The 130,156-nt window shown below is 39.9% G+C and overlaps 6 protein-coding genes across 12 annotated transcripts; 2 read left to right on the forward strand and 4 right to left on the reverse strand.

The window, feature by feature from the left end:
• Window positions 1-7,247: 7,247 nt before the first annotated feature.
• Window positions 7,248-12,672, reverse strand: LOC146568585 (FERM domain-containing protein 6-like). 2 transcript variants are annotated; one of them, XM_085284682.1, is made up of 13 exons: window positions 11,938-12,672; window positions 11,583-11,673; window positions 10,760-10,839; window positions 10,177-10,235; window positions 9,807-10,032; window positions 9,566-9,721; window positions 9,104-9,169; window positions 8,931-8,999; window positions 8,636-8,807; window positions 8,297-8,449; window positions 7,873-8,004; window positions 7,757-7,779; window positions 7,248-7,673 (listed from the first exon to the last, which is right to left on the reverse strand). In XM_085284682.1, exons 1-13 carry the CDS (start codon window positions 12,154-12,156, stop codon window positions 7,632-7,634), a joined length of 1,488 nt encoding a protein of 495 aa, XP_085140808.1. In that variant the 5' UTR covers window positions 12,157-12,672; the 3' UTR covers window positions 7,248-7,631. The 2 variants fall into 2 exon arrangements, with proteins under 2 accessions (XP_085140808.1, XP_085140807.1); XM_085284681.1 differs by having other exon boundaries at window positions 8,633-8,807.
• A 130-nt stretch (window positions 12,673-12,802) lies between these two features.
• Window positions 12,803-29,970, reverse strand: gpam (glycerol-3-phosphate acyltransferase, mitochondrial). 3 transcript variants are annotated; one of them, XM_085284677.1, is made up of 21 exons: window positions 29,748-29,970; window positions 26,854-26,991; window positions 26,556-26,675; window positions 25,954-26,027; window positions 25,045-25,158; window positions 24,723-24,872; window positions 24,526-24,625; window positions 23,064-23,200; window positions 22,574-22,673; window positions 20,827-21,039; window positions 20,481-20,594; window positions 20,295-20,380; window positions 19,338-19,450; window positions 18,272-18,342; window positions 17,545-17,812; window positions 17,189-17,346; window positions 16,671-16,748; window positions 16,385-16,522; window positions 16,070-16,259; window positions 15,723-15,781; window positions 12,803-15,636 (listed from the first exon to the last, which is right to left on the reverse strand). In XM_085284677.1, the coding sequence occupies exons 2-21, from the start codon at window positions 26,935-26,937 to the stop codon at window positions 15,520-15,522; spliced, it is 2,484 nt and encodes an 827-aa protein (XP_085140803.1). In that variant the 5' UTR covers window positions 26,938-26,991; window positions 29,748-29,970; the 3' UTR covers window positions 12,803-15,519. The 3 variants fall into 3 exon arrangements, with proteins under 3 accessions (XP_085140803.1, XP_085140805.1, XP_085140806.1); XM_085284679.1 differs by lacking the exon at window positions 29,748-29,970 and adding an exon at window positions 29,458-29,662; XM_085284680.1 differs by lacking the exon at window positions 29,748-29,970 and adding an exon at window positions 29,364-29,662.
• Window positions 29,800-32,633, forward strand: LOC146568587 (large ribosomal subunit protein eL19). 2 transcript variants are annotated; one of them, XM_085284685.1, is made up of 6 exons: window positions 29,800-30,042; window positions 31,454-31,560; window positions 31,650-31,772; window positions 31,973-32,093; window positions 32,189-32,299; window positions 32,389-32,633. In XM_085284685.1, exons 2-6 carry the CDS (start codon window positions 31,455-31,457, stop codon window positions 32,513-32,515), a joined length of 588 nt encoding a protein of 195 aa, XP_085140811.1. In that variant the 5' UTR covers window positions 29,800-30,042; window position 31,454; the 3' UTR covers window positions 32,516-32,633. The 2 variants fall into 2 exon arrangements, with proteins under 2 accessions (XP_085140811.1, XP_085140810.1); XM_085284684.1 differs by lacking the exon at window positions 29,800-30,042 and adding an exon at window positions 30,370-30,475.
• Window positions 32,634-46,956: 14,323 nt separating this feature from the next.
• Window positions 46,957-87,524, reverse strand: LOC146568588 (SH3 and cysteine-rich domain-containing protein 2-like). 2 transcript variants are annotated; one of them, XM_085284689.1, is made up of 11 exons: window positions 87,052-87,524; window positions 63,000-63,375; window positions 61,757-61,851; window positions 55,771-55,855; window positions 55,466-55,578; window positions 55,282-55,345; window positions 53,239-53,282; window positions 52,984-53,072; window positions 50,597-50,648; window positions 49,138-49,275; window positions 46,957-48,887 (listed from the first exon to the last, which is right to left on the reverse strand). In XM_085284689.1, the coding sequence occupies exons 1-11, from the start codon at window positions 87,139-87,141 to the stop codon at window positions 48,789-48,791; spliced, it is 1,245 nt and encodes a 414-aa protein (XP_085140815.1). In that variant the 5' UTR covers window positions 87,142-87,524; the 3' UTR covers window positions 46,957-48,788. The 2 variants fall into 2 exon arrangements, with proteins under 2 accessions (XP_085140815.1, XP_085140814.1); XM_085284688.1 differs by having other exon boundaries at window positions 53,227-53,282; window positions 87,052-87,523.
• LOC146568589 (zinc finger MYM-type protein 1-like) lies at window positions 70,033-73,274 on the forward strand. Of its 2 annotated transcripts, XM_085284686.1 has the most exons (3): window positions 70,033-71,941; window positions 72,366-72,480; window positions 72,688-73,274. In XM_085284686.1, exons 1-3 carry the CDS (start codon window positions 70,413-70,415, stop codon window positions 73,213-73,215), a joined length of 2,172 nt encoding a protein of 723 aa, XP_085140812.1. In that variant the 5' UTR covers window positions 70,033-70,412; the 3' UTR covers window positions 73,216-73,274. The 2 variants fall into 2 exon arrangements, with proteins under 2 accessions (XP_085140812.1, XP_085140813.1); XM_085284687.1 differs by having other exon boundaries at window positions 72,366-72,817.
• A 15,803-nt stretch (window positions 87,525-103,327) lies between the features above and the next one.
• med1 (mediator complex subunit 1) lies at window positions 103,328-114,823 on the reverse strand. The gene is made up of 16 exons (XM_085284690.1): window positions 114,653-114,823; window positions 112,873-112,979; window positions 112,199-112,277; window positions 112,063-112,117; window positions 111,654-111,786; window positions 111,303-111,331; window positions 111,064-111,135; window positions 110,680-110,754; window positions 110,148-110,311; window positions 109,949-110,060; window positions 109,663-109,787; window positions 109,428-109,555; window positions 108,997-109,198; window positions 108,805-108,900; window positions 107,916-108,021; window positions 103,328-107,832 (listed from the first exon to the last, which is right to left on the reverse strand). Exons 1-16 carry the CDS (start codon window positions 114,771-114,773, stop codon window positions 104,007-104,009), a joined length of 5,430 nt encoding a protein of 1,809 aa, XP_085140816.1. The 5' UTR covers window positions 114,774-114,823; the 3' UTR covers window positions 103,328-104,006.
• Between the last annotated feature and the right edge of the window lie 15,333 nt (window positions 114,824-130,156).

Consider the following 130,156-nt stretch of genomic DNA (forward strand, 5'->3'; position numbering starts at 1 on the left):
TTAATCTTTGAGTATTTGCTACCTCGCTTTCGATGGTCTCATCAATAAAATATGAATCATAGAAAAGACATGATAGATGAAATAATATGATATTAAGAACAAAATGTATTGTCCCTTGATAATCCTATTTAATCTGATCAGCATTTAGCATTTGTCAAGGAAGTTGCTGATGAATGTAAACCTTGAGTAAAAGGACCTCTAGTGGTCAATCCCTGTACAGGTAAACGCTGCATTTGTGTTAATGACCAGTAAGAGCTTTAAATTTGTTTTTAAAACCAGAGCGACCCATAAAAATAGATCCAAGACTTAAAAATAAAGTATAAAATAAACTAATCAGGAAAAAAAGGAGAAGACTAAAACACTGGCTTCCAATCACCAATATCACTTAAGTGCGCACAGTGCCACGGCCACTCAGCACAGTCACATTTGAAACAACAATAATCTGTTAAAAGCTACATAAATTATAACCCACTAAGTTTTAGCACTTACCCTGGTATAGAAAATGAAACAAACACACACCATTATTTATTGATTTATTTTTTTTATTAAGTAATGTTTTTTCAGTTGAAGCCATTTAAAGTCTATTTAATAATGCTGTGTTAGAACAGGCACTTTAAAGCTCTTTGTACTGTAAGCTTAAAACCCCACAGTATTAGAGAGAAAACCCCAGCAATCAAACGATCCCCTATGAGCAAGCACTAAGGCGACGGTGGGAAGGAAAAACTCCCTTTTAAGAGGAAGAAACCTTCAGCAGAACCAGACTCAGGGAGGGGCAGCCTTCTGCTGTGACTGGCTGGGGGCATAATTGTGATGTAATTTTATGCTAAGGATACTGAATTTCATGTTTGTTTGTTAGAATTAGTGAATTACCATGATGACTATTTTAAGTATGATTATAAGTAAAACTAAAAGTGCAAGTGCACCAATTACTGAAGTCATCCAAGAAATTATATCTAACCATCTTCTGATTGTAGGAATCAGGCCTGAATTAGCTCTATGGGGAAACCTACGCTGAATAATTGCTGAAAAATGATTGAACAATGAGGTAAATGGTGCTCCACAAATATTAAGGATGTGCCTGGTGACAAAAATGACTCCTTGGCCCGCAAGCATAACTGGAGCTGTAATAAGGGAATTAAAACCTGGAAGATTTCTGTGAAGTCTGGAAACAGCAGAGTCTCCGTCCTCTCTTTGAAGAGTTCCTTGGACAATATTTGGTTCATTCTCTTTAGATCTGTTATCTGAAGCTGCAGGGAGACCAACATTGAATAAATCAATGCTGTAACTCTCACTGGTGGGAGAATCTTCATGTCCAAAGTTGTTTATAGAAACAGTGGTTTTAGGAACCTTAGCTGTTTCAGAGGTCTCACTAGTGGGTGTGGTAACTGAGGTAAATGGTGCTCGACCAATATTAAGCAGGTGCCTAGAGATAAAAGCTTCTCTAAGGCCCACAGGCACAACTGGAACTCTACAAGAGGAATAGAGATTTGGAATATTTGAGGTAAATGGTGCTCGACCAATATTAAGGAGGTGCCTAGAGATAAAATCTTCTCTAAGGCCCACAGGCACAACTGGAACTCTACAAGAGGAATAGAGATTTGGAATAATTGAGGTAAATGGTCTTCGACCAATATTAAGGAGGTGCCTGGTGATGAAATCTTCTCTAAGGCCCACAGGCACATCTGGAACTCTACAAGAGGAATCGAGATTTGGAGCATTTGTTTGAACTCTGGAAGAAATTGTTTCTTCTTCCTTTGTTTGAAGACTGCCTGGGACAACATTTTGTTCATTATCTTCGGGTCCGTTATCTGAAGGCTCAGGAAGAATGGCATTTAATAAATCAGTGTTGTAACTCTCGCTGGCTGAAGACTTTTCATCTTCAGCGTTGTTCATATTAACACTGGTTGTAGGAATCTTAGTTGTTTCACTGGAGGGTGACTGTTCGTATTCAAAGTTGTTTACAGAAACACTCGGTGAAGGAACCTCAGTTGTTTCAGAGGTGGGTGACTTTTCCGTTTCACTAGTGGGTGAGGTAAATGGTGCTCGACCAATATTAAAAATGTGCCTGGTGACAAAAATGACTCCTCGCCCAACCGACTCAACTGGAGCTGTAATAATGGAAGACAGAGCTGAAAGATTTGTTTGAACTCTGGAAAAAAACGTTTCTTTGTCCTCTCTTTGAAAACTTCCTTGGTCAGCGTTTTGTTCATTCTCTTCAGATTTGTTCATATCTGAAGGTTTGGGGAGGACGCCATTGAATAAATCAGTGCTGTAATTCTCACTGGTGGGAGACTCTTCATGTTCAAAGTTGTTTATACTGGTTTTAGGAGCCTCATCTATTTCAGAGGTGGTTGCCTGTTCATTTTCATAGGCGTTTACAGAAACACTGGTTTTAGGAACCTCAGACTGTTCATCTCTAGAAATAGATATCGGTAAGAAGAACCCATCAGGCTCTAAATAATATCTGTCAAGCACCTCAAAGCCGTCAGTATCTGAAGAATTTGTACGACTGAACACTGAGCGCCACATATTTGTAAACAGAGGAGATAGGGTTCAGTAGAGATAAACTATATGCTCTAACCTTTAGACGATTGTTAGAAGACTATAGAATCAGCGTTAATTTTGTTAAAATGTGTTTTCAACACTAGGTGTAGTAGAGTGCCTTACCTTGGGGGTAAATATGAGCTCGCGTTCTAAGGCGCGAGCTCATATTTATAGCCTCACGGCAGTGTGACGTCAAGGCACACGTGCCGTGACGTCACAGTACGCTTACTCTTTGAAATTCATTCGGTCACAAAACGTCTTGAACCTTCACCTCCCTGAACGTTAGTATTAACCATTAAGCTAACCTTAATATTAACCTGCTGTTCTCGAGGAATGGCAACCCAGACAGGAAAAAACCCGGGGTGCTTCCGCCCTTGGGATTACGCCCCCGCTGTCTCACCGTCGATTAACAAACAACACACTCCCCTTTTTTAATTATTTACTTTTTGTGTTCAAGTTTTACGGCTTGCTCTCACTAGGGTTGCCAACCGTCCCTTAAAATACGGAATCGTCCCGTATTTCGAAACAAAAGTACACGTCCCGTATTGAGCTAATAAGGGACGCACTTTGTCCCGTAATACAGTGAGAATCAAAAGTAGTCTATAAATGTTTATGGAATTAACACTTTGTTTGAAAACATAATTCCCAGCCCCTCTCCTGCTTTGTGACCAATGAGCTGACAGCACACTTATGACAATTCGAGTATGACAATTCAGATTACCGCTCATCTCATTGGTCGAGGAAAGGTCGCTTGCGGAGAAAATACCGGAAGACAACAGATGACCACAACAAGAAGCATGGCCAACAGGGGAACAAACGCCGACTCTGCGGTGCAAGTCTCGGATGACAGTACACCTAAAGCTGGGCAAACACTGTGCGATTTTTTTCAGTCACGTTATTCAGCTCCTGCTCAAACTGCACGATTGACTCGCAGGGGTTAGAAGTTCGTATGTCACGATGTACTCTCACACTATACGGCCCGATGCTCTGATGGGACCTGAGTGCTCACACTGTGCCTCCATAACATGAAGGTTATAACAGAAAATCTGTCGCTCGCTCTCTCTGTCTTTCACTCACACAGACACACCACTACCATCAACTTTGCTAAATTGCTAATGAAAAACATTGATCAGGCAGCTGTGATTGAGCAGCAGTGTAAATCCAACTATTTTCACGGTTGTTGTGGTTGTGATAATTTTGTGATGCCACATCGAAAAGGCTCGGATGAGCTTTCCAAAGTTCTACAAGTTGTGCCTCCATCGCTTGTGTCCAGATCACACGCTGGACAGCGCCGTCTTTTTCACCAACGTTTACGTTTGCGCGCGAGCAGTGTGAGCGGCTGTGGTCACGAGCGATTGATGATCAGGAGCTGGTCGTGAGGTGTTAATCACTTCTCGTTACCCCACGTATACTACACGACGCACGATGAAGGCCAAAATCGGTCCGATCACTCAAAAATCGGCTCAAAATGGGCCAAAAATCGCACAGTGTGAGCCCAGCATTAGAGCAGCAATGTTTGTTCCCCTCAGAGAAAGGGAAGAATGGGAAAAGGAAAACACCTGGCTGGAAAACGTTAATATGGGCATGTGCAGTGAATATCAGCGCTATGTGGCCAGAAGTGTGATAATATAATTTATTTTGTGTAATAAACAACTGCAAGGATAGATGATTACAACAAATTGATGACTAATACATAAAAGTAATACATAGATGAATAATGATGATGAGTTATGATGCTTAATCATGGGAACAAGCGGGTTTACAAACAGGAGCAGCTGATTAGCATTAGAAAAGCTGAAATAATATCTCAACTGAAGCCAATTGTACTAAATGCACTAAATGTGCACTGTTACAAGAATATTTTTCTTTCTATTGTTTTCTATTATTTTAAGTTAAGCAGGACAGAGTGCTTTTAAAGAAAGATTTACTTATATTCTCAAAAGTTAAGCATGACAGGCTTCTGTTTAAGAAAGAGACCTGTTTTACTGTGTTAATGTTGTCATTTTGAGCTAAAAATAAATGGCTAAATGATCATTTGTTTCACATGTGTTCATATCACAAAGAATAGAATATGCATCTACTTAAATCAACTTCAAGTCAAATGGTTAAAAAAATAATTTCACACACAAAAAAAGAGCTAGAAAATTCACCACACTGGGAAGGGTGAAGAGAACTGGGTCGCCCGGCCCTGGCCACGAGGTGTCCCTTATTTATTTTTCAGGGAGTTGGCAACCCTAGCTCTCACGTAGAAAGCTCTGTTAACGTGGAATGAAATTATACTGGTCGGAGGTATTAAAGGTAACTTCTTAGTGTTTTTATTCAGAAATGTAAGATTGTGGGAAGCCGAGTTAGCTTAAAGCACATTGGCTACTAGCATATTAGCTAAATAAATAACGGAGGCTTGTATTTTTGTATATATTTCTATGGTGCTGTAAGCCAGTGTTAATTGACTTGTTTAGCTAAATAAATAACGGAGGACTTAACGGCAGTGATTTTGTCGCTATATCTAGCGAGTTTTCAGACGCCTTAATTGACTTTTTTTTTTTTTTCTAAAAAGCGACTAGCGACAAATCTGGTGACTTTTTTCTGGTGTTATTACGAGTTTTTGACGTGGAAGCACGTATCGCTCTTACAAGCAGCGGGAGCTGCCGTGGGCACCTCGCCCGTGCCAAAGCACTCACAGGCGGCCGTCCTAATGCAGCAGTTGCCCCCAGCTGCTGTCAGAGCAGGAGCTTTTTACACCTACGGGTCCAAACTGCAAATGAATTGCGCATGAGCGAAACCGCTGCTCCCGCTCTGACTATAACGCAGGTCGGGAGAAGCGGTAGAAGTATATTGTTCTTTGTTTAAAATAAATCAATGCACTAAAATACACCATTCCAAACATTGCTAACTTAGAAATCGGATGTCCTTGCAGAGCCTTAACTCTATCTTCTACATCCAATTTCGACTGAAGCTGTCTGGTGATGCTTGCTATGTCCATTTTTGATTAATGTAGTTTGTTAACAACATTATGGATAAAAATGTTCGTCTTTTACTCTTGCTTTTTTGTGGATCCCAAGGTTTAAAACTCTGTAAAAGACACACACAGACACATAAACAAAAAAGTAACTCTGCCAGAGTGCCTATTTCGGGTCAGTTTTCCAGGTCACAAGTCCGGATAAAGGAGGAGGGTTGGGATTGTGACATTAACAAAAACAATAATTGCTAAAAGAAATCAAATTTGTGGTTCTAAATATATACTAAATGCTTTCAGGGTGTTTCTATTGACTTTATGTCTCTTTCACGATGTTATTTCTCTCTCCTACAGGGTCCTTTATAATTACATGACCAATTATGCAAATTAGGCAATGACGTCATCTAGCGACTTTGTCCTCCAGCTTCACTGTTTATATTATGCTAACATAGCTGTGTCGCGTAGCGCGTCATTATATAGCAGCTAGCCAAACTTCAGTAACCCTACAAACTTCACTGCTGTTTACTTTCCTGTCTTCATTTATTTGGGAAGTAATAGCAAAGCTGTACGTCTTAATTTGTTTCAGAAATCCCTCAGTCAGAACATGCTATATTATGTTTAGGTGGAAACTAGCGAGCTTACTTGCTGCTAACTTCTAACTCTGTTAAATTTCGTAAATTCTGTTTTCATGGATGCCTGGATATTAAATGTAATTGTCACATCTGGTAGAGCAACCACACTGATCATTTTATTACAGATGAAAGAATTTAGACAGTTTTTCAACTCTCGGTAATGCTGCAGTGAAGAAAATAATATATCGCGATATATATTGTTACCGCACATGCTTCAAAGTATACCATGATATGGATTTTAGTCATATTTTATTAGAATTTGATTAGGATTTTTTTTTTATTTTGAGTTAGTAGACTCAGATCAGACAAGATGGAGGGAACAGGGGAGAAGAAAGAAAGAGGGGAGTGGAGTTGAGGAGAAAGTTAACAGAAGAAGAGGGAGATAAAAATAGAAAAGAAGAGAGAGAAAAAACACTGAGCAGCACACAGTATTAATGATACATGTTTAGAGGCAGCAGCCGACCAAGATAGTGTGTCTGTGGGTACCTGTTTGTACACTTGTGTGTGTGAGCACACTTGTGTTCATTAGGTTACTCAATTTAACTATTTAACAGGTAGGTGTGGGGAGCCACAGCCTGCTCCCAAAGACATGAAGCAGGCATGGAGGAGACCTGGGCCCCAAATATCCAGAGGCCCCCCAGAGCATGAGAGCCCCTTTGAACAGAGAGCCAAGGAGAACCCTAGACAGGATTCACACAGCAGCCAATGTGCAGAGCTGTCAACACTGACAGTGAAGCAATCTTCTGAGTGCTTAGTATTAGGGTTTTATCATTGTGTTTTTGAAGGAGATTAGTCCTCGGCACTGTACTTCCATGTGTCCTACACAGTGCATTGCTCTCCGATTTTGCTACCAACCTTCTCATATTGTACACAGATCTTTACTTTATTTTCAGAAAAGCTCATTTATATATGTTTGGTTTAACGCAACAACAGGAGTGTGCCTTGAACCCACACCTCCAGGGGAGAGTGCACCCTTAACACAGCATCTTAGACCTCTCACATGATGGCATGGACTCTGATTGTTTGGAAATACTGCCACACTGTGGAAGCCTGACAACATAATTTCACCTGAATCATAAAACAGAACAATTTTTTAATGGTAACATTAATAATGGCAAATGAACAGAAGTCAGCACTGATTGTAATAGCACTGTTCAAAGAATGACAAAAATGTCCCAAGTGTTGTATTTATTATGTTATTGATATTTTAATACGTTTAGTTTGTAAATATGTATTAAAACACTATTATACCTCTTTCGATTTCTGAAGTGTAATTACTGCAACTTTAGGCTGTATAGTTTAAAGCAAGTTATAACTACTCAGGTCACTATATGGCTTCTGTTTTAGCACATTTAATGAGGTTTCCTCTAAGCAAACAAAATATAACGCTCAGCTGTATCCTTTCAGCATTTTAGCTCCATAACAACAAACTCCAACAGGTGTCTCCTTGTCTTGAGATGAAGAACGGGTGATGAATCCCTGCATCCTCTGAATCTCAATTAGTCCACAGATATCCCTTCATCCGTTTTTTTCCACAGAACCTGAAGATCACAGAGAAAGATGTTGGCTTTGATGCAGGATCGTGCTGGAAATGTTCAAACAGACAGACCTGCAGTTTGCTCACCTGTTTCATTTCCATGGTGACAGCTGATAAAAGAGGACACAATATCACATGCTACACAGAACTAACACATGATTCAACTGTTATTTTAGAATGGTCTTAGTGGTTTTTGGACTAACCTGCCCAGCAAAAAGAGGGTAACATCAAAGGAGCGTCGACAGACACACCACGGAGCAGCTCAGCCAGCCAGGACACCTCAGCTGGATCATCAACAAACAACTCCTCTGATTCGTCCAACCACAGCTCAGACCCTGGCATCAGTATAAACAAACAACTGATTTTGAGTTCAAGGCAAAAGTACAACAGGTAAGTTAAGAAAGTAGTTCTGCGTTCATTTGCCTAATGAGCTTTTAAACTTTCCCTCTTGGTCACTTCAGCAACATCAGCTGTTTTCTTCCTTAATTAGGTCTGCAGACCTACTGCTGTAAACCATTGCTGGGTAGAATTAAACGTGTTTTTACCAGTTTCCAAACATAAATGCACAATTTGTTTGAGAGGCAAATGTTGCACCATCTACACAATCATTTCCTCCCAATAGCAGACCTGTTGTAGAGCCTCCGTCCTCTTCCTTTTCCTCTTTAAACCAGGCAGTAGCTGTTTCCAGAGCATCACTGCAGTCGGACATTGAAGATGTGAGGTTGCTGCACTGGAGACTCTTTCTTAGGCACGCTGTGTCGCAGATGTAGGCTTCTTTGGCTGAAGATAGACAGAAAAGAGAACACCTTTGGAGTGTGACTGTGTAAGAGACTGTGATCTCAAATCTTTTAAAATCACTTAAAAGACTTATTGTTATTATTATTACATGATATTGGTTTCAGACCAAGACAACTGACTCAGTCGTGTCTTAGATAGGTTGTGGTAAAGTAAAGCCTTACGTACTACCCATGTTTTCCAGCTGTTGGATGGAACTGACTGCATCTCTGATGTTCATGTGGAGTTGGTGACTGTCACGGAGGTGCCTCAGGATGTGTTTAGAGTGGAAAGCTGATTTAGTGTAATAAACCAGTTTAGGAAGGCACAAAGAGCCCACAGCAGTGATTTCAAACCTGTTGCCCTGAAAAGTAAGAGCCATACATAAAGAGGATGATCTCGTGTGTTACGGTTAAAGCTACACGCAGGTCAATGTGACCTGTATTGTATGTATATTTTGATTATAGTCCAGTCTTTAGAACCTAACCTGAAAGGTAAAGCGATCAATACCTGTCCAGGAGAAATCGTACAACAAAGATTGTTTCCCTTCCACCTCCTTAAAAACACAAATTCAGATCAAGAATCTATATGTACATGTGAAAATAAGTTCATAAACTTTATTTAAAATTATGTGTGAGACTGTCATTGAAAACGACTCACCTGGCAAATATGGACTCCTTTCACTGTCACACCGAGGAGGATTAAACTCCTCGGCTGTTTGTCCTCCTGTGTGTAAAATAATAGTTGATAAAGCAGTTTTTTTGTTGTTGTTTTTTAAAGCCATGGGCTCACATAACAAACATGACTCAAAAAGAGTTCTCTAAAATGACCAAGGGAGACAAATAATGCAAGAGCATGCCAAAGAATTATTACTGGGGCTTTTTACGAGATCTGTAACAGTTTTCACACCCTGTAGGATATTTTTCTGAAGATTTTCTGAAATGTACGCGTTTATGGAGTGTCTGATATATGTGACCTCTTTTCCTTTTCCTTTTAACTGCCTGGTAGCTCCATATTCAACATCTCAGGACAGAAGTTTCTTAGTTAGTCTCTCTTAAACTAATTAAGAAACAGACATCCTCACACAGAGTTCGCCCTTGTTTAACTGTAACACTGTCTGACCTCTCTCATCCTGTAGAATGTGACAGGTCCATCCTGCAGCTCGTTGGCTTCCTTTATAAAGTGCAGGATGGCTTGCCTGCGGGACACCCCCCTCAGCTCACCATGCAGCACTGGGCTGTGCTGAAGTAAGTACTCTCTCCCTCTGCGCTTTATGAGCTGAGAAGATGAACACACAGATATATATATAAGAGTATTTCTGTCAAGGTTAGACTACACTTCTTTTTCTTTCTGTTTTTTTTACCCATGAGGGGAAGTAATCTTCAGGGAGAAAGTAGCATCTGTGTTTTTTCTCCTGCTTCTTCTCTTCTCCGTCCTCCTCAGTCTCCTCTCCCTGTGCCAGATCGCCAACGTCAGCTTGGAGGGCAGAGGCTGCCAGCTGGAAGAACAAAGCCTCCTGATGGTGGCTCTGTGAACGCAGCACCTTCTGCCTCAGCTCAGTGTAGTAGAGCTGCTGCACTGTGGTGCTCCTGCAAGAAACAGGGAGGTTTTCTTTTCCTGTTATGAAGTCTGTCAGGTGTCTACTTTTCCACAAACATTTTCATAAACTTCAACAACACTTATAGTGGAAATTATTAATCTTGGAAAAAGAAGGTAATGGAAAACAAACTTACAAAATTAGCAGCCCACTTTCTACATAATACTGGACTCTTAGAAATAAGATAAACGGGACCTGGAAAGGTGGGATGAGTAAAGAGAGTACTCAGTTTATCGTTTCTGCTATCACACAGTCTAGTTAATATTTGACCAATATGATAAATCATTAAAAAAAGAAAAAGAAAACGTGGACATAAAAGAACTTTTAAAATAAGTCAGATCTTTCTAACATGTTTGACATGTTAGTCGTCCATTGGTGGACTTTATCTGGATACAGTGTTTTCACTGGGAGAAACATCTTAGTACTCATACAAGCAACGCCTTCAGTCTTATCTGTTGCAGGTTTCCCCAGTCTTGTAAATAGGCAAAGTTGCACAACTACTGAAATCAGCACCAGTGCATAACAATGAGCCACAAGATCTACTTGAGATCATTGATATGCAAATCATCATGACTGCCAGGAAAACATGAAATTTTAAGTGAGATCACTAAATTCAGCTTTTAGAGTGTTCCCATTACAGCATGGGGCTGTTTGTAGATCTGGTGATTTCTGTTTCAACAGTGCAAACACTACATCAAAAAAAGAAATGGAAAACTAACCATTAAAGATCCTTTGTTCCATCGTTTCCCAAAGTACTTGCTCAGCTTTTGGTCCAAATCAAGAAACAGGTAATCATTATCTTAAAAAAAGGAGAAAAAAAAGCACACATTCAATCAGAGATGTCAGGCTCAGTTTAGGGTCTACATACAGCTCAGTTTCAGACCATGTGGCCCAGAAAAGTAAAAGTATTGACTAACAACCTAGCAGTACAAAGGCCTTTTATTTCCATTGCGTTTGCTCTGAAGAAGAACAAATACATTTTTAAAACATTCACACTTATGGGATCACAAACTAGCTGGTGTGTCTTAGATAGTGAGCGCAATTTGAACAACATGTCTCAGTTTTTCCACATTCAATAAATCTGCTGTCATTAAAAAGAACTGCAACTGTCTTAATCAAAGAACCACATCTATGAACAGCCATGAAACTGACCATATTTCACACTTCTCGGTAGGGCGGCAAAATTAACAGTTGAGGTAGGTTAGCTCCTGACACAACACTTCATGCTGTACAGGAAAGAGTGGAAAAATAGGAAGAAAAAATTCGACATAACTTGCACGCTCAAGTAAAGTAACTCAGTTTTGGCCATATTTGTCCTGCAAACCATATGTTTGACAGCGCTGCATGAAATCAACACAATGAGTCCATTTAACACGTGTTATCCCTCAGTTATGTTGTTTACGGCTGATAGGAGATGGCTTTCCATTTATCATATCTTACAGCAGGTTCACTCACTATCAGCAGCCTCCCAGAATCTCAGCGTTCCACAGTTAATGAATAAAAAACATTTGCTCCTGAACTCCCGCGCAGAAACTAACTGACCTTTCATAACAGCTAGACCAAACACTTGGAGATCACTGACACCAAGATGCTTCAACACACTGTTCAACACCTCACGGCCTCTGGCTTTTACCTATAAACACACAGGAAGAAGAAAGAAAACATAAAACATACTGAGAGTCCATGCTTTCAGTGTTTTGGCTTTCTTGCAAATATGTTTTTTTCTAATAAAATACAGTTTTAGCTCTTCCACTGTTTTAAAAATAAATATACCCTACTGACAGATCAATGCAATCTTAACATGAATGTAATTTAGGTTTCTGTGTGCCCATGTGACGTGTCACAGTAAAATACCAAACAAGAAAATATGCTACAGAAAGGCCCTGTGGTCACTCACCGTGACAGCACAATCCAGGTGCTGCTTGTTCGGTAGAAGAACGCACACCTGTCGCCTCTGTTTGGTCCTCATTGCCACTAAGGCTTCGCATGGTCTCGATCCACTATATATCCTCCTCACAGCCTCCCATGGGCCTAACAAAGCAAGCCTCCCTCCTTCCTCAGCCTGACACATAATGATGTCTGTACAAACAGACAGATGCATCAAAAGTTGCCACATTACCAGATCTGCAACCAGAGAATTTAATGTATTTATTTATTTATTTAGCAGTTTGATCTCTTTAGAAATAAATAAACAAAATTAGCTCTAATGTGCTAATAATGTGTTTGCATCATTTGATCACCTTTTACTTCTTTTGGACATACTGGGAGTTATTTTCACTCCAAATACTACAGAAAACTGAAAGATATTAATGTTTTGCAGAGAGAAATTGTCATGTCAGAAGCTACTGTTAGAAGCACTGTGTCTGCTTGTTTATCTTTGGGTTTATGTTCCCGTATGTACTGAATATAGTCAGCTTTTTAAAATCTGTCCTGGTAATAATAGTTTGTTCTACAAGCTACTGAGTGATGGGATGTACTTAGTGTTTCATGCACAGTGTAATAATTCACGCTGTTGTTCATCTGAGGTTGTATTTAAATAATTGACCTGTTGAACTTTGAAACTGAAATATGGTGTATTCTCTCTTTAACATGACTATAGTTTATTCTTATTTAATTTTTCATTGCAGTTACCATTCCTAACTCACTTTTATTTAAGCATTAGTTAACTATAATAACCTTTTACCCCTTTCACACACCAGAAAAATAATCACAAAATGCTTTTTAGATATAATAGAAGAAATAAAAAGGCAACACCATCACTAATCTATCATTAATTTATTTAAAAACAAAATCTAACAATGCCAATTGTGCTTTGCTTTGATAAAGCAAAAAGAAAAGTGACATATTTTTAGTAGCTGGTGATCCTAACATGTTCTCTCAACTTGTGAATTTTTTTTTCCAAGTTACCATCTACAGTGTTCTTTTGGATTCCCAAAATTATTAACATGCACAAAAACAAACAAACAAGAAAAACAAACAAGAAAAGAATACTACAGTGCATTAAAAAGGCACCTGCTTCCCAGATACAGGCATTTATCCTACGTTATACAGAGTAGTGGGATGTGGTTAATGCAGCTTCAGTATCCCACAAGCAGTTCATTAAAAACTATAAATCTGTACCACGTCCATCGAGTATTCGACAATACCACAATGACCTTTTTAGATAACATTCAAGAGGTAACACAATTAATCTTCTACACATACAGCTCGCTTTCATCAACACAACTTACACGACATACACAGCGGTAAGGCTGTAAAAGACCATTATTATCAGGTTGAGCAGAGTTCACATTGAAGTGCCGATGATTAAAGGCGACCAGAGGAAACATGCAGTACAGTACGTATCATGGCAGATGGGTCCCCTGGTGAGGAGACTTGTACAGACCGAGGGCTCAGAAATGCTAGAAAGCTCGTGACACTCTCAGAGCACATTCTTGTTGCAGTAACATACTCTTCTGTTCTTCCACATGCTTTAGGTGTCTTTCACCAATATGTAACTTTTTTTCATTTACAAGTTTAGAAAAATATGAAAAATAAACATTACAATGACCTGTAACAAGAAGTGTTGAACTATCACACGTATTTCCCAATAGAAATATTTATTTAAAGGACCCAATTCTTGTATTGCCCTGACGCATCAACAATGTCCTCACGATCATTCAATAATGATGGCAATTCATTACGCTTCCTTTCAAACTTGCTGCTTCCTCTTTTTCTTGCCATCAAGAAGAGGAGCGGTGTACGTTTATATTCATGTTCACTGCAAACTGAAACTGAAAGACACACTAAATATTGACTTGATCGACTTTGTGTTATCAAGTTACTTTACAACATAATTAGAAACTCACAGCCAAATGCACAATGCTGTGTTGTTTCACCATCGTACTTTAACTTCAGCCACTCTGCTTTTTGTTCATGTTTTTAAAATTTCACAGTCAGGCATAATCTGACTTTTTGATTCCAACACTGAAACACTTAAATGTGTAAATGCAACTATAACAATAATAATAATAAGAAGAAGAAGAATAGGTAATATCTAGTTACTAGAGTAAACTCTATCATAATTTAAGTCAGTGTAAGATTGATTTTATTAAAGAATGTAACTAATGATGGAATTTAAAATTCCATTGCTATATCTAACATGAAAGAAGAAGAATTTAACCCGGAGGTTTTGGATGACTGCATTTTTTTCTGTTTCCTGTTTGTTTTTGACCTTACAGAGGTCTGTAAAGAGAACACTATACTGCACTCATAATTAGCCAACTGTTCAAAAGAACTGCACTATTTTACCACACTATGCAGCAATTTCAACTCACAAATGCCCAACTATTGCTCTTTCAGCAGCAATGCTATAAAGGCTATACAGCGTGTTTATGATAGAAGAAGAAAAAAAAAAAAAAGAGGTGGTAATCCCAAATATCTGCTTTCCCTGAAAGGCATGTCACAGAGTGTCTGAGCGTGTTGTTATTAGAATAAAAGTGGGTGTGATGGCTGGTATTCATTACTTTAAGTGCTGTGCTGTGTAACATTCATCGAAAAGTGAGGTGTTCTGCAAAAAGAAAAGAGATCAAAGTCACTTTTCATATGAAAAGTTTAAGTGAATGCACTTAGATATTAGTGGTTTGAATGCACTTAACTGTAGGTGGACATTGTTTTAGGCCTTGACTACGCCAGACTTTCAACAGGTACATATTGCATTCGCTAAGTAAATATTGTTCATGGGCCAAACTGCACACTGATTGTTTTTATCTAAAAAAAAAAAAAACAGCAACTAGAAATAACTGACCTTCACCGTATGGAGATTTAAATTCATACATTTTGCCACTGAAACCTTGGATATGTACACAATTTGCAGGTGCACTGTATCTCTCTGAGTACAGCGAACTCTTCTCTTTAATTACACCAGAGTGTAATAATTTCAGTGCACTATAAATGAAGTTGTTCTACGTTCTATGTACAGGCAACACATTTTAAACTGTAAGATATTAGAGTGCACTGGAGAGAATACGGCAACTTTATAAACAAGCACAAAGAGTTAACATAAAAATGCCTCTGTTGTTGGTTATGTTTACAGTTATTTTATATGCATATTTTACTTGTTCACTTGTATAGACAAAAGGCAGCTTTGCTTTGTTCAGACTGCACGGTTAAATTTTTTTTCCCCATATTAAAACCTTTTGACTTCTCCTGCAAACGAACGATTCCTAGAGGGACCCCTTCAATACACGTGTTAAATCAACTGCGCGGTTCTAACACAGGAAGTCAGAGACTGAAACAAAAAGAAAAAAAAAAAAGAAGAAGAAAGGGAAGACTGGCTTCAAGTCTCTTCCGACTACAGCTGATAGTTAGCTGCTTTTACGTGAAGGCACTTCCTGGTAAAGCTTTCCACAGAGTAGCACCTGGGACTGTTTAGAAGTAACCAGTAGAAGCCCTTTATTGGAAGGAGCCTGGGGTCCGAGCTGGGTGACGCGCGTCGCGGTCACAGCAGAGTGAAACCTAAGATGTACTGCAGGAGTTTGTTCCGATTTTCCTGAGGTAGAAAGGTGCTGCTTAGCTCCAGAGTTGTCACCTTGTTTTCTCTCCTCTCCTTTAGGACCTGGAGAATAAACAGAAAACAGGAGGTTTAGCTGGATGACTCTGCACATCACCCAAATACACACATAAAAATGCACACATGCTTACCCCGAGCTCCTTGAAAGTCCTCACGGTGTTCTTAACCAGATAATGAGTTGCACTTTCACCTGAATGAAAAGAGAAGTGCTTGAAATACATAAAACAGAGACAGGATCTTACTTTTAAAAATTTTCACTAGCTAAATCCTTCTTTAATCTGATAGTAATTTCTTATTTTTCATGTGAATACTACTTATACTTTTGGACTTTATTCCCAGCACCTAAAAAAAAAAATCATGACTGGAAAAACCATTTTCTCATTTTTAGCAATTTTCTCAATTCCAAGTGCGATGTAGAGAAGTTTTAAATTATTTTTTAAATACATTGTGCAGTATGTGGGCGATATTAGGATATTACCATAACCAGCCACTCCTCTTTCTGTGCGTGTGAGCAGGTATCTGAAGAGCCTCTGGGTGTAGTCGGACTCGACCATGGGCTGGCTCAGACTGTGGACGAAGATCGCAGCCCCGCTGTAGGCCTCCAGCACCGGGCTGAGCAGCCGCTGAAGGAAGACAAAGAACTCCTGGTGCTCTGCAGAAACACTCACCTGAAAGACAACACAAACAGACCAAAAGTCAAATAAAGTCATTTTTGATGGTGAACAGTGGATGTTTGGATGTGAATGCTGTGGCGATTGTGTTGGCTGCAAAATTCCAAATGGTCTAAGTATACCTTAAGGTAGCGATCTCTCTGCTCCTCTCCAAAATCGCTGTCCTCATCCTCTTCGTCACTCCTCCAGGAAAGGGGCTCAGCAAACTTTTTGGGCCACGGCTCATCTGTGGGGCTTGGGCTCAGTTCCTCCTGGTCCTCCTGACGCACAAAAACAGATCAGAGGATCTGAAAGTTTCATTACCCAATAGCAACTATCGCTAAGAGTCCTTCCTAAAACATTCAACTTCTGACATTAACCGCCATGATCTGTTATTTTTGTCCAGCGGCTGACGGCCTGTAAACTCACCTCTGCCACATAAAGAACTCCATACTGGATCAGCCTGGTTACTGTGTCATGGAAAACCTGGTAAATAGTCTGGCAAGGCTGTGGGACAGACAGGAGAGATGTAGACACGCTAAAACATGAAACCACATAGGAGTTGAAAATGTAATTTTATAAACAACTACTTGTCAACAAACTTGTTCCATCATTACTAGTGTAAACTAATATGCAAACATTGTAAATAATCTTCATTTAGAGCCTAGGTTAGAGTTACTAATTACGGTGACAGGAATGTCTTATATTCAGATGATCAATGAGACTATAACCACACAGAGATGAAGTCAAGATTAATTATCTTGTCACAATTGCGCAAAACAATGTCTGGCATATATAAAAGGACTCTGATTGTAAACATGTCCACTGCTGAAGAAATGAGGCAGTGGACACGAGGTGGATGACAGCAGTAGTCATAATATCATAGACGCGTATGTAAAATGTGCGCAGACATTTGGAGTGATAAAGATGGAATATGCAGGACTTACTGGTGCTACAGCCACCTCATTGATAAGGAAGTGGGAGAGACCAGCGGCCTTGCGGATGAGTCTCTCTTGACTTAGAAGATGACTACTGGGATTGCCAGGCTGGCGAGCAGACTCTGATTCCATGACCAGCTCTCGCTGCAGCGACAGGACACTACAGGCTGGAGAGGTACAGGAAAACCTGTGTGTTTAGGACTGCTGAACTTAGATCTACTGTCACTTGTTTACCTTCAAACAGCAATTTAAACCAACTATTTAAAAAAATGTATTATTCAAGCTTACATGTTCAGTATATTTTTCTTAAATAATAACCACAATGATGAACCAAAACAGCACATAATACTGTTGGCATAACTTACCAATGATTGCATCAGAAATGAATACATGGAAAAGGCCGTTGCTGTAGAAGTTGAGCTCAAAAAGCGCAGGTACAGTTTGACTAGGTGCGATGGTAAACTCTCCATTGCGATTAGAGCTGCTGGTCACATTGAGGCAGTTCCCCAGGAGGTGGAGAGCACGCATGACCACGTCCTCTGAGTTCCCCGAAAAGCCCAAGTCAAAGTCTCGTGACAGGATCTCCTCCTTCATGTTGAAGAAGTCTTCCACTAGCTTGGACAACACCACCCCCTGACACAAAATGAGCAGGAAAAAACAACAACAACAACATCAGAAACTTTAAAAAAAAAAAAAAAGTATATTGGTGAATTTTAATAAGCCCACTTCAAAATAATAAAAGTCGAGAAACAAAGAAAAAAACTACAAAAGGGCTTTTGGGGTTGTATGCAGCACTGAGCAGTTGTCATGACATTAGTGTGTCTGTAGAGGGCAGAGTCTCACAATTAATGCAAGAGGCGATGAAAGAGAATGCAGGAAGAAATACGATTTTCTAACAGAGTTATCTATTCCTATATTTATGACTTAAGTGTCATGCCCAGGAAGGTGCATACCTGCTAAACGGAAGAGGAACAAGGGGAAAAAAAACAAACATACCAGACGGGGTAATAATAGCAGGATTTTAAAAAATGTGAGCTGGTGTATCTGGCAGTGACAGAACACGAGGAGAGAGGAGGCAACAGCTACACATACCTGTCTGTGTCTATACAGCAGTAGACAGGCCACAATGTGGGTCGACATGATTGCTGACGATTTATTGGCCGCTATGAGGAGGAGATACAAAAGGGTATAATAAGCAACACACAACAGAAAGAGAACAAAAAAAGCAGAAGTAGCAGAAGTACTTGTAATTCATTGAGACACCCTTAAAGCAAGACTACAGTGCTGTAAGCCCCAAACTAAGCTGTGTTCAGTTCCTTTTTATATGTGTATATATGTATAGCATCCAATCATAGCAGATATCAAGTCAGGAAAGTTTACAGAGTATTACAGAGACGATTCAACCTTGAGCGTGATTAAGTGTGGACACAAAAAAAAGAAAAAAAAAAGTCTTAACATAAAGAAGCCTCAGACAGAACCCAACTCAAGGTGGGTGGCTGTCTGATTTAATAGGCTGGGGAGAAAGGATGTAAAAAAGCTATATACCTGTGTTTTGTTATATATAATTTTAATTAATTCATCAGAGTTTGACTTACTACAAATAAAATATTAAATAGGCCTAAAAGAGCTGATTATATTGATAGCACTCAAAGGCAGAAAGAAAGAGTATGTGAGGGAGTGTGTAAAGACAAGGGTTACTACAGATCACCTAAAGTAGTAATCAAGCATAGAGGTGCAGGACATTTATGAACAGCTAAGCTGGTACTGCATTCTTCCCCCTCCCCTGTGCTTCCATCCTCCCCTTCACCTTATTGGCTAAAAACAACATGCCATCCAGCTGGTGGTTCTGTGATAGGCTGTTGGTTTAAAAAAAAAAAAAAAGCTAGTGTAGGAGAATGCAGCTGAATGAGCTGGGGAGAACCGGTTTCTGGAGTGCTATCCCAGGGCAAAACACCCCGAGTGATGTAAAGCGGATGGACTGATGCTGTGCTGTATTTCATGAGTGCTGCCTTTGTGAGCAGGTGCACCTTTAGCACAGGATGAAAAGGAGACTTATGTGCTTATTTAAGGGACCGGTGCTTACTGAAGACTTTAAATTATGATTCCTAGTCATCGTGCATGTAGTAAACCCACCATCTGCGGGTTGTGATTTTCTTACTAAAGAGAACGTGCTTGGCCAGGTTGTTGATAAGCTGTCGTCTAGAGATGTCCTCGGGCAGCTCTCTGTTCACCTGCTCTTCCTCCTGTCCATCAAACAGCTGAGCATCAGGCCTGGAAGGATAATAACAACAAGCCAATGTGTTTTTTACTGTGTCACACACAGTATGTATAATTTAAGATGGCAGTTGTCATGTCCAAACACACACCAGCTCATCTTTCACTCCTATTTTTGGGAGCTTGCAGTGTAACCCCCAATAATGTTAGAATATAATAATATTGGGTACTGTAAAATGTAATACACATTAGAATATACAACCACTACACGGGGATACAGTATTTAAAACCCAAATAAACATAGACGAATAAATAGACAAAAGAGGAACAAAGTGGCATGAGAGTGCCCTGTGTCTGACTTCTCTACAAACAATCTGCCCCTGCCGTTAAAAAGTACTCAAGTTCAAGATCTCAAGTTAATAGCTTACCAATTATTTGTCATCATTTATCTAACGTGATCTCAGGGTGGTTATCTTACTCGTTTACTTCCTGGCTTTTGCCAAAGTCATTGCATGTCTCATTCATCCGTGCCATTAGCAAAACGTGATATGCCACTATTTCACGCGAGTGTTGAAAAGAGTCTTCCATAATATTTGTCTCCAAAGAGTTGAGAAGGTTGTTAATCACCACTGTTGGCACAAGTTTTGAAACTGACTGTAGACCAGCTGGGGCAGACTGCAGTCATCCCAGCGACAGTGCTTTATCGCTCGTTTTTACTATGAAGAGACAGCTTTGAACTGATCTGACCCCTGCCAGGGCTAACTAACGACCCGTTCTCAAATGTCACAGAGCCTGCCATGAAGTAGCAGGAGGGAGGTATAGAGCTTGGACATGAAGATTGTCCAGGAAGGTCATGACATGTGAGACTATGGAGTGAGCGTGTGTGTATATTTGTACTAACTCTGCAGAAATAATGGTGGGCATCAAAGCATGTTCCAGAGATACAGGTGGTGGACTATGACGGCTTCTCTGGGTGTCCAAGTACTCCTATAATTGACATAAATGTGACATACGTATTCATAAATACATATTCAATATAAAAAACAAACATGGAAGGTTTTCAGCTCTTTTTAGTGTGATTAATCACCTTCAGGGAGAAGGGCTGGTTGAAATCAACACGGACACAACCGTAGTTCTTCCTCAACATCCTGAACACACCACATGCTATTCCCCACCAGCTTTCGTTCTTCTTCGGCTTGCCCTAGAACAAGACAGATTTGAAAGTTACCAAAAATATAGCTATAAGGACACAGCTGAAGCAGTTTGTGTCAAAACATGCTTGGCTCTACCACCAGAAATACATACATTTTTTTCAGTCACAAATTCAAAATCCAACTAATTTATTTTTCTGTGTATTTTTCTTTTTCTGTGCATGATTAAAAAACAAAAAACAAAAACACCTTTGTTGCCACCGACGTCATCCAGACACTCACCAGCTGCTCACTATTGTAGTTTCCCTCAATAATGCGGTCATAGGAGATGCCAACTGGCACCACCAGCACGTCTCCGATGGCCCCCGTGCACATTGTGTCAACCACGATAGACAGCATGCCTGCACGTGCTGGAGATGGCTTACCACTGCGCGACCGAGTCCCCTCCAGAAAGACCTCCAAAAACTGCTGCTGCCGCAACAATTCCTCTGTGTACTACGACAATGACGAAACAGGGAAATGATCAGGTGAATACAGAAAAGGTGTGTGTCAGACAAATGAGAAAATAATACATGTAAAGGTCGCAGTATTTTTGGTGAAAATGTAATTTGCTGGCGTCCCGAAGCAGGAAATTCACTTAATTACAAGCTGACAGTCAAGTAAAGTCAAGGCCATGCCAGTGCTGTAGTATGCAGGTTAAACATGAGACTCAAAGTGTAGGAAATCGGGTGCATGCTGAGGTAGCTTTGCTGTATAATGATATCCTCCTGAGTACAGTGTGTACACAGCTGTCTTAGCTATGCAGACACTTTTGAGAATAGAAGCTTTGTCCTGAAACAAACTCCAGGCCGTGGCATTCAAAGTAAGCCGGGACGTCTAGGTTCAGTTTTCATGGGAGCAACTGGAGTTAGAGCAGCATGTGACCTTTTTCTACAGCTTGCCTGTGAAAGCTAATTCCATTCTGGCAAGTGACACATGCGTGCCAGATTAAAATCTCACTTTTTAGCAAATTAAATTACTTTGACCACTTTCAATCATTACAGCTGCAACTTGTGCACTCTTTGACATGTGCAATAACACTAAGTGCAATACTCTTTTCTGGCGTCGTTGTATTTTTACTCAGTTGTATACAGCATTTGTATTTTATTTTTATTCTATTGTATATTTTATTCTATTTTATTCTACTGTATATAGTATTTTATTGTGTTCTATTCTGTACAGTTGTGTACTGTATTTATTCTTATTGTATTCTAATTTTTGCTTCATAACTTTTTCACTGTCCACTTCCTGCTGTGACAAAACAAATTTCCCACGTGTGGGACTAATAAAGGTTATCTTATCTCATCTTAAGAAAAAGAGGTAAAATATGGTTTGTATAACAGGATTGAATTTCAGCTCATCATTTCTACTAGCTGCTCATGTCTTGGGCTGATAATTCTTATCTTAAGGACACAATACGAACCTATCTTACAAGCACAATACACTGTTACTTATTGCCAACCCCTTCTGAAGATACAAAGAAAATCTGCCACTCAGATCAACCCATGCAATTAAATAAACCACCTAAGTTTCCACGCTACTTTGTAGAAAACACACTGAAAATCTTCCAAGTAGTTTATGATGGCGAAACACTAACAAAAACCTATGAATCTGCAACACAAGCCTGAACATCTACTCGTCATGTGATACAGAAAAACCTATAATGACCAATACTGGGTTACAACTGGTAAATAAAAGGTTAGATGACGTATAAGCCGACCCAATATGTTTAGAGAGCAAAACTGTTGACACATGGGTCACTACAATAAAGGAAAGGAGCATATCTACCCAAACATTTAGTTTGGGCTTACAAATGACAGGACTGTAGCAGAGTCAAAATAAGTTCTTTGGAAGATATAATGCTAATTACAAAGTAAAACTGGAAACAAAGACATGGCTTAAATAACAAAAACATTTCACTCTCTCATTATTCAATAGAAAAGAACACACAGAGCAGAAAACATGAAGAAAACCCGCTCTGCAGACTTACTGCGTGCAAAAGAGATCGGTACAAAATGTCTTTCTTTCCATCTGCAGACTCTTCCATTCTTCGTCGTATGAAGAAACCTCCAAGTTTACGGATCAGGGTGCTGAAAACAAAGAAGTTTTATAAAGTAGTTTCCAAGCTTTTCAATGGGCAGCAACAGCGAGCACAAACTCCACAGCTGTCAGCAAATACAGTTTTAATCAGTGATTTCCTCAAGGTACTAATTTGGATTAAGGTGTGACTATGATGAAAAAGGAGGACAGTTTGATACCGAAGCACTTAAAATATAAAGATGACTCATCCTGACACTTCAGGGACCCATGTTGTAAATACCCATGTAGTACAAAAGGATCAGTGCTGAACCAAATGCTAGTTGAAGCAGGATAAAAAAAAAGATTTAACTATCGAACATATTTCCAGGGAATTCTTTATTGTTTGAGTTAAACATACACCTTATTTCCAGATCAATCTTCACACAAGGCCTTATGTTTACCTGAGGATGGGGATGCTTAAGTTGTTTCCAGCAGCGATGTGCGGGGCTTTGATGTTATGACAGAACAGAATCAACGTGATGAGCAGGTAGTCGATGTGGGATTTGTGAACTGGGAGGAAGACCATCGGCACATTTTGCTGCAAAGAAAAGAGAAATAAGCAATTTCTCCTAACACGTTTTTAAGAACTCTGTATGTGATCAATGTTGAGAACTTTTATTATCTACGAGAAATGTACAATGACAGAAAACACCTTGTAAATATTACAAGCAAGAAAATAAACACTCAGCTAAACAGCCAGTTTATTAGGTACACTTGTTCAACTGCTTGTTAACTCACAAGTCTAATCAGCCAATCCCAATAACTGCCCAGGAACTGAATGCATTTAGGTGTGTAAACACAGCCATGATGAACTGCTGAGGTTTAAACCGAGCATCAGAATGGGGAAGAAAGGTCATTTAAGTGATTTTGAACGTGGCTTGAGTGTTGGTGCCAGATGAGCTGATCTAAGTATTTCAGACACTGCTGATCTACTGGGATTTTCCTGTAAAGGAGAAAACATCCAGCAGTTCTTTGAGTAAGAATACCTTGGTGAAGTCAGAGGTCAGAGAAAAATGAGCAGACTGCTTTGAGTTGAACTGAACACTTGATTACTGCTGCAAGATTTGGATGGTAAGGTCAAAATCAGACATAAACAACATAAGGTAGGGATCCATCCTGCATTGTTCGGGCTAATGGTGGTGGTGGGGCAAATTTTCGTAGCAAACTTAAGATCCCATTGTAGAAAATGAGCATCATTTAAACACTAGAACCTAGCTCCGAGTATTGCTACTCATCATACCCATCCCTTTATTGCCGCACTGTACCCATCTTCCAGTGTGAATATCATGCCATGTAACAAAGCTTAAATGATCTCAAACTGGTTTCCTGAACATGACAGCAAGTTCACTATACTCAAATGGCCTCAACAGTCACCAGATCTCAATCAAATGAAGCACCTTTGCAGAGTCGTGGAACGACAGATTTGTATCTCAGATGTGCAGCCAAAAAATCTGCAGCATGATGTTATCATGTCAACACTGTTCAAAATCTGAATCTGTGCCACAGAGAATTAAAGCAGTACTGAAGTCAAAAGGGGGTCCAACCTGGTACTAGCATGGTGTACCTAATAAAGTGGAGTGTATATTTAGTGCTAGTTTATGTATATTTACAACTATCAATCATTTACATTCATAAAGCCTCTTCAGTGGTCAGAAATAAAGGCTGCTTCGCTAGTTAATCAAGACACAGCAATCAGTGAAGAAGACTATGTACATGAAATACTACATCAGCTTTATCGGTTTAGCCGTTACCGTTTTCAGCAATCAGAAACAAGTTTTCAATATTAATGGAAAAAACAGTCTTACTCATTTTGGGTAGCAGATTGTGCTGAGACAGTTTATCATGTGTGTCTTTGCCCCTCACCTCTGTAGCAGCTTTCTTCACCATTTCCAGCTGTCCTTTGTGGATCTGGATGCTCCAGAAGAAGCCATTAAACAGCCTCAAAAGCACCCAACCAGTTAGCCTAATCCAAAAGAAAAATTAAGATGTAGAACAGAACACAACATAGCAGGTTTGCTTAAGGCATTACAATATTGTCATAAACTAAAAAGTATAAATACCTAATAAAGGCTGGGGAAATGTTAGCAACCATCTCTTGGAGGAAGGCCCTGGCTTTCTGCTTTACTTTGCTGACAGCTTTGTGCTCCTGACCAGGCTGGCTGGCTGCAGCATCCAAGTCTGTTGCTACTGTCACAATAGCATCCTCCACCCTGCAATCAACAAAAGAAGAACACAAACATAAAGCTGCCTCTTCTAACATTCAACGCATTGTCTCCATTTCTCTAATAAAATGGTTTCTTTATGTCCACCATATCACAAATTTATCTATGATTGGAAAATAAAGTTTGATGTGGGCTGAATTTCCTGTATCCTGACTTTTACCTGCTGTTGTTGAGTACGTTATCCACCACGTTCCTGGTGAACATGTCCTTGTGGACATCTCTCTCCACAACGAAAAGCACATAACTCAGTCTGCGTGCCAGCCAGCCCCGCTGTCTAGATGAGCACACACAGAAAAACGCTTGCATAAAACCACATAAACGATACATATTTACATACGAGAAGAGATTCTCAAATATACTCAGATATATGCTGAAAGCTGTGTTATAAACATGAGCCTTGCTTTTCGCACAAAAACACATAAGTTAAATATATGAATCAACATCCAAATAAGGGACAGTCAGGAATACTTGCACGACTTTTCATGGTAATATCACATTTCCAGGAACTGCAGAACAATGCATAACCTGCATAACCCAAACACACAGCTTCATCATCAACAGCTGTGTTACAGGTCAGGTTTGCTATACCTTGATGAGCTTTCAAGTAACATAATACTGACTGTGTCAGGACAAAGCAAACGATGCTAACCCAACCATGCTGAGTACAGTACATCACCATCTCTGTTTCCATGCTAATAGAACTAGATATTAACTTATTTCTGTTTTTCCCCATTCGGTTTGGAGCATGGTGGCATATATCTTACTGAGTATTGTCAACAAAAGCCAGCCACTGGGTGCATGTGTCTGGTGTCCACTGACAAACACTGTAAATTATTCATCTGTCGACCTTTCCACAATTTCAGAGAGTCATCCTCTTGACTTAAATCCAGTTATTTTACACTGGTTGTTAAGAATTTCACCCTAAATCTGAACTGCATTCAATGGGACTGACTGGAGATCAGAGGACTGACAAGGCAAGTAGAGACTTTCCTGTTCTGCCAAAGCACGACGTGAAGTTTCAGTTGAAGAATGTTCCTAAAGTGGAAGGGAAGTGAAAAGCTCCGTTTACCTAGTGTGGGTCTCGTTTATGTAGATGACGTTTCGCAGACCCAGAGATGGAATACTGGGATTGAACAGTCTCTCCTGTAAGGAACAAAAAAGATAAAAAATGAGAAAGTAACTCGAATCAGTTTAGTTTCGCGTTACTTTACAGCTTGTTATGCTTTAATTCTCGTTAAGAAAATAAATTTAACTAGAATTGAACCTTTTAACAGCTAATTTTTTATATTACTGCACTAAACGACATAATGATGTGTTTTAAGAATTGCTTTATGTCTAAAAAAAACATTCCTTGAAAATGCCTTGCAACCACTTTTCAGATTTTCACCTTTATCATATAAACACAGGAAGACAACCTGAGATCCACATATCATTTAATTAGCAAATTAAATAATCAAATTAGATCTGAATAGATTATATGAATAATAATGACTTATCTAAAATTATTTTTAATTATGATTTTTTTAAGAGGACTGCTTGTTTTTCCGAACAGCCAGGATAGATCGAGTTAGCAGGAACTATTCGATTCCATGCTGGCCAATTTCTTTACAAAAGACCAGAAATCAGCAAATGAACTCAAGCCACAGTTAATTAGCCGTGATGTAATTTTACCCAGCTCTGTGGTGTACAGGAGTGACAGCAGCGGCCCACAAAGGGCCTCTTTCTGTTCAGCAGACCCTCCTTCCACGTGCTGGCGACATTACGCAGGACTGAAGGGCTGGTGCTGCGGTCCTTGAAATGCATAAAAAAAAGATTGATCAGGAAGAAGCAAAAGCATCACATGAAAGGACCGTGTGTGCTGATATGAGATTTATCGCCTTTGATCTTGGGGGGGATGCATGGCGCTGTTCTGAATGTACAATGAAAATTACAACAACAACAAAAAGAAAACAAATTAATTGTGGCTTACCGAGTCTTCATTGGGATGTTTCCAGCGGTTACACCACTGCTCTCCATTGCTGACCTGCAGCAGCAAGCCATCTGACAGCTCCATGCTCTCTGCTGTCTCCTTCCTCTCCCTCCTGGTCACACACCACTAGCTGGCAAGCTGACAGCACACACAAATACAATACAGTTATATTTTTTTTAATTTAAGTGATCAATGAATATTAGTGAGTAGCACAAAGAAAATGCACAGCGTTTAAATCTAGCTGGTGGAAAAATACAACACTCACTGCAGCAATGTATTAAGCTACAGTGGGCGACATAGCTTATATCGCCTTCACGAGCAGCCTCTGCTCAGCATTTTGACTGCATGAGCAATGATGGTGAACAACCAGATGTTAACAGCTTCCTTTCAACTTTAAAGCCAAAAGTCAGCACCTCCCACATGAGGCATCGCTGTGCTATTCAGATTCAGTCAACGCTGGCATGCTCCGGTTAGACCTGATTTTCTAAGAAAAGTCGGAAGTCATACTGGAAAAACCAACAAGATGCAGCGGATAATAATGTATATTAATCACCCCAACATCTCAGACTGAATGCAGTCTGGTGGGACTAGTTAACAGAGAAGTCAAAGTTTTACTTCTTTAACTGATATGCGAGTAAGCCATTTTAAATAGCAGTGTGACCACAGATAGGGCAAAGACTTCCTCATTTTAGAAAACACAAACATTTTCAAACACCAAACAATGCACTTCTTAAAGATGTTAATTTAAGATCATCATCTGCCCTCAAGACACAGCTGTCGTACTCAACTCCAGCTGACAAGAACCTTAAATTAAATGCACAAACTCAGATATATGCAGCCAAACTACGCTGCTCTTTTTTTGGTTTAGCTTAATGCACACATTAAATATTTGACAATGGAAAAAAACAAATAACAGAACCAAATAAAGCCTTTACTTTGGGAAGGCCCGCAGTTAGATTGAGTAACAACATCAACTACTATGTATGCACTGATTTACTGGCTGAACAGTGCTATCTGACAAGTCACCAGTTCGCCATGATTTCTGACAGAGGCCCATTGGCAAACAACAACAAAACAAAAGTAAAACGCCAGTATTGCCCAAGCTGACATTTTAACATGAGTATCAGCTCACGGTTACACAGCTGGAGCGTCCCTATCAGTCACTATGTAGAAATGGTCACTACACAAAATAGCAATCTAAAAATAACATAATAGGAAGCTTTTGTTTGGCATTTTAAACATAATTTGTCTAATGTGCCTCAAATGACACTTTGCTTTTGTTACACACCAGTTGTCCTGCATAACACTGGTAAGCGTCCTGAAACAAAGTCAAAATTTACACTAAACACACAATGCTGGAGGATTTTACAATGAACCAAACATAGCATAACCACTGAACCTTCCTGAAGAAACAAGGTAAGGGGATAGCTAGACATCAGTAAGGAAAGAGAGAAGATGTGAAGAGAACCCACAAAGGTAATTAAGAGAATGTCTTTGATTAGCCTGGAAATGAGTCAATTTATGAATGAATGCTTACACAGACTGTACAGTATGTGTGTCAGTTAAGGACACTGTCGGTCCATCTTTCTCTGACTAATACGTCTGACTGTCAGCAGACTGGCCTCTTCACAAAAATGTTCCTGCCTAACAAGCTTCAATGAATGAATGAACATTGTGACATTGTCCTCCTGTGGTGTTGTGGTTGTAGTGGGTGATGTGCACACAGATGAGGGAAGCAGAGATTTCAAAGGGGTCAACGGCCGAGAGTACTCCAGAAAAACAAAGACCTCCAAGAATGAGGAGCTTAAGGGAATTAGATAACAAGTGAAGGTAGCCCTTACACTGCATTAAAGTTTAATGAGTACACGGATAATAACATTCAACGTATGCAAATCCTATAAACTAATTTGAATAATTTTCATGGGATATATCTACATTAGTTTGTAGCAACTTCCACTATCTGTTATAACGTTGTTAAATATTTGATTCAATCAGTAATTTCAAAATGAAGTATCATCAAGAAATTATTAAAAAACAACACGCTGAGGCGCTACTATCGAATTACACTGGCAAAGTATGGCCTGGGCCATCTGCCACATAATCACGTTTTATTTACCTTTAGCAAAATCATGCCTGTTCATGCACACTGAAAACCACTGGGTTAATCCGGCAGACAGGCTCAGACCTGCCTTGCAATAAGCAGGTCAAACAGGAGAGGTCTCTTTGTGACAGATGGTCAGTTCAGATAACTAGCTGATCAGACAACAATAGCACCAACCAGACATGCCCATGTCTAGCTTGGCCGCGGAAACGCGGTACTGTTCAGTTACAGCCGACACCTCCTAGAAAGACATTATTAAAAAGTCTCCAGTTTGTGCATTTGGATGGTGTTGCGTAAAGTTATTAAAACGTGATGTGAGCAGCTTCCGTGACCGTCTGTGGCACGCTGCATGGCATGCTTCCGAGCTTCATGAGGCACATCTCATCTTACAGCTAACGCCGGTACTCACGATGGTCTCCAAGACAGGGGTGACTTTAACCTGTTCTCCACTCGATGTCTTAATCTAGTCTGAATCTTAAATGATTAGCATTAGCCCGGTTTACCTCAGTGCGGATGAGACATGGAAAAATGTCAAATCCCACATTGCCGGGGGTCGTCTCGAACTCAATGTCAGTGTAAAGTTGACCGACTATGTCGTGTTTTACTGTGAAAAACGGCTCTAAATGATAAGTAATTATCTCTCACAACCGTGTCAACAAGTCCATATTAACGACACAGTTACTGTTTCTATGACAGGACAGGAACGGCGTTAGTAACAGTTACTAATAATGCAACGATGTAGCTGTTAGCATTAGCTCTCCAGCCACGCTCGCGAGAATGGACTCTCACTTACCTTGACAACAGTGTTACGCTGAGTCATATCTAAAATGTAAGCTTATCGACAAACAGCCGGCCGCTGAGTATTTCGGTACGCTTCTTTTGTAACACACTAGCTCCACTGTCCTTGGTACACCGGACAACACAGCTCTGACACTCGGGGATGTGTGACAGGAGGGAGGACCACTTGCGGTGGTTTTGTTTTGGTACAAGCAGCGGCGCCATTCTGCCACCAGCCAGAAGAGGGCAGCACGACGCCACTTTGACCACTTTGCGTTGCAATTTGACAACATTAAACACTTAATATAAAGGTGCGTTAGTATTTCTATTTTTTTGTCCATTTTTTATTTGATGTGGAAATGTGTCATCTTGACAAAGCTTTTTTTTTTTTTTTTTTATAAAGCTGTTTTTAAAATGCAGTCTTTGAAACATTGGGTTAACGCGCCCTCCAGTGGGCGGATTGATACAAGCATTTTATCGGACCGTACCACTGTGCTACATCAATAGGGTTACTGTGGCTTATTTTAAGACGCAGTAAACCAAAGCCAAAAGATTAAGATTATTAATTATTTGGTATTAATTATTAGTTAATTATTTAACTATTCTGTCACTTCATAAACATTGGCTGTATTTACATTCCTATATATTACAGCCACAGTTGTCTCACCCATGGCAATGGCTATAATGGTAGTGTCACAAACGTTCTATTTCCTTCGTTTCTATCAAGCTAGCAGCAGCCATGAGGTAAGCTGTATATTTGAAATTTAATTAAGCTTTTCATTTCCAAGCAGAGTGCAGGAAGTGTTAGAGATTCTTTTTATTTAAAACAGCGGGGAGAACTGTCTAGATGACTTTGAGTGAATTCGCTCATTTCTACCAGAATGCGTTGATGGCCTTTGTTGGTAAGCAAACCGTGCTAATATAGTGAGACATGTCACAACATGTTAGAAGACAGCCCGTCTACTGAGCCAGGCATCAGCTGTAAAGACTGCAGTGTTTTGACTTTTTTTTCAACAAGCTGACGAATGGATTGAGTGAAATAAAACAGATTTAATAATGAAAGTCAATTATCTCGGCAAGGTAGAGGTGTTACTTGTTGTCATGTGTTTTGGTACTTGGGCTACAGTCTTCTTCTCCCAAGTGGAAAACCAACCAGTAAACAAACAAGTTTACTGCACATCTAAAAGTCAGCAAATGACGTTTCAATCTTTTACAGCCTTTCATCAAAAAACACTCAAATGGGAGTTCAGTAGCTGATTTGTCCATTTATGTAACAGTTAGTTTATGACACTCGAAGAAAATAATTTAAATGATATATTGGCGTTAGGCGCTCAACTGGTCAAGGTCACACCTTCTTGTATAGGCATAAAAAATTAGGTATGAAGTAAAAATGGCTTATGAACACAATCGAGAGTGCTTTTTAATTGAATGGTGATGGGTAGGCAAAGTTTATTCCATCCTAACAAATAAGATTGTACTACAGAAACGTAGAATGTGACATATTTTTTTCATGTATGTTTTCTGTAACTGCCAGGGTGAATTAGTAATAGAATTATAATTTCTATTACTAAATTATATCCTCACTGGACTAAACTAGATTAAACTAAATCAAATGATACGCTTCTTCTTGCTGTAATATTGGGGTTTTTGTTTGTTTGTTTTTAATTTAGTTTAATAAAAACTATTTCCAACAGTGCTTATATAATGATTTTGCTCTCCCAGCATGCTCAGGCTCCAGAAGCGCTTGGCCTCCAGTGTCTTGCGCTGTGGTAAAAAGAAAGTGTGGCTGGACCCCAACGAGACCAACGAGATTGCCAACGCAAACTCTCGTGAGTTGTTTCCTTTGTGGATTTATGTAGTAGGCTCTGGGCTCCTTAAATTTACGCTTTTATTTAAATGAATTTTATTTGGGCTACAGGCCAGCAGATACGAAAACTGGTAAAGGATGGACTGATCATCAGAAAACCTGTGACTGTTCATTCCCGTGCACGCTGCCGCAAGAACACACTGGCACGCCGCAAGGGACGTCACACGGGTTATGGTGAGTAGTTAGGTTATTGTTATCTTTCCCCAAATTTGCTTTCACTAATAATGTGGCTAATAATTGCGTATTTGGGAAAATAAAATCAAGCGGTGTGTACATGTTAAGGACTGCTTATAGAAACTGCAAGTAGTGGTGGTTTCAGTATGAACTTGGAGTAAGATAAGAGTTTTATTTCAGTAATATAATTTTCTTTCCAGGTAAGAGAAAGGGCACGGCCAATGCTCGTATGCCGGAGAAGTTGTCATGGATGCGGCGCATGAGAATTCTGCGACGTCTTCTTCGTCGCTACAGGGAGTCCAAAAAAATTGACAGGCACATGTAAGAGTGAATGTCATCACTGATGTACTCACTGATCATGAATAAGGTTTTATGTCAGTTTCATTGATAGATGAGTAATGTTTTGTGTCTTCTAGGTACCACAGTCTCTACCTAAGAGCGAAGGGTAATGTCTTCAAAAACAAACGCATCCTTATGGAGCACATCCACAAATTAAAGGCTGACAAGGCTCGCAAGAAGCTCCTGGCGTACGTTTCCACTTCTTCTTTTCTTGTATTATTTCACTCCAAGCGCAGCAACATTTATACACTGAAATTAATTTGTTTCTGTCCTGCAGTGACCAAGCCGAGGCCCGGCGCACAAAGACAAGAGAAGCCCGCAAACGCAGAGAAGAGCGTCTCCAGGCCAAGAAAGAAGAGATCATCAAGAACTTATCAAAGGAGGAGGAAACTACAAAAAAGTGAATCTAAAATGTATTCAAATCTTGTGAGGATCAGCTTTTGGTTGTGAATAAATGTGGATAAGAGAAAATATCATCAGTAATGTTCTTGCCTTGATATTAAAAATGATTTGACATGAAAAGAGTACTTTGGAAAATATTTCATTTTGATTATGATTTATATATACCTGAATAAACAGAGGTGAGAGAAGCCCTTTTCTTCTTTTAACATGGCTATATATATATATTGTAATATGGCTATGAAAAGACAGCAAACTATGCTTCTGAGGTAATGCTCTGAACACTACAAAAGGTGGCAGCAGAGTGCCAAATACATCTATGTCTACTCATTTTAGCCAGAGGAAATTAAACTAGAAAGAGAACTGGAAAAAAAAAAGTCATTTTCAATCAGCAACTTGATCACACAGCACAGTATTCCTCAAAGGTATTATTAAAAATGGTAGATAAGCAACTTGGTAACAACAAACAAAGATCTTCCACTTTTTCCACATATAGCTTACAGTTGAATTTGTGTTCATTCAGCAAAAGCACTGCAAGCATTTGTGCATTTTTAGGAAGGTAGAGGTAGCAACAATTTAGCTGCTGTTAAATTACATATTTTATAAGGGAACATTTATAAATAGTAACTTCCTTGCTGAGGCAAATGTTCTCAAGTCATATTCATCCTTAGAGTATGGGCATCTGAAGCTTGGGTTGGATGCCATGCAGACTCTGCTGATAGTGAGGAGCAGTGTTACGTAACAGGAAGCTCTCACCATACTGGATTTTTCTGAAGATGGCCTGTAAGGAATGTGTTCACATTAACTGGCTGTAATTCTATAACAAAATCTATTAACTTTGTAAAGCAACTCATGCATTATTAAATGCTCAATGGTCTGCTCCGTAAAAGCTTCTTATTTTAAATTATTTTCCTGCTTCGTTTTTCCTGAAAGCAGGCACCAAAGTAGCAGAAGCTCAGACAACCACCGTTAGCCCCATTAAACCTGTGCTACTGACACTCCAGACATCCACTTATTTCTTGCTTGAGCCTTGAAGGATTTCATTTTTCATGCATGCAGAAGAAGGTGTGACTGAAGTGTACAGATGCATCCTGTGGTAACTGGGACAGACAGGCTGCTGCTGTGCTGTGCAAGTGTGTGTGCATGAGAGAAAGGGGAGTTTTTACTATCCAAAGCACACTCAGCATTTCAGATCATTTTAAATACAGCAATCTGGAAAACAAAAAATAATCCCTGTACACTTTATTGGAATGTAAACTCGTCACTTACAATTTTCTGCCACCTCCTCCTTATTCTTAAGCTGCTATGTCTGTGACTGACAGTCATGCATAAACAATGGGACACTCAAGCTTTTGAAGCTGGCAGTGAAGAGCCCTCACATCTACAGTCTGGGTTTCAAAGGCCTTGAGTAGCTGGAATTAAGGTTTTTATACAGCATAACTCACTTGCTTACCTTGATATCCTGGTTTAATTTTCTCACAAAGCAGTGTTATGCACAACACTTTCGCTTAAAATGCACTTCAGCTGTATGCGGTCATTACCAAATTGCTCCGCACAGTCAAAACGATCTTTATAAATAAACGGGAGCTCTGCAGGAATATGTCGCAGGGATTACTGAAGGAGAAAACCGCCTTTGTACAGCCATTTTGCAGCTCCGTTAATGTATTTCTTCATTACCAGGAGGCACTCCTATTTCCTGAAGCGTGAGCCTTAATGGGATTAGATAAGGAGAGGAATATGAGCTGAAACCAAGCAGCACTCTTTATTACAGTTGGCCTTCAACCCAGGCAAAACAAATGGAGCACACTCAAGAGTTCAGGAGGGCTTTCATAACAAATGAAGTGAGGAGATGAAAGTGATTAAAGTAAGATTATTTTAAAATATAAAAACAGTTATCTAACGACTAAACGAATTACTTTGCTTTCGCCTGTTTGATTACCCTCTTTCCACCGTCTGTGGGACTGGTTCTCTTCTTTGCTGCATACTAAACTGTCGGTCAGCCTCTGTACCACAAAGACAATGACTGTTAGTCCACACATTAACACTGTCACATATAAAATGTTCGAGTCATCGTCTTTTTAATCCTTTTCAACATTATTTTTTATTTTCTCTTCCCACATGTTCAGTGGACTCTATTACCTAATCACTCTGGTTTATAGACTGACAGAGACACAAAGCACGAGGGAAGAATTCAGGAGCTCTAATTCTCTCATTCTCGTTCGCTGACTGATAGGAGGGATTACTGTAACAGTGCTCACTGATATAAATCAATCAGACAGGCAGTCGCTCTGATCTTATACAGATACGCCTCAGGCCTGTCTTCTTAACACCAGGGGTTGCTCTTTTACGCTTTCACACTGCCGCACACTCATTTAGTGACATCCAGACAAAGCTCAATGTCAAAATGCACCAGGAATCAAAGAAATTGCAATATAATATGACGAGAGTGATTGTGCTGATGATCTACTGGGATCCTGTGTGCACAAATTAGCAGTACTACTAGAAAGCAGTCAAATGCTGCTCCTGAAAAGAGCAGGTTGAAAAGTTTGCCTTGAATTTTTTGGTGTGTGCCAGCCGGCATCATCACAAGTGTTCTGTTGTTTCGTTTACACCAGATATATGACAGCTTATGTCTCCTCAAAATTATTTCTGTGTGAAGACTCCAATCCATGACCGCTCTAATCAAACACTTCCAAATGTCTTAGGCGCAATCAGACCAAGGGCAGACCTGCAAACAACGGAGAGATCATGATTCATTTTCTTCAGTTTTCAGAAACAGGAACGCCAGCATGCTTATCTTTAAAAATAGTGGCTGTATTTAATTTGTGTGCAAGAAAAGTTTTACTAAAACTTTTATATAATTTTACTGCTCTGACATCTGACTCACCTTGAACACTGTAGTTGTTTTAACCTGAGAATGTCCTCTATTTGCCTTCTAACTAATCTATTGGTTTTCTTGCTCTGTGAAGCACAGTGTGGGATTACATACGGAGACTGGGTTCTCAGGTGTCCAGTTAGAGGTCAGGGTACATCATATCAAGCAGACTGTAGGCTGCAGTCTGTAATTTGATAAGAAATTAGATTCAAATATGAGAGAGAAATCTCAGTGGTGTTAACTGACACCACTGCTGTTGTGACAAAACCATTAGCTGCCCTTTTCTTAGTTCTTTGTGCCACACTTACACTCTTCTTCTCTGTTTTTATTCCTTGTATGTTTCTTATCTTGTGGAAAACCTGGATTAAAGTAAAATGCTAGTCTACAAGAAAAACATATACATTATGTTATACACTCACCGGCCATGTTTTTAGGTACAGCTGTTCAAATGCTTGTTGATGCAAATATCTAATCGGCTAATCTTTTTGAAGCACAACCTGCTGAAGTTCAAACCAAGGATCAGGATGTTATTTCAGAAACTGCTTTTCTGCTGGGATTTCCCCCAAATAACCATATCTAGGGTTTACAGTGAATGGTCCAAGAATGAGAAAATATCCAGTGAGCTGCACTTCTTTGGGGAGAAAAGCCTTGTTGAGGAGAATTAAGGCTAGACTGCATTAAACTGATAGGAAGGTGACAGTAAGTTAAATAAGCAGTGGTTATAACTATGACTTTGAAGCTGATGGGCTACAGCAGCAGAGGATTGCACCGGTTGTCACTCTTGTTAGCTAAGAACAGGAAACTGAGGCTACAAGATCGGACAGCAGAAGAATGGAAAAATGTTTCCTGTCCTACGTGAAAGCATGGCTCCATCCTGCCTTATATCAACAGGTCAGGCTACTGTTGGTATAATGGTGCGAGGGATATTTTGTTATTGCTATCAATTCAACATGAACCAAAGTCTCTAAGGAATATTTGTAGTACCTTGTTGAATCTATTCCTTTGAGATTTAAGGCAATTCTGATGACAAAAATGGGTCCAACCTTAGACTAGCATAACAAAGTATACCTAATAAAGTGGTCACTGAGTGTATGCTTGTATGTCATTTCCCTGCAGCTCCTCACTAGCTCTTAGGAGTCAGTCTCTTCTTAGGACTCAATCAGGCACAAATATAATTGTCAATTATAATCTGGAAAAAACATGGACAGGTTAAGTGAAAACAGAGCTTAATAGCAAAACTGAGGAAAATGAATCTGAGCTGCAGTAAACTCAAAGCTTCATTTGATGATAAATGAGTCAGATAAAGTCATTTATCAATAACTGATTAAAATGCAAAATGGAACTGTTTTCTGCTGAGTGTTCAGATGATTCATCTTCTCACATTTGGAAAAGAAATCTGTGCAATTTAATGAATTCGCTGTATAGTTAAAAACACAAAACTGTTAACAGGGATTTGTTGCTGCCCTAAACCCATTTAGCAATATGTACCTGGAGCCCCCAGAGGAGATACAGTATCTACAGAAGAAACATATGTTACGTGTTCCACTTTAGAAATAAACGCAATTGAGGATGGGAAGAAAAGAAGTCTTTGAAGTGGGAACTGGTTAAAATCATGAGGTGAACAACAGGCCAGCGACAACACTGGCTCAGATGAGCGAATAAGGTTTGCTGCAGAAAAGGTCAAATGATGAGATTCACACACAGAAAAAACCTAAGGCATCAAAATAATTTTTGAGCAAGTTTTTCCAAGTATGAAAATTGTTTGTGTTCATGAGCTGGAGGGCCAGATGGACTCATTAGAAAAAGAAGAAGAAAAAACATAAGAACGCAAAACAAGCTGACTCAGAAAACACCAGCCGGGGAATATTAGTAAAGTAAATTTTATAAATCTGAATGCTGGAGAAAATCGGTTTCAGTCATTAGAGAACATGTCAACTGATGGAAGTGAGCACAGCTTAGTCATTCATTTGAAAGTGATGACTGCAGTTCAGGAAAGAGTTTGTTTGGAAGTGATGACTGATGAAAGTCAGAGAGTTCTGAGTCTTTTATGTTTTGAATCTAGTTAGCTTTTCCCCCGGCATTCCTGCTTTGCCCTCTCACTAGATCCTTATTTGTCATTCCTGTCCTCTTGTTTCTTAGAAGCTTTCCAAACACATACCAGGTAAGGCTAGCCCTATCTCCAGCTCTTTCCCCGTATAGCTGATTCTTCAGCCTGCTGAATAGCTTCTCCTTTTTCGTCTTTCTGTTTGTCATAACAGAGTTTTTGACTTGGATAAGGAGAGGGATAAAGCTGCAACAGATAGCAAGCAAAGCATCATTAACAAAACAGAGCAGTCCCACTTATCCTCTCATCCCTGCTCTGTGACGCTACACACCCCAAAGTCTGTGACACACATTAAACTGAATGGAATCAATTTTTCTATCCTATTTGTAGCAGGACCGAACATTTTACAGCATCTTTTGTGGGAATAGCAATAAACTGAGGGTTTGACTGTAATAAGCCTGTTGTAACGTAAACAATAGATGTTTGTGTGACGTTTTTCTGGGTCTATATTTTCAGATGAAAGTATAGATCCAGACAAACGTTACAGAATGCTATATATATATATAGGCACAGGAAAGCGCTGAGGCGGAGTAGATAAAAAATTTATATTTTCAGATGCACAAATGCACTGTGTGTGAGAGCATGGAGAGAGAAAGCACAAAGAAAACTCGTCCTGTGGATTTCAAATCCTTTTCTCAGTGACTTAATGGATTTTGAAGTATGCTTTTAAGATTTCAGAGCATGCTGGATTAGGAAAACATTTAAAGGCAGAGAGGGCTGAGGTTAGGACTTGAGGTATAAAGAGGACCTGTGGCAACGCACTCATGTTTGGCTGAGAGAAACATTACAGCTGTCCAGCTGAGATGACAAGACTGCAGGAAACATCTTAGATCAAAAGGCTCTTAAGTCTTAGTGCTGCAAGCAAAGCACAGCAACTGGTTAAAACCAAACTCTGACATGTTTTATCACATAAAAGATTCATATGCCTTGGAAACCTTTAATAGCTACGAACAACATATAAAATTACAGAGCAACAGTTAATTAATCAAAAACTAAATAAATAAATACATAAAAGAAACAGTTTCTACTCTAATCCAGCCCTTGAAACCCACAACAGACAGCTTAGGCAAAACTGTAAATCAACAATGTCAGTGCTTCACTTTGTGATATAATATAAATTTAGTAGTAGCGAAATATAGACACAGTGAAGAGGAAGAAGTAGCACCTGGTAACCTAATACATCTGTCAACTCTTGACTCCAGTTTAGAGAATTCAAGCAATGTAATCAAATTACATTCAATGTAAAAAAAGAAAAGAAAAAAAAAGGTGTGTGTGGGGGGGGGTTGCACCCTGTCTGCATGACTTTTTCAGTCTTTGGCCTTTGGTCTTTCAGTCTTCAGTCTTTTGGCCCACTTTTTGTTACAACATTCCTTCCGGTCATAGAGGTTTGTGTCATGGTCCCTGTGCCCCGCTGGTCGACCCTCTATTAGGCAATATGTTTGTGGTTTGTTTGCTCTCTCTCTCTCTCTCTCTCTCGCTGCGGCGACGCTCATTGCGGGCTCCCGCTGCTGGCCCACACACCTGCTCTCATCAGCGCACCGGCCGCTGATCCCAGCTGATTACTGCACTACTTAAGATGGCGAGTCTGCACTAGTCTTCGCTGGATCGTTGAACTATCAGCGTCAGTCAAACTTGTGTATCTGCCAACCTGTATCTTGAAAGCCCTTTGTTATTATCCCGCTAACCCGACCTTTTGTGTTTAGATCGTTTTTGGAACCGGATTCTGAGAGGAGTGACTGAGGAGGAGCTTTTGTACAGAAAGTGTGGAGCACCTTTTCCCCTAACCCTGTTTCCCACGGACCCTGGCGACCCGGACCCGTTTCCCCTGCACGTTGTACATAGCCACTTGGTGATTGTGTTCACTGTGAATAAACGCACTGTTCTTCGCTTAAAGGAATACCCTGGCCTGTGCCTGAGTCTCTTTCGGAAACCATATCAGATTGCTGGTGTTCATTTATGGATTTCTGCTGTAGGTTTGATGCTGTGATTGGGATGATTGTCCTGTTGCATGACCCAATTTTGGCCAAACTTTAGTTGTCAGACAGATGGTCTCACATCTGACTCTAGGATATACAGAGGAATTCATGTTCAATTCAGTGACTGCAAGGTGCCCAGGTCTTATGGCTCCAGAACAAACCCAAATCATGACCCCTCCACCACCGTGCTTCACAGTTGGTGAAGGTGTTTGTGCTGATACGCTGCATTTGGTTTACTCCAAACATGGTTCTATGCATTATAGACAAAAATCTCCACTTTTGGAGAAAGTACTTAGCTTTTCATATACTGTTTCAGCCTTTTGGCTCACAATTTGTTAAATAAATAAATGTAGTATGTCACGTCTTGTTGTTTATTGGCAGCTCTATTTACTTAATTTTACTTAATTTTAAGATTATTTTATTTATTATATTTTAAGACATGGTGGTAAAAACTTGAAATTCAACAGAGGATGTCCTTTATTTTTTTTACCATGTCTTTATGACTGTTTGAATAAATAGTGTAAAATTAAATTAAAATTAAGTTTTTAGTGGTGGATGAAAGTTTGCTGCATAAACATGGAAAAAACAAAAATCCTACTTTAACACAAGTTAGTCTTCAGAAAAAGGGTTGTTGGCTTTACAGAACCATCTCCAGACATTTTTTTATTTTGTTCTCTAAAAAGTTCGATCTCTGTCAGTTCACAGTCAGACAGACTGAAATGCAGAAATTCAATGCATTGATTCTCCACAGAAGTGGTCGACCAACAAAGAACACGCTAAGAGTGAGCGGTATAACAGTCTGGGATGTCACAAAGGAACACATAGAAACACCTGAGTTTCTTTCTCACATTGGTTAATGTTCATGTTTATGAGTTCACAATCACAGGAACACTAATCAACAACGGTGTTTGTGCAGGACTGTAAGGAGAAAGAACGCCGCTTCCTGTCCAAGTCGTTGTTGTTGAGACCAAAAGAGATGCTTTCAGCATTTACTGCATCTGAGCTGTCATAATTACAGGAACAATTTATTTTAAATTATATCAAGAAATTAAAAATTTTTTTTCCCATGATTTTAAAAGTAGGCCATGTTTCTACTAATAACAAAATAAATATGCAAAGAAGAATAAAATCAATGTTTTGAAATATTTTCCCAAATAAATGAATGAAAGTATATTTTTTGGTTTAACTGGTTTCCCTTTGTCTATCTATGTTAAAATCTAGTTTTGTTTTAGGTCATACAGTGAGGGGAAATAATGATTTGATTCCCTCCTGAATTTGTGAGTCTCTATTTTCTTATGGTAGTTTCCCTTTAATGGACTATTAAATACTTATTTCACTCAATGACACACAATTCAATTCATAACTTTTATGAAATGCGTTTTTTCTGGATTTGTAGTTGATTTTCTGTATCTATTAAAATGTAAGTGACTAAACAAATTTGGTAGGAGATCAAATAATTATTTCCTCCAATGTAGTTGTGCAGAAATATGTATTTAAAAAGGTTTTTATTTCAAGGCACCACTCTGTTGGTTTAAATGTCAAACTTTCTAAATTTACTGAATAGCCTGCCTTTTTAGATTTGGGATAAATATGATTACACTGAGACACTTTTTGCTTTTTGATAGTTATGTTATACGGCAGAATGTCAATGGTTAAATAAATGCAGAATTTTGTAACTGGATAGAAATAAGTAACTGGGAAAACAGGACACTTAAGTGACAAAAAGTGTGTTTACACAGTGATTATGGAGATGGAAACTCAATTTTAAATGAATGAGTAACTAATGCAGAGCTGCTGCTGTAGTGTTGGAATATAACCTTTTTGATCAAAAGAAATTGATAAATAAAAACACTGTCCTTCCAATCCATGTCCTCATGTCCTGCTTGACCTCCCAAGATTTTCCTTTTCCATACAAGTCATGAAGCCATCAGTCATATCAAAGCTACATTACAGCCTGAAGGCTAAACACAGAGAGGTAAGAGAGGGAGAGAAAAAAAGAGATTGTGATCACTGATTAAAGAGTGCATTGGGTGAAGTGCTGTGGAGTTTAATCCTCTTACACCATGCAGCTGTGGAGTGACAGTGTGGAGCAAGAGCCTGAGAGCAGGTGTGGAGGTGGGGTGGATCTGCAAGAGTGGAACACAGTGTTGTGTTTTCATTTGGTGTCATGGGCTTAATTCAGAGAAACATCTGTCATAGGCAAAGAAACAGCCATCTGGAACACAAACCGGCATCCGGCGTAGATATTTACCCCAGCTCACAGGACTGGGGGAGATAGGTAGCCACACCTACAACCAGAAAATACTTTTTCAATAGTAAATTCTTTTAGTTTAAACAGCTTATGCATTCCTTATTATCATTACATTTAAACGATGTAACTATAAATATAATCATTCCTGTAGTCTGGCTGTGAGGGGCTGGTAGGCGGTCATTTCGGGATTATATGCCGTGGACCATTATGGAAACTGTTCACAGTGCGCTGGTTTAATGCTTAATCAATTCCTCATACATAAAACTTGCTTGATCTCCTTTTTATTATGTACTAGAATAACGAGTAAATCACCCAGGGCCTCCCTGAAATAGTTCGTCAATAGAGGCAAAGGGGCATATGTGATTCCTTAAATCTACCATTCCCAGTGTAGCGTGCTTCAAAGACAGCTTTCATGTGTCACCCCCCAGGCCTACGTTGTCTGTCCTGTTCAACCTCTGAGATCTACTCCGAGACTTGCCACTAGACTTAAAGCTCTTGAACTCATTGTGCCATCTTTTACCTCAGGACTTTGCCATGTGATGCTCATTCCTGTCACTAAAAGTGTGTTTGTGCAAGCAGCATCCTGAAAAAGCGGAGGTAGCCTCAGTACCAGGAGATGAGACCATGCATTAAACATGCAGCCTCCGTGTACCTTCTCCATTTTTAATGGTGCAGTTGGCTGTGGGTCTGAATGTAAACACGATTTTAACAATGGGGTGTTGACTGCATATGACAGACAGGAGGAGAGAAACATAGCACACACGACAGACATGCTGTTATTACATTTTTAATGATTTGTAAGACTGCTGTACATATTTTTATTTTGTGTACTTCTTTGAGAACAAGAAGTTTTGCTATATGATAAAGGATGAGATTTAAGCACATGCTTAAACCAAGGATAGTTCTCCTTTTATTTAAAATTGCTATATTCTGCAGCCTATTTTGTTATTCACATAACTACAAGCACACTGCTTTTAATGGCAAGCTATCAGAAAACATAAAGATCACCAACTTTGCAGTTGCAGATGTTTAAATGGAAATTTCTCAGAACTTGGTGCACACTGTATTCCTAGCAAAGCCAAATCCAAGAGATACCATCATTTGTAACTAGGGATGGGTATCGTTTAGTTTTATCCGATACCGGTGCCAAATCGGTACTTTTGAAACGGTGCCAGTGCTTAAATGGTGCTCAAACCGGTGCTTAAAGAATGGAGAACACAAAATTGGTCCAAAAACCTCTCATGTTCAGCTGTTTTTTTGTAAAAAGATATCAATGTTAGCCTTTTCTCCAGCTATAGGGCATATATGGTATCACTCTTGGTTGGAAGCAGTGCTTAAACAATGGAAAAAACAAACTTTGTCCAAAAACCTCTCATGTTTAGCTGTTTTCCACTTTTTCTTTGGTCATTTTAGCCTTTTTGGCCAGGGTGAAGGGAGTATCTGCCATCAAACAAGAAGACAGCCGCATGTAGCTATGATGATGTTTGCTAGTTCACCTTACATGCATTAATGTAATAACGTGGTGAGCCTACTCAACGTAAATTATACACGAAAGCACTTGTTGCAGGCTGCTGAGTTTGCATCTTTTGCTGTGAAGTACAGCCAGACTTTTGACCGCTTCGCCTTTTTCGTCATTTTTAATCTGTAGCTCTTCTCTAAAAGAACGTACGTACCTGGGCCCGCCTACTATCTTCGGAAACGTAAAATGATTGGCTAGAATCTAAAGTGTATCACAGCTCAGGAAAAAAACCCCCACCGAAATAAAGCACTGAAATGTGCGCTGCTTTTCGGTCTGGTTACTGATGGCACCGGTCCGGTACCCATCCCTGCTTGTAACAACAGTGCATGAGTGAGTATAAATAGTGATCAAATTGTAACGTAAGCCACTGTTTGTGAAGGCGTTTTACACACTAATTTAAAGGTTCATACAGTAAGCTAACTCTTTTTGCTGTCTGTAAACTGTTAAAAAGGTTTATGTGAAGGAGGTTCCAATGTCTTCTAAGAGAATTTTCAATAAACAAATGAATCCTACATCCTAGTCTAAAGCTGATAACAGTCAAAAACAAGTTACTCCTACTAGTTGCAAACATACATGTTGCGTTTGCTCAGTGGATACTTTGTAAATAGTCTAATGCAAAACTCTGTGCAGTTATATGAAACATTAAGTACACCTTTACTGCTTCCATAGGAATTAAGAGGGTAACAGCCAGACCCTCCTAATCAAATGTCTATGATTAACCGATCATCAGCAAGTGTCTTGCACCCTCTAAAAAAGAATTCCCAACAAATTCATCCCAAGGTCAAAGAGTACAATGCTCAGAAGAAAAAAAAGAGCTACACCTCAGTCTCTACAGGCCTGAGTTAGCATGTTAAATATTAAAGTTCAAGACAGAATTAGAAGAAGACCGAAAAAGTATAGCTCATTTAGAACTGCTGTCAGGAGTAATCCTCTTCTTTCTGAAAAACATGGAAGCATGGATCAAGTTTGCAAAGCTGCATCTTAACAAACAGCAATACCTCAGGAACAACATCCTTTAGACAGACGAGACCAAAGTGGAGATTTCTGGCCACTACTGGCCACTATCAACTGTCAAATACGGTGGTGGAGGGGTGATGATTTGGGTTGGTTTTCTAGCTACGTGACCTGGGCACTTTCCGATCACTGGATTTCCTCTGTATACCAAAGTATTTACAGAATCAAATGCGAAGCCATGTGCTGGACAACTGAAGCAAATTAGGTCACGCAATGGGACAATGATCCTAAGCAAACAAGCAAATCTACAACAGAACCAAGGCAGTGCAATGGCCCAGTCAAAGTCCAGACATTAACCCAACTGAAATGCTGCAGTGCTGTGCATGAACACATCTCCATACATCTCAATGAACTGCAGCAATGCTGCAAAGACGAGCGGGCCAAAATTCCTCTACAGCAAAGTGAGAGACTGATGAAGTCATACAGAAAACAACTACTTTACATTATTGCTGCTAAAGGTGGTTCTACAAGCTACTGAATCATGGATCATGGGGTGTACTTACTTTTTCACAGTTCTGTACATAGAGCTTTCCAGAAACTTTGTTTTTTAAGGGAATATAGGTGTGAGCACTTTGGCCACTTTGTTTTTGTGCTACGCTGCCAGTGATGCTCAGCACTTGATCCCCAGCTCAAGAAACCACTCTGTGTAAGTTTTACATAATATATGTGCACCACTTGAGCTGACTGGCTGAACTACATCCACAAGGTGGGCTGTTAAAATGTGTAATTCATAAACTGAAGTGATAATTTCATGGTGCAAACCTTCCACAGATTCATATGTTAATATCCTCGCCTGTAGACTTAGTGGAAGTGAGGGATTGGAGATTATTTTTATTTTGTGTATTTGATGCAGGGGTTTGTAAGGTGTCAGCAAGCGCCAGAAAGCTTTATTTTCAACTGACAGTGCATTCCTTTTCTCCTGCCTGCCTTTATTATCAATTGCTATTTTGAGCTTGGATTTTCTTCTAAAATTGGCATTATTGTTATATTCCTTCTTCCCGTCAACGCCCCGTGTGCTGTGTTCATCGCCCCTGCTGTGCATCTGCCCAGCTGCTGCTGCTCATTTTTTAAAGATGCATAGAAGTAAGTGTGAAATCTACAGGATGAGACATGATTGTATAACCTATCACACATTTAATGAGCCATTTCATATCATTTTCTGGGGCTAGGAGCAACCTCTTTTATGTACATGGTGTAGAATTATGGCCGCCCAAACTGAACACTTCAGCATTGATGTTGATGGATGTTGCGTGAAAGCAAAGTGAAAATGATTTGTTAAGGAAGACACGGCCACTAAGCTGTGCATCCTTGGTTTGTTGTTGCTGCTTGAGCCACACAAAGAGAATTTAAAAAAAGGCTTCAACTTCCTCAGCTCATTATAATGAAAGAGAGAGAGAGAGCAGAGTGGTACAGTAAGCGGAGAGCAGTGTCGGAGCACCACAGTCAGCAATTTTTATGAAATGTATGCGCGGCTTGATATACTGCCAGTCGCACACTTTTCAGTCTCCTTCTCTGCAGAGATGAAAATCACATTTGATCCAGTTTGATAACAGAACTGGGTCATGGTTTGAGAAATGTTCCTGGCTCTACAGCAGGGACACACGCACAACCGTAACACATTCGTAGACACACAACACTCTCTATGCCTGCTTAGTATATAGTTGGCCAGCAGCCCCTCCGTCACCAATTAATTTTATTGGGAGTTAATCACATCATTCATGGTCTTTAAGAACAAGCAGTCGTCACTTTAAATCAAAGCTCTCAATGTACTTCAGTGATGTGGCCATGAATGGAGACATTCTATTTGGGTGAATGGTATCAATTTTTTGTGCAAGATTACTCAGTAAATGTAAAGTTATAGCGAATACTTTCAGCTTTAAATAAATATCTCAGCAAGTACTTGTGATCACCAGAGCATGTAAGCTAATCTAATGACTGTTAGGTTGCTTTTTCTAAGTAACACTCTTATATTTTATAGGAGTGTTACTTAGAAAAAGGGATTTACTCCTGCCTTCTTCTCCTAATAGCAGCCAAAATTGGCAGCATTCCCACTGGCTTTAGCTTTGTGTTTTGTAGAAATTAGCTAATGTAGCATGCTAAGGCTATCCATTATAAACACAAGCTTGTTAGCATTTTCTTAAAATCGTTGCTCAAGGCCTCACTAGCAAAGACAATTACAGTTTACTATAAACCTTTAGCTAATATTCATTCGATTATTAATACATTATTGAACAACACAGTCAGATGAGCTACATTTAAATTCTAGAAATTCAAGACAAGGAAGAGGACCAGTCCAACACGCCTGTGATGTTGATGCCTCTTTGCAACAGAGCTGAATCAATTTTTCATGTGCAGTCCATGCTACTTCTTCAGGAAATGACCCAAATCCTTCCTAAAGCACTAGCCCTCTTGTAAAAGTGAACATTTATGAGTTAAAAAAAACAGCTAGATTTAATCTTTATGTCAACATAAGGGTCCCTGATATTTAGTGATAAATGTAAGTGCACTGAGAAGAGTCAACATTTTGGTCAAGAGTTAAAAGCACTAAATTAAAGCAGCAATTTTCTGCCTTTAGTGATAAAACCAAAGAGTCGCAGAGAAATAGGTTATACTACCAAATATTTACTCTCCACAACTATTGCTGACTTCAAACTGAAAGCACAAAATTGGATAACAAAGACAAAAAGACACAGCATTTTAGAGTTCATTTAACTTTATTGAGAGCTGTGAAGGTCACAGAGCAGCTAGCCATGCAGAGAACTAGCCTGGTAGTGCGCATTTAGATTTTAGATTCACCTGGTAATACTGATCCTGAGCCAATTTTGGTTCTAGTCAGTGAGGATAATGTTTAAGAGTAGCATGGTACAGACTAATTCAAGATGTAAAAGCAAGTCCAAATTCAAATCCTTGCAAAAGCACACCGACACACGTGTGGATACACTGGAAATAAGCAGAGTATAAAATAAGGTGAGTGACTAGAACTGTTGTGCATAGTATCTGAAAAGACTTGTGCTGACAGGGGTAGTTGTTAATTGAGCAAAGAGATGCATACATAGGTAAGTAAGACAATAAATAGTAATTTCCTGTAAGTTGTAACTGAAATTAATGCCCTTAGTTGGGTCCTGGATAGCTGCAAACCTCTTAACCAGAGTGCTATTCAGAGCCGCTATATACAATATTTTTAAGGCTATTTACAAATACTGTCATAATTGTATTTACAGTTATTGCCACAACAAAGGCAGTCCGTGACTGCCTTATTGTTTTCAAATGACAGAGCAATAAACCAAGTGTCGTGAGGTGATTTAGTCTTTTTCCTAACCCTGGTCTCTCTTTAATACTTATCACTTATGTGTGCTGGGAGAAACTTGCCATTGATTTAAAATAACATAAACTTTTGAGTGTCTGAGAGACTGAAAGTTGGAAGAGTTTAATAAATCATCCTGGATTATTTCTTTGCTCTGCTCTGTCCAGGAGGAAAAGCAAGCACATCAAAAAGTCCTAACATTGACACCATCCTCATGCTGAAGTACACAACTAGATATGACCGCGAATATTACAGGACATTACATACAGATAGACATGGCTTGGTGTTTATATGATGAAGAAAGCAGATTCTAGTGGATGGTTTTTAACGCTACACTGAACAGAGTGAATTATGAAATCTGTGTGTGTAAAGAAAGTGCGACTGAAGGGCACACTGACAAAGAAACTCCCCGAGGTGCACGTAAAGCATTTGTCACATCAGAGCTGTGAAGAGCACAAATGTACGATATTCCAATCACCGGAGAGCAGTCTGAAATGTAAAAACCTCAGAATCTGTGTGTGTCATTAATAAAAGATGTAGCCGAGAAGACTTACTTTTATATATTATGTAATACCTGAATCTTTTTCTACTCGGAGCAGAAGTGACACATATCCATATCATGATGTAAAATGTGCTCATATAGAGCTGCAGTGTGGACATCCAAATATGGTTTAAATTCTCAGCTAAATCTATCAAATCCAGGCGGTTTAACAGGGTTTCAAACAAACAGCCAGACAGTGTGTTTGCACAACGCACCACAATAAACAGCTACAGACTTTCACAATGTCTCGTTTCCTCTACAAAAACAATGACATTAAGACAGTTTGCTTACAATGTCTCTTTAGGCTTGGACAAGCCTCGACATCATAATTAAAAAGTCCTCTCTTCTTTCTCACAAACAGATGGCCAATGGAGATGGCTATTGAGGTAGCCAGACTTCCTGCACACTTATCCTCTTCCACATAATGCTACATTTCATTTGTGAGGGTATAAAAAAGGAAAGCTGTGCTACAAGAAAAGTAGCTCTAAATAATTGCAAGGAAGCCCCTGCATCCTTTAGGTCTTAAACTGCGGTAAAAAGCAAAGTTGTGAGTTATCTTCCACTCACACTGCTTTCACTGCCACATTTTTGAGATGGAGGCGGGTGGTTGGTGGTCAGTGAGGTGTTGGCTAAACACTCCTGAGTATTCCTCCATCACTGTAACAAAATGAGGGTCAAGGCGAAAGCAGCACCGTCATATTTCTAGCAGACACTTCACAGGAACCAGGCCCCTCTTCTTCCCGCTGCTCAGCCGGAGGAAGCCGTCAATCTCCTCGTTCTTCCCGATACAGATCTGCAGAGGGAGAGTCAGACGGTGAGGAAAGGCAAGAAGAGAGGACAATGGAGCAGGTGGAAGGGCAAGTGAAATAAAAATAAATAAATATATGTGAGTTTCTGGACTGAGGCAAAAAAAAAACAAAAAAAAAAAAAACAGTCATAACATGCAGTCCTCGGTAATCTCAGCAGTTTTTTGCATTCATTTGCATAGATTTTGAAAAGGCTTTCAGCGTGCAAGAGAAACTGTGTGTATTTTACAGTCTCACCTGGGACTCTTTCACAGTCATCTGGCCTTTGTCTCGGTTGCCGTGGAAACCAGTAGTGACCTTCCACACCCTCTCACCAGGGCGGATACGCTGCACAAAGTTGGCCGGAAAAAATCCCACCTTGTTTCTGCTTTTCCCCTGGCAAACACACCCAACCAAGGACACACACATGCACAAACATTTAGCCCGTTAGTCTAAACAGAGAGGAAAAAAAGGTCTGCACTGGTTGTAGTATAAAAATAGATCTCACTCACTGGGTTTTCACTCAACTTTGCTCACTCGCTTAAGGTAAATTATTTCATATCATGTCCGCTTATGTTCCAACACGAGTATGTTATTCAGAGGCAGCTTCCTCTGCAGCCCTCAAATAAGCATCACATTTGTAGCACAATAAGAAAAATGAATTAGAATGAACCGTCACAATTAGCAAGAAATCTGGAATTAAAAAGAGATTTCTGAGTTTTTGTTCCCTAATTAGCAACACAGCCACTAGACCAAAAAGCATTTTTGTATTTGTGAAGCCCTAATCCCCTGCTATTCTCTTCAGAGACTCTGGCACACAAGCATACAAAACCCAGGAATGGAATGCTGGAGTTGCACAACTCATAATTTACCCATTTTGCTGGCTTGGCTGAGTCCTTGCTTAAACTGAAAGCATATATAAAAGGGAAACAGCAGATTTCTGCAGAGTGTAAGTATCTCTTTTGGAAGGTGGTTTGTATGTTTTTTTTTGTTTTTTTTGTTGAAATAACAGTAGCACTGTTTGTGCATTTGTAGCTGAAGTCACTAGACTGTCCTGAATCAGTTTAAACACATTCTGAATGAAGAATTGTACTGCGTTTAAATCAAGTCACAAATATTGTTTTCTGAAGTAATTTGGTTTGTACTCTTTAAGAAGGAAAATAGAAAAATCCAACAAAAATATTTATTTACAGTCAATTTTAAATGAGCCCCTTGATGATCTTTTCATTCATTTAATTGAGGCTTCTTCGTTAACTAAAATTAGCCGCAGGAAAATAGTTCCTCTGCTGCCACCGTGTCGGGTAAGACAAGCTTTTACTTTTCCCTGATGTTTTGTTATGTGAAGATTTGTCTGTCCTTCTGCTGGTCAAGGTTAAAATCGCCTGCCGTCTCATTAAAACACAGACTGCAATCTGTCCTCTTCCTCTTCATGTTAACTAGCTCTGCTAACAGTCACACCTGCCTTACTTCAGGGCTCAACTATCAACTCTGTTACTGTGACCAAACAGCTCTGCTTTGAAAGGAAGTTCAGATGTCGAGCTGAGGGTCCCATGTGTGATTCTGATAAATATATTGAGATACCCTGGATAAGTAAATATGTTATTTACAAAAGCACTGGCTCAGTTAAAAAGAAAGAAAATGTAATGCTTCCGAATGACTTAGTGAATAGATAACACTTCGGTGCATTTCAATATAAAGTCTGTTTTATAAAGCCTACCTTCCACCAGTCTTCATTGGAATCATCTGTCACTTGAATTCTGTCACCAGGCCTGCAGAGAAAATAAAATATAGACCAGAGTGCAGTGAGCTGAGTATCCCTTGAGGAGGATTTTTACCACTTTAAAAGCAATAGTGTCAGGTTTGATGTTCACTTGTAATTTTATTCTATTTTTACCAAAAAAAACCCCAAAAAACCCCCCAAAAAAACAGTTAGTGTTAGATAAACATCCATCAATCCATTCGCTTCCGCTTATCCTTTTTAGGGTCGCGGGGGGTGCTGGAGCCTATCCCAGCTGTCATAGGGCGAGAGGTGGGGTACACCCTGGACAGGTCGCCAGTCTGTCGCAGGGCTAACACACAGAGGCATACAGTGAAAACTAATTCGACGCATATTGGCACCTATAGACAACAGGAAATACAAGATACAATACTTCTGCTGTTTATCAACCCTTATTACAAAGTAAGAACTGGAGGTGGAGGTGGTATTTTTACATTGATGTAAACCATTTAGAGTTTTTCAAATGTCATTCAAAATACTAATAATAGCAGTAAGTATACAGCAGCAGAATAACACTGACCATTTTCAGGCTAGCGTGTGTGTTAAAGGGTTTGCCTGAACTGGAACACTTTTGATCAACCATTTGTGTCTTGGTGGGTTTTTTTTAATGTGCTATATAACGAAAATGGACTTCACTATGTAATTGTTCACTCTTCTATTATGTATAATCCTGTAAATATCACAGCAGCCTGAGACGCTTCTTTCCATTAGTCTGAAGGCAACTGAAATAGCTGGCTTCATGCCGGACTGTGTACTTTGGTCAGTTTTCCATTAAAGTCACAACAGCAATCTTAATAGGCTGACCTAACTTTAATGAGCTGACCTTATTAAGGCCCAACAGTGGCTAAACTTCCTCCGTGTCCTTAGAAAGAATAACCTGGACCGGAAGATGCTGCTGGCCTTCTACTGGCTCCTCAAGTGGCGAGTGTGCTCTACTACTGCCTTGGTGTTTGGTACGCAGGGGCCACAAATGAGAACAGGAAGGGTAATTAGGGTAATTAACAATGCCCCCCCCAAAAAATAAAAATAAAAAAAATCATTGACTGCTCTCTGCCACCCCTGGAGGCCATCGCCAGATCCTTCTGTCTCAGAAAACCCAGGGCCATCATAGGTGACCCCGCCCACCACCTGTTTGACCTGCTGCCCTCTGGTCGGTGCCTCATGTCAATCAGGTCCCACACCTCCAGACTCACCAACAGCTTCTTCCCCTGGGTCATTCAGACTGTTAAAAAACACTAACCCCCCACACCACACCACAGCCCACCCATCTCATTAATCTGAGTCATGGTCTGAGTAACCCTCATCACTCAGGCCGCTCACACACAGACTCTATACTCAGACAGTCCTTTTCACTGCTTCCAAACACTTTGCTCTCCAAAGTGTGCCTTTCTTTTGCTTTGTATATGTATTCTTCTAGTTTGTATATATTTCTTCTGTTTGCTATTTATTCCTGATTTTTTTTAAACTCCTGCACAGTTGGCACTAAGCACCCATAATTCCACCTTACATATACAGTAACAATAAAAGGCTATTTTATTCCAACCAACATTTACTTATCACTTCTGACTTGTGTCTGCACACTTATCAAATAAAATTACAACAGCACAGTCAGCAGTCTCTGATGTCTAATAAACTGTTGCTATTTAAAAAAAAAAAAAGATTAGAATACTTGTCTATCATATAGTTCTGGTATTCCCAACCTAGTAGAGATATCGGTTTGTCTGAGCTTTTACTGTGAGTGGCTGATGCAGTACAGTACAAACATAGACATGTGTGCTGAAATCCCAAGAAAAATGCAGTTAATTAGAGTTTCTTCAGATAATATTCATTAATAGAAACACAACTACTTTGTCTATATAAAGCCATAAGAAACATAACATTTAAGTGAAATGTAAGTGAATGCCATAAATTTACCAGACTGATGAATCCAGCAATGTCTGAACACTTATAACATTACTGAGCTTTCTTAGTGGACTGTTGTCCATGTAAAGAAATTCCTGATGTGCTGTCTTCTTGCACAGAATTATCCTCCAGATTACTGTTGGGTGTAATTCTACACTCAGCAGATTCCTGCATCTACTGACATACAAAAACTCCTTTTTTTTAAACACACAGTGCAGCTGTTTGTCCTTCCTGACCTCCCAGCAAGCTCTCCCTTTCCAACCGAACCATGCAACCCCCTACAATCATCCTGCTGGGCAGGCAGATGGTGGGTGAATGTCAGTAAAATTTTGTCCAGGTACACATTTTCTCATCTCTCGGAACTGAACAATATTGATAACAAATGACACACACACACAAACAGTAAACAAAGGAATTTTACTAACTGCAGCTCCAAATCGTTCTTCTCCTGAGGCAGAAACTTGTAGAGCGCCACATAGGTGTGAATAGAGCGAACCTCCACTCGTTTTGGAGTCTAACAAAACAAAAACCAGATGGAAAATCAAGATTGCTTTTTTGCATGCTTCTCTTGTGGAATCATCAAACATAAAAATATTTTTTGACAGAATGCATTTGTAATAATTAAAAAAAAAAGAAGCTGAAATAACAGAGGAATGCTGACTACACACTTTTAGACTGACCCGTTCTTCTGAATCAGCCTTCTCGCTTTCAGGAGGGGTGAGCACTGGAGAGACAGACACAGAAACCAAAGACAGATAATATGCATGAGACAAAGAAAGGTCACATAGAAAAAAAAAAAGAAAAAAAATCAAGAAAGAGGGGTGGTGTAAGAGAAAGAAAGAAAAGACAAGACACAGGAAGAGGGAGAGCTCTTGTCACTTTGTGGCAAACAAGTAAGGCAGAAGGGAAGGTCATTCACTATAAAGTGGCAGCAGTACAAACAGAGATGAACTCTTCTCCTGGGACTAAAGTCAAAGAGGAAAGATGCAGAAGACACACACTACCACCTCTACACTGTACTGTATATTATGTTAATGTGGTCCTTTAACTCTTTGACATTTATTTAGCAATTGTCCTTTACCAGAAACACATCACAATGTATTAGAGCTGAACATTTGTTCTTTAAATACTCAAACTGTGTAACGTATTGTTTCAAAACATGTTTTTATGCATTACATTTTTTCACTCAGTATTCAGATATTCTATAAAGTTGTTTTAATGACAAATTCTAGATTAATCCATTAACAATACCTATACAGTATCACTTTCAGGACCAATGTACTGGTGCATGTTTTTTCTTTTGTCAGTATGTAGTCATAAAATGTTACACAAAGACCCTACACAAGGAATACTTTGGGGGGGGGGGGGGGGGTGTTTGTTTTTGTAAACAATCAGTACGAGTCTGAAGCAACGCAATCTGAAACTAGAGCCCAGCTGCCAGAAGCAAGGAAAAATGTCAAAACTTAAAAAAGAAAAAGAGTAAACTACATCTACCAGAAGCTCTAAAGCTCACACATGGACATGCTCTGTCTCATTTGTTTAGTGTTAGCTTGAAATTAAAAATAGCTTTAAAAGAAAAGAAGGTGGGTTATGCAAGGGACTATTTCTTGGCTAAGCACAGTGACGTCCCTGGACTCTGGACCAGTTACCCAACAGTGATGAACAAATACTCAACTAATGTCTATATCTGTCCAGCATGAGATTTTAACCAGTCTTTTTTTTTTAAAGGGAAATTGTTACTGAATAAGAAACTACTGGTAGCATGAGACAATACCTGCATCCTACAGAGTATGCACAGGTAGTCCACCTCCTCTAGGATGGCACATTAATATGCACCATTTTCCAGGAGGTTCACCGTGTCTCCCAGCGCAGTCTCAAGAGCTTGGAAGAGATTCCAGGAGACTGGCAGTTAGGAGAGCTGAACAGGGTGGTAGAAGGTCCTTAACCCATCAGAAAGACCGGTATCTGTTCCTTTGTGCAAAGAGGAACAGGATGATGCCAGAGCTAAAAAAAAATGACCTCCAGCAGGACACTGGTGTGAATGCTTCTGACCAAACAGTCAGGCCACCCTCATGAAGTCTGTTCCTGAGAACCCAGTATCCTAGTTGCCCTGTGCTCATTACCCATGGAGCTCGACCGGCATTTGCCATAGAATAAAAGCAGGTCCACTGCCTTGTGATTTTCAAAGAAATAAGCATGTTCATACTGAGCACACATGAGAGATGTCAAAAGGTCTGGAGAAGAGCTGGAGAATGTTATGCTGCCTGTAACACATAATGCAGCATGATCAGTTTTGGTGGTGGGTCAGTGATGGTTTGAGAGGGAGGCACAAACATATACAGCCCAGGCAACAGCACCCTGACTCAGACTGTCCAGGAGCTCAGTGATGTCCTGGTCCAGATCTGGGAGGAGAACCTCCAGAACACCATCCATCATCTCATTAGAAGCATGCCTGACAATGTTGAGGAGGCTATACAATTAAATTAGTTGCTGAAATTAAATTTTGGCAAAATAAACATCAATTTTTTCACTTTGATTTTCAGTGTGTTTTTAAATCAAGTCCTCTGTAAGTTGATACTTTTCATTACAATTAAAACAGATACCCAGCATGATTGTTTTCCCCTATTGAGATCTGATGTTATGTTAAGAATAATCCTCAAGGAATTTTAGCATGACAACATAACAAAATGCATTTCCTGTATTCAAGAAAATATTTAACTTACTTCCTGGGATGTGATCCTCTTCAGCTATAGGCTGGTTTTCTAGTTTGTCTTGCAGTTTTTCTTCCTATGATAAAGACAGGAAGAACAATATTCTTGCAAGAAATTATATCAACATAGATTTTTCTGAATGATGAGGGTTGTCAGTGTATTTTATGTGTGTGTGTCTGCCTGTGTGCATTTATACCTCATGACAGGGTGATTCTGAGATACTGCTGAAGCTGGATTGACTCAACTGAGCCAGTGTCATTCCGTAGCGCAAGGCCTCATACACAGGATCAACAGTGCTATTATCTGCTTCTACATATGACCAGACGAAAAGGAAAAGATCATCATATGTGCAGTTTTATAGATGACACTATACTGAGACACACGCACACACGCACGCCTCTCATGTATAAAGCATTAAAGGCCGCAGACATGGTGATTAGTCATCCTCGGAGTCTAGTTATTTGCTGCTGAGATAAATCAGTCTGTGCTTCCATCACTCACCCTGCGCAGCAGGAGCCTCTCTAACCACACCCAGTGGATCAATGGTAAGAAGAGGAGAGCTGAAGTTTCTTTTAAAAGCTCCTGTCTGACATACCAGGAGAGAGACAGCAGAGAAGGAAAGAGAAAGGGAGAAATGTTACTTGAAGTGGAAAAATGCTTATGTAGGCTTTATCAAAGAAAAGCAGAACATACTTATACATACTTACAGAAAATACTCATGAACTCTGAGTAATTGAAAAGGTTCAAATGTGAATGCACTCAAAAGAATCTTGTTTGTGCTTTTCAAAACTGCAAATTATATATTTTCTTTGAGTTTTATTCAAATTAAATAAAACTAATTTTTACCCATGTGAAAAATACTAAAACATACTGCAGTAAATAAAACGCAAAACGTGTTTTATTACACCTACGAGACCTCTTTTGCCTTTAGAAGCGCTTCAAGGCTTAGATTCAACAAGGTGCTGGAAACGTTCCTCAGAGATTTTGGTCTGTATTGACATGACAGCCTCCCACAGTTGCTGCTCATCTGTGATACAAATCTCTTGTTACACGACAGCTTAAAGGTACTCTATTGGATTCAAATGTGGTGGCTCTGGAAGCAATTTACGCAGACCAAACTCATTGTCGTATTCAGGGAACCACTTTGACATTATTTGAGCTTTGTGACATGGTGTGTCATCCTGCTGGAAGCAGCCATCAAAGGATGCGTACACTGTGGTCTTAATAGGGATGGACACGGTCAGCAACAATACTTAGGCAGGCTGTGGGGTTTAAATGACGCTCACTTTGTACTGAGGGGCCCAAATGTGCCAAGAAAACTTCCCCCACACCATCACCGCCATAAACCACCAAAAGCTGAAGGCAGGATAGCTCCATGCTTTCATGTTGTTTGTGCTCAACAGAACAGACAATGTCTTTCAGTCCTCTATTGTTCAATTTTGGTGAACCACTCTATTTGAGAGCCTCATTTTTCCTCTTCTTAACTACCAGGAGTGGCACCGGCTGTGGTCTTCTGCTGCTGCAGCACATTTGCATGCAGGCAATCAAATACAACTCTTCTGTCAGATGACACTAGCATCACAGAGATATGCACACATATCTGGTGACTGAAAGCATAATGGTCCAAAGTAACAAAGGCAAAATATTACTGCTGGGATGTCGTGTGAGACAACAGACTATAAAGGTGCACCTTAAAATATGGCAAAAATGAAGGGATATTTATCAAAGCACATACTAAGGTAGTTCATGTGTCTTGAACGCAATAAATGCAAAATATTGTTCATATTTTTCCATCAGAGGCTTAAATTTTATGGATTGTAGCATGAAGGAATGCATTCCTGATGAATGAGCAGGCAGTGGTTCAGTACTGACTCCCCCCCCTGACTAACCAGTGGCAGTCAACATCTGACAAGGTGTTAATTTTTGTTAGCATGACGTTTACAAGCAAAGTGTGTTAGCACTACACTAAGCATTAGATGATTTGTTGGAGAAATGTCTAAAAACACTGCTGTACCTTTTATATGCCTGCCTTCAGGAAGATTTAATCACGTGGTGTCTGCATTAATTCGTCACAAAGGTTTGTCACTGTCAAACTGAAGCTTGCCAGTACAGATCTGATACTGTACTCCTTTGATATCTGATTGTGTTTCTTTATTTAGTAAGAGAAACATGTTTAGCTACAGGACGTGACTCAGAGATAAATTTCAAAGCCTTGTTTTTCATGAAAGGGACACAAAATAGAAACAGTTTCTAAAGAATCTCAGCTTTATTTAAGCTCTTAGATTTTTTTCTTCTTTCATCTTTTTGTGATATATGCTGAAAATAATATATCAGGTAAATCGCTTTAATCTCTGAATTACTTTTAGCACAGTTGTACTTAAAAAAAAAACACAACACTTTCAAGGTTGTGTTTTATTTTTAGATTAAAACAATCTCATGAAAATTCACGAGATGTTTTTCTATACAAAAATATTTCATAAGGTCAAAGCACACCATACCAGAAATTACTGATAAACAATTGCCATCTACCAACCCCAATTATCACTAAATGATTTATTCCAGGATCTACAATTTTAAAAATAATAAAAGAAACTGGCAGCTGTGATCATTTATTGTAGCCACAGCCACCCTGGGGCGCACTGACAGAGGCGAGGCTGCCGGACTCTGACCACCACCAGTTTTAAGGTACAGAAGGAGATGATGGCTATTTTCAGGCCAGACAGACAAGATCTTGCCCAGAATTTTTTATTTCTTTTTTAATCTGCTTGTTCCCAGAAAATAACCTTCAGCTCTAGACAGAAATGACTGCATAAAACTGAACAGTGAAGCTTTTTGTTAAAAGGGACAATATCAGAAATACACATTGAGATAAATATCTGAACATATCTGCCTAATCAAACCCACTAATGAGAGTACTGCAGTTTGTGTATTTGAAGTATTACAGACTGAATGCATGTGGTAACAGTTACGGGGGGAGGGATGCAAATCAAATGTTTACTCTCACTGTATTTTAACATTACAGCCATTGATGGCATTTGACTGGCAAAATATTAGTTGACTTTTATAACGAAATGAAACCTGTTTGACAGTGTGCACAGCTATCGGTGGGTCTACAAAACTAAACAATGATCATTACTGCACTTTCTGAAAGTTGATCAGACATTACAGGAACAAAAAAAGGAGCTGAATGCTGCGGATGCACACCTTCTCGGTGAGGTGACTTCGTCCACTGTGCCCTGCTATTAGTCATAGACTCGTGCTGTGTTCAGCATAAAAGTGCACCATAGACAGGATAAAAGATGGATGTAGCTACCATGATGTCACCCAGTGTTTTGTTTTGAATCTGGGTCTGATTACGGGGCACATCTGAATGTGAAACTGCTCATTGAATTGCTCATTAGCTAATGAGCTTACCCTGGATAGTCTCCTATAGACTTCTATAGATCAGATGATCATACACTGATGAAAAAAGGCCAATTATTACCAAACCTCCTTATTAACAACGGTAATATATAGTTTTACTCCCAGAATTATGTCATTTGTAGTACTTATTAGTACTTCCTGTTGCTAGTACTAACTACAGGTTAGCAGATTATCTCTGTCCTTATGTGCATTAATAAGGCTAAGTCATAAGTTCTCAATAAAATCGTTACATTTGTACTTTTTGTATTTTTATTATTAATGAATCTGTGTGCCATCTCCTAAACTGCCTAAATTATTCAATTCACAATTTGTTTTTTTAAGTCTATGCCATTAATCTTCTTTTTATGCATTGTTGTACCCTTAGCATAGAGACACAGATAAGCAACTAAAGCCAAGTCCAGGTATTAATGCTGTCTTTCACTGAATATTTTAAATATCATCCCTTTTTTAATCTGTTTATCACAAGGTTCTTTACAGGAATTTGGACACACACACACACACACACACACACACACACACACACACACACACACACACACACACACACACACACACACACACACACACACACCTCTCAGTAAATAAATATAGCAAATGCTTCACTCTCACACTTTTGCTAATTACTGAGAGACAACTGGGCTCAACTATACAACAAATGCTCCCAATTAAAATAAACTGTGCTCAAAACTGTAGGTAGAAAATGTTCTTAAGCACACAAACCTTTCTTTCACATTAAAGAGTGAGCGGTAACTTTATTTATCCAGAACCCGGATCACTCAGTAGCTTAAATCTCTATGCACATCTCCATATTTCAAAAGCAAGCAGGCCATCACTTTACACATACCTACTGTCTCTAAGACAAGGACAGCTGTGAACCCCAGATGTTTTAAATTTTTACCCAGCCTTTATTTATTTGTATTTAACCCTTATCATATTTTCTTTTAACTGAAAACAGGTTTTTGTTTAAGTATCACAATATCTTACGATTGTGACAGTATTACTGGAATGGCTTAGTCTTTAGGGGAGCAGACAAGCTGAAAGTTCACACCTATTTAAGATCAAAACTGGATTCAGATTTCTGAACTGTATAAAGACTTCACACAGAAGCAACGATTTTGTGCAGTGCAGCAGGCCTAGTTCTAATAATACTGTGATTCATCTTTAATTCAAATTAGCATTGATTAGCAAAAAGTTGTCATGATTCCAAGCCAATTTAAAGCTGCTTGATTCTGGAGACGTTTTAAAGTAATTGGTCATATATCGGTGCACTCAGCAAATGGGTTGAGAGTGAGCCAAGAAGAGCGCAGTCATCAATATCTCTCTTGTGCTTTCTAAGGTCTAAGCCACTCAGATTTTTTTGTTTGACCATTCTCCTCATGTAATAATGCTTGTTTAAGATTTTTTTTCATTACTCAAACCCAAGAGAATAAATTTCAAAGGAAAAAATATACTGTTCATTTGTTAAGCTTTGAATTTTTTCCTTTCTTCTTCTGGGTCACGTAACTCTTATAACAATGATATGACATTAAATTAAAAAAATAATACTTCTGGGATCACTTATGATTAATTTCCAGTCAAGAAGGATTAAAAAGCAGTAACTATAAATTTCCATGGTGGTATCGTTAGGCTCTGTTAGTTATTACTGTTCTGGCTGCAGCCCTAGAACAGATAAACGCACTGAAGACTTGGGCATAAATATAAATGAAACATTTTAAAGTGTAAAAATGAATAAAAAAACAAACAAAAACAAAACGCAGAATATGTTAAGTGATTTTTTAAACAGATTTATTATTTTAAATGTCCTTAAAAGACAGTGGAGTTCACGCCTGGAAGGACTTACGATTGCACCAGAGCTCCTGTTTTTTGGGGACTTAACTTTAGTAACATGTATACAAAATTGGAAACCTGGCTACTTTACATGAATTGCCACACATGTAAGTTTTTCCGACTTTAATTTGTTCCCTTTACATTTTTTCTCCAATTTTAAATCATTTATGAATTGTACCTGAGAAATTGACACACTGTAATTGTAATCCAACTGCAATTTACATTGAAGAGTATGTTTTGTACACAAAACTTTTGGGTGGCATGCTTTTGTTCGGAGTCAGTGAACCCCTTAATGTACGTCGATGTAGCCTTGAACTCCATTCAGTTTCAGTAAAATGCCTAATCCCTGCTTTGATGACCGCGCAGTGATCGAAAAGGACACTGCCGAAGGCTTGGCGAAAGCCTGCCGTGTCATATCCTCAAGGGATTGTACGCCTCAAACACACTGAATTTCACACTGAATTAGCCAGACCAGCTGGTACAGAGAGATATTGATTTTCCAACTGAGTTGAGAAGGGAGGAAGGAAATGTAGCATCCAGACAAGAGAGAGGGAGAGAAGAGGACGTCATGTGAGAAGAGCAGCACATGTGTGAGGAAGGGCAAAGAGGCAGAGTGAAAAATATTTGGACCTGGCCATGTATATTCTAGGTGTCATCCACAGCTTTTATTCCCCTCGGGCTTCACACTTAGTCTCAGTCTACTGTGAAAACATCATCAATAAAGATTCCAATTATAACCCATACCTTTTTGTCTTTGGTGGTTTGGTTTGAAAAAGGCTTTTATCCTCTTTTAACAAGACGGAGGGATCTGAGGCTAAGCATATTACCAAGACAAAACACTATGCCAGGTGACAGAGACAATTACAGCATCCAGATGCTGTTTAAAGCTGCTGGCACAATGCAATCTGTGTTAGTCTCCATTCTACAGAGAACGTGCTCGTTTTCAGTAAATTCTCTATGCAAGAACACATCATATAGAAAGGTAATTAACTAAGTGACAAGAATTTTTGGCTACATCAAGCAGAGCTGTTGGGAGATGACGGCAGTAAAGAGCAAAGCAACTAAGGTACACTGAAAATAATATTCAGACAAAGCCAACCAACCAGTGATTGAGTAGTACTTTATACCTGTGAAATATTTAAATCTTGGTATTTCAGACACTTCCACTGAGATTGTATGCTATCATTCAATCAATCCTTAAAGTGTAACAATCTGATGAAGGTGCAAAGAGCCTTACCTTGCCATTACAGGGCTGCTGGGAGAGCTCGGAGGAGCACCAGAGGTGGGTGGCCATCTTGCAAGATTTACAACGTAGGCCCTGCTTGGAGTTTCCTGCATTAACACCAAACATTACACATGTTACCATAAGCCTGTCAGGAAATATTTCTGTAGCTTTGAATCAATCGTTAGCTAGCGATGGTATTCTAATGGTAGCAAAGATGAGGTGTGCCAGATGTGTGCCTCATTTGTGGTTCCTGTATCAAGTATAAAATAAACCAGCTCTGTCACTCACATACATTGTAGTTTGTGTGCAAAATGTTACAGAAAACTAATGTTTCATATTAGGCACAGTTAGTATATCCACCTTCAGAAATGGCCTTTGTGCATAAACTGACATGGTTTTAAATTGGTCTACACTGATGACCATCCAAAGACAAAGGGACACAAAGACATCAGTTTGGTGGATGTTACTGGTAATCCCATTTTACATAAACAGCACTGCTGAGATAGGTCAGCATGCCAACAGAACAAGAAGGCAAAACAACTCCCAGTGGAAGCATGTACAGAGGTCCATAAAGCCTGCTGTCGGATGATTTCATTGGGACCAATGAGCAAATAGACTGCAAACTGCCCACAGTGACTGGGCAATAATAAGAAATGAGCTATAGTCCATTACAGGGTACCTATTATGCTCATTTCCAGTTTCATGTTTTTATATCTAGACAGATAACTTTGCATGATAGCAGTTCAAACTAATCCTTATTTATCCTGGCACTCCTCCACATCATACTCTGTCTAAAACAAGCCACTTTAACTCTCAGTCTCCTGACTTTAATCCAGCTTTCTTACGACTGGCTGCCTGTCCTGAGTGTGGCTTGTGTCTGAGATGACCATTTTAGGAATATTTGCTCACACACATTGACACAAAGGTAGAATATCTGTTGAAACAGATCATTCAGATATTTTATGAATTATCATGACAGGGACAGTAAAGAAATTCTACAATTCAATTCTAACACTCAAGAATATCAGTTTGTCTTTGAATTTCAAGTGGCATTTGCCTTTTTTCTTTGTCATGTTTATTTCCACCATGGACAGATACAAATAACAAAAAAACAAAAAAAAAGCCCCTAACATTATAAATCAAGGTAAATGTCAGAAAACAGATTGATAACAATCTAATTCCTACACCCTGAGCCAACATGGTTGCATCTTTTTGCTGTGAATACGATGTTCTTGAAGTGGAACAACTGACCTACCTTGGATTGTATGTTTGCATCGCTGGCAGCTGGTAGGCCTACGGAAGACATGCTCCTGGAAACAGTGGGTCTTGACTGGCTGCACTGGCTGGGCCTGACACTTTGGCTGGATCTTGGAAGTCCCATATATTGAAGGACTGACAGACGGGGAGTGTGATGACAACGAAGGGTTAGGACTGATAGATGGAGAGAGAGAGGGAGAGTGTTCATAGGCCAGAGGGGACTCAGACATGGGGGGAGGAGATGCCGGTGGTGCTGATGTGGCAGTTAGGCATAAAGGTGGCTGTGATTCACCGTTGCTGCGCTGGAAAAAGTTGTCCACACTCTTGCTGCGTATGACCGATTTGAAGGAGAGGGAGCGTTTCAGCCGCTGCAGCTAGAACAAAAAACATTAAAGATATTTAGTCAGGCTTCAACAGCACGAAAGATTATAACTGTTTTCAAGAAAACTGAGAAAGCAAGCGACAAAAGTACTAAAAGGCCCAGAGTGGAATGACTGCACAGCATACATGCTAAAACAAGAACTGAGTACACAATTTTAATTTTTCGATAATCCACACGGGGTCAAAATCATACATGTCTCAAATATAGACAAGCATGCACTTAACATCATTTAGTAAGTGATTCTGAAGATTACAGTGTTTTAATTTGACAAGGTCAGTCTTTATTAGGTTCATTAGTTATCATGATTGAGGAAATTGGTTAGGATGTTTAGGAACAACCCAGGAAACCACCAAGGTTCAAGCCTGCTATGAACTGGGAGTGGTGGAAAACCAGCATCACTGTCCACAATGAAGGGAGTTTCAAAGAAAGGAAACCCTACGACCCTACTCAATTCTGAAAAGAAGAGTGGCCAAATATCCAGACAGAATCCTTTCAGAAGCTTGCTGATGACTACCAAAAGTGTCTGGTTGAGGTGCAACTTGCTAAGGGACATTTAACCAAATATTTGTGGGGTTTAATGTATATGTATATATTTGTGCCTGTAATGATAATGTCCTATACTGATCACCCAGTCACTAGCATCCACTAGGCTTTTGGTGGTCGTTTGCTGGTCGGTGGTGAGCAGTGTGGAACCAAAACAGTAACACGGTGGACCAAAAACAGTGAGCTAAAACATCCTAAAAAAGATGCCTAGAGCTGAGATTTGCTGACAACACAACTTCTTTCAAAATGTAAATGCAATCCATTTCATCTTTGAATGTATTCATAATTTCAATCATTTCTTCTTTAATATGGACTTCTATGTCCTTACTAAAGATTAGGTAAGGACTATTATACTTTTTCCAAGTGCTTTTAGAACAATGACTGCAACTTCAAATGTTAAAACACCCACCTTGTATTTAATTGAGGATCGTGTATGTTGTACGGTGGCAGCAGATTTAAAGTAGGAACAATAGCAGTGGGTTTTGATACAACAAACAGGAAACCAGCTAAAGTGTATGTGCCTTGTTTAAATATTAGTCTGTTAAAAATAGTTGTACCCTTTCTGTCCTTGCACTACTAGGCTGACTTCTGATCTTCCATATTCAGCCCACCCCACTCCACTATTCTCTTTTCCTTAGATGGCAAATATGCTTTCCCTTGCAAATCCACCCAAGTCAATACCCTTTAAAATTCATGTTTGATTAGTTTTATTGAGCAGACTGCAGCTATGCATTTGATGCAGTCAGTGATGCATGGCAAGCACTGTATTCATCTTTGGCTTCACTTTCCTCAATTTCTTGCATGCTTGCCATCCAGCGCTTTTGGCCACAATAAAGTGGAACTGAGAATGACAAATAATTACAGGGACTTGGGAGTGATGGAACTCAATTTATGGAAAATAATAACTGATATGGATTCATACAGAGAACGGCCTGGAGAATGGGAGCAAGGACATAATGGATCCGTGAGACCTCCTCAATTTGCACAGAGCTCATTAGCGGTCTGTGTTTGTGACTTGGTTGAAGATACCATTGCGATATACAGAGCAGTGCCTCAAACTTGAAGCCTATCAAAATTTATATTAAATTCTGGATTCTTGTTACTTCTAAGCATTAGTTTTCTTCCTGTGTAACCATTTCCAGCAAAAGGCGAGACATTTCTTCAAAGCCAGTAAGACCAGCATTGCAGCTTCACTGGACCTCTTTATGTTCATATGTGGAGAGGCTCTTCATCAGGTTTATTGCGTCTCTGAGCTTTGAAATCATCCAGCTGCACTCCTTCACAGAAAACCCAATCAATATCATTGAGCATGTTCCTTTTTTCCTTCTTCAAGCTACAGATTCACAGATGCCAATTAGTTTGAGTGATGAAAACAGTCCTCTCTGTTGACCCATTAGTGAGCTCCTCTCGCAAATGTTTTCTACAGGGAGCTGAGTCCATGCTTTCCTTAATGGCCTTTTCTTGGCATGACTGGTGGCCCATTCAGTAATGGATGTTCCTCTCTATTAGATTTTTAACTTGTCTGACTTTGTTAATCTTCTTTGTAGTGAATGCCTGTCTTTGCTTCACATCCAAGGAAAAGGAACAACTTCTTCGAGCACAAACTAGACAACACATGTCCGATAATCAATGGCTTTATTTATCTCCCCAAGCTTTTAAAGAGATTAAATAAAAACAGACAGAAGCTGGGATTCAGAGCCAATTTTAAAAAGTGAAAGAATAGCTAGTTGACTGCCAAACATATCTGGTATGTAGCTTTACATGGTTCAGTAATCATGAAATCTGGGCATTAGTACTCCAAATTACAACAGCATACTGACAAGAGTCTGGTTATAGATCTGCCTGAATAAAACAAAAAAGAAAAATCATAATGTTGTTCATCCAAATTTGAATTCCATTGTCTTATCAATTTCACATCTAAAAAAATGGCAATACATTATGTGGCCTGAAAAAAAAAAAGTGATTATCTTTTATCTAAGAAATGATAACGACAGCATGTTCCACATTTGCTGATAGTTGTCAACACATCCATTTTCTGCATTTTTTTGACTGCACATGATTAAAACAGACACTCAAGATTTAATCCTTCTCTTCTTTCACATGAAACAAGCTACTTATAACTCCCTCAAACACGTATTTCATTGAAATAATAAGTCAAATCATTACAAATACAACAAATTTACCCTTGCGGCTAAGGGAAATGTAAACACTATGGCATACAGCAACGGTTTGAGGAATACTTTCTCCTGCTTCAGTGTCCTCAGGGTTTAAGCAAAGCCCATAACAAAACGTTTTTTCCAGTTTGCTGAAGAGAATTTTTACTGGCCTGACTTAAATCCCATCAAGGTATGACCCTATTGTCAAACATCAGGGGCTGACCTCACTAATCGCATTTTGGCAGCAAGGTTACAAAATCTTTTCAAAAGCCATCTGAAGAGTGGAGGCTGTGAAACCAGCACACTAATCACATATGCATTTACTATTTGGTTCTCCACATACTCGAATATATCAAACTGACTTTCAAGGCCCAGGTCAGTGCTGGTCCATAAATATTCAGTCCACATGCACATGGGCAGTGTGCATTTATGCATCACAGCCACACAGTGTGAACAATCATTACCTGAGATGCACACTGGGTTCAGTCTGATTTAAGCTCTGCTGACTTCATAATACATGTCAGGGGGCATTGATCATGCTCTGTGAATATTCAAGCATCCTGACTGATTAAATTGGTATAAATAATTATTTAATGAATGTATCTATACATCAAGTAATTTAAAAAAATTACAGCTGCCTGACCTTCTGAAATTAGGGGTCTGCAGTGCATTCTGCTGGATATGCACCACTATCCTCATGATCTCCTAGGCTTTATAACTCTTATTATCTATTATTGAATAATGTTAGAACAGCTGCTGTTTTACAGATTTTATACATCTTATAACAACCCTCTGAAAGAACAATTCAAAAGCAATATCCTATTAATTACAGTTACTGTCTGTAATTACTCTCCGAAGGTGGTGAAAAGTCTATTTTTAGATCACAGAACTGGAAAGCTATCACACTACACAGCTGACAGCAATTACTTCATCACAGCATTTATGATGTAGTGTATTAGAACAGGCTGCGGTCTGTGAAAGAACACATGTAAACTATGTGTGTAGTCAAAGAAACTGAAAGAATTAGTGAAACAGAAGCAAGAAATGGAGGAAAGAACACGTTAAGAGAAGAAAATATCGCACCACCGCCTAGACTCTGCCTTGTATTTCAGCTGCACTTTGAAAATGAGCACAGAGATGTTTGGTGAAGCCTTCTATAAATAGGCTGTTGTAGGGAATACTTGGATAAATTAATTATTAAGAAGGGAGGTGTGGGCATGCAGACAAGATGCCTGTGTGAGGTAAAATCATCCTGCTGCCACCAAGATGGAGTTAATGCTCCTGCGCTTTTTGTGGGGCTGAGCAGAAAAGGAACAATATTTCGACCCTTTCTTATGCAATGCTTTTCTTCCTCTGCTATACCTTACAGTAAAAAACTGAAATCTGGCACAATAACGGAAAAGAGTCTCCTGATTCTTTTCAAAAAGTAGCCATCACCTGATTCCCTGGATCACAGTAACTTTAAAAGACTTTATCTAAACTTCTTTTGTACCCTCCTCCTCATTTAAACGTGAGATCCATTTGAAATTGTAAGATGCAGCTAAATAAATGTCATGAAAGTCCAACTAGAACAACTGGAATTCATTTAACTTTAAACAGAGTCACTTTAACCGATGACAGGTGTGTACTGACAAGTGTTTAGGTTGGATTAATTCTGAAATTACCTACACCCCTACTTATAAGAGTGTGTACACTTATGTAACCATATTAGTTACATTTATTTTTGTTTTGTCAGTTTCATTGTGCAGGTTAAAGGTCACAAAAGTGAAAAACAAAAATCAGAAATCATTTATCTTGGTTCCTTACAAAAACATGGTATTTTAATGTGAATTTTATGACCGTGGTCCTAAATATTGACGAATTATTAACAAATCTGACACCAATCAACTTCAGAGAGAAAGGTTTATCATAATTGAGATAAGCTTTAACTTACTGGCAAAAGACTAAAAATGTTTTTGACACATTACCTATTGATTCTAGATTACAGATCAACAGGTATGAAATTACTACCTACTGACCAGTAAGTTCTCTGGAAAATAGCGCCATTCCTGGAATATCCTCTGAACCTTTGTTTAGAGTGTAAGAGCGTCTAAAGTTTGTGAAAAACACTAAGACATTTTTCAGCATTTAAAGTCTCTGCATTTCCTAGATGATGAGTGCTATAAATAAATAATTAAATGCAACTTTAAATCTTATTCCTCGACTTTTTCAGCATCAGCTGCAAACAGTTTCACAATTTTATTGTTCTGTATGAAGCTGTTTGCACTTGCTGACCTTATATTGCATGTGCACACACACTGAGGCGGTGTCTGATTTTTCTTTTTCTTTTTATACTTTACTTACATTTTTGGGGGGCACATCTATTCATCTGGGAAGACTGGTAGGTAAGATGTTAGCTTAAATTCCATTTTTATTGTTACAGAGCATCTGCATCTGTCTATAAGCTTGTCCTCCAATCCTGATGAACCGGCAAAGTCTATGACTGTCAGCTAATTACCCCCGCAACACAGCATCAAGTGAATATTTAGTCAAATATAAAGTTAAATGTATTTATTACTCACACACCAATGAAGACGGCATCATAATTATTAATAAAGGGGGAAAAGGCTCTTAAATTCTTATTTTCGCAGAAAACAAGCAGAACTTTTATGCACTTTTTTAAAATCTGAAATGACTGTGATACATTATATGACAGTTTTTAAAACAGTTTTTATTGACATTGAAATTTAAGCTAGGTATATGTAATGCCTCAAAATAACTTTGATAGCTTTTTTTGAAGCCAAAATCCCTGCTGGGTGTCATCATTTGTTTGTAAAAACCTTCTAGTAACAGATTATTCAACTGAACCAGCAGCTGGTGGCAGATTACATAATATGCCCAGGTCATCTAGCATGTATAAAGCTGATATTTATTTTACTAAGAAAGTAGATGAAATAAATTTAAAAATGTAATTATTTGTAAGCATTTCAGTACATCCGCCCATTCAGTTTTAGCTGCCTTAAATCTGGCTGGGCTCCTCTGACAAGAAGCTGTCCCAGTGTGAACTGGGTGCAAATACATAAAACTATGTGATTTGGTCGTAAATATATCCATAGGCATTTATTAGATCAGGTTTATGAGCCTGGTTTGGTTATTAAATTCTTCTTTCTCTTCAGTTTGGGCCAATAAGATTAAAGCGCTAAGAGCTGACGAATGACTGAACCCCAAGTAGCTCAATTAGTCTTTAGTCTTCTTGTTATCTTGACAAACATATATTTTTCAGTAGTCACACTTTATAACTGCACACCATTTTATTTATGTAGAAATGCTTGTTTAATGTGGTCTGGTATCGTTTCTGTCTGTACAAACGAGGACAGTTGTAGTGTCTTGTAGCCTTTGCGCATCTCAAGCCCACTGCAGTGTTGTTCTCAGGAGATCTCTGCCTGCTTGTGATTCTCAAAGTCTCATTAAACACAGTGGGGTCTGATGTTTGGCGCTCTTGCAGTGACCCGAGATGTGAATTAAAGGTGACCTCATTAGGCACTCCATTAGTTGGCCCTTATTAGGGAAAAATGCATCTACTCAAACAACCTTTTGTGCAAATGGAAATGCCTCCCAGAACAAACCGCAGCACAGGTCACATTGATTAGAACAAACTTCCCAAACAAGTCCAAACTCTAGTTTTTCCATGTGTATATGTGTAAGGAGCCTTCGCTTAAAGTTCTGTCACTTTATTAAAAAAAAAAAACACTCCAAGAGGTAAAATTGTCGGTTTTGTTGTTAATGCCCATTGTTTATAATCAAGAGTCCTATTCAGATGAAACAGCATTTACTTTTATCTCAATGTGTCATAAATTACTGCCTGTGTCCTGCTTATTTCTCCCTACCTGACTCCTTTTGACATCAATGGAGACCCTCACACATTCACATTTATACCAGGCAGTGGCGGCTGGCCCATAGGGGGCGCTCGGGCTCCGCCCCCCCAAATGTGGAGGAGTAAAAATATATATTTTTAAAAAATTCATCAATGATAGTTTTACTATGTGTGTGCCCATATACAGCCAGGCGTATTTTAACATTTTCACCAGCTGACTCATTAAAGTTCAACCAACAAACGGTGTTTTTCTTCTTCTGGGGCGCTCGTCAAAGCGCCCTTGATATGCAGCGAAATAGCCTATCATTAAATGGTTGCCAGGGGAAAATAATAAATATTTGACCTATCAGCGTCGCTGAATTAAATGGTTTGGGGGCGCTTAAAATTGCGCCCCTGCAGAAAACGCGCGAAGATTTGCTGTTCTAGAATTTTACCTCAGTCAGTAGCCTAAGTGAGCTATAAGGTCAGAGAGAGACGATGGCAGCGGTATTGTTAACGGTTGAGGCACAGCCTCCCCCAAATTCGGTTAGATCGCTTCTAACCTACCCTTTTGCCAGAAGGACAATGGCAGAAAAACTGCAAGTTAAAGAGTTGGGACCTGACAAGCCCGAAATTCAACTAACCCAGGCAACGAAGGAGAAGTCAAAAGCATACAACAGGACTTTTTGTCGGAGTTGGTTCCAGCGCAAGTCGTGGCTGACAGGCTGTGGAACAGCTAATGCACTTTTTTGTTTCCCGTGCATACTGTTCAAAAGTGACAAGTGTGATTTGACGTGGACACAATCTGGACAAACCGACTTAAAGCACCTCTCCGAACGAATCAAGAAACATGAAAGCTCACGAGTTCATATGGACAACAGTGTAAAGCTAGCTGTGCTAGGGAAAACTAGCATAGCGGCGCAGCTAGATGATGGACATCGGATTGCTTTAAGAAGGCACAACGAAGAGGTAGATAAAAACCGTCATATTTTATCTAAAATCATCGATTGTATTAAGTTTTGTGGTGCTTTTGAGCTAGCAATGCGGGGACATGATGAAAGTGATTCCTCAGACAATCCAGGGATTTTTAGAGGTTTAGTCGACTTGATGGCATCAATTGATCACGACTTGAGGCAACACCTTGAAAATGCTACTGTATTTAAAGGCACCTCGAAAACAGTCCAGAACGAGATCCTGGATTGCATGTTGGCAGTTCTGAGAGAAAGGATCGTGGAAGAAGTAAAGGCAGCGAAGTTTTTAGCCATTCAAGCTGATGAAACCACTGACATTTCTACACACTGTCAGTTAGTCATGGTGCTAAGATACATTGACCAACGAAACCGTATTCAAGAGCGTTTTTTTGAATTCATCAAGCTACCCAATGCTTGTGCAGATGCAATAGCCAGTGCCTTATCGGAGAGGCTGCGCTTCATCCTCCCCCAGGGACAAGAGAGAAAGTTGATCGCCCAGGCCTACGATGGGGCCGCTGTAATGAGGGGTACCACTGGAGGAGTGCAGCGTAAGATACAGGACATTTATGCTAACGCTCACTACGTACATTGTTATGCCCATCAGTTAAACCTGGTAATGCAACAAGCAACCTCCCACATCCCTCAAATCAGTCACTTTTTTTCCGACATAGCAGGATTCGCTTCTTTTTTTACTAAATCGAGCAAGAGGACTGCAGTGCTTGACGAGGTGGTGGCGCACCGACTTCCAAGTGCATCGGCAACCCGTTGGAACTTCAACAGTCGTGCTGTGAATACAGTGTATGAACATAAAGACGATCTGGTGAGGTGTTTTCAGACCATCCGTAACAGTGAAGGATTTGATGCCCCTACAAAGAGAGATGCCGGTGGTTTCGTGAGAATGCTGGAAGACGAAGCTTTCTGTTTTTTCCTGGCCTTGTTTCACAAGATAATGCCACATGTAGACATGCTGTATAACCACCTACAGAAGAGAAACATCGATTCTGTCACCATCGCAGGGATCACCCAGACATTCATCAGCCGCATGCAGGCTATCAGGTAGGCATAAAAGCATAAATATGTAACCTAGAATAAATGTTAATTATCTATGCATAGATTCTATCAAATTCTCTGCATATATTCTGTGTTCTGTGACTTAAATGTTTAATGGAATTCAGATAATTTTGATTTATATCAGCCTTTGAAGTAATTTTATGAAAAATATTTGATTAAGTATATTTGATGAAGTATATTCCCAGTAATGATTTGATGTAGCCTATACCATAGGCTATTTCCTGAAATTATGGCCAGGGCCTTTATTTACTTGCACTGGTTTTCCCCCAGCCATTAAACCAGGTCCGGTTATTAATTAAATCCGGTAATTCCCGGTAATTAGAACACAACCTTTGTTTGGTTTGTGTTTGGTTAATATATCCCTATTCAGTTTTCAGAAGCCATTAATGAAACTTATGTATTGGATCAGGGAGGCACTTCCTAATCTGGTTGTGGATGAGGAGTACAGGGGACCTGTTCAAGACCCACCCACAAAGAGACGGAGAACATTGGGGGAAGACAGGCAACACCATTTGGCACTGGAGGTAAGCACTAGCTGCTTGGTCTGATTTAAATCGGATCATCAGATAAAATCTAATGACGATGCTGTCAGATGTCATTTGATATAGTGGTCATGACTGTTTTGTTTTGTTATGGACAGATTTTTTTTTTCAGAATAATGATTAACATGAGACATGTGCCAAAGTCTTACCACTGAATCTAACTCTTACCAATTATATATTATTGGATAGGTGTGCGACACCATTATGAGCCATGCCAAGGAGAGGTTTTCTTTCACCAAGCACCTTGTCAGCGCCACTCTGTTGCAAGGAGACTTGTTCCAACAACACAGCAAAAATTTTCCAGATGCAGCACTACAAACCACAGTGGAAGCCTATCCCTCATTGGACAAAGCCAGACTTAAAACAGAACTGTCCCTGATCTACGACAACGAGGAGTTTCAGAGTTGTAGTGGTGCGCTGGCGCTCTATCAGGTTCTGATGGAAAACAACCTTCAAGACACATTCACCGAAACTGTAAGTCTTCTTAACATCCTCATCACCACACCAATGACAACATCAGAATCGGAGAGGTGTTTCTCTACTTTAAAGAGGATAAAAACTTTCCTGAGAAACAATATGGCTCAGGATCGGCTCAACGCTCTGGCTATGCTGTCCATAGAGAAAAAACTCACACAAGAACTTCCTGATTTCAACACCAGGGTCATCGAGAAATTTGCCACTCAGAAAGACAGACGAGCAAAGTTCTTGTACAAATAAGAACCCTTAACCATATTTACTCTCTTTCTCCATCCCTCTCTCTTTCTCTCTTTAGCCCACCCCCCAATCAGTTTACAGTTGTTGTTTTCAATAGTTATTTTTCATTCATTCAAAAAAAAAAAAAAAAAAATCTGTTCATGTTCATTTTTACAAATCTATACAAATGGCCAGAATATGGTTGTTCATTTTTACAAATCTATACAAATGGCCAGAATATTGTAACAGCCACTATGGTGTGGTGTCCCTTTAAGACACCCAAGTCGAGGGTTGATGGTGTCATCAGTTTGTGCCACTGCTCTCTGCTCTCTCTCTCTGTGATGGTGTGGACATGTGCTTGCACGCTAGTACATGAGGAGGGACGGATTTTATGTTTTACCTCTCCAGACACCTTTGTTTGCAACGTTATGGGTTGTACGAACACTGTGCGCTATGTTTGTTAAGCTGCAGCCGTTCAACCGGGCTTATATGGTTGATGAAGAGAAGGTATATTAAAGAACACACTGTGGAATCCCCAACGCCAGCGTGAGTGTGTATTCTTTTGGCTACCCTGCTAGGTGTTTTGCCGCCTCCTCTCAACCACTAAACGCAACCCGACGTTACAAAATGGCGCCCGAACATCTTCTCTTGGACCTCAGTATGCAGTATCTTCGAGCAGTTGATGATTGGTACATAAAAAGGTACGACGCGGCAAAGTGGCTGTCCGCCATGTTTCGCGGGAACGGACCAGGCTGGCCTGGACGAGGACGTCGGGAGGATCAAAGGGTCGCGGCGGTGCATTTCCATGGCAGCGGCTGGAGCTACTCCAGCGTGGTTTGTGGACTGTGGCGCCGTTCTCTGTTTGGCCTCTTCGTCGTGGCTCCATTGGATGCGCGTGGACCTGCGTTTCCCGGGCGTGGGTTCGATGCAGCTTTGCCATAGTTCCTGAATTTGAATTTTTTTTTCTTATGTATTTCGTATTGGTTACTGTTGTAACATGACTGTTGTTTGGGTTTTCTACAGTACTTTCTGGTACTGTTTTCACATATTATGCTGTCTGTTGCAAGTTTGTGAAGTAGAAGAAACGCAATGAAAGAAAAAGGGAATTTCATTCTGCAATTGTCCTGGCTATCCTAAGTTTATTTTCTTTCTTTAACATTTGTTTAAATGGACATTCACCATGTGGGACACTGTCATGTATGCCAGTTTGTCAATATTGCACTGTACATTTCCCTGTTTTGGTTTTAACTTCTTATCCTGCTGACCATGTATGGAGGCTGGTTAAGTCTGGACTGTACCAATGCTGTACAGGTGTGTAACAATTCCTCCACGACCTGCTTACTACCTAAAGTAGCTATGTGTGGTGAAAGGGGGTAGCGGGAGGAGGGTCACCTGGGTCCGGCTGAGGGCAGCCTTTGTTTAACCCGGGGGGAATATGTAACAGCCACTATGGTGTGGTGTCCCTTTAAGACACCCAAGTCGAGGGTTGATGGTGTCATCAGTTTGTGCCACTGCTCTCTGCTCTCTCTCTCTGTGATGGTGTGGACATGTGCTTGCACGCTAGTACATGAGGAGGGACGGATTTTATGTTTTACCTCTCCAGACACCTTTGTTTGCAACGTTATGGGTTGTACGAACACTGTGCGCTATGTTTGTTAAGCTGCAGCCGTTCAACCGGGCTTATATGGTTGATGAAGAGAAGGTATATTAAAGAACACACTGTGGAATCCCCAACGCCAGCGTGAGTGTGTATTCTTTTGGCTACCCTGCTAGGTGTTTTGCCGCCTCCTCTCAACCACTAAACGCAACCCGACGTTACAATATGGTTGTTCATTTTAAATTTAAATTAAAATTGTGTTGTTTGATGTACTCATTAAATGGGTCATTTTAGTCGATATCATAAAAATTGCCCCCCCTGAGATTTTTTTCAGGAGCCGCCACTGATACCAGGGCTGCAATCTTCAACCTGCCTGCCATAGGACCTTAAACTTTCCCACCTTTCACAGTTCAGTGTGATGCATCACAAAATGTATGTATTATGGCAGTACCATGACACAGTAGTAACAGTATAGATTTTTTATTTTTAGTGTCGTCTTGCAAGATAATTGCTATCATTGCTTACATTCTATAGTGCACACAACCGGAAAAGGTTGGAAATGTCTGAGAGCAAGATCAGCATGTCATCTTCCAATAATGATTTTGTACCTTTAGTACCTGCTAAAATTGGAAAAAATAAAACAAAAACATCAACAACAACAATCATAAAACAAGCATAGCCAGACTATGAAGAGGAGATACTAGCAGCCGATGACGTGCCACCCAAAAGTAACCAAATGACTCCACTGAGCATTGCTAGAGCAGTTACACTCCACATGACAGGAAGAGCAAACGATGAATGGAAGTGACTGATGCAGCTGCATGATGGAAAAGCAGAGCTGTATGCAGCTGGTTTAAAAAGCCCAGGTAGAAAATAGTTTTCAGTTTTATTATGTGATAATATTGTTCAGCTCCTGTAGAACTGAAAGATTAATTTACATTAGTCATTGTTAAATTAAAGCATGAAGAAGTCATGTCATACTTTCAGTTAAAATACCCAAGGAAAACACAACATAGGTGACTTTTGTGCTTACATTTCACTCATGCTGTGTCACTACTATTGCACTATAATGCTGGTGCTGGCACCTTGTTTGGGTAGATTCACACTTCTAATTAGGGAGCGTGTCATCAGTGACAGAATCTCACTGGAAAAGGAGGATGGAAATTTCCTTTCATTTACTTACATTTATAAATGCTGCTGCGAGCAAGCATCAACTAAAAGCTCATTATTTTTTAGCTATAATGTTAGAAATAGTATTACAAATTTTCTTGAAGAATCACTGATAGGTCTATAGTATAAACCTATTTGCTGGAACGTTAAGGACAATCTGCTACACAGCAAAAAGCAAGACTCAAGGCACCAAAGTTCTCTGGTTACTCATGCATGAGGGAGACCTGGCTGGAGCCAAGCGTCGTTCCACCACTTGACCTCTGTCAGACTCTCAGCCAGGCTCCCCATAGCACTCCTTTTATTGTAGTTACATGAATATGCATAGGGTCATTAACATATAGCATCTTACATAGGTATACATGTGAACAAAGAATACTGTGTGTGTGTGTGTGTGTGTGTGTGTGTGTGTGTGTTACTGCTGATCAAAGGGTCATATAACATGAAGGCAAACATCCTTGGTCAGGAAGAGGGTAGACCCCCCCCCCCCCCCCGGTGAGGAAGTCCAGCAGTTCATCTAAACAGAAAAGCACTTAGACTAGAACAGACGTAGCTACGTTAATCCTACCATAAAACAATTAAGACAAGATGCGACCTCTTCCCATGCTCCCAGGATGTAGGTGTGCATTCTAGTGGAATACACACCAAGCCTCTGTAGCCTGTTAAAGATCACACAACTTATCACTACACAATTGATTATACACCTCTAAGAATATATGGTTAAATGTTTCCTAATACAAATGACAATAATAAAATCTAAACCCAACAATCACGATATAATTTTGAGTCAGACGCAGATAAATTTAAAGCTCCCTAAAATAACCTTTATAATAAGCTTACAGATCAAACCTGTTTCCAGGGCTAGGTGTTGGATCCATCCTAGTAATTATTTTCTTTTTTAAAAGAGTGGTTATAATCCGATAAGTAATCTGCCCTGATCTGCATTATCACCCTATAAGTGGTAGTAAAAGGGTTATGTAGCTGACCTGCCAAAATTGGAGAAAGACACACACTCACACATCCACAAAAAAAGATGAAATCATGGCAAAGAAAAGAAAGTTGTTAAAATTGGAGGGCTTATAAATTTTCCAGACATTACTCAAGTTATTTTGACTGTATTAGGCATTTGGCTGTGTCCATCAACCAATAAGAAATAAGACAGTAAAGATTAGAAATAGGCCAGACTCAAGGCAAATTCTCCCGTCTTTTCATTTTCATGACATTCACAGCTCTGTGTGTGGCTTCAAAATATCTGGCTATTGTTTGAAGTCCTATGTTTTAGCAATCCATGCAAGCAGACTCCACGAGCCCACAAGCCTGTCTGCCAAACTGTGCAGCAAAAGCAGCTTGCATCTCCAAATCCAGCCATTTAAAGGGCTTAACTGCACAAGCAGCTTTGTAGTTAGTATGAGGTGACAATCACAATGGCTCTTTGATGTTCACACAATGCTAAGGAAAAACACTTATCGCAAGGTGTTACTTTGATGTAACGTCAATACAAAACTGCAATTTTCTTGACACTTGTGAAATCCAAAGCACAGGTTTCCAAAAGATGCTTCATTTTAAAATTACACCATTTCTGACAATGAAGTCACGCAGTTTTCTTTACTAATTATATGTTCATCATTTTTCTCCAATACTTTCCTATCATTTCACTGAGGTACATCGCATGTGACAGTATTTATGTGCAAAAAAAAAAAAAAAAGGGCCAAACATAAGCCTCTTAACACTAAGGCACCATTGTAGGTGGGCATATGCACAATTAGTTCATTAAATAAACAGTAACCACAAGAAGAACTAATTGGTTAAAGCAATAATTAATATGCAGTCTAACCACCCCTCTGCTATTATTCAGCCTTTTTAAACCAGCTAGATGGAAAGTAAGGCTGATGGGATCTTGGAAAACCTGCATTTTCTACATTTCTGTTCATCTTCTTTGCAGACTGTGGAGTTATATCGTGTCAAAAGTCCCACATAAGATTAAATGTAATCATGAGCAAATAATTTAATTACACGGGTACAGGTTTTCGTTGCCACTTACGTAGTTAAGTTCTGCACATGCAGAACTCAGCAGCCCAAGCACACAAAATAGCCATCACGCTGGTGAGAGCTTCTGCTTGGTTAACGCTGCAGCAGATTTGTGCTCTTGCAGGCAGCTCTGCTTTGAAAGCTGAATTCTGTTTACACAAATTACTCAGACTTTTCACAGTTTACGAGGCCAAAGTCCAAAGAAAGAAGGGGGACTTAAGTGATTTGTCAGATTCAGTGCACACACAACCTCTGTGACTGACAGGTTCATCTGAATGTGGTAAACCAAGTTATACTGTGATAGCAACATAAGCTACTGGAAGATAAAGAAGCTGAATGAACCATTAAAAGTTTTTTTTCTGTGTACATGTGGAAGTATTGACAACTAGCGCTGGATTGCTTTAATGCTAAAGAAATCTTAAAGGACTCAAAGTCAAGTTTTGAAGCCTCTACAGTCCTGTTCCATTAGCTTGTTGTACAAGATCAATATTCATAACAAGGATCATGAAAGGAAGAGCGCATCAGGATCTAGTCATTATAATTTTGGGGTTGCAGCCAAAATAGCTGCATATACACCTGTCAACAAATTATTGCCCACTTGCTTTAAAAGTTGCTCTAGAATCTCCAAGATCCAGTTTTGTGTGGATTGCTGAACACCAACGAGGCCTCCACTTCTTATCAACACATCATTTCCCCTAAATTACTTCCATATATTTTGTGAGGTTTTGATATTTTCTGCTTCTGTTGTGTTTTATTCAACTTGGATTGTGCTTTGTGTGCCTTTGCGGTATTTTTCTATTTGTTGGCATTTTCTTAGGCTGCAGTGCACTTGACCTCTCAGGGCCACCATATTTGCAGCCTTTTGTTGCCCCTGTCCTAACTATGTCCTAAGATATGTTGCTGCATCAAATTTAAACTGAGTCAAACTGTTTGGCATGAAATAGTGAAATTTCAAAGTTTAAGCATTTGATAAATTTCATATGTTCTAATTTGACCAAATGCAAGTTTATGGGACTTGCAAATCATTGAATTCTGTTTTTGTTTACACCGCATCAATTTTATTGGAATTGGGGTTGTACACGGAAAGAGAAACGTCCTACTCTGATAAACTTGTCTCAGTCTTGAAGAAAAAGTCAAGGCTGTATTTTTATTAATTTAATGTCAATGCAGTACTAGAAGTACCCTCTTCAGTAGATGACTAAGTTACATCATAGTTGCCAAGCAACACAAGCAACTTAAGGATAAGTAATTGTTATAAATTCATCTTATTTTACATCACACATGTACACATATCCCCACATTTGGTCAAGGCAAGTCTGCCATTTAGAGCTGAAGATGAAAACTATTCATTATGAACTTTCAATTCTTCCATCTCATTACATTAACAGCTTTATATTTGAAAAGAGAAAATAACCTAGAAGTTCCCTATCCCTAAAGCAATAACCTAAGGTCAGTACTAAACAAAGTCCCTGCTTATTCCTCGCTGACATTGTACACAGGACTCTGCTGAATCAGCAGCATTTCTGAACCCAATCAAGGGCAGTAATTTACTGACTTCATCATCAATCAAAACAATGCGAGATACATAAGTATAACAGTGAGGCTGTAAAGAATGAGAAATTGTTTTATTAGTTTGCAGTTTGTGGAGAATCCTGCTGTTGTCAATATCTGTGTCTCCCAACCATTTATCTGCCTTCCCTGCAAGCTTCTCTCTAGTTATTTTCAAAGGTCAGAAGGACAAATCCATCTATCTTACATACAAAAAACAACACATCACAGACTGTCAGGAGGAAGATGCATCATTCACTCACTTTTAATTGAATGATATTTCCAGCAGGAATGCAGCTGAAACAAACACAAGGAGACGGAATACACTTTGTCCAGAAACATCATCTACACAGTATAATCAGGCTGTATGAACTGAGTGCTCATTAAAAGGAGTTTAGTTATACAAAATGTTATTGAAGAAGATCATCATTATCCAATTTGCTGCAGTGCATTTATGTGCGGTTTGTTTCATGAAGTGGAAATATTGCTAATCTTAAAATTCATGTTTCTAATGAACACTTTAAAGAAAGTCTTGATCAAAAATAAGTGCAACCTATAGTTTAGTTTAACCATCTAAATTCTGGCTATTGATAATATGATGATCACTGTCACGCTTCTCTTTTTTGCTTTTCCTCTTGTTCAGTCAATTCTGCTAACTCCGGCTTGAAATCCAGTCCCTAATTCACCTTTTCCTTCCAACCACCCATAACTATCTATCTACTCTGAACTTTGGAAAAAGTCATCATATACAGAAATAGGGAGCTATGGCACAGGAAACGCTAAAAAAGAAAGATATACAGATGAACTTCAACTACAAGTTTATTTAAATTGCCCAGAGTAATTATGAAAGAGAAAGGAAAGTGATATTCTAAGAGGAGAGCAAACAATTAATTAGTTAAAGAGGAGGAAAAAAAGCTGATAAGCAAGTTAGTGAGAGGAACAGCAGAAGGAGGAGAGCTCTGAGAAGTGACTGAAGGGCAAAGTCAGACAGAAATTGCGCTATAACTTTACCTCCATAAAAATGTCTTCTGTGTTGGCTGAAAATTTGGTGGTCTGTGTAACTCCCTATGGACCGGGGCACCAAGCACTGTCAGCATTTGCACGCAAAGTCTAATGTGAATATTAAACTTTATGTAGCAGCTGATTCTGAGCACAGCTCTCATTTTATCCACTACTTAACAAAAGTGGTGTTTTAAAGAACCCATATTATGAACAGTTACATGTTTTAAATTTTATTTTTCTACAGCAATAGGTTTACATGCTCTGATATAAAAAAAAATACATTCTTTTTTTTCATATTGTACTTGTGACACCGTGTTTTTCTCCTGGGATATTTTAAGCCCCCCCACATCCAAAAAATCCATTAAAAAGTGCAAAAAAAAAAAAAAAAAACTACAAAGAGTGACAGAAGTCCGCACGAAGTTAATATAATAATAATGATAATAATGATAATAATAATAATAATAATAATAATAATAAGTCTTATCTGCAGATGCACAATACTGCACGACACCCACTTTGTGTAAGTCATTACATATTCAACTGGCATTTATAATTTATGGTTTATAGTTAGGTATTTAACATTTAATGGTCACAAGCAGAGGGTAGATACTGAAAGATCATGGTTACAATCGCAGAATCAAGCTTCCTCTGTAGAGTATTCTGGGCTAAGAAAGGGTGAGGAGTTCATTACACCTCAGAATAGAGCCACTACTCCACATTGAAAGGAGCCAACTGAATTGGTTCAGGCATCTGACAAGGATGCCTCCTAAGTATGTCCTGCATGAGGCATTTTCAGCGTGTCCTACAGGGAGGGGTCCCGGGGCAGTCCTAGAACAAGCCGGGGAAATTGTTTTTCAGCTAGTGTTGGAAGACCTCAGTGCTTTACCAGAAATTTAGAGGAAGTGTCCAAGGAGAGGGAGGTCTGGACGTCTCTGCTTAAACTGCTGCCCCAGTAACCCGGATGGAAATAAGAGGTAACTGTGTTATAAGCAGTCATAACAATAATGGACTGGTGCTTATAGAGCACGTTTCTATTCTACTTGAGCACAAAGCGCTTTACATGCCTCTTTCACCCATTCATACAAGCAGCTTTTTTCCTTCCTATGCACCTTCTATTTAACAGTCACACATTCACACTCCAATGAACACATTGCAGAGCAACTTGAGGGTCAGCATCTTGCACAAGAATACTTTGGCATGCAGACTAGAACAGCCAGTCAACCAACCTTCCAATTAATAGACAACCTGCTCTACCTACTGAGCTATGGTCACCATGGATGGATGAATGGACGGGTCAGCTGATGGGCCAAAGCCAACACTACATAATGATACTACATGGGAATATCAGATAATAATCAGATTAGAATTTTAGATTATGAGCTATATGCTAACATTAAGGATTTTCCTGTTATTGGGAAGACATTAACACCCAAATGTAAAGTAATCGACTGGGTCTTTAGTTCCTCGGGAGTATTATGTTTGAGATGACAACTAGCTGGGATGGACTTCAACTTTTGGACCTCTCCATACCTGTGTGTGCATGATCAAATGTGCTATAGAATGAGCACAATAACTAAATATGGAGCAAATTGCTAGCTTACTTTTGTTAAAAGGTTACTAAATTGGTTGCTAAATTCAGCTGCTTCCAGAATCTGTGATGCTAAAAAACAGTAGTGGAAAACCTTAAAGGTGCCTTTTATACAGAGGTTGGCAAAAAAGCCTGGAGCCTTATAACTACGTGCAACCTTACAGACATGATAAACTACAGTTTTTAACAACTCGTGCCGCGATGAGACTGTTGTGTGCCATAATTGTTGAGTTGTTGGTCTTCATAGAGGTGCTAGAAGGATTGATTTTGCTGCTTCTGGACAGCGCCAGGATGTCGAGTTCCCTGTTTTTAGTCTTAATTTTAAACTAAGCTTAATGTAAAGTGCATTTACATGACACAACAAGCCAAAAGCAAAAGCAAATTCAATACCGAATAAACTTGTACAACATGTGCTCCAAGTGAGTAGAGAGGAATAATAATATTTTTGGAGCAATCACCTTGCCCGTAGGTGGAGGAGGTGGAATAACTACTCATTCTCTGTCACTAGCTCTATTAGAAGCACTCAAGAAAGCCAGTGGGCCCACTTAGCGGTGCAATAAATACTCTGAGAGCTGAGGGACAGTGAGGAGAGAGAGAGCGAGAGAGGGGAAAATGAGTGAGACATAAGGGAGAGCTGCTAAAGAGATGAGAAAGAATAAAAAGATTGGTTGTTAGAAGTCAGAACGGGGGAAACAGGGCGAGAGCAGAAGGAAGAAACTGTTATGAAATTAAAAGATTTAAGTAAAAATATTCAGAGTGACAGAAGAAAAAAAAGCAAGTAAATCTCTACAGATACTCTCAAGTAGATTACTCTTAAAGAGACCCCAGTTGTAACACATATTTAATCTTTCCCCTCCCCTTTCCTCTTCCTTATTCTTCTGTGAGATGGGAATAGGTCACGGTGCCAGCAGCTGGTTTTGCAAACAACGGGGCGACATGGCTGACGTAGCTCAGAGGATTGTTTCCTCCCATTTCTGTTTTGTCTGGACAAGCATTCGCATGAATTATGACCCAGCCACTAGCAGGACACAGCAAACATATGCTAGCTGATTGTCTCATAAATTCACGCCGCACCTCACTGCCCACCATCCATTGTGCCGTCTGTAGTCAAGTAACAACAACAAAGAGCCCTTCCTGCCAGGCCTGTTTCAGGTCCCTGTGGTGATGACCAACAAAAGACGAGTATAATGTGATTTGTTATTGTGATATTTGCTGCAATTAAAGCTGTCGTTGGAGATTTAGATCCATGTTGGTGAGGGATTTAAGCTGGTTTAGTCACTGAAAATTTACTCTGATTCAATTCGGAGAAAAACGGATTGGCAAATCCATTTAAAAATAAAATAAAACTTCGGAGTTACAAAGCAGGCAACAACCCTCTGTTAAATCTAAACCAGAGGTACAACACAAGCAAACACAACAAACTCTTCTGAAACCCTCCACTTTACCTTACATGACAAAAAAATTTAACTACACCTCACAACGACACAACTTTGGTGACAAAACTGCAGAGCAAGGCAGGCAGAAGCATGACACCTAGTTTATGCTCGCTGTTGTTACCCTGTATACAGCTTAAAAAGACTTTCTAGGGAAAACTTGCCTCCCAACTTTTACTCCTACTCCAGAGCTGGTGCAGAGCTTTCTTCTGAATGGTAACACCTTCATTTTAAGACTGCAGCAAGTCCAGTGCCTCAAGCACCAGCATAAATGGATACGGTGCTGTAGTAATGTCACGTTTGGTGTGACATTACCAGTGCAGAGACCATAAACTAGATTTAAATGTAGGTGAGTATACATTAGCACTCCAGGGCACAAGTTTAAGAAATACTAGTCAGAGCAAATTTGGTTGAAGTCTAGTTAGTGAAAAATGAAAAATGGCAGATGCCTTGATGTGTAAATAGATGTGCGTAATAAAGTTGTTCCATAATACAGAGTGGGCCATTTAAATGGATACACCGTAATAACATGGGAATGGTTGGTGATATTAAAGTCCTGTTTGTGGCACATTAGTATACGTGAGGGGGCAAACTCCTCAAGATGGGTGGTGACCATGGTGGCCATTTAGAAGTCGGCCATCTTGGATACAACTTTTGTTTTTTCAATAGGAAGAGGGCCATGTGACACATCAAACCTATTGGTAATGTCACAAGAAAAACAATGGTGTGCTTGGTTTCAATGTAACTTTATTCTTTCATGAGTTATTTACAAGTTTCTCTTTGTTCACAGCCATTGACATGTCGAAGAGGTTAACACGTGAGGAGCGGATTGAAATTGTGTTGATATCTGGTGAATGCAGTAACTGGGTCATTACAGCAGATTTCAATGCAAGACACCCTACGAGACCACCCATCTCCCATGCTACAGTCAGCAAACTGCTTGCTAAGTTTCGTGAAACTGGTTCAGTGTTGGATTTGCCAAAATGTGGATGCAAGAAAACTGTCACTAATGAAGAAACATCAGTGGCTGTCCTAGCTTCATTCAGCAAGCGCCCACAGCGTAGCACTCGCCGCATGTCACTGGAGAGTGGCATTAGTCGAACATCCCTTCGGCGGATATTAGCTACTCACAAATGGCACCCTTACAAACTCCAGCTACTGCAGCATCTCAACGAGGATGACCCAGATCAGCGCACAGAATTTGCAGAATGGGCAAAACAAAAATTGGAACAGGACCCTCAGTTCACGCAGAAGATTTTGTTCAGTGATGAGGCAAACTTTTATGTAAATGGTGAAGTTAACAAACAAAACCACCGCTATTGGTCTGACACTAACCCACATTGGATGGATCCCTCCAAGACTGTTGGAACAACAAAAGTGAGGGTTTGGTGTGGTATATGGGGTACAACGATAGTGGGTCCATTCTTCATCAATGGAAACTTCAAGGCCACTGGATATTTGAAATTGCTACATGATGATGTGTTTCCCTCTTTATGCACTGAAGCTGGCACGTTCCCTGAGTTTTTCCAGCAAGATGGTGCACCACCACATTATGGGTGCCAGGTCTAAGCATTCCTAGATGAACAGTTTCCTGGACTGGTCATCGTGGGCCAGTTAATTGGCCCCCAAGGTCTCCCGATCTGACCCCCTTAAGACTTTTATCTTTGGGGTCATCTGAAGGCAATTGTCTATGGTTTGAAGATACGAGATGTGCAGCACCTGAAACTATGGATACTGCATGCCTGTGCTGGCATTTCTCCTGTGGTGTTGCTATCAGCGTGTGAAGAGGGTTGCATTGACAATCCAACACAATGGGCAGCACATTGAACACATTTTATAAATGGTCAGAAACTTGTAAATAACTCATGAAAGAATAAAGTTACATTGAAACCAAGCACACCATTGTTTTTCTTGTGACATTACCAATAAGTTTGATGTGTCACATGGCCCTCTTCCTATTGAAAAAAACAAAAGTTGTATCCAAGATGGCCGACTTCTAAATGGCCACCATGGTCACCACCCATCTTGAGGAGTTTGCCCCCTCACATATACTAATGTGCCACAAACAGGACTTTAATATCACCAACCATTCCCATTTTATTACGGTGTATCCATATAAATGGCCCACCCTGTACTTTAAGTGTCACTAGAGTCTTCATGTCATCAGATGTTTGTCTCCTCCATGCTTTCGATGCCTTGATGTGAGCACCACTCTGTTTTCCAGATCATTTGGTCGTATTTTAAAGAGGGTTTTCCATGTCCTTTTTAAAAAAAAATTTAGTTGTTCTTAGTTACTACTACTATTATTATTATTACCATTATTATTATTAATATTAATATTAACATTATTATTATTATTATTATCCTGGAGGACACAGAAGCCTTCAGGGTTGCATCCGAAAGGCCATTTGCCATAAAAAGCTGACCTTAAATTTTCTATTTTCACTTTTCCCCCCACTTATTTGGGAAAATCCTACTGAGGTTGGAAGTTTAGCCAAGATGGCAGTATACAAGGCTGAAAACCAAAACACTACATCAGAAAGAACTACAATGAACTCATATTACAAGATTAAAATAAGGCTAATCGCAGGAGCAGTAGTAATGGCGATGACAATGGTTCTGAATTTAGCCAAGGATATTGGACTCATCAATTTAACCTCAAAACAAGCAGGGTCCCTGAAAACAAGCATTAGCATCCAAACCTTGTTCAGGTATTCTCAGGGCATAGATTTAAGTGAGAGAACTGGAGCACAAATGAGTGGAACAAAATTAAACCTACTTCAAGGGGAGACTTGTTTAATTCTATTTGCAGACTATTAAAGCTGGCTGCTGCAGTCTCTCTTCCCAGCCTCCATGTGTACATTAGTGATAACTAATGCACTGTACGTCTAGTAATCTCATATGTCTGCAAACTGCCAATGCCTAAATTAATGTACTTAATCAAATAACAGCCAACATTAGCAGATAAAGCACAGAAGAAGTGTTGGCACATCCATTTAACTAGACACGAGGTGTTATAAAAGGGCGACTGGATTCCATGTTTGGCAGCAGGGAGGACTCCTCTTCTGGGACACTGTACTTCTAATATTTACAGCATGTACACAAAACGACTGTGGACATCCTTCTCTGACCTAAGCTAAACAAGCAATAAGGACCTTTCTTCTTTGTTTACTTGCAGCTTTTGATATTTTGTGCACACATACCAGACAACGCTTACACCCCTCTGTGTAATCTCTGCTCTCCAACTCTGAGGCCAAGCTAATTACCTGAATTAAAGCGGGTTAGGGTTGTTATGCAAGCCGCCACAGAATTAGCCTCGTGGGAAAGTAAATACTCGCACTTAGTCCCAATTTACATATTAAAAATTATTTCTTTTAAACTGAAAGACCGCTAAATAAAACAGTAAAGAAAATGATATAAAAACATTCCTCTATCAGTAACAGATTATTGCTTTTAAAAAAAAATCCTGCAGTTTTTACACAGGTGTGTTCCGTTACCTTTGATTCTTGTTGACTAGGCACAGTAGCCTGTGGTCGGTGAAGGTCCCGGTTTTGAGGTTCGTTCTCCTTTTCGCTTATTTCTGTCATTTTCTGTTTAAAAAAAAAACCTTCCTTCCTCAGGAAAACTCAACCAAACTGGCAAGTCCACAGCGACAGAGGAATCTGGAAACTACGCATGCAGAGGTGCAAGCATCCCTACGGTCTCTCGTGCAGCGACCCTGGACCGATTCTGACTGCTAACTTGTGGACAGCAGCCATCTAGGAATACGCTTTAAAGCTCTCTCTGTCCTTTTTTTTTCGCTCTGAAGACACGGTGGGAAAAATATCCAACAGCTGCAGCCAGCCGGTTCGTCCACTTCCCTCCGCCGCCTCTCTCCTCTCTCTCACACCGGCCAGTTTTTCTCCGCTCGCTCGCTCACTTGCACACGCGCTCCTACAACAACTTTGATTTCACCGTCACAAGTGCTCCGCTCGTCCTGATTGGTCGAGACCAACGAAACTACGCCAAAAGCAGCAGAGGAGCTGAATTCTATAGGCTGGAAAATGATGATGATGAAGGGGCAGTACCAGATTCAGGTGAAAGCTGTTGAATTCTCCTTATAAGCATCGTATTTAGATATTCAGCGTCTATGTTGTTGTTACGCTTTTGCCTACAATGGAAAGTAAGGGCCAATAAAATAGTGTAAATGTCTCGAATGGTCGCTCAACATTGTAATGATGTGTTTCGACAGCTTATTTTCCTTCAGTGAAAGATTTCTTAGCTAACTGTGTTTATAAAAAGTGGTTTTATTATTTGGAATTAAACTTTGTCAACTTTGACTTGTTTAAATTTGCTCCAGCAAACAGTAGATTATCTCCACAATATTGCACGTGGTAGAAAATTCCAATATATCGCATATAAAAATAGCATGATTATGTTGTTGATGTTTAAGTGCGGTGCGATGCTAATACACTTCTCCTGATGCACAGGATATTGGTAGCAAGCCTGCAAATGTAATATTATTACTTCATTAGTGAAATGAAACTTCTTCCCCCACTGAAAACGGTTGCGTACAATATGATCTCATTCAGTTTCCTGAAAGCAAGACTGCATTCACTACTGGGGCAATATGCAGGGGTTGATGAAAAATGAAAGGCAATAAGGCTGAATTTCGTGCAATACAATGTTTATTTGTACACCACAAGAACAATGGTTAAAGCTAAAGGGACACTAAAGTAGCATAGTGGAGGTATGGAGGCAAATACAACCGTGTTTATAAAAGGTTTGCACTTCTAAATTTTGTGAGCAGGTGTCTGCACATGCGTATGGATACAAATCAGCAAATTATCTGATGCATACCCAGGACTGATTTATCTTGTACTTGCATACTATTCTTATACCAAGTTATTTCTCATAAATATGTGCAAGTATTTGATTTTATAGATTTTATCTTATGTATTTAAAATTAAAGTCCAATTAAAAAAATTGAACAAGAAGAAAATAAGAATATATTTTAAAACAATACAATACTATGTGCGTAGACAGTTCACAAAGAGCACCAGCAGCAAAGCACAGGTGGCTGATTCAGCACCAAGGACAGCTCCTCCCCTCTCTTGCCTGCCTCTATGTGTGTGTGTCTGTCACTTATTATCAGCCTTACATGTGAAACTGTCTGGTTTTATAGTTGACAAGTTCTTTTCATTCCAATAATAGAACTTCTCTTATCATGTAAGGTCGTTTGTGTTTGTTGCAACAACCTGTATACAGCGTGTAATGTATTCCATAAAAACAAGCTAATTATAGAAAGGACTCAGAACAAAGCAGTGGCACCGACTGCTAATGATTCATTAATATTTAGATACTGTACTGAAAACTAAACACTTTGACAATGAGCATAGGGGAAACATATCACGCTGCGATGCTGCCCTGTCTAGTTTTATTTATGTGCACATTTAAAAATATACACAATGAAATGTTTTTATACAATATTTTCTACCTATTTATCTATCTTCACCAAAATATTCTATCTGAGGAAGATGATGTTTGTACACCATGTCCCAGTTTTTTTTAGTGGCAGTTGTCTGAAATAATCATAGCTGGCCTTGAGCAGTTTAACAGCACACTGACAGAGCCTGCCTTTGTCAATTTCTGCTGCAATGTTGTGTTATTTTGGAGCAGGAAATTATGTAAATTGAAGACCATATTATCTTATCTTAAATGCATGAAAAAGCTGATAAGGACTCTCAAGGGCTCCTCTGCGTAACTGTGTGTGTGAGCTAGTATCAGCTCTAGAAATGAACAGAGTGAGGTTATGACCTTCGTGCATACATTTTGATACTTCATAGGTATATGTAATCATTTCCTGATGATTAAGATTTTTTTGCCCTTTTACATGTCACAGAACTCATCTGTGCTTTTTATCTATTTCTTGTTTTGCAAATATCATCAGCTGAGCATCAAATAAGTATGTACAACTGAATGTCCACATTTGTATGGATATTTTTGCTACATTTATTAGCCACTGAAAACACTTGGTTGCCAAATAATTATTATTAGACATAGTTGATGTCCTTTGCTGTCATGTCATGGCAGGATTCTTGCTGATATCTATTTTAAAGCATCATCTTTTAATATTTGCTTAAGGAAGTACTTTTTCATTCTACTTATGATACTCTGTCTTCCATATGCTTGCTGATTCTGTCTCTCAGCGTGTATTTTTGATGTCTAATTCAGGTTTAAAGGTAAATATGTGTTTGATTACAAGCCTTGACTTTGCAAAAGATAAAAAATAAAACAAATCCTTATCACATGTGAAGTTTGCTCAAAGTAAATATTCCAGAAGGACCAACAGCGTGCACTGGTAACAGAAGAAAAAAGTAAAATAAAATATTTTACACATGTTGTTTCTTCACTCTTTCTTCTTTTCCCTGCAGTTCCAGATGTCTTACTCCATTTTCCCGACTGTCATCTAAAATGCTCTCCACAGTGCACCAGTCTTTTTACGTCATCTTGTGTATGTGAATATGTGCGAGTGTGTGCATTTGTACTGTATGTTTGCGAAGTAGAGCTGCAAGAAGCAGGAGAAGGGGATTAGGGCCCTGTCTCTAGAAGGCACATGACCTGATATGCCTCTATTTAATCTCCCCATCCATTCAAATTAGCATAACCCTATTTTCTCTTTTGCTTCCCCTCTATCTAGCCTCTCTTCCTTCTCCTCTCCCATTTTTAAATCTGTCAATCTGCACGCTCCCTCTCATTTCCAAATTATCATTTGTCATCTATACTTTGATTCTCATCTGTTTCCAGGAGTAAAACTGTATTTTCCCAGCAGGCAGTCTGGGTGGCCAGACAGTTTTGGTTTTGCTCTGAAATGCTTCAGTTGGGCTCTGCTTGGGCTGTGTTTGTTGCCTCCAGAGCTTGTGGTGCCATTCAGCCACCAATAAGTACAATTTATTACATATAGTAAGAAACAGATGAAGAACTGGATTGGTTTTAGTCGGGGTTCTCATTCTCTCTATCACTGACTTTGTGTTAATCTGTATTTAGCCTTTTCTTCTCCCTCTGTCTTTATCAGGTCATTGCTAGCTCCCTGTTTTAGATTAAAGATTTGTTAGGTACGTTTTCAGTTAAAGCAACTTTTCTTGTAACACCTACCACTCAACCTTGTTTTTTATCTGCTCTTCAATCCACTTTTTGGACTTTATTGAACTCATGGATAATAGTGTCAACATTATCATAATCCTCAGGAGGATTACTGTAAGTTTGCTGGGTTGCTGTCATTGTAAAGCACAATCAAAATTCTTTAGTCATTGTCCTTATATGCCATTATTGGAAGATTATGCTGCATATGACCTTCCTGATGCAAGTTTTATCTTTCTATCATTAGACCCTCGACTTCAAAAGAATGCACACATTGCTCAGGCCGGGGGGTTTCTCTGTATGTGGCCAACAGCTTTTATTAAGCATTAAACAAGCATTATACCCCAGAATTCATCTGGGTAACATTGAGTTGTAATGAATGCATTAGTCATCTGCTGACTTTGTCAGCTAAAATGTTTTTATTGGTCTCAGAAGCAAAAAGAACTTAAATTTTGAAAAAGTGATATACACTTACCGGCCTCTATATTAAGTACTGCTTGATGATGCAAATATCCAACCAGCCACTGGATGCATCAATGTATGGGTCAGCTGTGGCTCAAGTAAGTAAGGTTTATTTATATAGTGCTTTTCAAAGACATAGAAGTCACAAAGTTCTGTATGAATATATGAGTAACTGGGTGAATTAAACTTGTAGTAGAATGTGCTTTGATTGCTTACCTGACTTAAAATGTGTTGTAAAAGTACCAGTTCATTCACCATTCTTTCATGCACACATGGTCGACATAACCTGGTGAAGTTCAAACACATCATGAATCTACAGCAGCTGTGCAATGCCATCATGTCAGTGTAGACCAAAAGATTAATTATCATTGTCACCCACTTGCATCCATTATACACCCACAGTTTTTGAATGCTGCTTCTATCTTCAAAACCAAGGAATCACACCAGATAAATGCAACACCAATATCTATTTTATCACTCTGCCTCATCCATGTCATATTAAAGAAATCAAATATAATTATAAGAATAAATAGTATGATTGAACTACATTATGTATTTGTTCAGCTGCACTTCATTCATACTGAAGTCTGTTTATTTGTATTCTCAGCAGCAAAAGCGTATTGCATATGTAAAAAAGGAAAATCTGTATAAAGCCTTTAAAAAAAGCCTTAAATGATGCAACAGAAAACCTGATAGATTGTCTCAAATAAGCCTCCCATTTAGGTCCCAGTCACAGAAGGGAAAAAAATATGTCAACAACTGTGAGGGACCACAAAAAACCACTGGCTGGTGACTGACTGCAGGGATTTTTTTTGTAACCCAATGATCACTATCCCAGTCTGTCACAAGGCTAACACATAGAGACAGACAAATATTTAAATCCACATTAATACCTTTAGAAAGAAAGAAAGTGTACTTTATTGGTCCCCGTGGGGAAAATCCCTCTCTGCATTTAACCCATTCACTCAGTGAAGCAGTGGGCAGCCACTGGGCGCCCGGGGAGCAGTGTGTAGGGACGGTACCTTGCTCAGGGGTACCTCAGGGTAGTTGTTCAGGGGAATCGAACCCCCGACCTTCCGATCATGGGGCCACCACTCTACCTACTGAGCTATCCCTGCCCTACTGAGCTATCCCTGCCCTAGCCGGTTTAGATAACCCCATGCATTACTTTGGATTGTAGGACAAAGCCAGAATACCTGGAGACAACCCAGACACGGGGAGAACATGCAAACTCCTCACAGAAAGGCTCAAGGCTGGATTCAAATCCAGGACCTTCTTGCTGTGAAATGGCAGTACTAACCACTGCATCGCCTTAAGGCCACAAGGAACTAGAGATACTTTCTTTCTATATTTATATTAGTATAAATATAGAAAGAAAGTATCTCTAGTTCCTTTGGGTCCACTTGTTCCTTTAAATAAAACCTTACCACTGTGAGTGTGACAATTATAAAAGCGATGACAGTCATAGGATTGAAATGCTAAATTCGTTGATCAGACTAAGCATAGATTAACAGACACTTTCAGCAGTTACATAGCAAAGTCTGAGAGTATCTGCCAGCCTGTGCAGGTCACTAAGGACAGTCACATGTTATCTCGTGTGCTGCACACAGTGCAAATCTCTTTGCTGCCAACACAGCCCGAGAGCAGAAATAGCTATCACAACACAAACTTACTTCTTGGAAACTAAACTAATCTCTAAGAGATGCTGTAGTTTTAAATGGTTTTGTGTAATGGGAAGTATGTAGGACTTGGTATCTTTAGAAAACTGCTCACAGAATAAAAACATGTCATACAGGTCTAAAGGTTCTCCATGAAGAGACGGAAATAACAATGCTGGACACTGTAGCACAAAAAGTTGCCAAGTGCAACAAGCTTTGGAAGATTATTAAGAATCTGAATAGCCTGCAATAAGAAAATAGGAGACAAGTTGCATATTTCAGTTGTCTCATGAGGCCAACTCAGCCTTAAAGCCACTCAGTGAAAAAGTGTGTTATTTTAAAGATCATTTTCTTTTTAAATGAGAAAGCTTAAAGTCTTTGATGTAATGAACAACCTCAGATCTCCGCTGTAACTGGGTCAAATGTTAACCTACTAATTCCTGATAGGAGACAAATCTCTTTCATGATATAACAAGCAAACGTTTGCTCGTGTGTGAAACAGCCTTGTTTTTTTATTTATCACTTTGAAGAGTTTTTCATTGCTAGTTTGATCCACATGGAATACATGGCCCACTTTTTCTGTGTGGATTTTATTTTTTAATTTTTTATTTTTTGCCTTGTAGCGGATCTATTTCCTTTCTTTTATTCCAACTTCACGTGTGGTTCTCTATTTTTTTTCTATTTACAAAGTGACAGTATTTAATGACAATGTGAAAACACAGAGTCCCCAGTGTTTGCTCTACCAGGTCAGGTGTGAACTATGAAATATATAAGTGTGAGCTATCATGAAAAAAAAAGGATCCAAGTGAGACTTTCGGGGTGAGAGATGGTGAAATGAGAGAAGGAACCAAGTCAAGTGTAGAGAATGAAATCTTATTTCATTCAGAATGATCACACTGTAGATGCGGTCCTCTAAAAAGATTTTTTTAATATAAATATAAAGAAAGAGATGTCAAACTTTGCTAAAAACAGTATGATTTATTTATACACCACAACTGTCATGAGGTCACAAGGAATGTGTCATTTTCCCTGCAGTAAAAAGCAGTTGTGAACATCAGTGCGACACTATTCAGGTAACTGACTGTAAGATGAATCAAAGACTCACACTCATCCTTTCTTGTGTTACGAGGCAGAAGCAAACAGACACGGTGACAGGTGGAGCAAACGCAGACCTGTCTTTAACTACGGTATAATTTAATAACAATTTTAGAAGTTATTAACAACAAGAAATTAAATTGTCTGACTATAATCTGATTATGTGAAAATGATTCTGACCTAATTGGAGCAAGAAAGCATATTACCTGCTGAGCAACACAGCTCACTACAAGCTCAGGGAGCAGGACATGAAAAAGAAATGAACGGCCATTACATGATAGATAAACATACAGTAAAGTATTTATTGTCAATAACTTATATTATCTACAATTTGACCTAACGGTGTTGATAGTGGTGAAAAGACAGGGGATCAAATATAATTCAAACCCAATTCAGCCCAAGGTTTACATCTGATGAAAGTCATCAATTTGATGGTGAACCATCAAATATTTGGTTTTTATTTCACCAAAAAATGTGAAATGCTCTCCCTCCTGGGAACCGTAGGCCGTCAGTTAACTCAGCGGTCCCCAACCCCCGGGCCTCGGACCGTGGGTTGTTTGGTACCGGGCCTCGAGAGTTGAGGCTCAGGTGTGAAATGTATGGTTTTCAGGGTTTTTATCGGTTTTCAGCGTTATTTTGTTATCGTTTTTATCGTTAACTTGGTTTTCCTGGGTCTTTTCACGTGTGTTATGAATAAATCTTCTTTTTTCGGTACCGGTACTAATTTTATTTTATTGTATTTATCCGCGACACCTTAAAGGCCGGTCCGTGAAAATATTGTCGGACATAAACCGGTCCGTGGCGCAAAAAAGGTTGGGACCGCTGAGTTAACTGACCAAACTCCTGGCCAGAGGGGATGTTGGTATCGTTGTAAAGAAGCAGACAAGTCAAATAATCATCATCATAACTTCATTTAGAAACCATTTTCAGTACTTCAGCTTCAAATGTTTCAATTGGTGCTTTTGTTGCTTTGAAAGTGGTGATGGAGAAGTATTGAGGATATCAGAAGAAGCTGCACTGTGTCTTTGTGGATCTAGAAAAAGCATATGATAGGGTCCCAAGAGTGAAGCTGTGGTACTGCATGAGAAAGGCCAGAGTGGCAGAGAAATATGTGAGGGTGGTACAGGACATGTATGAGGACAGCGAGACAGGGTGAGGTAAGAGCGATGGATGGTTCAAGGTGGGGTTGGGATTACATCAGAGATCGGCTCTGAGAACCTTATTGTTTACAGTGCTGAAGGACAAGTTGGCAGATGAGGTCAGGCAGGAGTCTCCGTGGACTATGATGTTTGCAGAGGAATGAAAGCCCACGCAGAATGCATGTGTGTGAATGAGAGGAAGATGTATAGAAAGGTGAGCATGCAGGCAGTAGAGATAGTGAGGGTCGAATGGGGTCAACCATCCAGAGCAATGGACAGTGCGCAATAGAGGTAAGAAGTGCATGTAAGCAGGGTGGAGTGGGTGGAGTGTCAGGTGTGATTTGTGTCAGAAGGATAGCAGCAAGAAGGAAAGGGAAGGTTTATAAAATGGTAGTGAGACCTGCTTGGATGTATGGTTTAGTGACGGTGGCGCTAACAAGACAGGAGTTTGGTGCTAAAGGTGGCAGAGCTGAAGATGCTCAGATTGTTATTGGTAGTGATCAGGACTGACAAGTTTACAAATCAATATTTCAGAGGGACAGCTCAGGTTGACTAGTTTGAAGACAAGGTTAAGACATGTGCAGAAGAGGGGGTAGGGGATATACTGGACAAAGGATAGATTGAATATGGAGCGGCCGAGAGATGAATAAATCAGAGAAGGTTCATGGATGCACTGAAGGAGGATATGCAGAGTGAGACAGAGAGACAGAGTGAGACAGAGGCAGATCATCCACGGTGGTGATCCCTAAAGGGGGGAGAAGAAGAAGAAGAAGAAGATGTGACATACAAAACTAGATTCGATTGCTGATGCTGCATAGGAATAATTCGCTAAACAAATGTGGCAGCTATATTTAGCTTCACAGGCAGTTCTACTGTGCCAAACAGTGTCTCTTCACAGACTGCTGTTGCCTAAAGATTTACTCTATTTACTCTATGCCAATGATTACATGTGTTTTTCTTTCCCTGTGAGATCCAGCTCAAAATCCAGCCCAATATGAAAGCTATTTTGTTTGGTCATTACAGCTTTAAGGCTGAGGGTTCAAGAAAACATTTTAGAGATGTGGAATGAAAGTGTTTACAGTGTGTGTGTGTGTGTGTGTGTGTGTGTGTGTGTGTGTGTGTGTGTGTGTGTGTGTGTGTGTGTGTGTGTGTGTGTGTGTGTGTGTGTGTGTGTCAACAATAACAAAATGTCATTTGCTCATACTGAGTAAGGTCATAACACCCACTCGGTTTCTTACTTTGGATAATGATGCAAACTCCTTTTTGCGTTTTGAGGTGATGTTGGCAGTGGAAGGTAGGAATCTTTATCATTTTAGCCATGAGTCTGATAAATGCTGGCAGAAGACATTATGAGATGCAATCACAACAGCTTTTTAAAATACATGATATACTTGCTGTGTACCTAAAAAGCACCGCTAACTGTAGGTAACACAAGCTTTTGGTATCACTATGTTAGTGAAAAGTTATAAACGTAATTTTAAGTGGAGAGAGTCTTTAATATATCTTTACATTTTAGCAATATTTTCTTTCTCACGAGAGCAAAATATAGCTAATATGATAGACTTTGAAAAGATGTCTTCTTGTAAAGTCGATCGAACTCACTCTGGAGCAGGACACAGTACATTATGCGTCTGCAGTACACAGCAATAGAGCAACTGAAAGAAAAACCAGATTGTCAGCAGCAGTGATTCTGTGAGCGAGTCAGGGATGAGATGGCTAAAGAAAAGGCTAGGTGGAGAGGATAGGCAGCTGGCCAGAATGACACTGAGATTTGTGTTCAACATGCCAAAAAGGGTTGGCACTGCCACTCGCTGACTCACACCCCAGCCTCACTGGGAGTATAGAGACAATAGACTCCCAAACACGTGGTGTAAGGGCCAAGTGACCCACTCTGACACAAATACCTGCCTTTTAGTTTAAACAGGTGCCCACGGCTCTTTAGGTTTTGAGAAAGAGATGGAGAGATATAATGCTGCATATAAACATTTGCTTAATTCATTTATTAGACCACCTGTAATAAAAACGAAATGCAAACATTTTCAGAGGTTTCTGAACATTTGTGTTCAGAACTAAGACATATATTGCTATTTATTAAACAAAAAACAATCTGAATTCACGTGTTGATACCCAAATTTGAGACGGCACACTGGACTTCAAGCACAACATTTAGCCAGTAAAACTAGTTCATCTATTCAGAAATACAAGTATCTTACTAAAAAAAATAATGTGCTTTACCATTTTTTAGGATTTTGTAAAACAGTAAATTTGAACATTTGTGGTTACCGATAAATGTTAGATTTGAGTATTAGTGCATTAGTATGTGCTCAGCACATAGTATAGGATTAACCATCACAGAATCATTAAAATTTTCATTTTGGGCCGATGTGATATTAGCCTTCCACTGTGTGGTGGTCAAACAAATTTGTTAAGCACTATACAAGAGAAAAAGTATAATGAGTCTGACTCTTAGAGCTTGTTAATGATTCTGTGTGTTTATGTGGTCCTGGGTTCTTTGACCCAGCGCTTTGGGTTTTTGGGCTGTTCTTAGTCCTTTGTTAACAGTTTTCTTATTTGTGATTTGTGTAATTGTGTTTCTGGATTATCCATTTTGGGTTTTTTTTTGTGTTATCATAAAATAGATTTAAGTCCTTGAGGCTACATTGTGTTTTACCTGCCCTCTGTTCCCTGTCAAGTCTTAGAGTCTCTGTGTGGTGTTTTTCTGTCTTGTTACTTCCTGTTTTTATTTTGATAGTCATTTGTCTCCGGTGCCATGTTTTAGTTTTACCTCACCACCTCTTGTTATCTGATTTAGTTCAGCTGTGTCTCTCAGATGTCTCCACTCTGCCCCAATTGCTATTCTGTGTTTGCAGAGTTGCTGTCTGCCTTTGTTTTATTGTTTGTTAGGCTTCTTTGGATTCTGCAATTAATTTTCTGCTATGGACTCAATAGTCCAGCTAAATAAATGTTGATTTTGTTTGTTTGTTTATTGCTTTTTGCCTCAGAAGTCTACATTTAGGTCCTCTTCTGCCACTCATGACAGTATAGACTAGTATTACAGTCACTTAACTGAGTCATGTGCATATTTCATCCTGATTTCTCACTGTAAACAGCTCTTAAAAAAGGGAAAGCACACAGTGAAATGCATAGTGACACGGTGGCTATGAACTGTAGATGTACCTTCACTTCCTTTTTGCTGATGTTTCACAAGCGACACAGTTTTACAGCCGCTTACTTCAGTTTGCCTCAGCATTACTTGAAAACTTGATGCAGTTAGGGAAAATTTCCTCAGCACAGCATTTTAAAAAGACCTGCAAAGCTACACAACCATAAATTTTTCCCTCAAAGCATGTTATGCCATGAAGGAAACGTGATTCTGCTCGCCGTTGTTTTTCGGTCAAAGCAAGAATGATTACTTTACTATCGGACAGAAAATGAAATTGCAAACTGCTGATGAACTTGCATAAGCGGTTTGAATAATGGAATTCGCATCAACAAATTAATCCACAGCTTTCATGCTTCAGTTGCAGCAACTTGCCTAAGAAAAGCGGTTAAATTCAATTTCACTTGCAGCCCATTCAGTTACCCTTTCTCAACAGAACAATTAATATTCAGTGATGCTGATCTACATCTCTGCACACACAAATATGTAAATTACTGGCACAGTGAAACCACTGCAACATGGAGAAAAATTAAGAATATTCTTGATAAATATAAAACTCTTTTTTTGGCGGGTTACGCTCAGTACTGATAAAATGATTCAGCCTATAAGCTGCTGCATACTCCAAACAGTATAATCTGGACTTTGTCTGCAGCTCTTATTGTGCTATAATAACATCCCTAGTTAAGGATGCAGCATAAATAAATCTCTCTCTTCTCCTCCATCTTTCCTTTGACTTCTTACTTCTTTTCATCCTCTTCTAACCCCTTCTCCTCCTCCATTGCCTCCAAAAGCTGACTGTGTGCAGCTATAAAGCTTAACTAACTGGCAAATGACTGCCTCCCTCTTGCTTGCTTATCTACAGGATAAGCTGGGAGGTTATTTCCATGCTATACAGCTCATCAACAGTCGTGAACTGCAGCTCTTCCTTGTGTGCTCGAGGGTAAACCGCAGTTTGCTGAAGTCATCTCCTGCACCTTATGTGTCTTACACACCTGAAATTGAAGGAATCTGCTACAACTGGGAAGAAAATAAAATGATGCACAGTGCTGCATAACAGCAAGTGAGACAGATGAGCCTGACTGCAGCACACGAAGACAGGCAAGGAGTCCAAAAGAAACCAAAAGTAGAGCCACTGAAGGAGAGAGGGATGGTGTAGGATGAGCTACAGGAAGAAACCAAACAGACGTGGGAACTCAAAAGGAGAGGAGAGTGAATTTTTAATCATATTATGTAGAACAGAATAATGGTGGAATTAGAAATGAAATTAATTATGAGTACTACAGGATCAGGAGTGAAGAGAATCAGCAGAACATGAAATCTGGCCAGCATCCTTTCTGGGCTGCAAAGATTCTTAGCACCCCAGGCTGCAATCAGCTACAGTGGCACTAGCTTAACAACAACATCAGAATGCTAACAATTGGCAGGTAATTTGTATCTTGTCATTAAGCTTTTGGCTGGTGGTGGTGCTGCAGAGTAAAAGAATAAAGCTCCAGGGGACACAAAATAGTATCTAATCATCCAGGTGTAGTTTCCCCTGTCAGTGCATCAAGCCAAACAACGAAACAACACTTACTGCTTAAGAGACAGAGTGTTAAAGTGGACACCAGGGTTATATTTAACCTTGGTTGCAGCCAGGGACAGCACAAAAGTGATCCCCTTAAGCTGATTTTTAGTTTTAGTGTCCTTATATCCCCCCAAGTTATTGGTTCTGTTACTAGGTAGGTAACAGAAGCTAGCTGATGTAAGTCTATTGACCGCAACCAGCCAACCAAGACGGTGACGTAAAGCTCCAAACTTACAGAAGAAGTCACTAAACATGTTTTTAAAACTTTGTGTATCTGGATTTGAGAAATAAGTGGTGAAAGTTAGTGTTATGTCTATGTCAGTTTTTGAGAGCAGGGTTCAGTGGTGTAAATGAGCCTTTTTACATTTGGTGTTTTCACTATAAGCATATAGATTCGGTCAGGACAACCTGCTGAAGTTCAAACTGAGCATCAAAATGGATTTAAAAAAAAGGGTGATTTTAGTGACGTTAAGTGTAGCATGGTTTAATTTTTCAGAAACTGCTGCTGAGATTTTTCCACATAATAATCACAAAGGAGAAAGAATGGTATGCATGTTGAAGCCTCACCAAATTTAAGAACAAAAGACTGGAAAAACATTGCCTGGTCTACATCAGTGTTTAATATTTAGTTGGTAGGGTAAGAATCTAGTGTTAACAAGATGAAAGCGTGGATCCATTGTAGTTTGTATCAGTGGTTCAGGCTCCAGGTGGTTTGATGGTGTGGTGGATAGTTTCTTGTCACAATTTGACTCCTTTAGTACAGATTAAGCATTTGTTAAACACCACAGTCTGAGTATTGTTGCTGACCGCGTCTGTCCCTTTATGACCACTCTGTACCGATCTTCTGATGGCTGCTTCCAGCAGGATAACACACCATGTCACAAAGCTCAAATAATCTCAAACTGGTTTCTGGAACATGACTATGAGTTCAATGTACTCAAATGACCTCCACAGTCACCAGATCTCAATCCAATAGATCACATTTGGATTGTGGTGAATAGGAGATTCACATCACAGATGTGCAGCCAACAAATCTGCAGTAACTTTCAGTAAGTTTCAGCACTTTGATGAATCAAATCACTTCATCATTTTGCTGATATTCTACAAAATCAATAAGACATATTCCTGTATGGATGGAAAAAATATCTTTTTAACCTTTGCCTCCCCTCATGTCTCAAATGACACATGAAACCAAGTTTTGATACAAACCTTTTAGCAAGCTGATCCTCTGAAACATTACCTCACTTTTCCTTGGGTTTGCTGACTGGGCTGTTTTTTGAAGATTTTTTTCCCCCCCAGAAGCCAGTGCTAAACTTTATAGCTTCCACAAATTAATAGGGTTATTTTATGATTTAAAAAAATGATTTAGAAAAAGAATAAGAAAAAACGCTATTGTCAACCATGTGCACCTTGATTGGCTTCACATTCCTGTCTATGTCCCCAGTGCCCCATCTGAAGGGCCCCAAAGCAAAGTCATCTGATCCTTTGTACTGTATATTTGCAAAGGATAAATGCAGAGTGTCATATGCAGCTAAGTACCCTACGACACCACAGCAGGAGGTTGCTTGAATGTCATTACTGCCAATGTGGTTTATCATGTCCTTGTGAATAATAAAGGAATCAAGTCTTTCTGCTATTGAGCTGCAGCACAGTCTGTTCCTCTTCTGTCTCACCTTTCAGAAGCACCTATTTGCATCTTTTCTTCATGACTGCTAGGAATTTGACTGTGTTTTTTTTTTTTTTTACATTTTGGCTTCAAAACTAAACAAAACTGTGAGATGCATTTATTTTCACCTTATTTAATTCAGTGTACGTAGAGACATGTTGTAGAGACAGTTTGCTGATAGCCTTAAACACAGTTTATATATTTAGTCATGGGAATCAATGTAAATCATTGCATTTACACCAAAAGAGAAAACAGCATCCTAAAACGATATGTTGAATGTGTGCCCTCATTATGGGAACAGTAGCCCAGAGCTGAACTCCTTTTTGAGCCTCTAAAGTGGCATTTTCAGTCAAAGTTTTTATAATCAACATTCTCATTTCTACCAGGCCATCTTTTCGCCATCCTCCAGCTGCGAGCTTCTCTCCATTCCTCCCTTTGTGGCTCTTTGACTTTATATTCCCTACCAACCTTTTGAAACTGCTGATCTGCCTTTTTTCTCCAGCACAGCTAATTTCTCTATTGTTGACCCTGTCACTCACACTTTCTGACTGCTTGGAATATATCCACATATTTCCTTTTCTTCCCATAATCCTCTCATTCTGTGCAAAGTCTTTTATCGTCTCTCGGGCACAAGCCTGATGTTGACTAAAGGTCCATGCAATGTTACTGGAATATGTCTGTGAAGGTTCTCAGTCAGTTTTTCCAAGCTCCTTTGACTGCAATGTTACTGGAAGGTTTAGAACTGGTCATGTGACACATAATATTTATTTATATTTCTCCTCTATTAATTGATTACTTTGGCATGAACAATCCCATTCTTCAGTGCAATGTAGATACAAATTTAAAGTCCTGACAATTTCAAATTTTATTACAGAGTACTCAGCAACCCAACATTTCAGACTGCCCCATTTTTTAAAGTCTAATTTAGCAAACACATTTTTGAGCTGTGCTGGAAGTTTGCTACTATGGATGGTGATGTTGGTCTGACCACAACTTTAGTCTTGGGTGATCACCTTGCTTTATATGTAGCTCCATCAGAAAATGGGTACATTGTGATTATAAAGAGACGGACATGGTCAGCAACAATACTCAGCTAGGCTGTGTTTAAGTAATGCTCAGTTGATAATAAGGGGCCCAAAGCGTGCCAAGAAAATATTTCCCACACCATTACGCCACCCTCTTTTTCAGACCATTCACTTTAAACCCTCGAGACCAACAACTGTGCCACATTCAAAGTCCCTTCAGTCACTATTCTTCCTCATTCTGATGCTCAGTTTGAACTTCAGCAGGCCATCTACATGTATAAGTTCATGGAGTTGAGCTACCATCTTATTGGTTGATTAGATATTTGCTTTACTGAGTACACCTCAGCTGCTTGTTAAAGACTGTATGTCTTACATCTAATCATTTCACAAAGACAAAGCAGAAAATGCAATGACGAAAAAAAGAACGCACAGTGGCCATTTAATCTCTTTAGATTAAATGTCCACTGTGCATACAGTGATACACAGACGTTGCTTTGATTTAAATGTATCTGGAGCTACAAAGTCATACTACTTTATAGCACCAAATCAAAAAACTACACCAACTCATTCTGGCATATCTGTACTGTTAGGTCTTAATGCCGGTTAGTTTCCTAATAAGATTGCCTCAACACAAGTATTTTTTGCTGATATTAAACATGACAGTATAAACATCTCTTAGTTCTGTCAATTTGGAGGCTCAAAATGAGCCCATTGTGAGCAAAGAAAAACCCTTTAGTTGCACTCTGAATCTACAAATCATCCTTTATAATACCTGTGAATAAAGATGTGAAAATCCATTTAACCTCCACACATTACCTTTGGGAAAATGACTCATTATAACGCACCCTGTAATTCTGCAGCCAGAAATAGAGCCTGATACACTGCTGCCATCTAGTGCCACATAGGGTTCACATGTGAAATTTTTATTCCAACCTTCAAAAACAATTCCAGTTATAAAAAATAACTGCATGTCTCTTTTACTCCACCATCAGCATCATCATCATTATCAGTTACAGTCTTTTTACCTTCACTAATTTACTCGTTAACAATTTAAAATGTATCAAAAATCTACAAATTTGAAGGTTTTGTGAAAAACAAGGCAAGTAAATGCTGTACCTTTCTGTCTTTACAATAACTTCCAATAGATGTCATACTGTATAATAGCAACCCATTGTTTTTTATGACAGAAGCAGAATGTACATGGATTACATGGATAAAGAAATGGGGAAACGTACTAAAAAAAATAAAAACATCTGACATCACAGGAAAGACAAAAATGGTTAATTTCTCAATTCGGAGGTGGCTTTTTATGTGTAGTGTTCACATTCACATACACCTGGCATCCTAACCACCCCGACATCATACATCGGTATTCATACAGTAAAATACAAAACTAAAATACAGCTTTAACAGTTCAATGATCAGCTACAGAGCTTTAATATTCCTATATCCAGCTCTAATCTGCAGCTTGATTGAAATAAATAGAAGTTTACTTTACGTTTTAAAAGGAATGGGTTAAAATTTGACAACAAATGAGTGAAATCAAAGCACTTTCTACATCAAATTAAAGGTTGCCGGTGAGGGCTGAGTCCATGAGGTCATCATCTTCATTTCTCATATACATTGGGCTCGGCCGGGAAGGCCGATCTGAACTTAACATGGACAAAGATGAATCTGAAGCTGAGATGGGAGACCTTGACCAACTGTCCGATTTTATTGGATGAGAAGACGGCCCCATTGACATAGATTTCTTTTTCTCTTTGTCCCTGTCCCGTTCTCGGTCTCTGTCCCTCTCCCGTTCCCTCTCCTTCTGCTTCTTTTTCTCCTTCTTGTGTTTCTTATGTTTCTCACCTGAGCTAAGGGGAATAGAGCTCATGTAGTCCTGGGGAGGAAGTGGGCGCATGGTCTGGTCATCGTCCGAGCTGGGGCTGTTCTGGTGAGACTTTTCAGCCACTGAGCTGCTTCCTGACTCGCTCTCACTATCCTGGTTAAGTGGGGTATATCCTGGTGAGCGGCTGTGACTGGGGGAGGAGCGGTCATGTTTGGGAGTCGAGCCACTGAAGAGTGGAGAAGCTTTCAGGCTAGAAATCTGAGGACGCATATTGTCACCAGATCCTTCTCCTGCTTTCTGTAGGGTCACTTTAGCCTTGATACTTGGAGAGCCACCGTCTGGTTTGCTAATTATAATCTTGGCCAAAGCAGTCGAACCTACCCCACCTGTTTTTGGGTCCATCAACTTTTTATCCCCACTGCTCCCCCCTGACACTGACACTTTTGCCTTTGCCTCTTTATCAGACTTTTCCCGCTTATAGTCACCACTTTGAGAGGATGAGACATGCTTGGATGGTGCCATGTTTGAAGGCCCACTGGGAACATTTCCAGACCCACCGCCAGGAGTAGATGACGAACCAGCTCCCCCTACTGGTGGCCCTACCTCACAACCATCCTCCCCTACTCCTCCTCCTCCAACACTCTTCAGCTTGTCTATGACTGCTGTTAGAGAGGGTTTCTTGTTACGGCTAGGAGACTTTCCTTTGGCGTTTGGGTTATTTGCATTATTCTGGCCAGCCCCTCCACCACTGCCACCTCCACCCCCACTTGCACTGCCTCCTCCACCACCTCCACCACTTCCCCCTCCACCACTGCCATACTGAGACTGAGAGCCTCCTGAGAAGCCAACTGAACCTGAAGATGACGAGGAACTGGAGGATGATGAAGAAGATGAAGAACCAGATGAAGAGCTTCCCCCAGCTGGTTTCTGTGAGCTCATGCCTCCACCAGAAGAAGACTTGGACCCTCCGGAGCTGCCACCTCCTGAGCCCATGGGGGATTTGGCCTTGGAAGAAGGTGGAGTTCCTGGAACCTGAGACTGCTGCATCTTCATAGGGGAGGATAATTTTTCACCAGAGCTACTGGAACGAGAATGGGAAGGTGAAATGTTGGGCTTTATGTTGGGATTCATAAGTGAACCAGGAGGCTTGCCCCCCTGAGGCTTAACTTTATTACTACTTCCTATTCCTCCGCCAGTACCTCCAGGCCCAGACAGGCCATGTTTGGTGATTGGTGAAGATCCTGGCTTGCCAACACCCATCCCTTGGGAGGAGCCTTTAGACTGGGATGGCCCACTTCCTCCACTCCCTGGTTTGGAGCTGTTGCCTTGTGTCATGGAGCCTTCCTTGGATTTGATCTTTCCAGAGGACGATGAGTGTGAATGATGGCTTTTGCTGCTGCTGGTTCCTCCAGTTCCTCCTGTGCTGCTTGTGGCTGAACTGCTGGAGGTGTATCCACTATGGGAAGAGGTTTTGCCCCCAGTTATGGTCCCTTTGGGGATCTGAATAGTGATTTTGGGAATTGGAGGTGTGGCACCTCCAGGGGGGGTTTGTGACCGTCCTGAGCTACCAGGAGACTTGGAACCGCCTCCACTTATGCTGCTACCAGAGCCTGAGCCACCACTAGGTGGTGTATAAGGCCGTCCCCCTGAGCTGTGAGAAGGGGATTTTCCATCAGGATCGAGCTTTTTGCGTTTGGGAGGTTTATCTTTAGATTTTCCCTCACTGGATGGCGTCCTGCTACGCTTCACCTGTTTTCCCTCTGTTGAGCTGCTCCCGATTCCCATCCCAGAACTGCTCCCACCGCTGCCCCCATTCTCATCTTTTGGCCGCATGAGAACCTGTTGTTGTTTAACTTTTGGTTCACCAGATGCTCCTCCAAGGCCCATGCTCAAAAGGGGGCTCTGGGACCCTCCACCATGTGTGTCTCCTAAATCAGGAGCTTGTCCCAGAAGTGGTTTACCACTACCACTGTTGCCTCCAAACACCATCCCAATATCAAAAGGCTCCTTTAGTGAAGGCTCTGGAGTGCTCTGTCCATGTGGAGTAGGATTTTGAGGCGTTCCTGATGGGGTATTCTGCTGGCTACCTCCCCCAAAACTCTTGACAAGGTCCATGTCTCCATCAGCACTTGGAGAACTGTCATCAAAGTAGCTCTGGGAAAAACCATGGCCTGAGGTAAGAAGGTCAGGGTTGAAGTCCGCGGCATCAGGGAAGAAGTTGGTAGAAGAAGAGTCACTGGTGGGAGTGGTAACAGTTCCGGCCGCCTCAGCAATCAGGTCAGCGGGGTCTGTGAAGGGATTCTCATTGCTGTTGGTATTGAAAATATCTGCTGAGTCAAACACTGCACTACCCTGACCTGAACTCGAAGAGTCACGGATAGGGGTACCTAGTGCGCCTCCATCCTCCCCACCGCTGCCCATTAGATGCTGCCCATGGCTCCCACCACTGCCTTTGCCAGTTTGTTCAGGTAAATCTGACAAGATTTCTGTGATATCAGGTCCAATACTATCAGAGCTGGAGAGACGGACCATACGAGGTGGTACGGTACCTGGTGGCTGCTGTTGCTGAGACTGGACATGAGACTGTGAATAAGGCATGCTGGGACCAGATGGTGGTGTTCCACACTGGCTTGGTGCAGGAGTAATGCTATGGGGCGTGTCTAAGCCATCACTGGTCAGGTTAACATCATAGATAGAATTCTGAGATGCGTCCACATCCATAGAGAGGAGCTCACGGTGGAAATCATCCTCGTGAGTGACTTGATGGTGCTGGTGGTGCTGTGGCATGGAAGATGACTGTTGAGATTTCATGCCTAAGCTACCGCCTCCAACACCAGCAGCTGTTCCAGGCAGCATGCCACCCTTTTCATTCCCCCGTGGGCGCTTCTTTTTTCCCTTCGTGCTACCTCCAGGGCAGGTTCCGCCCATGCCTTCTGTCCGTGGAGAACCAGAAGAATTCTGTCTCTCTAATGGACTAGACCCATACAGGGAAGCAAAATCTTGAGTGGGATTGTCTTTCAACAAGTTCATCAGCATGGGGTGATTCTTGGTGTTGCTGGCAGGGGAAGATGTTGGAGGTGGAGTTTGGTGGGGCTGTGGTGCATTCTGGGAGCTGGGACTAGAACCCACACTTCCAGTTATCTGTAACAGACTTGTTAGTATGGGATTTTGTGTGACTTTGCTATAGTCATCTGAATGGCCTTGACCTTGCTGCTGTTGTTGCTGCATCTGTTGCTGGCTAGCCACAGCTCCTGGGGTTAGGCACTCTCCTCCTTGAGCTTGCCTGTCAGTTCGGGACATCCCATACAGAGAAGTGATTGGACCTGTAAAATTGGGCCCTCCTCCAGTAGGTGTGTTACCCCCTGTAAGCCCAGGCAGTCCCATGGGATTAGATCCATCAGCTGTTACCATATTATAGGTGGGACTACCAGAGGGTGGAAGGTTGTTTTTCACCATAGTCTCCACGGTTTGTGCAATTAGGGAAAGGGCTGGAGTGTCTGCTTGAATGGTTTCTGCTTTCCTTCGAATTGCTCTCATGGTTACAGGGATGGACATGCATCTACAAGAGGAAGGAAACAATTACCAACCATGTACTAAACTGTGCATAACCACACAGTTATGGTGTTATGGTGAGTATCTCACCTCTGGACCACTTTGGTGATGAATTCATCAGTGCAGATTAGAGCATCTGACACTCCTTTATATAGCTTGCAGGATACCTGTCTGGAGTCAATCACCTCCATCACCACTAAAGGAAAAAGATCACATAGAATAGAGTTACACAAAAAACAAAAGATATTCCAGCAGATTAACACATGAACCCCTTTAGACTGCAATCTACTCCAAAGCTAAAAGTGTAAAGTGGCTGCCTGCTAATCAACCTTGAAGTGACTTAGAGGATTTTTTTTTTCAGTCAACATTTTATATTAGCCAACAGTGAAAAGACAGACAGCAAACATAGGTTTGAGATAAAGGTTCAACATGCTGCAGTCATGTGTTGAGTCCTCCAGTTAAAATAATAAATACCAGTTTAGCTGAACTTTAACGCAATGGCAATTTTATAAAAACTTTGCAATTGTTGGTTTTGTGTTTCTGGGCAATGAGTTGGGGAAACCTTTATATACTCAACCAAAGATAATTTACCATGTAAAAAAACAGTTCTCTGTAAAACCACTATACAATCAGAAAAGACCAATTTCCCACATAATTAATTAATATCAACCACTCCAACAGTGTCACATCAATTTCAGTAGTCAGAACTTCTGACTTAAAAATGAATATATGAAATATAAACAAATTAAAGTTCAACTTCAAGCTCTCTATCAGGATTTCAAGTATTTGTAGCAAGTGACTACTGGGGAGAAAAAAAAAGTAGTATAAAGACATTTGTGTCAAATCCACTTGTTACAAAACATCATGTTTGCTGTGATGTTTTTTTAAATGCATCTATCTTAGTGAAACACCTTTATTCCCCGAAACCTCCCAAAAAAAAAGAAAAAAAAAAAAAAAAAGAGCAAAAGTATGTGCTTACCACAGACCAGGGACTCATTCACTGGATGCTGGAAAGAAACGCTGAAACTTGAGTCAGTAAGAGGACACACCTCAAACTGCAGCAGGCCTGCACTGTCTGAAATAACAATGACACTTATTATAAGTAATTTAATATGATAGAAAACAGAGCACATGTTAATAAGATAAATACAGGAAATCAGAAGCCACCTACCTTCTTTGATAGAAGTCCGCTTCACACAGCTGCCAATCAAGGTGTTATAGGCTGCCTGATGCCGAATGATATCCAACAAGAATGGTACTTGTGCCGGGTGGCGGAAGGGGATCTTGGACACCAGTGCTCCTTGAAGAGATCGACCATCTTGCACTGGAGCATCGCCATTCAGGAAGTAACAGTGCTGCTGATCAGGTAACACCTTAGACAGCAAAATAGAAGTTTTCAGATACTTCCAATGACAGAAATTGTGATAATTGTGATATATAAATACAAGTAATGGAGACAATTCTAAAGCCAAAAGAAGAGGTTGGGGGTAACCACCGAGGGTGGACAGACCTTTAACTAAACCAAATAATGTGCAAGTTGAAAGATTCTAGAGATTTACAACACATCGCTGATATTTGTGGAGGCAAGTAATGTCTGCTCACAGAATAAAAGTGCATGTTGTGTGGGGGTGGAGGCTGGGAGCTGCCCTCCTCAAGACGTTGGAGCTGGCTCTGGACAATTAACTGGTAGAGAGGTGACAAGATTGGTGGGGTCTCAAACACTGGGATGGCTGGGGAAAAAATTGACAGAGATTAAGGTTAAACCGTTCAAATAAAGAATAATATTTTCTATGTGTGTTAATGAATAGTGAATACAACATGCATTAGGTAAACTCACAAGTAGCATTGCCCATCCTCTGGATAAAAGAGAGTGAAAAGGGTGTGGGTTGGTTCATCTTAAGGAAAAAACAAGCTGGCAGGTCCACACAGTTGGAGTTGGTCACAGTGGAAAAGGAAGGTGTCCTAAAATAAAGAGAAAAAAATCAATTACCCATGATAACTGCCTAATATTTGCAAGAGTGGTGAATTTGTAAACAATTCCCAGTATAGCATAATTGCAGGTTTTACACAGATTAGAGTTGCTCACTGGAGGACTTTGTAAACACTGGTGAACATGTTCTTACCCCTTGTTGTCAACAGGGTGGGATCCTGTGATCAGTGGAGCAATTGGGAGCTTATAGACAGAGGAGGTTCCTTCAATTGTAACAGAGACACTGACACCCAGAGAGCGCGGCACTGTAACAACAAGCATCCAGTAAGTTACATAGGTCGTGACTGGTAGATGATTCTTGATAAGGTCATCAATGCCCTGCATGCACTTGCCATTGTTGTCCATTAGGTTGAGCTGTGTGCCTGTTCCCTCTTCAAATATGTCATAAGGGGACACATAGCACTGGAGAGAAACAAGGTGACCACCACTTCTGGCTGTCAGCAAGCCCACACTCCCATGCAGAATAGTTTCTACTGTATTAGCATTGGTAGCTAACCTAAAAAACATAAAAACAAAGAAGACTGCATTAAAATAGAGATGATCAAATTAAGTGCTTCGGTCATAATTATTAATTTATACAATTTAGGCAAATGTACAGAGATACAGTCTCTTATAATAAGAGGTGACCCTTGCGATCTTTAACAATAGGTGTCCCAACACCTCATAAAATTAGTGTACTTAGTCTTTTAACAGTACCACAGGTTCAAACTGATTAAATCTTCAGGGATTTATTATTTAACATGCATTTTCTAGAAGCACATACATATAGCATACAACCAAAGTCCTCAGAAATGTGATGAATATGAAAAGTCCAAAGATCCCAAAGACAACTTAAACAGTAAATCAAAGACTTATTGAACTTACCTAAACATGTGCATCATCTTTGTAAGATCAAGCTCCAAAGACTGGAGTGCTATGTACATCTTGGTTTTCAGTTTACTGATACACAGAAAGGAAATATTATTAGACATATGAAAACAATATTCAGAGATGTATGGCATATGCATCTTATAAAAAAAATAATATCACTAATCTGGTCTTTGATTGCTTTCTTTTCAGCTCTCCTGTCTCTCAGCAGTTAAAAAGCCTAAATACATTACATATTCATAACTCAACAATTTAAGAAAAGATAATTTTCATAATCTGGAAGATAGCACATGTAAATTCAATTTTATACGTGGAACGAAATATCTACTCGTGCTTTTAGATAAGCCTAAACCAAACGTCAAAGCCTGCAAGCCTACTTACTTGTCTCCAGGAAGCTTGTATAAATCAACAAGTCCCTTGAGATGTTTAGAAAACTCTTCAAAGTTCTTTTCCCTGTTAAAAAGAAAACAAAAGTGGCTCAATCAGCTATTAAACAGGAATCTCTAACAGGTAACTGCAATTTTAACTTTTAATCATTAACAGAAATGAAACACCATGCACTACAGGTTTGTCTCTTATCATCCACAAGAGTTTCAATTACACATGTGCTTTCTACTCACCTTAAATGCTGAAAAAGCTCAGGACAACTCTGTGACCAAAAATTAAATGCAAAAAAAGATTACTGAATCTTCACTAGTGGAATTAGATTAATGTAATTTGCCTCTCCCAGTCACACAAGCCTAGAGACCAGTTGGCAACCCACGGCAACCACTGGTTGTAAGGGAAAATATGTGTATTCCAAACGGTTGCCAAAGATTCCTGGCACTGCGCTTTATTGGAAACCTCCTTGTGATTGGTTAGTTTTTTTCCTAGCAGGTGGAGGTTGCAATGGTGCACTGAATGGTCTCTAGACCTGTGTTACCAAGGCCTTCTATTACTAATTTATGGAACAACATAGTGATTAGACTGACCGTGGGGCTTTCTCCTTGATGAGCCACTTTAACATCCACTAGCTGGCCACTGGTGTCTAGCTGCACCTCCACATAAAACATGTCCATTGTGATGTAGCACTCCGTTCCAGAGGGACTCAGGTGGGAGCCCAGCCTGCATAAACAAGACAAAAAAAATTGACAAAATAATGCTATGACGTTTCTATACTCCATTTCCTGTTGTGCTTTAGCTAAAACAGTTTTAGTATATTGGAATGGATAAATGCCATCAAAACTGTAAAATAAAGAACATCATGCAATGTGTTGTATGTAGCCCTCCTAACCAATAAAGAAGCTCATTCTCATTTGAAATATTAAACTAAAGGCACTGAAAGCTTCCACTGCTTTCAGTGCTTAGGTTTACCGGCCTCGGTAACTGTAAGAGACTCACATGTTTTGTCGAGCAATGGATTCCAGACGATCTGTCATGGAGGGAAGTGATGAGACTGAAAAAGAAAGCAGTTTGTTTTTCTAAACAAAAAGGTCAACTCGCTCTCCCTTGTGTTTCAATCAACTGACGTCCTCACCTTTCAAAGCTCTCTGCAGGGTCTCCAGACAGTTGAGCAGGAGCTGGTGACCTGCTGCATTCATCACACCACGTTTCTCCTGGGACACATTATGTGGAAAGAAAGAGAAAGTTCATAAAACAAAAAATGTGCTTAATCAACAAGATCTAAAATTTGTTTTCCACCTGCTCCACTGGGTTCAAGAATGTAAATTCATTACAGCTTTACTTATCCAGAAGCTAAGTTACTGAAGAATATACCTTTTATGCAATTATATGTTTAATGACATTAAATGTGTTCTCTGTTGTGATTACTTGTTACATTGTGACCTGATGTGGGATTGTTAAGTAAATAGATGGGTCATGATGGGTATTGTGTGTGTTTATAATGTTGTTAAGGCCTTCTAAAACTGGTATATTATACCACTGTAGAATATATTGTATGACTTTCCCCTTAAAGTCTTTCTAAGTCATGAAAACACTTGGTTTTTTTGTAGAGCTAAACTGCACCACTAGGTGGTGCCTATTACTGTTTCAAGAAATGGAGTTGAGGATGTTTTTCGCTTTCTATTCACAAAGGCACCACAGATTTTATCATAAGGGCCTTGCTGCAGATGCCTCTTTCCTGCCTTTACTGATGTAAAATAATGCTTTTGAAATTTGTACAAATCACTTGTAGAAAGGTCTCTCTCTCACCATAGCCTGACGAACAACCTTGCAGGTCTCCTGCCATGGCCGGGAAGCATTGTGTTTGGCATGAAGCCTCTCCAGCAGAGCAGCCATGCGACTCTGCTTCTCTGCTTCTAAATAAAAAAGAAATACATGCATTTAGATAACTTTTAAGCAAATTTCATACACTTATTCTGTTCTGCATTTTAAAAGAGGTTTATGATCTTTTTTGCCACCCAGAATAACCATATTTATGTAATAAAAGTACTTAAACTAGAACAAGACAAAGTTTTTACTATTCCTCTAGGCAAAAACTAATTTCATCAAACAAACACATTTTTTTGTTAGTTTAACAGCTGCAGTTTGAGTTGCTGTTAAGCTATATTGTATATCTTTATGGGCGTTTCTATTATCCTTGTTATTCTGGGAAAAACACAACCACAAACTATACTGTTTAGAAATAATTTTGGTTAATCCACACCTGTGTGAAAGGCTATACAAAAACTTCCCGTTCAAACTTCTATGTGGTATTTGTCTAAGAAGTGGTAAACATTGTAAAGCTACATGTGGTAACTTCAATGTTTTAAGGCAATAAAAACAACAAAACAAAACTTAAAGAAATAAAATATCAACTTAACACACACAAACACATTTTTTTAGTGTAACTTTATGAGGAAAAAAAAGTTTTGTGCGTGTTTTTGAATGTAGATCAGCAGGAATCCCAAAAAGTGGATTCTGTTTGAATGTAGCATTTTCAGCGGGAGAAGCAGTTTGTCACTCATCCAAGTGACTTCTTCAGTCTCAGCTGACTGCAGGTTTCCTCAACCTTACAAAAAGTACATTTGTTTAATGACATGACCACTAATCAAAGACCATTGATCAATGATAGATAGATAGATAGATAGATAGATAGATAGATAGATAGATAGATAGATAGATAGATCGATCTCAGCCAATCCTGGTGGACCAAGGTCTAATAGTGTTGTAGGCATTATCATCATTTACGTATTCCAAACAAATTGGAAGCCAAATGTGTACTGTAACAAATATAAGTATAAAAATACTTTCTTTCCTCTATATTTTCAAGAGTGACCTGAGAGCATGACAACAACATCATTATCATCATCTATGTCCCACTTGTACTATTTGTGTTCCAGGCAGATGTCTCACGTAGGTAGGCGACTGGCATGATTTTTATACATTAGCTGGTTGGTAGGATTTGTCAGCTCTTTGGAAAAATAACAAAAAGAACAAAAAAAAAACAACAACTTTTAATAAAAGTTTTGGGATCCTTTTACCAGACTGTTAGTCTAGGATGTCTAGTGTTGTCAAAACATGTCGATAATGAGCTATTACAATGTTGCAGCTTATTACACAGTTTGCCAAACTGATGGACAGACTGGCATTTTTTGCTCTACACGCTGAATAGGTAAGCAAAACTTCTGTGGTGTTTATATTTTCAGAGCCTTGTTTTGCACGACCTACCTATCATCAGTGTTTGCAGAAAGTTGACGTTAGCAAGCTGCTAACGTTAGCCGTTAGCTGATTACAGATAGGCAACTAACGTGACTTTAAGCGCACCAAAAAATAACACCAATCCTTGTACAGATAAGCCGCACTTATCAATCTGGAGTTATTGTGTGTGTATGGTACCCACAGATGGATTTCAAATCTATAAAACATACGCAAAAAGCAGCAGTACTCGCCAAAATAGTGGGCTGATTTAGCAGTTAGCCATTGATAGCCCAAGTCCCAAAATAAATTATCAGTAAAGCAACGAAAAATAAAGCACGAGTCGCGTTCTTACCCGTTACTTCTTCGGTTTTAACCCGATCGCCATGAGTCTGATTTCCTCCCTGCTGAACTGAAACAGAAAGTTCCCTCGCAGGGCTGCAGCTCTGCATAGAAACACCAGGCCCCGCCGCCATTGTACCCCCTGCTCCACTTCGACTTCCCCGCTTCAGGTTCCTAGCATCCCTTCCGGGCTTCCGTACTACTATAAACTCGTCATAGCAAGAGAGGAACAGCGATTTTTTTTTTCTCTTGGGTGAGTCCTTTCTCTATTTGTGTGTATTCTCCAGACTTTTTTTTTTTTTTTAATTTTATGTATCAATTTTTTTTGCATGTTTGTGTGTATATATAACATACACGAGCACATTTAAAATAGTATAAACATTTTAAGGTTCCGACTTACCATTTTGCACGTTGTAACAATTACTTTGGGTTATTTATCACAACGTTTCCAGGAGAAACGAAACAGCTGCCTTTATCGCTTCAAAAATAAAAGCCTTTTCAGCTTATAGTAAGACAGTGTCAAAATTAATACTGCAGATGGCGTATGGTCGCTGTGAGTAAATGATTCATGATTTGCCAACAGCAACTAACAGGCAAAATCCAAAGGAAGGTTGAAATAATCATGTAAATAATGCACTACATTACTAATGGTTTTTTGTTTGTTTGTTTGTTTGTTTGTTCCTACTGTTGCCCTCTACTATAAAGCAGTCAGAGAAATAGGCCGTTTAATCAAGCAGTAGATTAAAAAAAAAAAAGATTAAAGAGCAAAAGCATCCATGCCTTGCACACACAAGCACATACTACAGGCACACACCTGAGCCTATTGTACAGCTGAGCCTGTGGCAGAGTGCTCTCTAGGGAGGATTTTCCCACCAACCATTATGACCTGCCTAAGAGGAAAGCACGGGGTGTGTGCGTGAATAGGATTCATGTGCATTTGTGCATATGCAAAGATGTATTTGTGAACATGGGTAGGCTATAAAGCAGTATGCACACAAACACAGGAGATAGCTATAGACAGCAGTGGAAATGGAGTGGGACCAGATTGGCATCGTCTGAGACAGTAGACAGACCCACAGATAGACATGAGAAAAGAGGGGAGGTGCCGCTATGTAATTGATGTGCCCACCAGGAGCTTTAGCTGGCTGCCTGGCATGGAAGAGGAGTTGGGCACTGCTGCCAAGACAGCAGTAGGAAAAAGGAAAAGGAGGCACGGGCCTTAGGGAGCACAGTAGCAGGCTGAAACCATGCCCATCAATCAGAGGCTAGTTCACCTTGCCATGCCAAGCGGGACCTCCCTCTGTGCCGAGGGATGGCGTGGCACAGGGAGTGAGGCTGGCACCGGTGTTAAACCTTCCCTAATCCTCCTGGTGGGTGTATCAGTGCCACGTCCGAATGGCAGCAGAGTGGGCAGAGCCAGGCATGAGAAAAAAAGAGAAAGTTCAACCCCTGTGCTGAGAAACGCTTCTCTGCATGTTGTTAACATGATGGAAAAATGTTCACATTGTCTCAACTACAAAATGAATGCCACAGTGGCTAAAGAAAACCCCAAAGTAAAACAACAACAACAGCAGTAAAAAAAAAAAAAAAATCTAAGAACTGTCACATTAATCAGAAAAGGTATTATCTCATGAGGCATTATTGGCAGTACATTTTTGACACAATAATACACATTACAAATTTTACATTTAGGCCAAATTTACATTGCTTCTTTGCACATTTTGAGTCCTCCGATCCATTTATTATCACATTTTATTATTTTATGAATAGATAAAACATACACACACACACACATGTGAACACATACATACGCTCCAAGTGCACTGCTATGCAACATTTCTACACACTTTAAATGTTTAGGTGCTCGTTCATCATATGGCACCATTAGGGTGTAGCCTAACAGAGCCCCAAAATCATTTCGCAGCTTGACAACTACACAGAATATACAACCAAAGTCACGAAGAACTTTCTTCAGCAAGACAAACAAGGAGTCCTGCAACAGATGGTATGACCTCCACAAAACACTGGTCTCAACATCACTGAGTCAGGGTGGAACTGAATAAAGAAGCAGAAGCTAATGAGACAGCCTAAATCAACAGAAGATACTTACCTTGGCACATGCTTAAAGGCAAATGTTAGACATACCCATTAATCCGATTCAGCTTTTTTCTGCTTTCCGCATTCGGTGCAAAGATGTGTCATTATTTTAAAAGAAACCTGATTTTACATCCAGTACACAAAAGATTTGCATAATATGTGTGTATGCATACATATAATATACATATTATATGTATGCATACACCTACATATAGGCTGTATGTGTGGGGTGGTGAACATATATATACTGTATGTCAACCACTAATTTTCAGTGTTTTTACATTTTGTATATTTTCACAGTGTTGTTGTGTAGAACATCTCCTTATACACATGTATTTGATTTCCTCTGCATGTTTCCAGCTTTAACACAGGGGATGAAGATGTGTGAACAGCTTGGCAACCTTATTGAGCGCTTTGAAGTTAACTACCCTCCTTCTTTTTTTCCCTACAGCCTCTCTTGGTGAACTCTCATATTACCTGCAATGAATAAAGATAAATTATTTGATGCATGCATGCCTCCTTGAAAATTCATAGCCATCAGACAAATTAAGCATACAATGCAATCAGCGCACTTTCTATATGGTTTGGCGGTGGGTTTAGAAGCGGCCTTATTAAGATGCTCTTGTACAAATGTGCCAGACAAAAAAGGAATCAACTGAGCTTTTTGCTTTCCACCTATCGTACAAGTTTGAGATCAGTGAGCCTGAAGGCTGGAAGCAGTCCAGAAAACAGTGAAGCATTATCAGGACACAGTTTCTGCTTCTTTGGCACCGAGTGCCTTGAAGTGCTCGGGCAGCTGGGAAGACTAGAGGGGGGAGGGTGGTGAGGGAAGAGTAAGAGACAAGGAGCGGGAGAGAGAAAGGAGGGGTTAGCCCTATAGGACCATTTGTGATGAGGCTCATTTGCACAACGGCACTTAATTGGCTACAACAATTAATTAATGTGTTGGAAAGTTGGCACAAAAAGTTCATTTAAGAGGGTTTTAATAAGCAATTAGGGAGAAGTAACCAGTGAGGTAGAAGCAAGCGCAAAAAATAGACGTAAAAAACTCTAAATGTATAAACTTCCAACTAGGTCTTTTTGGGAATAATGTGCCATATCTGGAAAGCAGGATGCGGTTTGCTATTATGGGTAGTTATGACGCATCCCATTGTGAGCGCTGATGACATTAAAATACATTATTTTTACCCCATACTTTTATAACCCCACATGTTAATGGCACCCACTTTCCAAAAACAGCATTGTCTCCTCTCCCCTTCATTCTCCCTCCCACTGTCTGCCTCCCTCTCTCTCATTCTCACTCTGTGTATGAAATATCGCATGACTAATGAGTGGAGCAGGTTGAAATCCTGGGGAAGATGTCCTTGGAAGACGAATGCATTTTCAGCAGAATAATTAACTTAATTAACAAATTCACATGCATATTCATCAGCCTATTAATGTCTCCTCTGTGCGGCTTGATGAGCAGTGGGGTAATAACCATCTCATTTGCATAGCCTGTTCACACGACTCTCCGTTTAAAGACAAAATAAGGAAAGGAAGAGCGCGGGAGGAAGAAGGAAGAGAGAAACTGGAAAAGGAGATGACACGTAGAAAACAAGGGAGAGGCTCAGCAGGGTAACACGCAGAGGTGAGGCAGTGATGCAGCCTGGTTGGAAATAGGCAAACATTTATATTTTGACTGATAGGTGACATGAGGAGTGGTGACAAAAATGAGCCCAGATGAAGGGGCTTTCTCATCCCTCCAGTCAACCTTGTAGCTTCCCTCTCCTCATCACCACTTCCTAGCATTAATGCCTTAACATTATATCTCCTCAAAGCTGCAGCAAGTGCGCTTTTGCTTTTTAATGACCCTCTTAGTCTCATAGTGAAGTCACAGTACACTAATACTAGGGTTCAGATGTTTATCTGCGGATAGTGAACTGCTCGTCCGTCATTCGGTGGAAACACATGATCATATCAGCATGCCCTCTCCGTGCCTCTCTCCCTCTCTGTCTGCCTCATTCTCTCCTTGCTACGGTCTCTCTGGGGGAATCTTCTTGGCATTGCTCCACTCCTTTCTTCTCCACTGCCAGGCTGCTGCTGCCGTCTCTACTCTGCTACCACTGTCTGCACACAACCTGGTGCTCCTAGCAACGCCACCTCTCTCGCATACACTCCACATGGCAGTCCGATTGGCATGTGTGTTTGCACCAAGCACGCACACACACACCTCGTGTTTGACGAAGGTTTATCGCCGCTCTTATGTTTGTTTGTCGTATCGTAAATCCTTTGTCCACAGTGTGAAAGCTCACTGTTTATTCTGCCACTTCAAAAGAAAACAAAATTAAAAATGTCAATTTCAATAAACCCTCTTTCTCTCTCGACTTCTGATTGGCTGCCGGTTTGGAATAATTGAACTTGTTTCAAGCACATGCCGCCTTGAACAGTGTTCTTTACTAAATCATGTGAGACAACTCTATTACTTCTCAATGATTACAATCATTTTACCTTTTCAAATGCATAATATTTTTAATCATGATGACTTACTGACATTTCTACAGGTTGTATGATACTTTACTGTTTACAGCTTCATCCTAAACTTAGCTTTTTTTTAGTCTTTTTAAAATGTTATTCTGGTTTTTTTTTCACCTCCAGCAGATTAATTGTGTGTACTTGGAAATTGATTCGTCACTCAGTCACTTCTTATGGTAACAGAGACCGTTAAGAGGAGTTTCACGTTTCTCTGTCATTTCACTTCAAACAAATCTAAAGCACCTGATTTCACATCAGACACTGAGGAGAAATCAGTGTCTGATATCACATGACGCATCACTGTTAGATTGCAACATGCAACCAACTACTTTTCCACAAAATTTGTGGGATTTTACTTCATTTATTTATTGTCAGTTTTATTTTTTTGTATTCGCCACATTATGCTCTGATGCTGGTTGCATGTAATTCTCTGGCTTCTCTTCCGTCTGCTCTCCTTAGCATTTATATGAGCATGCACAAATGTGCGTACACATAAATTTAGAAAGCTCCTAGTCCCATTTGGGATTGGTTTGGAAGCTGACAAGTTTCTTTCTTGTATTTGAACACTCTAACATGTCTCTCTGTGAAGCATGTAATTAATCAAATTAATATGTGTGTCATAACGTAGATCTATTCTTTTGTGTTGACCGAATTTTAGGGTTTATTTCCACCTTTTAATTTTCAGTACTCTCAGTCACTTCAGTGCTCTGTTCATATGCAAAGCGTCATGGATGAAATCCTCTGACTGAGGAAACATTTCCATTTATTTATTTATTTTTATTTTGCTTGTGTCATATTTACTTGTTTTTGACATTGTTTAAATTTTGCTGTTTTGTGTTGGGTTTCTCCTGCATAGAGCAACACGTGCAGTTATCTCTGTTGTTGTTTGCTCTATGCTATATGTCTTTTACTGGAGCTGATACCACACACAGATATTTTTTGCTGGAGCATATAGCACCCTACACACTTCAACTGGTGGAGCTGCGGAATTGGAGATAAAAAGTTATTCCTCCTCAATTAGAAGCATTTAAAAAGTATCGGTACAAAACTCTTTACACATGTAGCAGTTTATACTATGAGATTTTTTCCCCCCCACAGCATGTGAGAATGTTTTTTTTTTTCCTAATTGATTTTCTCACTTCCCACTCACACTGCAGTTTTTGATCTGGCTGCCTGTACAACTAACTTGGCGCAAGGGACTCAAAGGGTACCAGCTAATGGTTTGACACTGATAACCATAAAATGACCATGAAATCTTAGAATTTGCTGAGTTTTGTTTATTTCAGAGTAAAATTTTCTACTCACATTCGTAAAGAAAACAACTATAAGACACGCGACTGTTCTTAGGTACTTGAATCTGTGTCCTTCCTTATGAGATGGTTTAGCTGTCACGTCATTCCACTTCTGTTGCTTTCATAATTTTTATCAGCATGTTAAGTTATGTTTCTTCATTTTGTGCATTATGACTGTCTGGGGGAAAACATTATCTTGCTATAATACAATTACTCCCTTTTGATTAAAGATTGAACACAGTTGCAAGAGAGTTTTAGATTTCCTTTTGTAAAATATCTCTTACACTTTTTAAGTCAGCTTGGAGGATGCCGACAAGCGGTGCAAGCTGTTGTGTTCATATAGTTGTGAGAGGGAGAGCCAGGATGGGCAATTGAGATACAGAGCATTAGCCAGTGTCAGGAGAAAATTAAAGGCCAGATCGCTTTCTTAATCAGAGCACAAGCACAGCGTTAAGAAGGAATTAGGTCGACAGCTGCTGTTTAGCTGCTTACCTTGCTCCCGCTTTCTCCTTTCCTCATATATGTACACATGTTTTTCACACTCTTATTGTCATTCTCCTTTTTATTTCACTCTTTATGCTCTAAAGCTTTTTCCTTAGTCATTGTTTTGTACATTTCCTCCTGGCCTGTCACTTTTTGTTGCCCTGTCTCTCTGGCTCCCCTTCCATATTTAATCTTTTCACCCCACACGAGAGCTGCGCTTTGGCCGCTTGTCAGCACCGGACACAATCTCAGTCAAAAGTAAAAATAACCTGATTTTGTTTTTTAGAAGAGAAGAGAAGAGAAGAGAAGAGAAGAGAAGAGAAGAGAAGAGAAGAGAAGAGAAGAGAAGCATGATGGATAGAGGTGGTTTTTGGTTCCGTTCCAGGAGGCTCAGTAGTCTCCCTGTGGCTGATGGATGAGTTGTCATAGTTGAGTTCTTCTACATACACCTGAGATGAATGGACAAACAGCAGTGGCTCTTTCCTTGTCTATCCATCTTCCTCTGTTTAGGTACCTTCTGCTGTCCACACTTGTCCCCTACATCCGCCCATGCAAAGGGCTTTTCAGATATTGGTTTTTCAAAATGAATGTCTAATTATAGACTCGAGAAGACAATACTTGTGTGTTTGCCAAGCTTGTTGCTGCAATGATGAAAATAATTCAAAAGTGCAAGAAATGTAACAGTTGGATTTTTGTTTTATTTATTTAAAAAAACAGACATTGTAGAAATTGTTCATACAAAGCTTTCAAAGAACCTGCAATACAGCATGTTAGCACACTGACTGGAATGTTTATGTTAAAAAGCCAATATCAGATCTGTGCCAAATCAGTATGTCAGTCTAAATGGTTTACCGAAACATGCATATTAAATTCCAGCCCATTTTTCCAGCTCCCGTAGAAATAGGGTGGACTGGTCACTGAGGTCAGGAGTCATGCCACTTTCTGATTTGGCAAATGTGGCGTATAAATTTGAATTTGTTGCGTTAATCTGTGGAATCAGCTGGAATGACCCTTAGCCCGAGTGCCAGCATTTTACCAGGGATAACCAGAGCTCTTTACGCTGTGGAAATTATACCACAAAGTGGAAGGTTTTAACTGATTTTTTCAATTAACTTTCATTGCAATGCATTAGGTGCTAACAAAATTACATGAATTTTCATTTTTAATTATTTTGGTTAGAGAGAATTAATCAAATAACACTGTAAATTAATGCTGTTAGGACATTAGGTGACCTTGTGGTTAGGATAGTAGGATATCAGCAGTTATAACAGTAACTGCATTTAATATTTTGTGTGTTCTGCACTCTGTTAGAAAGGCAAGAGAGGCAAAATGCCAACACGTGCTAGTTTGTCATGTGATCAATACCCTTCAAACACAGTGGAGTTCAATGTCATGAATACAAGTTTAGTTCTGGTGCATTATAGAAAGACTGACTCTTAAAATGTTTTTGTGAGTGTTGCTCTCACCCTGGGTTCACAAGCTTACCACAGACTGCCCTTATGTAGTTGGTAGGCTACATACAGCCCATACTAACCCACCTCTTTGAAGCACAGGCACACTCTGGGGTGAAACTACTCTGTGTCCTCTCCAAGGGGAAAGGTTTAAAAAACATTTAATTAGGCTTTTGGCATGGCTTCACTTTTCGCCTGGAGGTGCTGGAGGAGGTTTTACAGACTTCATCCCTATTAGAGCCTCACCGATTAAACATTCATGAGAGCAATCAGGAAACCCTATGTGTTCTCTCCTGCTGTACAACTTCATCTGTAGTTTGCAGTATAGTGTTGCATGTCAAGGTTTATGTCGCTGAATTATCCGCCTGGGTGGCGTGTGCTCTCTTTTTATGCAATGACTTTGTAATTATTTGCCTTTTGAAACAGTACATGAAGGTGTTTCCTCAGTCATGGTGCATCCATGCATGCGTATAGTAAAAGTCCTCCTGTTTTGGTGGTTCCCAGATCTGGTCTAGAGAGGTGTTGTACGGCTAAGATGGCGCAGGAAGGCAGAGGAAGTTTGGGGGAGTAGGTTGGGATGGTGTTGGAGGGAGAGATTGGGGGTGGGCGGGGTGGAGGGGGGGCAACAGATGGTACGCCACGCTGCGAGGGACGTCGGCTGCCACGGGTGGGGGTGGGGGGTGTGGAGTGGGGGCAGATAAATGGGAGTGGGAGGAGGTACTTTTTCCCCAAAGTGCCAGCAGGGATGACGAGGAGGGGGACTAGATGTATGTTAGCGTGCTTGTACGAGTGTGCCTGCGTCTCCATGTGTGTGCCCGCCTTGCATGTGTGAAGCAAGGGCCATATTCAGACTCCCGCTTCTCATCGAGCTGGGTGAGGAGCCGTTGCCCCAGTGCCTTGTGCCCACTCAGTGTCTGTCTGTGGACTTCCAGCGTTGGAGAAGAGTGATGACTCCCCACGTGCCAGTACACAGCTAGCTTGCTGGCATCAAGGCTGTATGAAGAAGATGCTGAAATTACTCGTAACCCAGTTGTTGTGATGAACTACAAATTGTGATCCTCACGTCAGACACCATAAATCAGCCTCGAGCAAAACGGCCATATGTGAGGGGAATTTAATAGCGCTCGTTTGATTTTTGTGCTTTTTCCTTTTTTTTGTTGGGCCAGCCTTTATTTCATTGAAAGCTGCTGAGCCAAGAGGAGAACAATTGAAACTTACCCTCAATATTCTGCATCCCTACCCATCATCTCTTTCTCCCATCCTCATCTCCCCTCTTCTACAACACCTAGGCATGCACAGAAGGCGCACATGCCCACACACATGTACACACCAACCCCCCAATTACAATGGTTGCCTGTGAGCACACCAGCTTCAGTGGTATATATGGCTCTGCCTATTGAACAGATGTTGTGGAATTTAAGATGCAAAACCACCCCTCCATCACCCCCCACGCAACTCACACATGCATGTATATATACACACACACAACCCTCACTTTCCCTCCCCCCAGCTGGCCCTGCCATGAACATGCCATGTGGCGCTCCATTCCCCCTGGCACTCTGACTCTGGCTGTGCCAACTCTGCCGCGTCTGGCCGCCGCCAACTGGAAAGACTAAGAAAACAGCAGACTCAAAGTGCACTCTTTCTTTGTGTGCTGTCTGGGAGAGTGTGTGTGTGTGCATTTGTTTCTACCTGCAGAAAACTTAAACTGTCAGTTTTTTGGAGCAATAATTTTTGTAAAACTGAAGAATTGATTTTTACTTTCAAGCGACGTAACAACAGCTCTGACGTCCTGTACAGTTTGATGGGAGATGGAACTGTGCGCGTGTGTGATCATTTGTGAGTTTGCGTGCCTTTTGCCTCCTTTTCTGTGCACAGGTGTACAGCGTACGCAGTGTGCACAGCATGTCACGCTGTCAGTCCGTACGTGCTGATTGTGAATCCACTTGGGAATGGCGGTGGAATTCCTGTTACCATGGAGATGTCCAAGCTCGCCTATAATAAAATTTCAACTTGAGAGAGATTAATTTAGGGGAAAGTGTTGATTTATTCATCCTTGTGGCTACTGATGCACTTCCTCATTCGCTCTGATGTTCAGCTCTGATGGCTGCCCATTTTCTGACTGGTTTTGATTTTTCAACCGTACCACAGCTGAAACGTGGCTGCTGGGCCTGCTGATGGGCTTTTCCATCTTCATCATCAGATAAGACAAAGGCTAAGTCTAATGATATTTTCAGTGTTTCTTGTAATCATCACATTTTTTAAGCCAACAGATCAAAGAGTTGCCTTTTATAGCAGTTGAGCTCTCTTGTTGGAGAAACAAACACATTCATGTGTCACCTTTAAGCTGGATGATGTCTTATTTCATTACAAAGCACATGGTCACTGTATTTTATGTTAAGCCAGTATAAAATATGCCAGCCTGCTGCCATAATCCTTCATAATGTGCCATTTTTAAAAAATCCCCATATATACTGCAACATGTATGTGTATAAAAGATGGCAACAGTCGTTGAAGATTGTTGTGAAGCTGTGAGCATGGTGCAGCTAGACCAGGAGTGTCAACCTCACTTGAGTTACTGGGCCTTACTTGAGTCCAATCTGATCTCAAGTGAGCTGAAATAGTAAAAGAGTTGCATAATAATCATTCATTCTCTTTTAATGAACCACCACATTTCCAAATCAGATGATGAACAGCCTGATATATGTTTTAAAAAAGTCCAGCATAAGCATTATGTTCTATGTGATATGTGACTAGCGCGTCACAGTGGTTCATCAAAAACACAAAACCTTCACACGTCAAGTTTTTACTTATTTTACACTTTATGATTCAATTTATCAAAATCTTAAAAATACATTTTATATCCCTGACATTTCAATTCAATTTTTCAGTGCAATTTCATTTATTTATCAGATCACAACAACTGTCTCCTCAAGGTGCTTTATATTGAAAGATAAAGACCCTACAATAATACAGAGAAAAAGCCAACAATCACATGACTCCCCTGTCAGCAAGCACTTTGGCGACAGTGGCAAGGAAAAACTCCCTTTAAACAGGAAGAAACATCTGGCAGGACCAGGTTCAACGAGGGGCAGCCATCTGCCATGACTGGTTGAGGGTGAGGGGAGGAAGACAGGACAATAGGCACACTGTGGAAGAGAGCCAGAGATTAATATTAACTATGATTAAATGCAGAGTGGTGAATAAACACATAGTGAGTGAAGAAGAATCGCTCCGCATCATGGAAAGCCCCCTGCAGCCTAGACTTACTGCAGCGTAACTACAGGAGGATTCAATAAAGACATCTTTAGCAATGTGGAAACAATAGGTTTGCCACCCACTGCACAGATCCTTAAAATACAACAAATGCCCCTAAAACAGCTACGCAGTGTCCATTAAAAAAAACAAACCTGTAGACAGAGTAAAACAACTGCACAGGTATGTTCAATTTCAAGAAACCTGTTTGTGAGAGTCCTTATCATTGTACTGTAATCAGTGTTTCTCTTGCTAACATGTCCTTTTTGGATGCTGGTGAAAAACATTATAAATGTATTTTTGTGGATGAGGGAGGTTTCAAATTGCTCAATAAAGGGAGGTCAGAGTTTCACTGGCCAGTGAGCAACCATCGCAGTACTGTGGGGTTAGTATCATCATGTATAACAGAAGATGGTGGGGTAGGATGGAATTTTTTTATTGGCATAGAGTGCAGGATTCCTTGACAGCTATTCAGAGCTATTGGCATGACCTGTCATTTTGGGGAACAATGTCAGGTTCTGTCATGCTTAGCTGAGGCAGGCCTGCTTTCAGATCAATCCACATATGGAGTAACTGGTGATTTCACTGCAATTTTCACACTGTGAAAAGCCTACCAGTGGGGTCAAATTGGACTTTTCAGCAGGCCAGTTCTGGCCCTGGGGACACATGTTTGAAACCCCTGATCTAGCCTATTTAGGTACAAAGCACAAACAAAGAACTTAAGCACAGACAACCTGTTAGTTATCAGATTGTTAGATTTAAAATGCTCCAAAATGCACCAAAACCACAAGGACATTCAATAAGTCAAATTAGGTGAGGTAACATATTGCAGACATCTACTATTACTACTTATTAATCACATAAGTGAGCTTCCTAATAATGCATGCCTGTAAGAGTTAATAACTTTTAAACAGGAGGATTAGAATGCAGTTGTCATGAAGTTGCAGGCTGCAAGCATACTTATTTCTGCTGTAACGTGGGAATCCATGAGGAATGGCTCATTTTTGGAGCCATTTATAAAATGTAAGCTTTTATTACTTCCATATTAGCTTCATTTTTTCATTCCTTGCAGTCGCAGCCTAAGAATGACACATAGACATGTCTCATTCGATGTGAAATCTCATTCTCAGCGCTTCTTTCACTGCAGTCATAAACCATTACAAAACACAGATAAGAAGAAAATAACATTTCAAAACCAAATATTTTGATAAGTAGAAAATAGGAAGCAAGCAGAAGACCCCTGTGAAAAAGTCAGATGTTTTGTTGACCCATGCTTCCTCCCCAAACTCCTCCGTAACTATTTATCACGTCACAACTCCATCTCCTCATTTTGTTTGTCTGAGCCTAAAGAAAAATTATTTGATGCACTTGCTCAATCGAGTGAGATTTCTGCTCTTCTCCTGCCATAAATCTGCAATAAATGCTCACTGGAGCATCAAATGTATACTAATTTGCACTCGAAACAGTCAACTAAAAACATACAATTTACATAATGTTTAAATTATATTCACTATCATTTATGGGAATTAACTGAGTTGGGACTGAGTGACACATGGTGTAAAAACAAAGTTGTGGTGGTGGGGGTACTGCCCTTCAAAGATTTTAATATTCATCATTTCACAAACAGCTGTTGCACACTGAAATCTTCTTTTTAACTAAGAGGCTTTATAAATGTGTGTTTTTTCCAGGTGCTCAACACAAGTCTTTCATCTGTAGTTTTGATAGGAAGCACTTATTACCTTTTGTTAGCATGAGACTAGATGTAGTGAAAAGACGCATTAATATACACACCAGAGATAAACCCATATTTTAATTGAAATTGATACGTCACTCGCAACTGAATTTAATGCTGTTGTTTACATTTAGTATGCATCCATGTGTTCATATGCATGGACATGTGTTTAATACCAGCATGTCTCAATGCGACCCTCATGTCTTTCTTTTATTCAATGGATGCCCATCGAGCCCCTCACCCACACCCCTTCCCACATGCTGTGATGTGACGTGAGAGCTAATCTGTTCATTCCTCTCCTCATAATCTCTTTTAATCTGAAAAAGCATGGATGGCTATGGCATTACCTTGTCTCAAGGCTTCCACTGGGATGCGCACTCCATCTTGTTTTTAGCATGTGGGGAGAGAATGAAGGATGAGGCAATGGGGGCTATGGATCAGCAGAAAAAGAAAAGAGATATAGAACTAGAGGGAAGAGCAGAGAAAGGTGACATTGACCTGTGAGAGATGGTTGCAAATATTCAGAGAGGCCATGTCAGTGCCATAGTCTATGTACACATGTGGATAGAGGAAAGATGGCTGTAACAAGGTGTAACCTAATGGATTGGTTTACGTTGGAGCCAGATGGGCTCAGTTTTCAGCTGGTGCTGGTCTCATCTGTTTGAAACCATGAATTTCCATCTGAGGTTATACATTGATATGGAAATATTAAAATAGTAGTAAGACACAGATACTGCTCCAGGTCAATCAGCTCTCTGAAAGTATTTCTCTGCCTCCTCAGATGTCAGACACAAACTGATGCCGTATCTGGTACTCCAAAAGGCAGATTAGCATGTTAGCATTTTCTAATAAGTTGAAAAGTGTTCATTGTCAGCCTTTCAGGGGTAATAAAGAGGAATCTGCTGGTGTAGCTAGGTGAACTACAACAGGGAGCAACACAAAACAGCCACTATCATGAACACCACGTCAATTCTATTGTACAGGGTGGGCCATTTATATGGATACACCGTAATAACATGGGAATGGTTGGTGATATTAAAGTCCTGTTTGTGGCACATTAGTATATGTGAGGGGGCAAACTCCTCAAGATGGGTGGTGACCATGGTGGCCATTTAGAAGTCGGCCATCTTGGATACAACTTTTGTTTTTTCAATAGGAAGAGGGCCATGTGACACATCAAACTTATTGGTAATGTCACAAGAAAAACAATGGTGTGTTTGGTTTCAACGTAACTTTATTCTTTCATGAGTTATTTACAAGTTTCTCTTTGTTCACAGCCATTGACATGTCGAAGAGGTTAACACGTGAGGAGCGGATCGAAATTGTGTATCTGGTGAATGCAGTAACCAGGTCATTGCAGCAGATTTCAATGCAAGACACCCTACGAGACCACCCATCTCCCATGCTACAGTTAGCAAACTGCTTGCTAAGTTTCGTGAAACTGGTTCAGTGTTGGATTTGCCAAAATGTGGACGCAAGAAAACTGTCACTAATGAAGAAACATCAGTGGCTGTCCTAGCTTCATTCAGCAAGCGCCCACAGCGTAGCACTCGCCGCATGTCACTGGTGAGTGGCATTAGTCGAACATCCCTTCGGCGGATATTAGCTACTCACAAATGGCACCCTTACAAACTCCAGCTACTGCTGGAATCCATTGCAGTCATTTCCTAGAAAGTGCTAGCTGGTGCCGTCTTCCTAATGAAATCAAACACATTGTAAAAGCCGAAGAGCGTGATGAAGTCTGTCATTTTGCTCATTTGCAAGAAGTCAATATTATATGATCACCAGCACATTAATCAAAGCTCTAAATTTAGCTGTTGAAACCACAATGAAACCGACTGTTGAAATGACTAATTGGTTTGAAAATTTGACACTTTTTAAATCAGATTGAGATTTGATTTGAATCCAGCACCCAGCGACTGTTGGTTGCACTGCACTTTGGCACCGGCTTCAGCCTCAAACCGTGGTATTTGACTTGTGCAAAACAGCCTGAGAGATTTGAGATTATGTTAATAAAGGTCAACAATACACAGTAATTATCAGGACATGATTGCCAGTTGTTGCTTTATATAATGCTGAACAGCTCAAATTATAAAGCTTTGGCAAACTCATCATAATCAGCATGAAAGTGAAGAGCACTTACCTCAGAGTGCTCCATGTCTATGTGGAGGATCATAAAATCAAAACAAGGATAGAGCGAAATGCAACTGTTTCATGCAAAGCCAGAACATGCAACGCTTCACACTCTTGACATTTTACACATGGTAAGCTGCTACACCAAGTAAACACAATAAACATTGTGGATCTTACATAACTCTGGGTGCAACGTGAAACTAAATTACCAAAATACTTTAACACACAAAATAGTGAAACTGTAAATCAAAGCATCTGTATGTTGTGTCAGCTCAGTAAGTATTTCAGTCATGTATCAATGTGATATTACTATGTACATTTTTCTGAGGACCAAGAGCAGAAACCTTTATTGATCTTCAGTAAGTTCACAAAAAAACCCGCTTATGTTGATCCAAATACTAAACTCTTGTTTCTTTCCTTAACAATGTGAACAAATACACTCTTTGCTTCATTGGGCTCTTATGTGTCTTTATGTTTGACGAAAAAGAAGTACAGCATTTAAAATTAAAGGTGGAAACTGTCTTGAATTTTCCTCTTTATCACAACAAGTGGGATTATAA

Source organism: Mchenga conophoros, linkage group LG8 (genome assembly GCF_057382185.1).
Source record: "Mchenga conophoros isolate Kocher_MC1m ecotype Shallow Benthic linkage group LG8, M_conophoros_male_GT1.1, whole genome shotgun sequence".
Lineage (NCBI taxonomy): Eukaryota > Metazoa > Chordata > Actinopteri > Cichliformes > Cichlidae > Mchenga > Mchenga conophoros.

Excerpts from the sequence above, each read along its gene's own strand:
- LOC146568585 (XM_085284681.1), bottom strand. The coding sequence starts at position 12,156 with ATGTGGCAACTTTTGATGCATCTGTCTGTTTGTACAGACATCATTATG. Across the intron at positions 10,236-10,759 it reads GGAACAAAGGATCTTTAATG|GTCCCGTTTATCTTATTTCT; the intron begins GTTAGTTTTCCA and ends CCACCTTTCCAG. Across the intron at positions 10,033-10,176 it reads GAAAGTGGGCTGCTAATTTT|GAGCACCACAGTGCAGCAGC; the intron begins GTAAGTTTGTTT and ends TGTTTCTTGCAG.
- gpam (XM_085284677.1), bottom strand. The coding sequence starts at position 26,937 with ATGGAGCTGTCAGATGGCTTGCTGCTGCAGGTCAGCAATGGAGAGCAG. Across the intron at positions 17,347-17,544 it reads CATTTCTGATGCAATCATTG|CCTGTAGTGTCCTGTCGCTG; the intron begins GTAAGTTATGCC and ends GTACCTCTCCAG. Across the intron at positions 15,782-16,069 it reads AAGAGGAGTGGCTGGTTATG|GTGAAAGTGCAACTCATTAT; the intron begins GTAATATCCTAA and ends CTTTTCATTCAG.
- LOC146568587 (XM_085284684.1), top strand. Across the intron at positions 31,773-31,972 it reads GGGACGTCACACGGGTTATG|GTAAGAGAAAGGGCACGGCC; the intron begins GTGAGTAGTTAG and ends TTTTCTTTCCAG. Across the intron at positions 32,300-32,388 it reads GCTCGCAAGAAGCTCCTGGC|TGACCAAGCCGAGGCCCGGC; the intron begins GTACGTTTCCAC and ends TCTGTCCTGCAG.
- LOC146568589 (XM_085284686.1), top strand. The coding sequence starts at position 70,413 with ATGGCAGCGGTATTGTTAACGGTTGAGGCACAGCCTCCCCCAAATTCG. Across the intron at positions 71,942-72,365 it reads AGCCGCATGCAGGCTATCAG|GGAGGCACTTCCTAATCTGG; the intron begins GTAGGCATAAAA and ends GTATTGGATCAG. Across the intron at positions 72,481-72,687 it reads AACACCATTTGGCACTGGAG|GTGTGCGACACCATTATGAG; the intron begins GTAAGCACTAGC and ends ATTATTGGATAG.
- LOC146568588 (XM_085284688.1), bottom strand. The coding sequence starts at position 87,141 with ATGACAGAAATAAGCGAAAAGGAGAACGAACCTCAAAACCGGGACCTT. Across the intron at positions 55,856-61,756 it reads AGCAGCCCTGTAATGGCAAG|ACAGGAGCTTTTAAAAGAAA; the intron begins GTAAGGCTCTTT and ends CTGGTATGTCAG. Across the intron at positions 48,888-49,137 it reads TGACTGTGAAAGAGTCCCAG|ATCTGTATCGGGAAGAACGA; the intron begins GTGAGACTGTAA and ends CTCCCTCTGCAG.
- med1 (XM_085284690.1), bottom strand. The coding sequence starts at position 114,773 with ATGGCGGCGGGGCCTGGTGTTTCTATGCAGAGCTGCAGCCCTGCGAGG. Across the intron at positions 111,787-112,062 it reads TCCATTGCTCGACAAAACAT|GCTGGGCTCCCACCTGAGTC; the intron begins GTGAGTCTCTTA and ends TTGTTTATGCAG. Across the intron at positions 108,901-108,996 it reads GCGGACTTCTATCAAAGAAG|ACAGTGCAGGCCTGCTGCAG; the intron begins GTAGGTGGCTTC and ends TTGTTATTTCAG.